Source organism: Armigeres subalbatus, chromosome 2, assembly GCF_024139115.2.
Source record: "Armigeres subalbatus isolate Guangzhou_Male chromosome 2, GZ_Asu_2, whole genome shotgun sequence".
NCBI lineage: Eukaryota > Metazoa > Arthropoda > Insecta > Diptera > Culicidae > Armigeres > Armigeres subalbatus.
Window position 1 is genome coordinate 327,986,567 of NC_085140.1, and position 114,215 is coordinate 328,100,781.

Genomic DNA, 114,215 nt, shown 5'->3' on the forward strand with positions numbered 1-114,215 from the left:
ATGTTGTAAAATTATTTTTGTACAGGCTTTTTGTCAAAGCCTAAGCCTAGTCCTACGGCCATGTGGGATATGCCATTAAACAAATTTGACCCGACTGAACGAGCGTCTGTTCACCAAGGAGGTGCGGCTCCACAAGCGTCTGTTCTAGCATCCAGCAGATGAATGAGAAATGTTATTTCCCGGAATATCTAAGATTGAAGCCCCATTCCGGTGAATAGGGAAAATAGGGCCAACAACCTACTGTTTCCAAAACAATTATTTGAGAATCTGACAATGAAAAAAATACGGACTAATTTACTAAGGCAACGACTCTTAGTGCGAAACAACGGACACGAGTAGGAACATAGAAAGGTGATTCAAATATTATGTTCACTAATTCTTTAGATTTTTAGACACCTCTCTCCCCCCTCTGTCATTCTTTTTATATACCTTTTTTTATTCGGAATAAACTACTGCGTCCATTACATTGAACTTTTGTTGTATACCCGTATCATTTGTTTAGTGCTTGTCTTTCTGCTCCATTTCTACACTCAGAAAAAATATTACATATATGTGCAATGCACTTAAAACAGGACCAGTTGCTTTCACTTTTAAATAATATGTGCGGTGCTCATGAAATGGTGTTGATTCTATCATCATGAATTTTATGTGCGAATGTATTACAATTCACATAAGCGCTGCACATAAAACATATGATGATTCGTTCGGTAAATATTTATTAGTATTGCACATACTTTTCAAAAGGTATAATAACAGGTATATAAACATGAACTACGCAAATGAAATTGGATGTTACTTTATTTGTTTTTAAATAATAAGTTTATATATAAATCATTCTTTTATTGAGCTTGTTACGCTCCTGTATCTTATCGCATCATTTCCATCCAGATCAAGTTCGACTGAAAGTTCATCATAATATGGACTGCCTTGTGTTCAACCAGGGTTTGCTGTAATATTTCAACAGCATTTTTCAAAAATGATTGATTTTCCGGATGAACACTAGTGAAACCTCCGGCAAAGCATCGGAAATAGATAACCCATCGTGTGCTGCAGTCAGGAACCAATAACCTGCTGTGTAGCATTTTCGCCACCGGTTAGCATTCTGAAAACATAATCGAAAGTCATTCCTAATGCCACACAAAAAGTTTGAACACGCATGTTTTCATTATGAATAATTTGAATGTCTACTAACCTCGACGTATTATGCAGCATAGTGCAATCCGTTGATCATACCGCAGAATATAATTTAAAACTGTTTTCTACACTCAGAAAAAAGTGCATATTACATATATGTGCAATGCACTTAAAACAGGACCAGTTGCTTTCACTTTTAAATAATATGTGCGGTGCTCATGAAATGGTGTTGATTCTATCATCATGAATTTTATGTGCGAATGTATTACAATTCACATAAGCGCTGCACATAAAACATATGATGATTCGTTCGGTAAATATTTATTAGTATTGCACATACTTTTCAAAAGGTATAATAACAGGTATATAAACATGAACTACGCAAATGAAATTGGATGTTACTTTAGTTGTTTTTAAATAATAAGTTTATATATAAATCATTCTTTTATTGAGCTTGTTACGCTCCTGTATCTTATCGCATCATTTCCATCCAGATCAAGTTCGACTGAAAGTTCATCATAATATGGACTGCCTTGTGTTCAACCAGGGTTTGCTGTAATATTTCAACAGCATTTTTCAAAATGATTGATTTTCCGGATGAACACTAGTGAAACCTCCGGCAAAGCATCGGAAATAGATAACCCATCGTGTGCTGCAGTCAGGAACCAATAACCTGCTGTGTAACATTTTCGCCACCGGTTAGCATTCTGAAAACATAATCGAAAGTCATTCCTAATGCCACACAAAAAGTTTGAACACGCATGTTTTCATTATGAATAATTTGAATGTCTACTAACCTCGACGTATTATGCAGCATAGTGCAATCCGTTGATCATACCGCAGAATATAATTTAAAACTGTTTTCTAGAATTTTCTAGTTTTCTGATCTTGTTTTTTTTTTGCAATTTTGTGTTTCGTCGGCTTGTTTCACTCAAGCGCTACATGATGAATTTTATGTGTTGGATTATAGATTGATAATCATTGGTCTGCACTTAAAATAAATAACATTAGCATTCAATAGTTTTGCACATATTTTGTATGACTTGCATTTGAAACTAATAAGTGGAATCATAGACCAAGTCTATGCGACTTCTGCACATAGAAATAATTAGTCGATTAATTTGAGTGTATTGAGAAGAAACGAAGTAGTCCTACGTCCCTACGGAGATGACTACTTCAGTTCAGCGGACGATGGAAGCCAACCAACTTTCACCTTGAGGGAGGTTAAGGTTGACATCCAACAAAAGCAGCTGGTAAGGATGATATCGGAGCTGAGCTCATCAAGATGGGTCCGGATAAGCTGGTCACTTGCCTGCACAAACTGATAGTCAGAATCTGGGAAACTGGACAGCTACCGGAGGAGTGGAAGGAAGGGGTCATATGCCCCATCTACAAGAAAGACAACAAGCTGGAGTGTGAGAACTTTCGAGCGATCACCATCCTTAATGCCGCCTACAAAGTGATATCCCAGATCATCTTCCGACGTCTGTCACCAATAGTGAATGAGTTCGTGAGAAGTTATCAAGCCGGCTTCGTTGACGGCCGTTCAACAACGGACCAAATTTTTACTGTACGGCAAATCCTTCAAAAATGCGTGAACACCAGGTCCCAACGCACCATCTGTTCATTGATTTCATTGCGGCATACGACAGTATAGACCGCGTAGATCTATGGAAAATTATGGACGAAAACAGTTTCCCTGGCTCACCAGACTGAACCGTCTAAGACGAATTAAGTTCTGTCCATTTAATTCCACCAGTTAATTTTCGTTATCATTGCAGATACGTATTTCGACCACAACTGTGTGGTCGAAATACGTATCTGCAAAGATAACGAAAATTAACTGGTGGAATTAAATGGACAGTACTTAATTCGTCTTGGACGGTTTAATACATTCCACTAAAAGAGCTTAATATATTTTTCTGTCACCAGACTGATCAAAGCAACGGTGGATGGTGTGCAAAACTGTGGAAATATTTCGGGCCAACACTCCATTGCGTTCGAATCGCGCCGGGGACTAAGACAAGGTAATGGACTTTCGTGCTTGTTATTCAACATTGCGCTAGAAGGTGTCATGCGGAGAGCCGGGTGTAACAGCCGGAGTACGATAATCAACAGATCCAGTCAATTTATTTGTTTCGCGGATGACATGGACATTGTCGGCCGAACATTTGCAAAGGTGGCAGAACTGTACACCCGCCTGAAACGTGAAGCAGCAAAAGTTTGATTGGTGGTGCTGTGAGTTCATCGAAGACAATGTACATACATGCTTGTGGGCGGAACCGAGTGCGACAGGGCCCTCCTGGGAAACAGTGTTACGATAGACTGTGATACCATCGAGGTGCTCGAGGAATTCGTCTACCTTGGATTCTTGCTAACGGCTGATAACAATATTAGTCGTGAAATACGAAGGCGCATCATCTGTGGAAGTCGGGCCTACTACGGGCTCCAGAAGAAACTGCGGTCAAAAAAGATTCGCCACCGCACCAAATGGGTCATGTACAAGACGCTAATAAGACTGGTTTTCCTCTACGGACATGAAACATGGAAAAAGCTCGAGGAGGACTTTGGCGGTGTACAAGAGATATTAAACTTTAGATGCCTTTTGCCATACTGATTTCCGAAAGTTAACTCCTAGTGTGTCGCTGTAAGCACGCTCAAAGTAGGCGATTCAATCATAGGTGGTACAGGTCTGGACTATTGTATGAGAGTAGCATCACTCTCATCCCTTATCGCAGATTACGATTAGGGACTAATAACTATCTATTAGATGCAAGCAATGCACTCTCCAATATTCGAGATCCCTCCTGGCCACGTCTTTGCGAATGCTGAGGAAGGGGCAAGAATGGTTAGTTGGACTCCTACTTAACAATGATGCAGTGAACTCTTATTGGTGCAACGGGAGGTTTTGGAATTTTTAGTGTGGAAGGTTTATAACAGTACACCCCCGGAAATAATGCACATGCGTTATAATTCGCTGATTTTCATACAAAATGGTCAAGTTTGAGAATCAAAATCTCGATTACTAGCGATAAGATTGAGGACATTTTTGGCAGCCTAAGATGACCTAACTTTTCAATTAATGATTGTTTTTATATGCATGTTTACTGAAAAGGCACAATTGTGGCAACTTGTATGCAGTTTTATATAAAAGTGGTGGCTTTATAATTATTTCCATCTAAAGCATTTCTTTTCAGTAAACATGCATACAAAAACCCAGAACTTAGTCGATCGGAATATAACACTATGGGTCTCCGAGCTTTCTATCAAAAGTTGTTTTTTTGGAGTAATCCTATAGCCTTTCGGTACAACTTTGTTGTACGAGAAAGGAAAACAATCTTTATTTGAAAATTTGGATCATTTTAGGCTGGGATGCCGAAAATGTCCTCAATCTAGTCGCTAGAGATCGAGATTTTGATCCTCAAACATGACCATTTTGCATGAAAATCAGCGAATGCGTTATAATTATTTCCGGGGTGTAGGAATCGTTTTGGTAGAACGTGAAACATAGAAAGAACTAAGATAAAAATACAAATTAGGAAACCCGTCCAGTAGATGGCAACAGATTTATATAGGAATTTGTTATTCTGTTAGAGCCATTTTCATAACAGAGATTGTTATAAAACATGTATTACTTGTACTTAAAATAACACAAATTGTAACAAAATTTCTTCTAGTTTTAACATAAACGTTACTAAATATGTTTTTAATTGAACAAAAACATAAATCAATGTGTTACACGAAAAGTGATGAAAATAACTAAAATTATTACAAATTATGTTATTGAACAAAGAACAAAGTTATCACTGTTTGTGTTACAAGTATTGCTATTCATAATTATTATATCACATTGTGTTATAATCATGTTATGACGGCCATTCCATTTTCTTTTCTTCACCCGGGGCAGATAATTAATAAAAAAAAATAATGCGTATACTATTATTTTTAACACATATTGATATAATTGTAATACAATTTTGTTATGACCAACTGGTAGGGAAGGGACGAGCCTGGATTTGAACCCACGACCTCCTGCTTATAAGGCAGAGGTGGTTGCCACAAGATCACTAAGCTCGTCTGAAAATTCGGTATTGAAGTAAGATGTCGATGTAAAGTAATCGACTTCCAGACTTCCAGCGCCTTTGGCGAAAGCTTCATTGGGAGCGAGATGGATCAACTAGGTCCGAGCTCTATATGACAGACAAAGAAAAAAAAAGCCTCTTTGAGTGCTCCTCTCTTGCTAACGGAAATATAATGCGCAAATTTTACATTTATAGAACAACTTAAATCTTACCTAAAAAATACGATTAAAACGTTTAGTGGTTCAAAAATGTATCAAATAATAATATTCAGATATTCAGGAAGTTTATCTGAATTGCAAGGTTTTCCTCTTAGAAGTTTTGAAATTTTCTTATGGCTTTTTACTATTGTTGACTTTATGTAATGTCATTGGCGTAACTACCTCCGATGCCTAGGGGGGGCTATATCCCCTTTATATTTTTTCTCGAAATTGACCCTCTTTTTGAAAATTCTCGAACATTTTAACATCTCATCAAGTTATCAGCAGTAATGTGACAAATGCAGTCCAACCACCTAAGACAATTGCAGATCCATCACACTCATTCATATTATTCACTTTTCTCAAGCACGTGCACGTGTGCACGTGTGAGCAACAACTCACAGTCTATGTTTAATTGCGCTCGACTAGCATCAGGCAGGCACCTCAAATGAAAAAAAATAGTGCAACTTTCCATGGATTCCGCCGAGAATTCCGATGAGAACCCTTTAGTGATCCTGACTGGAATGTTCCAGGGACTCGAAATGACGGAAATCTCTAGATATTTCGACGAGAATACCGATGGGAGCCTCCAGGGATCATGAAGGGAATCCACCAGAGATTTCGGAGGGAATGTTTCAGGAATTCCAACGGAAAAATTTCAAGGATTCCGACGAGAATGTAGCAGGAATCCTTCACCCTCCAGGAATTTCGACGGGAATATTTCAGGAATTTGAAGGGGAATATTCCAGGGATTTCGTCGAAAACCTCCAGGAATTCCAATATGATGGTTCCAGGTATTTCATGAGCAATGTTCCAGGGATGGAGACGCATATCGTTGAAAGATTCCGAAGCAATCCGTCGAAGGACTTCGAAGCAAATCGTCGAGCGACTCCGAATTAATACTTCAGTTATTTCGAAAAGAATCCTCCAGCGATCCCGAAGGGAATCCTCTAAGGATGTTGAAGCAAATCGTTGAGGGATTCCGATACAAATCATCAAAGGATTTCGAAGCAAATCATCGAATGGTTCCAAAAAAATTTCGTTCAGGGACTCTGAACAAAATCTATGAGAAATTCTGAAGCAAACCGTCGATGTATTCCGAAACGAAACGTCGAATGATTCTGAAGCAATTCTTCGTGGGATTCTGAAGCTAATCGTCAGCCGGATTCCTTATTGTCTAGAGATCCTAACGCAGATCATTTGCAAAACGTCCAGAGACTCCGAATGAAACCTTCAAAGGATTACGAAGCAAATCGCCGAAGGATTCTGATTTGTCAAGGAATTCCTAAACCCATCTTAAAACGAATCTGGAGATATTCCGGAGCAAATCAACGAGAGATTCTAAAGCAAATCCTCCATGGATTTTAAAGGGTATTTTTCACAGATTCCCAAGGGTATTGCTTAACAATACTGGAAAGAATCCAGTAGGAATTCTTCTGGATTGCGATTGGAATACTTCGATGAATCCGAAAAGAATTATTTAGAGATTAAAGTGAGAATTCTTCTCGGATTCTGATGAGAATCCTTCCCGGATGCTGATGGGAATCTATCTCAGAATTCAGAAACAAGCTATTTTTTTCCTCTCATTTCATTAAGTATGATAGAGTGAATATGAGAGATAACTCTTTAGTCTTCAAACTTTTTCGGTAACTCATTATGCTATATGTTGAAAACTAATAATCACTAATAACTAACTTATCAAATCCTAGGGGGGGCTATTTTTTTTCTAGGAAGGGCTAAGCCCCCCCTACCCCCCCTACCCCCCCTTATTTACGCCAATGTGTACTGTGTAACAGACAGGAAGCCCATCAAAAATGCTGAAGGTTCTTTACGACCGCTTGTAAAGTATATCAAGAAGAAGTAGATTTTGGGATTTGCTAAATATCCATAGAGTTCCTAGAAATGCCTTTGGAATCTAATAGGATCAATAAAATCCAGTTCTGAAGTGGGATGATCGATGTTAGGAATCGGTATCAGACTTAGTCTGTGTTCTGTAGTTTGAAGGAATTAATGGCCTTAGTTGGGTAAAATCTTCTTGGCAGCAAAATAAAATTTCCATGTAGAATTAACGTCATTGTTACATGTCACAAGCGTTTCAAGGTAAACAAAATCTTCAACAACATCAAACAAATCCCAGTCAACCACTACCTCTGCACAAACACCACTAGGTCTTCCTCTATCTCTACCTGCCACCATGTACTTTGTTTTGGTAGAGTTAATGATTAAGCCTATCCTCGTCGCCTCCTCTTTAGTTGGACAAAAGCCTCCACTACTGCTCTGCGATCGATTCCAATGAAGTTTGCTGTACCTTTGCACCATCCCATAGTCTGTCCGGAGGGTTACTACCCCGAACAAGGGTAGTGGGGCTGGGAAGCTGAACCCCGGTCAAGTACCTCCAAAACCAGGGGAGGAAGAACCTGGAAAGGTCCGTCCACTCAGGAAAGACGGTGGTAAGGGGTTACAGCAGGCTGAAAGTTCTCAGCCGCACCAGACCAGGGAAATAGAGGGGGATGACGCCTCCTGGACCCTGGTCCAGAACAAGAGGAAACCGAAGACGTCAAGGGCCGAAAAGAAGGCCCAGGCGAATGAGGGTAGCAAGAAGTCTAGGGTAGGCGCCAATCGCTCCAGGGGCGATGCCCTAGTCATCACGGCGGACGAGGCTAAGTACTCGGATGTTTTGGAGGCGATGAGGAGTGACGTCAAGCTCGGCGAACTCGGCGCCGACGTACGTCGAATAAGACGTACCTGGATGGGCGAGATGATACTCGAGCTGAAGCGGGGCGTCTCGCAAAAGGGCGCCGCCTACAAGAAGTTGGCGGAGGAGGTCCTAGGCGAGACGGTCAAGGTGAGGGCACTCACGACGGAGGTGAATCTAAGGGTTAATGACCTGGACGAGATCACTAAAGTCGAAGAGCTCGTCACGGCACTGCGGTGACAGTGTGAAGTGGAGACGCCCACCGCAGCCGGTTAGGAAAGGTCCGGCTGCGGAAAGGTCCGGCAGGGACGCAGGTAGCATTGGTTCGGCTATCTGCAGCGGACGCCTCCAAGGTAGTCAAGTTAGGGAGCGTCAAGGTGGGATGGTCGGTATGCCCTGTGCGCATATACGAGCAACCAGATGTTTGCTTCAAGTGCCTGGAACCAGGGCACAAGCAATGGGACTGCAAAGGCCCTGACGGAAGCAATCTCTGCCGACGCTGCGGATTGGAGGGACATAAGGCACAATGCTGCACGAACCCTCCCAATTGTTTGATTTGTTCCAGCAAAGCTGTGAACAGCAAGTACCCCATGGGGGGTTCGATGTGCCCGGCGTTTAAGCGTGCTGCAAAATCAAAGTGCAGGTAACGCAGCTGGCTTGCTCGGCCTCGCCCGAGTGTTTGGTGTGCGCAGGTTTAGAGGAAACGGTGGAACACGTGTTGTTCGTGTGCTCACGTTTCCGCGCAATGCGTGACCACATGCTTGCCACATGTGGTCTGGACACTACCCCGGACAACCTAGTTCGGAGGATGTGTAAAGATGAAGTTGGCTGGAACGCCGTTTTATCGGCTATCGCCCAAATCGTCTCGGAGCTACACAGAAGGTGGCGTGTGGACTCAAGGATGGCTAGTTCAGGCGCAAATAAGAGGTGTTCCAAGGGATCGGAGTCGGCTTCATGGGTCATACCGGTGGTCATGCTCTGTGGTCGAACTCGATCCTTTTATCGAACAAGTGGCCGCGCGAAGAACAACATGGTATCGTCGCTATCGCGGCGTCGGTCAACCGGGCGGGTTCCGAGCCCGAGGACGGAAAGGGGTCCTCGTCAAGGCTGGGGCAGGCGTAGGCCTCACGTCGGCAAGTCCCTCTGTGTGCTGGCGAATAGGTCCTATCGCAGAAAGGTCAATTTGGGGTGCACGCGGCATCATCATTCTTGATACCAGTCGTGCAGAGGGAAGCAGGCGCGAAGTCGACCCTTCCCACCTTCCGAGGACATAGGGCGTGGTAAGGCCACCTGGAAAGCCGGCAACGCGCTGGCACGATACCATGGTGTTCTTCTAAAAAAGCGAGTTACGATGTTCGGTGCTGCAAGGACACGCAGCTAACCTCGAGGGTGCGTTGTGCACTGGCCCCCCTTTGAAGCATTACTTTCTGGCAAGGCAGAAATCAATCTCTCATCACAAGAGTTGATGAACAAATGCACCTTGCGTCTCCATATGCTTGTATGCTTTTACGTCGAACATGTTCAAAGCTTGTTGACATAAATGCAATATATCTCCAAAAGTAATGAAATAACGAACTTGGTGTCTTCGACGAAGTTTTTCATAAGATTTTTTGCCACAACTCTCGCGAATACATATACCTTATAGTTGTATAGTGGAAAAAAAAAATATCATCTCACTTTTAGGGGAATTGATCATAAGGTTGAATATCTCCAAAGAAGCGCATCGATAACTGATAAAATGTCTCGAAGACGGCATTACGCTAAATCACATAATAAAGGTAAATAAGTGCGCTAAAAACACGATTTCAGTCACAGATTACCCCGTAACGCTGGGTAGACACCTTTGCGTGGTGTGTTACGGTGTAAGATCTACCACGGTCACATTGTCAGCTACAGGCAAATCCTGATCCAACCTTCCCAATACCTTCCCCAATATCCAACTCCGTGGTACTTATGAGGGTGTCGCTGAGTCGGTGGCCTCTCGTTAAGTAAGTACTACACTAACACTTCCTTCCCCTTCCACGTTACGGTGAAGATGGGCGTGGCCAGGAGTAGTAATCCTAATGCTTTTGTGATTTTTATCCATTATTATCAAACTTTGATTGCAGCGTTCTCGTAAAAGCGCAAATATGCGCAAGCAAATCACTCACTAAAAGGTGGTACTAGGGTTATATTTCGATCCCCATCCACAGATGAGGGGACATTTGGGGACATTGGGTTTGCGGGACCATTTTATAGCGAGAATTATGATAATTAAAGTTCTCTTATACAACTTTTTGATAATAATCTTTGCGTGCAAAGCAAACCAACCCGAGTAGACGAAAATAGCTCAACAATATCAAATGTTGATACGATAGCAAAATGAGATATTGACATGATTGATATAAGAGATAAAAGATCAGACGACAACATCAATATTTTGCACTAAACTATCATGAGCAGATCAAGCTATGCTATTTGTAATAAGTGATCAATATCAAGTGCCATTGGTTTGTTCTTATCCATAGCATATATTGATATTTGAATGATATTTCGGTGCAAATTTTTGATATTGTTGCCTGTTCTTTTATCTCTCATATCAATCAAGTCCATATCATGGTTTGTTATTCTGTTCATGGCTTCTGCCCGGGAAACTATCGAAAAGCTAAGGTTTTAAGCTTTGAAATCTTCTATATAATAAAAATGAAATGGTCTGTGTTCGTATCCGCATAACTGGAAAAACGGATGGATGGATTGTCTTCATTCCTTCAGCAAATATGTTCGTTATCGTTTCCGATGGGTTTATATGTCATTTCCACATGTAAAAATCACGAGTAAGGTTGAGTAAATCGTGAAAAACTAGAATTAAGAATCGTAAAGAAATTGCGCATGGGCAGTTCACAACAACATTTTTGCCTACTACGCAGAACAACGTCTGCCGGGTCGACTAGTTGTTTATAAAACCTTATATTTGGAGAAAAATTGACTTCATAACATACAAATTAATGTAAGGAATGATTCTTAATTTTCATCAGCTTTTTTCACTTTGCCAGCCCATATCTTTTGACTGAATTAAAATAGCGCTTCAATATTTTCCGATTCTCTTATCTAGGGTATATACTTTCATATGATACATAAATTAGACAAATTTGAGATAGTAAATTTTCCGATTAATGGCCACCCTTTTCCCCATAGTGCATCGTAAGAAAAGCTTGCAAAACTGTAAGGTTTTATACAATATTTATAAAAGAATCTATCAATTTCGTATGCGCCCAGTAATTATACATAATACGGTTACGGTTGGGTGTATATTTTTGTTGTCTACATTTTCTAATATAAACCTATATAAATTAGAAAGTAGTAGTATCGATTAAATAAAAATTTGCTTAGAGCATCATCAAATAATTAGAAACAGTTCCATAGCACGGATGGTGATAAGGTCATTAATGTTTACTCCTAGATAATTTATATGCATATCTGCTCTAATTTGACTTTTATCTCCAAGACGCACTTATATGAATTTGTAGCCATATAGTACCTAATGCCCAATATAAAACATTTGAAAGGGAAAGTAAATACAAATGCTTGAATGCAGAACACTAACAAACAGAAAGTTCCAGCGAAAGAGCATTTAAGGCTTATTACAAGCAATTACTATGATAATGCTCCTGTATTTCCATCCATCAACAAAGTACAGACATCTCATTGCTGGTGAATAGTCCGACCTTAGCAATAAAAAAGATAACATTACAAAACTCTGCTGTATTTGCATCAGTGCAAATTTGTGACAACAGTAACATTGGCATTGTCCTCGTCCTGATGGTCTGCCCGCCACGGATTGCGCGCCTTTTTTCCCAGACCCAGCCTTCATCAGCCGTAGTATCGAGTGCGCCAATTTCTGCGTCTGCCAAGGGGGAAAACGGCAGCTGCCGCACCACTTCCATTTTCATCCTTTTCCATCAGCAGCGGGAAGCAATTCCGCCTGACTGGTCGCCACCGTGATAACTATAAAAGTCCGTCAGTAACCGCCGGAGATTTCACTCGTTCGTTGTTCGTCGTGGCGCGTGGTCGGTCGGTACTGATTCGTCGGTTGGTACGTTGGACTTTGAAGATTGTGTGTGGCCAAAAGAAGTGATACCCAAAAGGATACCCAATCAGGATACAGTAGCACGCACTACAGCCTCGAAGGATAACTCACGAGGGCGGTGTGGCTACAAATAATTCAGGCGGTGACAACTGACAACTGTTGAATGTGATATCTGGATTTACTTTAATGTGGTTTGGAAAAATAGAGGCAAAGTGAACAGCGACATTGTTGTCGCCCTGAAGGGATTATTATACGGTACACCGGTTGGTCACACCTTAACAAAAAAGTAAAACACATGCTGAGCTGCAGACTGCCTGATTGTTTCAAACATATGAGTGCTATTAGCCGTTTATGAGCATGAGAGCTAACAGTGTTATACTGCTTTGTGGTTTGGAGTGCACATAGTGTTGATTTGGAACAGTTTAGAACGTTGCTTTCTTGCAGAAATGTATTCAGTTCAAGTAGGCTAATTGAACAACTCAAGTGTTAAAAACGGATTAGGAATCGAAAATCGAGTAACAAGAGATAATTTTCATGTGTTTGTATTATAAGAACTCAAGCATCTCAATAAGGATAAGATTAAATGTTTATTCGGATTATAATGAGTTCAATGTTGACTCGACAATCGCCAACAAATATTCCTATGAATCCGCTGTAGCATCAATTAATGAAGGCTGACTTAATGTTCACATTCGGACTATGATGAATTTGCTGTACAGAATATTAGGACCAGCATGCGTCATGTCCTTTTTACTTACTTCTACTTCTATGGCTTGACATTCCAACTGGAACTTGGCCTGCTTTTCAACTAGTAGCATTTTTTTCAGTTCAAGAAAATTATTTAACTCTTTTTTAGTGGAATGTTTTCGTCGAGTCAAGTACATTGCGTGAAATGACGAATAACTTTTCTACTAATTTTACTGATAAATAAAACCTTATCATCAGCATACTGAATTAAATAAGATCCATTAGGAATGATGGATGAGATATCACTAGTGAATAAATTAAGTAAAAAAGGACTCAAACAAGATCCTTGTGGAAGACCAAAATAACTATAACGAATCAATTTGGAAGAGCCATTATGATAGAAATGTATTATTTTGAAAGAAAATAAATTATATAAAAAATGGAAATAATAATGGGAACATTAAGATCATTTAATTTATTGAAAAGCAGATCAATGAGAATCATATGCACCAGCAACATCAAGAAATGTAGCTACTACATCTTGTTTTGGATTGAAAGATGATTGAATTTGAGACGATAAAAATGCAAAACAATCACGAGTTTTACGACCTTTCCTGAACCCATATTGAGTTAAAGAAAAAAAATGATTTTTTTCCGCCCATAACTCTGAACGGTTCAAAATCATTCTTTCCATAAGTTTACGTATACATTATAATAAGCTTATTGGTTTACGACTATCTACTAACGATGGATCTTTACCATACTTAAGAATATTAACTATGAACTACTCTAATAAAACGCCATTCTGGAGGAAGAATTGATTGGAAAAGATTTGATCAATATCTTTAATAAAAGATTATAATTTTGAAAAGGTGCTACTGAATTGTCAAAATTATCTAATGAACGAGAAACCAAATCAGAAAATTTATTCCAATCAACATTCACAGTTATATCAGGAATAATAATCTCTTCAGAAACCTCTTTATGAATTGTAATAATTATAGGCAAATGGTCACTACCATTTAAATTATCAATTATTTTTCAAAAAGAATTCATGGATAATGAAGTAGAACATAGTGATATATCTATTCATGAATGACGATCAGGAGGAACAGCAATTCTGGTAAATGAGCCATCATTAAGAATATTTAAATCATCTATTAAATCCATAATCAGTGACCCTCTGCCATGGGTTTTGTCGCTACCCCAAGCAGAATTATGGGCTTTTAAATCACCAAGAATATAAAATGGAGGAGGAGTTTCAACCAAAAAAATTTCAAGTGTGAAATTGTAAAGTTTGCTCTAGGAGGAATACATATACGAACAAATTATTGAAAATTTCGAACCATTATGAGTAACTACATGAAATCACAATGTATTCAATTTGTGAATTCATGCAAACAGGGTTACTGATTCCTACATAGCATCATCTTTCGCTTGAGATGCCACTCAGTTATGAATACCACAACTTTTGTTCGTATGTCTTCGTCACACGTGAGAGCACGATACGCAATGAACCAAACCACATATTTTGGGCTTCCTTTTTCATCCGTGCTTTTGCCAATCACTGAGTTACCAGTATCTGTAAATTGGAAGCAAACGGCACTCACCAGTTATTCGTATCTGCACGGATTCTTGCTTTGCGTATAAAGTGTTCATCGCATTCCTTGTTAATTGCATCACGAGCGATGGATAGCCAAAACGCATCGCGAGTGATGATGATTGGGTATGATTGGAAGTTGTAGGGAGCGTTACACAGGATTCTCTTATGGATATAAATCTAGAGGTTCTGCGTTAGCCTTTCGAAACATTTGAAGCGCGAGAACATGCGCTTTGTATTTAGTACATTTGGGCGTGAATTTTTGCTATATCGCTTCAAACTTAAGAGATAGACGCATACAGTCTACATCAAAGTTATTTGGGAGATCTAGGGCTTCTAGTTGAAGATGAGTTTAGGGATGCATCCGCTTGACAGCGCTAGCGTATGTGCAACGACATAATGGGGTCGAATCTTATACGATTAAACCCTTTATAAGGGAGGCGAATCTGAACAATAAATTAACAAAAACATCAGTAACACACTGTTTACATGGTATTAAACTCGAATGTATGTTTGTTATACATTAAACAGTTCAAAAACATTAGAAAATTGTTGGCACTGTCTTGCAAGCGGGACAACATTGGTGGCAATATATTTGCCACTGCCTTGCAAGCGCAATTTCAGCAACAACAAAAATAAATAAAAGATTTTTAAAAATGAGGTTTTACGTAAAACAACTCAAAACAAAGCACGTTACATTTTTCTAGTCCTAGTCGGAAAACGCATTATCAATGAAAAACATTTTTTTGCAGTTTTGTTGATTATTATCAATATTGGCGTATATAGGTAATCAAATTTCAGAATAAACATTCAATTTGGTGGGTGATGGAGCATGTACCCCAGTTCCATCAGTGCTCATACACTAGCGCCGTAAAATTATTGAATTGCAGACTAAACTTACTTCCATTATGTAAATGGTTCTTATCTGTTCTTACAAACCAAATGGATTTTTGGTTTTGTGAAGGCTGCCTCAATAAATTGTCCTGTGGCTATTCGATACGCATCACAAAATGAGCGGAAATCATTTTGTTGAATGCAGGTTAAGTTATTTGAGGAATACATGTTGGTTCGCTATCGATATTTGACTTGAGTAAAAAAGTCTTTGAGGTTTTTGAATGTCTTCTAGTAAAAATTCTGCTGAGCCCATTTAGAACATTTCAACAGCTACAACAGCTACAACAGCTAAATATACATTACCAGGTGACAGGTGGTGTTATGATGTTGCATATTTGTAACAATGTGGTTCAGCATAAACATTAGTTATATCTGCTGTTCAATATAGTAAACACGGCGTGTTCAGTAGAACAATATTATCACAAAAAAATGAGCATGGCTAAAATTTCAACTACGTGAAAATATAGCTTCTTATCTTTCATTTCCTGGGTATTTTAAAAAAATCTACCGGGGGGTCCCGAACAACTTTTTTTTCCTTTCCAAATGGAACCTGCATTCTAATCTAATACCAGCTGCCAGTCACGAGTCCCTCACGAGTTGACTCGTCATTTATTTTTTAAACTATTTTTTATAAATTAAATGCAAGGAATGAATATTCTTCATGTTCTTTTATTTTGAACCTAATTTAAAAGGCTCAAATATGGAAAAGCATGACGGAGCCAAAATTATTAAGTTCAACATTTGGGTAGCAAACATACTGCATCGCAAGGGTTGAACCCACTAATATTTTTAACAGTGTTTGTTTAGTTTCAATTTTATACTTTTTGGATTTAAATGAAAATTAGCGAAATTCGTAGAAATTATTTCAGATAATTGAGAAATTTCAAATTGATTGTTTGAGCTCAAAAAACGACAGGATTCCTACATTCAAGACATAACGATTTCTGAAAACCTAATGATTTTTTATAACATTTCCAAGATAATATCAAACTATTTTAAACTACCGAGATAAGCATGCCAAGACCATGCTGCAGGTGGCTGAGTTGTATTCCCGGTTCGGTCTAGGAAATGTTTAGGTTGGACATTTCCTCGGCATTTCTATGTGGGATGGTTTTATAAAGATATTTTTGGTTTTGAAAGTAAGGAATACATTTTATTCTATGGAGTTTTTATAAATATTAACGGGGCTTAATAATTAGTAAAGCTTTTCTAAATTACGCTTCTGATCATTGTTGAGCTAGATTTTTTCCACTAGATAGATGAATAAAAGTAAACCTCATCGATTACTTCAAAGTCTGGTGGTTGTACCAAGAGTCATGAAAATAAGTGTCTTTTTAGAAGAAGATGCATTTGATGCATAGGGCAGGAGATTGATTTTCGTTTACAAGTTAACTTTTCTGAACTCTTAGGCAATTTAGATTTTATTAGAGTCATCCCTTCTGCACGATTTTTGTGTCTAAAAATTCAAACTCTTCTCCAAAAACTTCTAAAACTACTCTGGTTCTGATCGTCCAAGTTTTGTGTTTGCGTTTTATGTTGGTGGTATTCGGCTTGACCAAATAATTGAACGTTATTGAAAGTGATTGCCAAAAGCAAAATAGCAATAATGCGACAACACAATGAAAAGTGGACTAATTTTTAAATTGGTAATGAATTTCGAGTGAAAATAATCGTTTCGAATGAGTTGTATGTTTGCCACAACATTTGTAGTAAAATGAATTTGCTTGTCTGGATGAATCACTCGTTCTCATCAACTATGCATCGCAGCGATATGATCTCTAGGACAAAATACAGTACACATTTTTAAGTTTTTTTTAATACCCATGTCACTTTTTGTTGAAATCAGAAGAGATTTTATTTTAAACTAAAAGCTAGATTTTTACTTCCATTTTTGCCTTTATTGTGTACTTAGCATGACTCATTTTTGCGCTACTCTGTTTACCGTACATCAATTGAAATCTTATTTCTATTTGAATGAGGTATTAAGGATTTCTATGAGCATGTTGGATAGTTTTTAGTGATAAATTGAAGTTACACAATCAAAAATATGACAGAAAAAAAGTGTAAAAAGTGAATTATGTGTATCTACTTTACTTCTCCTTCTTCGTTTTGGCATTAAATTCCCCACAAAGACATTGCCGCCTCACAGTTGAGTGTTCAATCAGCACTTCCACAGTTATTAACTGCGAGGTTTCTAAGCCAAGTTACCATTTTTTTACCACCAAAGTTTCTATTTTGGTATATATTTGGGAAAGAATTGGGTGTATATGTGCATAAGATGACGACGCAGAGCATAATCTCCATCCAAGCATTTCTTAGCTGTTTGCAGGGGATAACATAAATATATCGAGTTCGGCTTCGTCATGCACTTTGACGCTTGAGCTCCAACAAACTATTAATTTAGACTATAACTTGGTAATTTCGGTACCCCTGAGTTTATATACGATTATTGGAATAAAAAAATCCAGGAATCTCATTTTAAATGGGACGCGATAAATAATAATCGTTGGTCTTCAAATACAAAGATCCGTTTCAGGGAGAAAAAAAAAGTTGTTCGAGACCCCTCGGTAGATTTTTTTCAAATAGTCACGAAATGAGCTATATTTTCACGTAGTGAAAGTTTTGGCGATGCTCATTTTTTTGTCATAAAGGTCCCCCATACACACGCCGTGTAAATTTTCTATGTTCCTTCCACACACACGATGTGGAGAACAGCATTGAATAAATTTAATGTAAATAACTAGAGTTTAGTATGGAGACACAATTAATGCTCTTTTATCGTTTTAAACTGAAGAATGAGTCCGTGGTACAAAAGAAAAAAAACTATTAAATATTTCATGCATTTTTTATCCGAATTTTATATCGATGAAATGCGTAGTTGGTGAGAATGGATGATTTGTCCATACAAGGAAATTAATTATACTTTCAATGTTGTGGCGCTATCTATTTCAAACAGCACCACCTTTTTAGTACAGGCTCCCTGAAGACTAATTGGAAGAAGCATTCCGCGCCCTATTTTAGAAATCTAAGACTTCCGTTTGGTGCCAAACCTATTGGAATATGTCTTTGCTATCACGTTGAAATCTTGGGTAATGTTTTACCCCAATTCATAATTTCTTCAATGCATTAGAATAAATAAATTCTTTGAACAGATAAATGTGGTAGGATGATGCACAGCACACTCTGTTTTTGTTCTTAATAAGAAATGCAGAAATGCTAAGCCATGTTTACCAGTATTAAATATATCCGCATAACAATCTCAATAGAAACTTACATAAACACGTAGGCATATAGCAATAATGAATTATTGGCAGTAGCTGATTTTCTACCCGCCGCTGCCACATCCAGGCGCTCTGTAGTATATGCGCAAAATAGCCAGCATGAGTTAACCGCCAGAAATTTTTATGAAGGTGCCTAATTTTGAGAAATCGAACCTTAGATGCCTTTCGCTATAATCATTTCAGAAAGTTAACTCCTAGTTTGCCGCTGTGAGCACGCTCAAAGTGGGTGGTTCATTAAATTACGTTCAATTTGTCATGCTATAAGTAATCTATGGTAAACTACGACGGGCAGCGATATCATTTGAACCTCGCCCCATACATCTCATACCTAGGTAGGTATATTATTCTCCATCCGCATCGCTTGCTGTCCGTTGCAATGTTTGCCGGCGCACCGCGATGATTCAAATTTTCTATCGCCATCACCACTCATCGCCAATCATCATCGCATCCGATCGCAAATCTCCAAAATCTGCTGGAGATAAATCGAGGCCGATGCAAAAGCAGTACGAACAGTACAACACTTTTGCACACACCGGAGTCACTCACCACATGGTGATGAATCAATCCCGAAGCTAATGCAGTACGAATAAATACGAAACATATTCATACAGGATTCACTCGTCAGCTTTGGGGAGATATATTTTGTGCGGTTCATTCGGGATGCATCGTTTATCGTTCTTTTCCGATTCCGTTCGCAAAATATGAGTGAATGCGAGATACTTGATGCGATTTCCAGTAACCCTGCATGCAAATATCTAAATATTTGAATTCAATATTATTACGAATGCCAATAAAAACTCCTCCATATGGAGTATCACGATCTTTTCGAACAATATTTAACGAAGGGATACACAAAGATTTAGCCTGAACCAAAGTTTCATTAATACAGGTAAACTTCGATATAACGTACATATCGATTTCAAAGTTGTACGTTATATCGAATTGTACGTTATACCGAAGCATGAGTAATCATCCTCATTCTACACTACTTAAATGTTGTACTATCATGTACTTTATGAGCGAATATTATTTTTTATATAAAGCTCAGCTAGCAGTGTGAAACAGCTTTTCTTGTTAACAATTCCTAAAATCTTGTTCGTTACCAAGAAAAATGACCTGAAGAATTGAATTCTTCATTTTATATCTATAGGAAATGAAAGACTAAGAAGCACAGGAAACACACGCTTGCTTTCCGTTGCACCTTTTGCATGAAAATAATTAAATGAGTATCCGCGATTTTTAGTGGATTTAAACTAGGGCACGATGGGGTACGTGACTCGACAAATTGAATATTTCACTAAAATTTTATTATATACGCCAACATTATGCTGAAAAAAAATCTCGTCACGTCTCACGCCAACTTTGATCAATTTTATTTGAAACTAGTCGACCCGGCAGACGTTGTCCTGCATAGTAGGCGAAAATGCGTGTTGATTCTTAATTTTATTTTTTCATGATTTACTCAACGTTACTCGTAACTTTCGCATGAGGAAATATCATATAAACCCGTCGCAAACGATAACGAACGTACTTGCCGAAGGAATGAAGAAAATCCATCCAGTCGTTTTCGAGTTATGCGGATACGAACACAGACCATTTCATTTTTTATTATATAGATTTTCGAAGGAATTTCTAGAGGAGTTCCTGAATAAAAGTCTAAAGAAATAAATGTATAATTTTTTCATCGGAAATTCCTTTGATAATTTCCAACAGAATGTTTGAAGCAATTTTCAACGAAATAGTCAAATGTTCCCTAAAGGGATTTTCCAAGAAATTCTAAATGGTATTTCCAAACTATTTCTCAAATCAATTCCTAAAAAACGAAAGAATTCTCTGAAAGATTTTCCGCTGGTATTACCAAAAAACATTCTAAAGGAATTTATTCAGAAATGTTTAAAGAAATTCAGAAAATTCTAAAGAAAGTTCCAGAGGAAATTACAAAGAAATTTCTGAAAGAGTTGCTGAAAAAACTGAGGAATATCCTAAGTAAATTCCTGCAGAAAGTTCTAAAAGATTTGCTGGAGAAAGTACTATAGGATCTTCTTGAGTACTTTTTAAAAAATCCTGTTTTTTTTATTTCTTTCAACGTTTTTTTTTTATTTGGAAATTAAGTTCAAGGCTAACAGGCATTTCTGAAGAAATTTCGTAAGGTATTTGTGAAAGAAATTCAATTGGGATTTCCGGGGGAATTCCTGAAGGATCTCTTAAATAAATTCCAAAAAAAATCCAAAAAAAAGTTCTGAGGCGACTTTTGAATAAATTCCTACGCGAATTTGTAAAGGAATTCCAGAATGAATCCCCCAAGGAATTTTCGAAGAAATATCCGAGAAAAATACTAAAATATTTTTCATAGATATTTCTAAAGGAGTTTCGGAAGGTATTTCCGTAGAATGTTTAAAAGGAATTCGTGAATATATTTCAAAATGAATGATTCGAAGAATTTCCGAAAGTATTCAAGGAGGAAGTTTTGAATTCCGAAGGAACTCCTGAGGCAGATTCTGGAGTAATTCTCAAAATTGATTCTTTCAATTTTCGAAGAAACATTGAGGAGGAATTTAAAAATGATTTTTAGATTTATTTCCGAAGTTGTTTCCGGAGGATTTTTCAAAGAAATCCCTGGGGGAATTTCTGAAGAAAATCTTGAAGCAATGCCTAAAGAAATTCTTGGAGAAATCTAAGAATGTCGGAAGTTCCTTCAGGAGCTCAATTTAAAAATCCTTCAGGAATTTGTAATTATCGGGTAAGTATGCCCAGTGCTTTACCGAGACTCCCTGAACCAAAGGCCTCAGGGTCGGCACGCTCACCTCAAGCAATTCGCGGACGGGAAAGTCACGCAATCAAATGCAGGGGAAACCACAGAGCTTCACTTTGCGACACTTTATTCACTTCTGTCTTCCCTTTCTCTTAAAGCTAGTTAACCTGTCTTTAGAGCCCCTCTTCCTGGCAGCACTGCACCACTCTGTTTCGTTCCTTCCTCTGCTTCCTTCCTTCCTTCTGTGGCCGACGACCCGGCAGCAAGCAACTCTTTTCGCTGTGGGCTTACCGGTGGTATCGCCGGGGTAGCTTGGGGATTTTACTCGCTGCTTGCTTCGTTGCAACTCGACCAATACGAAGGCTGATGGACTATCGGCGGGAACAATGCCGGATTACGCTGACTACGGACCCAGGGAATGACGGCGGTTCTTGCTGGGGTTTTCAACCCAAAAACAGTGGGGTTGTCCTCAACGCCTTCTCTTGTTCCACACACTTTCTTCTCTACTCTTCAACTTCCAACTTTGTAACATCCGTTCGCTTCGAAATACTTTGGAATGGTGACCGGATCCCAGGGTTATGACCTCCTTTTCCAGGTCAGTCACCTCGTCTCATAGTATGGACCCAATTACGACACCGCTTAATGACTACTTAACGAAGGTGCTTCTGGCCCTTTGGTGTTGGGTTGGAGGACTATAATGAGTGGTTGGATGCGGTCTTATAGGGTGGTGGAGGCTAATCATGCTCTGCCCTACTGCAGCTGCTAAGTACTGGGAAAACCTATACCTAAAGACGAGTCCTACCAGCCATTCACAAACAATTCACGCATTAGACTGCATTTTCATGAAGTTCTTGGCAACACTCATCACATAACATAACCAACACTTCGTTTAGAAATTACTCAGGATTTTTTGAGAAATTTCTGGAATAATTTCTAAAAGTATTGCTCAAGGATTTTCCGAAGGAATTCTCGCAGGAATTTTAGGAGGTCTTTGTATTTTCTTGAAAGAAATTGAAGAAATAATTCGATGTAGAAGTATTGACCTAATGTCTGGACCTGACCTAATTACTGGATTCATTTCTGAAGGATGTTTTGAAGAAATCCCTTTGGGAACCGCCAAATAAATTCCTGGAGTAATCTTCAAAGGCTTTTTGTAGGAATTTTTGAATAAATTACTGGTGCATTTTCCGAAAGAACAACTACCTGGGGCTACTTCCGAAGAAAATCCAGAAGAAATTTCAGATAGAACAATTCCAGAAGGAATTCTGGAAGGAGTTCTTGAAGATATTTCAGAAGGAATTCCTGTAGGAATTTCATCTTTGGAGTTCCTTTTTATTTCATTTAGAAATTGATAAAAAATGCATTCAGGAAACTCCTTCGGAATATTTTTTTATTACTTTGGAAATTCCATTGGATTTTTAAAAAATATTCCTCCAGAAATTACTTCACGAATTCTTTACGAAAATTTCTTAAATTTTTTTTAATTCCTTCATGAATTTAATCAGATTTTTTTTTTCAAGAATTAATTCGGAAATTCTTTTTCGAACTCTTGTAGAATTTCCTACAGGAATTCTACCACAAAATGCGCCAGACATTATTTTGGGAACTCCTCCAGGAATTACCTCTAGGAATAATTAAATAATAATCTGGTACACATTTCAAGCCTGGATCTACAATACCAATAATTTACTCGATGTTGGCTGACTTAGACCTGATAACAACCCGTCATCAATTCTGACTTTGACTAATATCCACTGGACATTTGTCCATAGAATATGCCTAACACCTCATAAACTCAATATCATCCAATACCACGGGAGAATTATGAGGATAGTGCAAACTGATGAAAACATTAATTAATGCCTCTGGCTGATAAAATTAGACTCCAAACAATAATGTCATCCCTACATGAATGATCATAACAATTAAGTAAATTATTTTGTAATAACTACCCAAATTAAAATTATTTTTTAAAGTGTACGCTATAACGGGGAAGAATGTACACTATATCGAGTGACGTTATATCGAGTGTACGTTATATCGGGGGTACGTTATATCGAAGATTACCTGTACCTACAAATAATGGCTATATTATTACTAGCAGAACGTACCCTGCGTTGCTCGGGTTTTGCTATTCCACGGCATACAAAAAACAAGGCAGGCTCATCACGTATGTAAACATTCAGTTTGAATGTAAACATGTGACGTCACTGCTATCTTCGCACAAGCTGGACCGAGACGATGCTATACGGTCGCAGCATGCTTACTTTTGTACTCCAACATGTGGCGATAAAATATGCGTCACATTACACCGAAAAAATTCTTTATATTGAATATATTTGTCGCACACATAAATTTTTGCAATTTGGCGACCCAAATATATGCAATTTGTAAATTCACACATAAATTCAATAACTGCATATTAGAGACCACACATACATTTTATTTGATTATAGATTATATTTGTACTTCGCGTGGAGAGTGGTTATGTGTGCACTAATAAGAATCATGAATTAAATTAATGGATTTTTGCCAATAAAAATGTGTGGAATTTTTGTAGTGTAGAAGTGTCATTTTTCCAACGAGCCTACCTTGTTTTCTGTATACCGTGTGCTATTCTAAATGTCAATTTATGAGTTTTTTGCGACGCCGCACTCTAGATCATTTTTTTGCGCGAAGGTATTGGGTTTTTTGGTTTCCTCACAACTTGCCCCAATATTGAATTTTCACAATGTTTCAATTTTTTCCTTAAATTTCACTAACTCTTTGTATGTATAAACACAGCAGACCTCAAGACGAATCGATTAGTGAGGCAATCTTGCAAATCGACCGTTCGTGGGTTATATTGCCTCAAAGGAAATGCAAACTCATTTTTATATATAGAGATTATTATGTAGGCTTTTAATCTATCAATTTTTGGAATAATACTATGGCGATGCCACTGTAAAATGTTCAAATTGTTTTTGTTAGTAGGCATTAAGACGAAAACAAAGAACTAATGAGGGGCCAAAATGAATTTAATTTTAAGAATAGATGCCAATAACGGAAGACATTTCTTACCAATATTTTTCCAAAAATCACTAAATCCTAAAAGATCTATAAAATCTTCTAATATGCTCAACAAAGAATTGTCATTATTTTTATCATTATGAAAATGAACATTAGTATTGGATTGATCATTATTATGTTTAGAAGAGTTACTAATATTGTTTTGGGAAGTAGAGCAATTAGAAGGAGGAACAAAATGAGGAAAATTATTATCAAAAGATGTCGAAGTTTGAGGGTCAATACTATGAGCATGTCTTCTAAGTGAGTTGTGATTTCTTTTTATTTTATTAGGAGGTTTGTAAACAAAGCTATTATTATTTCCATTTACATCCTCATTTTCAACTACTAATAAAGGTTCAAATTTTCAAAGGTTCAAACGACAATTGATTTTTAATATTCAAAATACTATTTTTTTTATTAGCGAGAAGAACTGGACAATCTTTTAATGATTTATGATTATTTCTACAATAAATGCAAACATCTGATTGTTGCTCGCAATCAAATGAATTATGAACATCACCATATTTGGAGCACTTCGGTTTGTTGGAGTAAAATAGCGATGTATGTCCAAAAAGAAGATAACGCTCACAGTGCATCAGTTTGGGAAATATAGTCTAACATTGAAGATAACATTATTAATAATAACAAAATCGGGAAGTATAGAACCAGCAAATGTTACTTTTAAACCATTAGAGTGTTCATATTTAGAATACGTTTTAATGTGGGAAAAGGTTTAACTAAATTAGAAGTGGATCCATTATTATCATCTCCAGAATTAGTTTCTCCCCCATCAGCCTCCATCACGGAGAATTGAAGAGGAGTAAGAAAAGTAAATTAACTGAGCAATAAAACAAACTTCATAAAAGAAAGTAAAGATAAAAAAAAAAAAAATTGATACTTGTTTTCCTGGGACAAATACTTCCTAATTGGGCCCTTTGTCAGCCTTCTATCTTTGAAACCTGCTCCTATCGCATCCACACAGTGATCCTTTACTTCAAGTTGCAATCCAACATCTGAAAACAGAGAGAAAAAATATGACAAGCGCAGAAAAACCGACTAACCTGGTCAAGTCCTACTTACCGAGTATGAATTGATTATTTTATTACTTTCAAATTTTAACAACTGTGGAACAAAATCAGAACAAATTTTGGAAACGAATTTTTCAATCCAATTTTCAGAATATCCTTTGTTAATTGGAGAGTTTGAAACATCATAATTTCTTAAATTTCTGGCTACTGACCATAAAGTAGATAATGAAGTATCTCTATCAAGATTTTCAATAAAAAAATTCCAATAATTCCTTTTTTTTTAATTTTGCTATACGAATAAATTGTGCTTCAGCTTTACGATATAAAATATAATTATCTCTAGATCCTACAGGGCAAAATTTTACAAGCTTCTGCTCTATTTCTTAGGGCAATCAAACAATCATTATACCACCAAAAAGTTTATTTCAAAAATGACCTGGAAATGTTTTTTTTTCTGAGATTTTATTAAACATTGAATTAAAATTTTGGAAAAGAAATCATAATTTTCAAGAGGAGAAGAAGAGATATATTTTTTTAAAGACGAGGAAATTAGATCAGAAAATTAACTGTAATTAACACATTTACATCAATCGGGAGTAATAGATTAAATAGATGAACAACTCAATTCATGTATTACGCACAGAAGGAGCAGCAATTACAAGAACATAAGAACTGGGTATATGTTTTTGTCTATAATCAATTTATTTTTACATTTCCATTAAAGAATGAATCTAGGTGCTTCTCGACTGAAGCTCTAGACTATTTAGTAGATGAGAGAAGAAGCTACAGTCATTCATAACCCTCGTTCTATGATTTGTGAATGTAATAATTAGCACACAGAGAAACATACGTCTCACTTAGAACAAAATGCAATCCAAATCATCGTCACGGAAACATTATCGCCCAATACTAAATGAACTGTGAGAGGACAATCGGAGACCAGATGGCGGTAGTGTGCAAAAGTCAAACACAAGCAAAATCGCATGGAAGCGCCATCGGTTGCTGATTGACAACCTACAAAAAATTGAATCCATCGTTGAAAACGTGAACGATGGAACATATAATAATATGTACGCAGATTCCTTGGTGACTGGATGTTCATAGCTGATGTGGCAATGGATTGGTGATTGGCCTGGATGTAACTATATGTTGAGTGAGACGTCTGTTTCTATGTGATTAGCATATAATCTCATGTCAGGTAAATAAGTAATAGAGAAAGCAATGTGTGTATTTAGTGAAATTTGTGTCCTTCTCAATCATCAAGCTAAACGGAATCGGGAAGATGCTATTCACATTCATTGAGGAATCTACAAGAGTCGTTTAGATGTATTGACCAAACCGAGTAAACCGACTCAATGCAATGAGAAGGAAAAATATTCAATATATCAGTCAGCACTTTTCCACTTTTATTAAACAAGCTCTTAGAGAGGGATCAATTTCCTCAATATTTTGACAACAAATCGTTTGCATCAATAATAAAAGCAATTTACAGACTTTTTCACATAATTAAATTCAAGTTGGATGTTTCTCAGAGAGACTGTGCCAAACCACGCCAATTTATGTGTTTTTGTCTGTGGTTAATCGAAAATGAGAAAAGAGGATCAACTCTTCCCAATCTCATCGACATAATATGAAAATATTTCAATAATATGGCCAATAAGTCAATTATGCTTGGTACTAAACCAATAGTAACCCATGGTGCCCATACAGGCCCTTAGAAGCCATGTGTATCATTTTTGATCTAGATATGTCCAAACCAGATTTTCTCCAAATAATTCTGGAGTTCAGAAGGCTCATGGAAGCCATGCGCATGGTTTTCAATTTTGTTATTTCCAAATTGAATGTTCAAAGTGCATATTGTCTTTGAGCGCCAGTAGCCAGACACAATGGATTGCTAAAGGCTTTGTACCAAGCACAGTTGACTTGAAAGATGAATTGGATTGAATTCCAGAATGATTTGGAGAACTTAGGATATCCGGTTTGAACATATTCAAATCGTAAATCATGCGCATGGCCTCTAAGGGGCTGTATGGACACCGTCTTCTTCTTCTGGATCATGGACATATCTAGATCGTAAATCATGCACATGGCCTCTAAGCGCCTGTATGAGTTGCTGTGTTTAGGTGTCGAGTGATGTAAATTTGAAATCAATTCCATTAAAATTGTGGTGGTTGGGCTGCATTTTTTGTGTGCATCCAAGTTGACTGAAAATAGTAGAAAAATATATAAAGCTCTTTTAGTGGAATGTATTCAACCGTCTAAGACGAATTAAGTACTCTCCATTTATTTCCACTAGTTAATTTTCGTTATCTTTGCAGATACGTATTTCGACCACAACTGTGTGGTCGTCTTCAGTGTCTCGTACTTGACTCGACTTACTTCCACTTGACAAGTCGAGTCGAGACACTGAAGACGACCACACAGTTGTGGTCGAAATACGTATCTGCAAAGATAACGAAAATTAACTAGTGGAAATAAATGGAGAGTACTTAATTCGTCTTAGACGGTTGAAAATAGTAGTTTGTGCAACTAGTTGCAAAAAGAAATTTTTTTCAGCAGGAGTTGTACGTTTATCAAATACTACGAGTGCTGAAAAAATCTAGTTTTGCAACGAGTTGCACACGCTATTTTGCAATGACGGAAATGAGCTTTGTTATGATAAATCAGTACCAAAATAGTAGAGACCGATTCACTCCAAATGATAATTCTTGCCAATAAATAATGTTGCTGCAGAGAACAATCAGATTCTATGTTATCGTGCCACATCACATAGCTGTACAAGCCTTGAAGCGATAAATGAACTAGTGTTTGGAAAATTCTTATGTTATGTCCATCAAACTATTTCTCGCTTAACTTTTCAAAAGGTCCTAAGTAACATTTTTTTCATGAATTAATTTGAGTACTGCAATCAAAAGCTTTCATGTTGTTCTGTTGATTGCGCTATTCAAATTAATTCATGAAAAAATGTTACTTAGGACCTTTTGAAAAGTTAAGCGAGATTTCATTTATTACGCGACGCAGATAATACACTATCTGAACACTATCCCAAGCTAATTCAGCAAAATGCAGTCATGTAACTACTGTTCTGATGTTGGTTTTTCATTATAGCACCCAAATGAGTGCTATAATAGATATTATGCAACCCATTTGAATTGCATAATGTTCATTAACGCCAAGGATGTTAATGATCATTCAATAATTTGCGTTCGATCATTTAGTAGTTTGTCAATAACACATTCCAGAAGCTGAATTTCAAAATATGTTGTATGGTGGACTTCTAGTGCGAAGGTTTTTCTACAACTTTGCCTAATGGTTCGTTATTAGAATTCAACTAATAACGGAGTTAGAGCGCTAGTTGCAATAACTTAAACTAAATGATTGGTATTTTGTTATCATTTAGTCCAAGTTAATGAAACTATAGCTATAACTCGTTACTAGTGGAATTCAAAGAACGAACCATTAGGCAGAACGGTAGAAAAACCTTTGCACTACAAGTCCACCATACAACATATTTTGAAAATCAGCTTCTGGAATGTGTTATTGACAAACTACTAAATGATCGAACGCAAATTACTGAATGATCGTTAACATCCCTGTAACGCACCCATTTTATTGGTATGGAAAAGTAGGTCGTTTCATCACTCAAACACGAACTGTAAACCAGGTATTATGATCAGGAATTGCAAAAAATATATCTCAATTCATATTATGTCCAGTGTTGTTGTTTTATGTAATTCAATTATGACATCTGTTACATTCAAATATAAATAGAAGATAATGCACTTTCGAATTTATTGTTAAACATTGCACTGAGGGCGCGGTTAGGAGGTGCAAAGGAACGGCACAATCATCACACGGTCGCATACTTTAAGCTTTGAGGGCGACATCGACCTCATGCCAGTAGTGGAGGCATTTGGCCCACTGAAGAGGGTCAGTGGCCCTATGCGGACATGGAACGTGGACGTTGAAAAAAGCGGACCGGAAAGCTTTCGTGGCTTTTGTGAAACTAGTGTTGCGTACGATATGTAGAGGGAATCTAGAAAATGGTAACGCTGACACATGAATCACGATCTGTATAAAACAGGAAATATTGCAAATTGTATAAAATACGGCAAACTTCAGTGGGCTGCTCACTTAGTTCGAATGTTGGAATAAAGAATAGTGAAAACAATATTCAACTGAAATTTTAGATTTTTCATAATTTTTTGGCCTGGTCCTATGGCGATTTTAAAAAACCGAATTTATGCAAGGGTATTTATCTCCTTACATATTTAGCGAATAGTAAAAGTTATTTACAAAACTTCAAAAAATCTTAGGTGATCAGCTGAAACATCTCGTCATTATTTAATTATTAACGAATTTTCTTGGCAAGCGTAAAAATCAAGGACATTTTAATTGTCCGACAATGAGATAACGCCAAAATTTTCAGGGGCGCCATATGAAGGCTTCGCCAAGGGCGTCAAAAGTCCATGCTACGCATTTTTTAGGAAATTTCTTCAACTTGTCCAAGTAGGAAGTGGCGTTGTGCTCATATTCTGCTCACAAAATCAAATTTAAAGCTGCCTCAAATACACGCGACGTGACTCTCGTTGTCGCTTAGCGATTCTGTCTTCGTAGGTATAGAGTCGTGGCGACAATCGCGTGTGTTTGGGGGAACTTTTACTACTTTTTATCCCAAGGGCTGAGAAAGTTTAAAAATAGATATAATAGATCAGTATGGAGACGCACGGTATTTCAAACTGTTTAATAAAGAAATGATGTGTTAATTAAAACAAATAAAAGTAGCATGCTTCGGAATGCTATTTTTTCGTCTTATTTTACATTTTTTCATAAGCAGTAATATTTTCAAAGAAATTTTCTTTGCAAAAGTTGCTCATATCCTTTCTTTTTTAAATCGTGACTGCATTGAGATTGATTCGATTAGGACGTGGGACAAATTATTCCATGAACCTTTTTCTTGTACTTATCTGGGCGCAATTGCTGCGATTACATTCTGATCCCATTTGGCCAGACAGAACCATTACCGTTGTGTTCGAAGGTGTGAATAAAACGAATATGCCATAAGCCTTATCGTCAGGAATTTATTCAACCTCGAAATTGTGACTACACAGTTGCCGAGGAAAAAGCTGCCAGAAAAAAACTGGATGATGCGAACTTTGGAGATGTATACTGTGGTATGTAGCCAACAGGTGTGCTGTTTGAAAAGTAAAATTAATAGCATTCCGACAGCATTATTTCGATTTCTCATCATTGGCTTGTGATATCAACTAGGCGTTGTTAGGTTTGTGAGTGCAAGCAAAAACAGTGTTAATTGGTAAATATTGTAAATTAGTGTAAATTAATATTTCGATTCTATTATAGTTCATTTTGTAATCACGATTAACACACTTGGAAACATAAACATCATGACATTCAGGTACAAACGCTCGTGCAAAAGATGTTCTTTCATTACCCCAAGCCAACGAGACACTGAATATTCAAACGGACAATGAAATGATAATTATTTGAGTGATAATAATTGAATCCAGTCGCACTACTCCTGCCAGTTCCCGGCTGGATCCACCATGTGCGGAAAAGCATTCCGCGCACCTGTGATTGTGCTACTGTTCCAGTATTGTGTCTTATCGTTTTGCGTCCGAGGTAAGCCCACGTCCGGGGTGGCACCGGAAGACAACGACATTGCAGGTCTGCTGAACAATCTCAGCGACACGGTGCGAGAACGTCCGAACGATGATGTGGCCTACTTCGAGGAGGATGAGCTGGGTCTGGCCTTCGCAATGGGAGCAGCGGGCAGCAGCAACGGAGGTCATCGGGTTGCCAAACGGTCCGCCGACTGGATCAACCGTATCGAGGTGCAGGAGGACGGTATCGGTGCTAATTATACCTTATTCAACGTTGGAGTGCTAATGGCGTCCCATTTAGGTATGTGATTCAATTGGTTTGTGTTTGGTAGTTAATTACTGTCAGTTACTATTGGGGAAACCAACATTGATTTGATTTACGTCACTAAATTTAAAAGCAACAATGATTGGAAAGCTTTTTTTACATTGAGGCACTACTACGATAGTTAATCTCTAATGGAGCTTCTACAACATCTTTCAAATTAATTTCGAACTCTTCGTAATCCAGTGACAACTTTCAGATTCTGTTCTTTCACATTGCTTTCGGACATTTATTGCTACATTTATTACTACAAGAAATCGAGAATTCGTCTGCATAGTACAAGTGGATTGGATATAGATTATTAAGTGATGGATCGTTTGGTAAACACATTCAACTTTCAACTTTATTTTGTCTAGCAGAAACACGAATTTTTTTGCGAACGAAATAACTCTTGGCGACTTTGGAAAACTTAATTGAAAATCAAGTCGTTTTCGGTTGTTGCAGTCTTGTAAAGCAGCAAAAACAAGTTTTCTTCTGCATCCGACGGTTTCGGTAATTTATTTTACCTTTTTCAATGATTTGAAGCTTCAAATCCTTGAAAAAGGTAAAACAAATTACCGAAACCGTCGGATGCAGAAGTAGGCTAGATGTACCACTCGTGGCTATAGCATCAGTTGTCGCACTAGTGCTTTATATGCCACATGGCCAATCAAATCACTGCAAACCAAGTTCATATCGATTAAGCATATTCATATGATACGATAACACATTTGATCTCCTCTAAAACAAGCAAAGCATAATTGATTTTGCTCAATTTTTGACGTCCTTTACACCAGTTATCGCACTAGTGGTCCCTATTTGGCCAATCCCATAAGAAGGCAATGGGATTTGCCAAATAAGGAACCAAAATCAAGAATAGTGCCACAACTGGTGTATGTGTTCCTATTATGGATTATTCAATTTTGAGGATTAACAAATTTTATTGTGGTTTTCACAGCTGTTCTAAGGCGCAAGAAGTAAAACCTTTCGCTTGATATATAAAGTCCACCCACGTGCTTTTTACTAATTAAAAAAAAGTTGTTCTAATGTATGGGGACAATTGGTACACCCACCCTAAACTTGTTTTTGCTGCTTTACAAGACTACAACGGCCGAAAACGACAACTAACTTTTTGCCACTTATCATAGAAATATTAATGAATATGTAGATGGTGGTAATCCTCTCAAGTTCATTTCAAATTCGCTTAGTGAATAAGGCAGGGTTAAGCTAATTGCACCAGTAACAGAGAATGAATGTAAAGATGGCAGCAAAGTAAAATTTCCATGAAGAACTAGAAATTTTCCATAAACAATTAGAAAATTACCAATAAAGAAATCAGGGGCCCTCCTTAGCTTAGCGGTAAGACGCGCGGCTACAAAGCAAGACCATGCTGAGGGTGGCTGGGTTCGATTCCCGGTGCCGGTCTAGGCAATTTTCGAATTGGAAATTGTCTCGATCAGGGACGGGAATGGTTGACATTTCTTTTTACCATTCATTCTTCCATGCAATAACAGAAAAACAAAACCACGGCAGCCGCAGCAGGAGCCACGCCAAGCAGACGACAGTCAGCTCAAGGTTTTTTGCCTTCCTCGTATACTAAGTATACGTAAAGGCTATATGATCGCTCTAAAAACATTTTTTTCTTAGAAGGCTCGGAGACCCATTGGCCAGATCGGACTATGGGATCGGAAGTTATGGCCAAAATACTTTTTTTACGGAATAATCGCGTAAAAAAGTGTCACTCATTTTTCAGGCACTTATCCTTAACCGATTTGCTTGCAACAAGTTACATTCAACGCAAAAACCTGTCCCATTGTTTCCTATTGAAAATTGGCCAGATCGGACTATAGGATAGGAAATTATGGCCAAAAAAATCGAGTAAAAGTTTGTAACTCATTTTTAAGACTCTTATCTTTATCCGCATTCGACGCAGAATCCTGTCCCATTGTTTCCTATTGAAAATTGGGCAAATCGGACTATGGGATCGGAAATTATGGCCAAAATACTATTTTTTATTCGCACGAGAAAGGCACCATCACTGCTAGGTGGAATAATCTGGATTTTTCTATTTTCTCTCCCCACAATTAATGTTTTCGTACAATAATTTCACAACGTATAACCGTTTTTGGTGGGAAATGTTCATTTCATTACTCCTTGCTCATTTTAGAGGTAAGAATGAATAAATAAGTACCTACGGATATCACACCTTAGAAACCTCGCAGTTAATAACTGTGGAAGCTGCGAGGCAGCAATGTCCCGGTGGGGTATGTAGTGACAAAAAGAAGAAGAAGAAGATATGCCACACCTACCTACTATCAGCTCTTTAATGAGATAATATTTTTAAGTGGAAAAATCATGTGAAATGCGAAGACCAAGATATTGCAAGAGATTAGTTAGATTCGTAAGAATTTTCGCAAAACCGTACGAAAAATCGTTAGTTAAAAATAGCGTTAGATTTTTTACGGTCTCTGACGCACAAATAAAAGTGTATAATCATCCTAATACATTTTTGACTGATAAGAATGAGAAGTTACTATTTACGTTATTGTTTCCGCTACAAAAGACTCACTCTCACGTACATTTGTGTCAATGAATCAAGTTCGTTCTACCAGATCTCAAAAAAAAAATAAGAAAATTTCCATAAAAAAAACAAAAAGCAACAAATTTTATAAAATTTTCCATTAACTTTAAACGCTTTTAAGAAAGGGGTCATCTATGGAAAAATACTCAGTTTTATTGCTTTTTATATTTTTTTATGGAAATTTTCATATATTTTTTTGTTGCTTCTTATTGATTTTTTGTTGAAGGTTTAAATTTTTTTGTGAAAAAAAATATTTATTTTGTGGAAAATTGTTCAACTGTATATTGCTAATATTGATTTATTTGTGGGAATTTTGTATTTTTTCCGATCATTTTGATTTTTTTTATGGAAAATTCTAATTCTATTATTGTAATTTTTACTTTTAAAATTGCAAATTTATTTTTGTTTTGTGGAAAATTCTTAATTGTTTATGGAAATTCTGCATTATATATGCAACCGGGAATGCATGGTGAGTATTGTCCATGCTTGCTTATCACGGTCGTATCGCTTATCACAGTGAATCCAGATCCAACGATGCCTACCGACTAACTGATAATCCTTCCTGTGGTTTTGTGGAGACGCAGAGGTAAACGTGATTTTCAAATAGCAAAAACCACCTACTAATATTCCCTCTTCCTAACTGACTACAAGGACGTGGCCGGCGCCGTTATTGATCATTCGAACATTTGATTCATTGAAATTTGCCCACTGAAAATGCTTGAACAATCCCAGTCAATCATTCAGTTGATTCTTTGTGTACCTTCACTGATTCTGGTCAATCATAGAATAGCAATTATAGATATGTGTAGTCAGCCAATGCTAAGCTACATCAAACCTTTACTCCGTAGTATAGTATATTGCATTCCATAAGGAGTATATGGGTTTCATTAAAGTCGAGTCAAGTACGAGACACTGCACTATGGTCCAGGATACAGATTTACGCGGAAAGATGAATTTTACGCCAAAACTATATTTTTTAGACAAAACTGTTGTTCTACAAAATTGTTCGAAATAGTAAGGCCATCATTATGGTTCTACCATTTTGTTTCTTAAAAGTATGCTTCAGACCGAAAATGCATCTTTTCTCGTAAATCTTGCAATACGATGATAATGATAAAACTTATAAAAAGTGTTAGAGCTGTAGATTTTTTATTTTTTATTTCTCACGAATGTCATCTTCTGAAGACTTTTGGGGCTTTTCAAAACGCGTGTTTTGCCATAAGAATATCGTCTGTATCTTTTTCCGTTGTTGAGTTATATTAATTTATTTGAAAAAACATGATTTTAGTAAAATTAGTAAAACTTGAGATAAAAAAATAACATACCCCCAATTTTTTGACATAATAAAGAATATTAATTTATCTTTCAAATGCCGTGTAAACACATTATTTTGGTCTGCCCTAACCGGAGATATCAACTTATGAAAAAAATGTAATTTTGACAGAAAAACGATTATAACTTTTGATCGGAAAAAGATATTGTGCATATTTACCCATAAAAAGTTGCATTTTTCTGAGCTCTAAAAGTCACCTGAAGACGACTTTTTCGAGAAATCTAAAACAAAAAAATTAGATCAAAAATACTGTTTTTTTAGGTACACCCTAATCCAATAAGGTAAAATTGCTCTAAATCAGCCAACTTAAGAGCTACAAAAAAAATTTTTAAGCTAAATTGATTGGAATAAGCTACGCTACAACTTTGTAGAACATAACATGTCAATATTCCAAGAAATAAAAAAAAATATTTTCTAATTTTTTTTATATGATGGGCCACCCTATTTTTTGGTAAAACCATAATGATGGCCTTACTATTTCGAACAATTTTGTAGAACAACAGTTTTTTCTAAAAAATATAGTTTTGGCGTAAAATTCATCTTTCCGCGTAAATCTGTATCCTGGACCATAGTGCACTGCAGACAGGCTTACAGTTGAGATAACCTACAATAAATTACATACCCGCAATTTTGACGTCGTAGCGCTGTAGGAAATCTGCTGAACAGGACAGAAATATAGAAAAGAGGCGTCGAGCGGCTAGTTTCTACCAAAGCTTTGGCACCACTAACGAGCTGGGAAGCGGCTTTATATTGTATGGCAAGATACGCCAACGCATGACAGCCAATCAACGCAAGGATGTGCAAGCTTCAACTATGGCATCATCAACATACACTGCCCACACTAATATATATCCACATGGAAATCACCTAATCAAGAAACGGAAATCCAAATCACCCGCGTTCTAATCGACGGTAAATTCTCGTTGCAGTATGCCTGCGCTCAGAACTCTCGACGGTGTACAAGACGTGTCGAAGTCGTTCGCCGCAGTTAAACATTGGGTGGCAGAATAGCGCGACGAAGCAACTGTACTTCGGTAATAGCGCACGAAAGTTCTAGGAGATGTTAAACCCTGTACGTAAGGGCCACGTGCCATAGCCTGATATGTGTAAGGACATAAACGGGAACCTTCTTAACAACGAGCGTGAGGTGGTCCAATATTGACGGCAGCACTACGATGGCGGTATGGTAATGAATTTGGGAGCACTCGCATACGTCTTCCGACTCCGGATCTTGAAGAAATCCAGGAGGAGATCGGCCGGCTGAAAAACAACAAAGCCCCTGGGGTTGACAAATTACCAGGAGAGCGTACATACATAGCCAAAAATAACTGGATATGAGTACCTAAATCGTAATTTGACGCTCTCCAGCCTGTTAGGCTGGTATCGGAAACGCTTGGGGGCTGTGACGTAATGCTGTTGACGGCTGAAGCTAGCTAGCCTAGAGTTTTTGCTATCTAAACGGAATAGCTTACAACACCCTTCCCACTCGAGACAATTCTAAAACGGGTAAATGAGTGCCTAAACATCAAGCTTGTCTCACTTATGAGATGGTTCCAAAGTGCAGAAAAATAATTCCCTAAATCAGCTGACTGCTGAGCTTCCGATCGTTTCCCGTCACAAGCTGATTAAATTTGTCAAAGAAGAGTTCGAACGTTTTTTAATACTCCATCGGATACCCTGCCGATCCACACACCACGGGAATCAGGCACCATCTCTCAAAAAAGGATTGGAGGCTATGATCGAGAAAGGCTGAGACGTCGTAGTTTGGATAATTTCATCAATAAGGAGCATGCTCTGTTTGTGAAGTAACTGGAGAACTAGCATGCCGTCTGGAGAAGGTTTTCATGGCATTGAAGTTAATTAAACCAACTTCGATTGATAGCGAGCAGGGTTGTCTGATTCTGATTCTGAAATAAATGCACTAAAAAGTCTTCATTTTCGGATTCAAGTACCTGCGGGACCGAAATCCGAACAGCACCGAAAGCCGTCCACCTTATGAGATATCAATCAATTGAAGGGGGTTAAAGGTAATTAATGTAGAAATAATTAATCTTATCCTGTTCAGATTCTTAGCAGTAATCTTTTAGGGCATAGAATTGGAAAGAAGGCTTTGAAATTTAAACAACAAAAATCAAAAACAAATCTCCACCTACCAAACACGGAGTTTGTGCCGCCATTTTGTTTTCGGGTAGAGCATAATTGCACCAAAAGTAATTGTGTTTTAATTGCTAATTGCGAATCATTACATGAGATAAGCGGAATACAAATCGAAGAGATCGCTTCTCAAGGTGCGTATCGAACTATTCACAGTGGTAGTTTAGTCAATCACACTGTTTCAATTTAAATATTCAGTTGAAAAATAGCTGTACGGATTTTGATCCTTTGATTCAAAATCCGTCCACAGTGGACGGATTTCGAGTCAAGAGTAGTTGATTTAATTCATTATTTTATCATGTTTTTCGTAGTTTTTAATGAGTAAATGTCAATCACTTCAAAAGTAGAAGCCTCTATGCTCCTGTGTTGATGACAAACGTTTTATTTACATTCGATTCCTATTTTCTAATGACTTTTTCATATACTAAGGTGCTTAACTGTACGGATTTCGATGCCCCACGGTATCAATGCCTTAGCATTTTTTTTTAAATCGTATTGCAAACTAGTAGACAAGTAACGATTCGGTCGTATATAAATTAAACTGAACACATTTTACCTTTCTCAAATTTTTTTTTTTTTTGTATCTTTATTAAGGAGACTTTCAGCCCGAGGCTGGCTCGTCTCCGTTTCTCAAAAATTCAATAAATCTATGAATTTGATGCAAGTGTTTTAATAAAATCCCGGTATTCCGACGATGTTTCATGGTCCGGGAAACAAGACCCTCTAATTCGTCGTCCCAAAAAACAAGGTCAAAATCGATTACTCCAATTTGAAAAGTGTTCCTAGGGATATTAGCGTTTTGTAGATCTTCATGACACGCAGAAAGTTCATTTGAAAGCACACATTTGCACATAATAAAATGTTTAACAGAGATCATCACCGCTTCTAATCATGTGAGATTATTTTCATCGGCTTTTTTAACCGAAAAAAGCCGATGAAAATCATCTCACACATAATAAAATGCTTTTACTTCTTTTTCCTTGGCCGTCAAATAATTACAAGCGGCTAAACTATTACAATGCGTAAATCTGGTTAAAATATATTCAAAGGTGTTTACTCCGTAGTCCTTAGCACATAATAATAATACATCTTAAGAACAGAATCCAAACATAATCGATTATTCTGTAATGGCCGACTACTTAACAAACAATTTAGGCTGAATAAGCAAGTTTTTTTTTGCTGAAGAAGCTTATTTTCTACGGAATAAGCCCTTTTCCAGCTTCCCCTGTTTGTTGGGTAAGATTTCACCTCTTTATTTCATATAATAAATGTAAAAATTGGTAGAGAATAAGTAACTTCTACATAATTTTCTTCACCTTTGTGCTTCTAAAATCATAAATAATTACTGAACTTGTATTTTGATGCATTTTAACTTAAGTTAAACATTATAATTTCTCCAGTCCATATGCACCCAAACAGTATCTTTTTCCTTTTTTTCAGATTCGCCTTTTGATTTGGAACGATGTGGGCCAGCAGTAGATTTAGCATTAGACTTTATCAACGATTTTTTGGGAAAAACACACAACATCAAACTGAAAAAAGTTCAAGCGAGGTAAGTGAGGATAATGAAATGGTGATGTTTATTCCTTACGATCCATATAAACCCTATAAGTATACTCATAATCTATATCAATGTTATGTAAAAATGGGGTTGCCTTTACTTATAGGCAATATAACTTACGAACGGGTTGACCGATTTGCAAGATTTTCTTGCTAATAGATTCGTTAAGAGTTGGTGAATTTGAAAAATTATCAAAATACAAAATCAGAGCGAGTTTTGAAAAAACTCAAAGCAAATATACAATAATAGATCTAGAGTTCGACGTCGTAATCAACTCTGAAAATGACATTTTGATCACAAAATGTAAATACAAACCCGAGCAACATAGGGTACGTTATGCTGACATCAAGTAGGACACAAAGACAAACTGGTACAGCCACCCTATTGGGAAACCGATCACAGTGCGCACACCGTATTGCATCTTTATATCAAACTATCTTTCTGTCAATGTACATCTAATTATATGCATTTGGTGCTGCAATAAGCTTCAGCATTGGATATTTGAATTGCATAATTTACTTTCAAAACTCGGGCAAAGCAGCCTGCTACATAAAGCCGACTTTTAATCCGTGTCTTACCCCTTCTTACTTAGGACGTCTTACTCAGGATCAAGCCGAGTCAAGCACGAGACACTGAAGACAGTCTTACAGTTGTGATCGAAATACGCTTCTGTAAAGATTACGAACATGGTGGAATTAAATGGGGAATAGTACTAAACTCGCTTTATGGGTGTTATGTACCTCTGTCCAATGACAGAGACAGCGAATGAAAGGTTCGATCTGAGCAATAATAGCGTAATACATGTAACGCGTTCGAAACATTAAAAGCAAAATAAACGAGTTGACACAGTCAGTCTACTCTCGACAATCATCCAACTAAGTTCAGTTATTCTATCCGCTACAAAGAAAACAGATTTTAACAGTTTGGCGACGATATGAGCCGACATTATCAGCGTTACAGTGCTTGCTAACCGCCATCGCGTTGACATTTTTTAGTTTATTTGCTATTTCACTTCACTGCCAAGATAATAATAGACAAAGACGTATTGATAAACATTTCAATAGTCTTTGTAAACTGACTTTGAGAAAACAACCCTTGGCCGTTTGAAGTTAGATAGTTGAACATTTTAGTGAATTTGTCAATTAAAAGTGTGATTTCTTTTCATTTAGTAGCTATCTATTTTCGATACGGTGATATCCCGAACGCTGTCTCTACGATTTGGTCGGCCTGGTGACAATAAGGAACGTTTTCAAGCTGAAATAAGGTGCCTAGAATCGACGGAACAACGGAATAGTTCGGAGACGGCGTGATCGTGGAGCCTTGCTTCATAGGAGGAAAGTGCTTCTTTGTGCCGAGTGGCAACGTATTGGGCATCAGAGGATCAGGTGAAGATAAAGCGTTTCATACATATTTCAACAACACTATTGTATCTGGTGAGTTTATTGTTTCTTTAAAACTATTTAACAAAAAACAGTTGACAATATCGTTAGCCTTTGTTAACCGCGGTTTCTTTGTTTTCATATTGTTGGGGTGCGTTTAGTACTTCAAAATGGCTCCAACGAACATTACGACTACAATTGAGCCTTATCGCAAAGGCACTTCATTCTCAGATTGGTTTGAACGTTTAGAGTTATTCTTTTTAGTGAATAATGTAGATTCGGATATGAAAAGAGGATATTTTGTAACTCTTGGAGGACCAGTAATTTTTTCAGAGATAAAATTACTATTTCCTACCAAGAGCGTCAATGATATTCCTTATGAAGAGATGACTCAAAAACTTAAGGCTAGATTAGACAAAACAGAGAGTGACTTAATTCAACGCTTAAAGTTCAACAATAGAGTTCAACAGCCAGATGAAACAGTAGAGGACTTCATTTTGTCTGTAAAATTACAGGCGGAATATTGTACCTTCGGGGCTTTCAAAGACACTGCCATTCGCGATAGAGTTTTAGCTGGGCTACGGGACAATTCCCTTCGCCAAAGGTTGTTGAGTGAAGAAAATTTAACTCTAGAATCAACAGAGAGAATTATAGCAACGTGGGTAATGGCAGGAGCAAACAATAGAGGGCTTGTAGGTGCAGGAATGGCTGGGTTGGATAAAATTGCTTTTTTGAATAATCATGGGCAAGGCCCGGCGGGGTCAGTTATGAACAAGCTAAATAATACCTTCCAGCTGGCTAACAGTTATAATAATCAAAATCAAACATATCGAGGGACTGTGAAAAGCAGGCTTGGTTTCAGGTCTAGAGTCGGTGATAGTCCGAAAGAGAGGTTTAGCGATAGGCGATTCAGGGAGTTTAAGACAAACCAATATAGGCATAAAAACATGAAAAAAGAAGACCGCTGGCAGCGCCCGAATTATGCAGAAATAATATGTGACTTTTGCGGTGTAAAAGGCCATATGAAAAGAAAGTGTTTCAAGCTAAAAAACATGAGGAGGGACACAGTTAACATGGTGGAAGATTTTGAGTCTAAACGTAACGATGAGGGAGGTCTAAGTCAGCTGATGAATAAAATGAGAACGGACGATTCTGACGACGAAGGAAACAACTCAGGTGATTTGCAATGCATGATGCTCTCCTCAATTAACAAAATTAACGACCCATGCTTGATAGAAGTAACCGTAGAGAACAAAAGTTTAATTATGGAAGTGGACTGTGGGTCTTCAGTAACAGTAATGAGTAAGAGCAGGTATTTGGAAAATTTCAAAAATCAATTGAATACTTATGATAGACAATTAATTGTGATCAATGGCGAAAAATTGAAAGTGGAGGGAGAAGCAAAGGTTTTGGTTGATTTCAAAGGAGTAAAAGCTTATCTACAGCTATTGGTACTAAATTGTAGTCACGATTTCATTCCTCTTATGGGCAGGACTTGGCTAGACATATTTTTCAATAATTGGAGGCAATTTTTTACAAGTCCATTAACTGTAAATTGCATGCAAATGGATGGTAAGGTTGAGGATGCAAGTGAAATCAAAAGGAAATTTCCAAACGTATTTCTTAAAGACTTTTCCACGCCCATCAAGGGATTTGAGGCGGATTTAGTAATAAAATCAGATGTTCCAATCTTCAAGAAAGCATATGATGTTCCCTATCGCTTGAAGGACAAAGTTATGGACTACTTAGACAGATTAGAAAATGAAAACGTTATAACTCCAATTGAGACTAGTCGATGGGCTTCTCCAGTGATAATTGTCATGAAAAAGAACAATGAAATTAGATTGGTCATAGATTGCAAAGTTTCCATCAATAAGGTTATTATTCCTAATACTTACCCCTTACCACTTGCTCAAGATCTATTCGCGGGTTTAGCAGGTTGTAAGGTATTTTGTGCGCTCGATTTGGAAGGAGCATATACCCAGTTGGCCCTGACGGAAAATTCCAAACGCTTTATGGTTATCAATACAATAAAAGGGCTTTATACCTACAACAGATTACCTCAAGGGGCCGCTTCAAGCGCTTCGATATTCCAACAAATAATGGACAAAATTTTAGAAGGTATTGAATATGTTTATTGCTATCTAGACGATGTGCTTATTGCAGGGAAAGACTTGAGTGAATGTAGGGATAAACTATTCATAGTGTTAAAACGACTATCGAATGCTAATATAAAAATCAACTGGGAAAAATGTAAATTTTTTGTTGGGCAATTGCCTTATTTGGGTCATATTATAAGCGAGAAAGGGTTATTACCGTGTGAAGAGAAGATTGCCACTGTTCAGAAAGCAAAAATGCCAAGCAACGTAACTGAATTGAAATCTTATTTGGGCCTAATTAATTATTATAACAAGTTTATTCCCCATCTGTCAGCCAAGCTTTTCTTTTTGTACAGGTTGTTAAGAAATGACGTAAAGTTCGTATGGGACGATCATTGTGAAAAAGCTTTTGAGGAATCAAAAAAAGCACTGTTGAATGCTAATTTTTTGGAATTTTTCGACCCTAAGAAAGACATTATTGTAGTGACCGATGCGTCTGGATATGGGCTTGGGGGTGTAATTGCCCATATTGTTGACGGTATTGAAAAGCCAATATGCTTTACATCATTTTCGTTAAATAATGCACAGAAATCCTATCCAATTTTACACCTTGAGGCACTGGCATTGGTATGCACAATCAAAAAATTCCATAAATATTTATACGGCAAGAGTTTTACTGTGTACACTGACCATAAGCCATTGGTGGGAATTTTCGGAAAATCGGGGAAGCACTCAATATTTGTCACAAGACTTCAAAGATATATTTTGGAATTGTCAATTTACGACTATGAGATTGTATATAGACCCTCGTCAAAGATGGGAAATGCTGACTTTTGCTCAAGATTTCCGCTAGAGCAACCGGTACCTACGGAGTATGATGTAGATATGATTAAGAGCATTAATTTTGGGAAGGAACTCCCTATTGATCATAACAATGTAGCAGAGATGACAAAGGTCGATGAGTTCCTGCAAAACATAATACATTACTTAAAAATTGGATGGCCAAAGAGAATAGAAAAGCAATATGTGGATGTGTATTCAAATCAGCAAGATTTGGAGATATTTGGTGAATGTTCGTTGTACCAGGACAGGGTTATTATACCACAGAAAATGCAAAAACAAATTTTAAAATTGTTACATGCCAACCATAGCGGGATTATTAAAATATTGGTATGGAATTAACAAAGACATTGAAAAGTTTGTGATGCAATGTGATGCGTGCAACGGCATGGCCGCTATACCGAAACAAAAAATTACGTCCAAATGGAGCCCCACTTTAAGACCTTTCAGCAGAATCCACATAGATTTTTTTTCTTTGGTCATCGCACGTATCTACTAATTATTGACAGTTATTCTAAATGGTTAGAAATAGAGAAAATGAGTAAAGGTACGGATTGTGGTAGAGTCCTGAAGGTATTGGTAGAGTTTTTTGCAAGGTATGGCTTAACAGATGTTTTGGTGTCGGACAATGGTCCCCCTTTCAGTTCGATTTCGTTTGTCCAGTTTTTAGAAAGGCAGGGGATAGTGGTGATGAAAAGCCCACCGTATAACCCTTCGAGCAACGGGCAAGCTGAAAGGCTGGTAAGGACAGTCAAAGATGTATTAAAGAAATTTCTACTAGATGAAGAATTTTTAAATATAGATTTGGAGAATCAGATTAATTTGTTCCTGTTCGATTATAGAAATAATTGCTTGACGGAGGATGGACGATTTCCATCACAGAACATTTTCTCATTTGAACCCAAACAACTTATAGATTTAGTAAACCCAAAAAAACATTATAAACAGCAAATATCTCAAACACATGATGATGGTTCGAGCCTTAACACGAATGCTAATTTGGCAGTAGACCCTTTTAACAACCTGATAGAAGGGGAAGAAGTATGGTTCAAAAACCATAACCCCCATATTTCAGCCAAATGGATCAAAGCACATTTTTTAAAAAGACTTTCTATAAATACATTCCAGATCATGATTGGAAGCGTGTCAACTACGGCGCATCGTCATCAACTTAAATTAGCAAAGAATTCTGAACCCGTCCCAGGACCAACGGTGACGACAACAATCAGAGCGACACGAAACGAAGCGATACAGTTAGATGATCATGCCAGCCAAGACAGGAGAAGTCCTGAGGTCCCACTGCGGTTGCCGCGCAAGCGAAAGTTTGAAGTTATCGAAGCACCAACACCAGAACCTAGAAGATCGAAAAGAGTGAGAAAAGAGAAGGTTGAGAGGGATTTTGTTTATAATTGAAATTTTTACCATGAATAATTTTTAGAACAAATGTTCTTTCGAATTTAAGTTTTTTTTACAAATAATTTCTAGAGTAGAAATTCTGAATCCTCGAAAATTAAATTTTTCTTCAGATTGGATAAGTTCTTAAGGAGGAAGAGCTGTTATGTACCTCTGTCCAATGACAGAGACAGCGAATGAAAGGTTCGATCTGAGCAATAATAGCGTAATACATGTAACGCGTTCGAAACATTAAAAGCAAAATAAACGAGTTGACACAGTCAGTCTACTCTCGACAATCATCCAACTAAGTTCAGTTATTCTATCCGCTACAAAGAAAACAGATTTTAACAATGGTTAGGGTATAGGCAATTTTGTTTATATTAGCTTTCAGAACGCTCAGCTCCTCTATGGTAACCCTCTTTTCAGAATGACTTCAAATTTTCTCATCAATGAACAATGGCTTAATTGAAAATAGCTACTCACTCCTACAAACTAGCCACATAATTATCCTGCTAGACGATTAACTTCCTAAGCAAGCGATTTGCCCCGAGTCCGACCATTGACGCTTGAAGAGATTTCCAAATGACGGGGAAAAGTGTTTGCGGTGCTGAGATTTATCTGAGAGCGGTCGGTTAGTGACGCGCTACTGACTGACGATGATGTCATATGGTGCGGGGCGATGAAAGCGGTTTTCCCTATAGTGCCGCTATAGACTGCAAGCGTGCTTCGACCCTTGGAAAGGCACCACAAATCGTACACATACCCACATGGTCCTATGACAACACATTACGATGAGAAGGATATGACACTTTCCGCTTTCCGCAGAAGCTCTCTTCGTCGTGTCGGCAGGCTGGGAACATTGACTGAGTGGCATATGATGGAGTGATTTGTTTGAGCATCTTATAAATATGTTTGCATGCGTTATGGAAGCAGACAATGGATCAAGACGACATGTCACGTTTATGTTGCAAAGCTTGATGGGCGACTACATGGTTTGCATCTTCTCGTAAGGAAATAGAGGAAATATTCAGCGTGATTTCCTGTTTAAGTGATTGTGTGTAAGTCAATGCAAGATATTCAATTATAGTTTGAATTTTAAAATGAGCGATGTTTCTACTTTTCGTTTCGATGAGACGAAGAAGAGTCTTTTTTCGTTGTTTTTGGTAAACAAACATTTTCCATTCTTTCATTTAAACGAATCCTACCTACATGCCTACGTGGCAAAATTCTGCTTTCGGTTTAAGGCTCAAGGCTCCATAAGTCATAACTCTGTTTTGAAAATTAATGACGTTATTGCTTGTTAGTATTGGTGATGCAACTAGTACGAAAAAGTGCCGAAAATTTGAGGTGGGTGGAAATGGGGTGGTAAAAGCTTGTCAGCTGCTACATAATGTTGCCAGATGCAACAAAATGTTTACTTTTGAGCATTTATGAAATATTTTTTATATGGAAACTTATTTTAAAATTCTTCATACACCACTGGGTTTTCAACATACAAGTGTTGGGGAAAGCAGAGTGTATCTAATTAAGAGTGGCGACGTGTGCCGCATTTGACAGGTCTCCTGCTCGTTTGGAACATGATTTTGTATGGGAATGACAGATGAATTTTGTTCCAATTCTGACAGTGTCGCCACTCTTAATTACATACACAGTACAGTAAAACACTTTGATTCTCCGAATATTTACATTTTATCCGGTAAAATTTCGTGCACCGAGCACACTGAGACAGTTTCCCAAATTAATGTATGACGAAATTAAGTATTTTTTTATTCTTCATCCGCAGACTGTTTGTTTGCTGCTGCGTGCGTGCTGCATGCGTGAGTCTCTTGCCATCCATCCACACTTTCTTGTGCGCAGTGCAAATAGAACAGAATCGAGTTGAATTAGGCTGTGGGAAACAGCCTTGAAAGAGTGCTAGCCACAGATACTGATTTATTGGTTCTAATCTGTAAAATGAGTAAGGAATAATGAAATGTATATTTGCCACCAAAACCGATTATACGTTGAAAAATTATTCTACGAAAACATTGATTGTGGGGGGAGAAAATAGTAAAAGTATGCGCTGTCGTCTGCTTGGCTGCCGTAGTTTTGTTTTTTTTTACTGCATGGTAGGATGAATGGTACGGTTAAATTAAATGTCAACCATTCTCCACCCTGCCAACAGAAGCTTGCATAATCTTTTCTTTTTTTCTGGTTGATTTGATTAATTCGACAAACCGCAATAATTATTTGATTAAATAAATCTGGCAACGATGAAATGATGATTCTTTTCTTGTATATGCATAAAGTTGTTTGCGTGTCGACTAGCATATTCGATGTATTGTTTTGATATTTCTAAGTTGCTTCGCCGAGATTTTGAGCGCACTATTTCACCTAATGCGGTAGTAAATTTGGGTGTTCCGAATTTTACAACATTCACAATACGGCCGTCAAATTTGTCTCTCACTTCAAATTTTTTAAAGCAGTTTTCGTTGGTTTTTCGACATGAAGTGTAGAAATTGGTGTTCAACATCAAAGACAAAAGTGAAAGTTAGGTAGTGAATTATGTTTAGTTGTGATAAAATCAAGAAAACGGCGGGAAAAGAACAAGTGAAAAACTGAGTGCATGTTCAAAATAAGTGTATGGGTGTGTTTCGATCGTTCGGAGTTGGTGTGTGTACAATTAGTATACGAAAATTTGTTATAGAAAAAAGCAGTTTTAAGCGCTTTTCAGTCAAATAATTAATAATTAATTTGCTAGGTGAGTGAAAAATTCATATAAATATACCATGAATATACGTTGACAGAGGTAAGTTGGTGAATAGCGGTGAAATATTAAATTTTGGCTAAAATTGCATTAGTATTAGTGCGAATGAGAACAAAATCATCTTCATCATCAAATTGATTACGGTTTATAGAGCCTTAAGGCTCCCTAGACCTAAGCGATTCCATCGCCGCGACGGCAACAATAAGACGCCGCGGCTCTACCGTTGGGTCGCAGCAGGCAATATTCAATTTACGCTTCCATACCAACGGCGAAAGAATCGCAGTCACTAAGCGATAGAATCGCGTCGCGTGTGTTTGGGGGAACTTTTACCATTTTTATTCTCCACTCATATTTGACAATAATTTGCGGTGAACAACTACAAAAAAATCTATCCTTGTAAGTTGGCAGCGCTTGCCTTTGGATTGATGAAGCACTACTCATTGTAGAGCAAATTTTATAGAATTTGAAAATCTTTCCACCCAGTACACTCCTCAATTGGAAGTCACAAAATTATACACCATAAATTGAAATACATATGATCATAAAATCACTATCCCAATCGCATTCAGTACTTCCAGACATGTTCCCCAGACACTTGTTGAATATGTATTTGAATTATTATTATTCAACGTTTTGCTGGGGTCAACTCGATGGCTTCCATGTTACACGTATTATAAGAACGATATAGATGACAAACAGAGAAAATTTCATGTTATCGTTTGGTGTACGACTCCGACGACTGAGTAGCTACCAATTTGCAAAAAATACATATCTGTCTCTGTTGGAGTGAACTCCTCCTTCTCTTGTTGAACATTCGGATTCGACCATTTCTCGTTTGGTTGGCTGACACGATGATAACAGCAGCGTTGGCACGTTTGAATGTTTTGGATCCTTCCGAATGGAGGCACCTGGGCTCCTGGCTTCATCGTACTGCCATTAAAGCAGTGCACGTTTCATCTGTGCTGCCAACGAAACTGGGTATGAACGACATTTTCACGTAATGTAGCTCTTGAGAACTTGATTATGATGACAGGCCAGAAGTAAAAGCAGCAACGTATATAGTTATGGTGAGAGATTCAGAATTACTTTTGTATTCGACTTTTTCTGTACTATAATAAGTAAGATTGAACACTTTAATATCATCGTTTACCATTATAATGGGCTCTGAAGAGCAAAACACTATGACGACAATTAATCATTAATTACGAACTGCACACTTCCTAGCTTTCAATTTTAGAATGGTATGGACATATCTTTGAAAGATTTGTACTCTTCCACATTTAACTCATAATAGATTATTTTTAGGAAAACCTGACAAAATGTCAACCATGCAGTTAAACCAAACTATCCTCAAAATATGAGATTTGAATGCCAATTAGGTGGTTTTCTATTTCTATTTCTGTTGATTTTCGTTATAAATGATCCCTTTTCCAAACTCAAATTTTATCTCCACTCACTCAACACTTTGTGTGCTCTTTCACAGCTATGCCTCTTGCTCGGGAGCGAAATCGCCGGGCCTGGCGGCAGATATGCACTTCAAGAATAACGTGGTGGCCTTCATCGGACCTGCATGTGCCTTTGCGCTGGAACCGGTGGCCCGACTAGCCGACTACTGGAATACACCCATCATCACCGGCATGGGCGACCAGGTAAGGCTGTGTTTATTGTTTTATCCCATCCTTCCCGGGCATCCTGCTGCAGATCGCCGTTTTGTTGACCACACTTGATTACATTTACCCACGGCAAATGTGGCGTTCAGCAGTACCTATGGGGTGAAGGTCGAAAAAAGTTACCCTTCAAAGCATATCGTCTGCATAGGCGTTTCGAGGCAAGTTTGTAAAGTTATATATTTACTGCCGTTATACGCATATTTTCGCGATGATTGCTGGGATTACCATGTTTGTACATGTGACAGTTATGCGTATAACTGAAGTACATTGATAGGGACAATTATCGGAAATTTTTATCCAACATCAGACTACAATTGAAACGTTTGTTTGTTTGACAAATGCATTTGTGACATTTTGGCCAAAATGAGTTTTTTTTAATATTCGGAATCCTCGTTCTGAAATACGTATTCTGACAAGAACACATAAACCTATTAATGACTAGTCCGATCCGCTTGGCTTCCCTCTTCAGTCTGATGTAGGCTTTCTCCATCTTCTCAAAATTAAGTGCCATAATATTTATGTCGTCGGCGAAGCCAAATAGCTGGACGGACTTATTGAAAATTGTACCACTCATGTTAATCCCTGCTCTTCGTATTACCCCTTCCAAAGCGATGTTGAATAGCAGACACGAAAGACCATCACATTGCCGTAACCCTCTGCGCGTTTCGAACGGACTCGAGAATGCCCCTGAAACTCGAACTACGCACATCACCCGATCCATCGTCGCTTTGATCAACCGTGTCAGTTTATCCGGAAATCCGTGTTCATGCATTAGCTGCCATAGCTGGTCTCGATCGATCGGCTTTGAAGTCGATGAATAGATGATGTGTGGGCACGTTGTATTCGCGGCATTTCTGCAGTACTTGACGAATGACGAACAACTGGTCCGTGGTGGAGCGTTCGCCCATAAAACCCGCCTGGTACTTCGCCACGAACTCCCTTGCAATTGGTGCTAGTCGACGGCATAAAATTTGGGAGAGTACCTTGTAGGCGGCATTCAGCAATGTGATTGCGCGGTAGTTGCTACAATCCAGCTTATCGCCCTTTTTGTAGATGGGACACACGACACCTTCCATCCACTCCTGCGGCAAAACTTTCTCCTCCCAAATCTTGGTAATGACCCAGTGCAGCGCTCTAGCCAGTGCATCACTATCGTGTTTAAATAGCTCTCCTGGTAGTTGGTCAACCCCAGGGGCTTTGTTGTTTTTTAGCCGGCCAATCTCTTCCTCGATATCCTGGAGCTCCGGAGCCGGTAGAATTATGTCCTGCGCGCGTTCTCCCGGTCCATCACCATACCGCCATCTTCGTCTGCCACATCGCCATTCAGGTGTTCTTCGTAGTGCTGCCGCCACCTTTGGATCACCTCAAGCTCGTTCGTAAGAAGGTTCCCGTTTATGTCCTTACACTTCGTCATTCATATATCATATGAATGTGAATCAGATGCAGTTTGATTACGTTGTTAATAAGTATTATATAGTTGATTACCAAATGTGTATTTTACATTTTGAAAAATTATCTCCCGCATGAAGATGATGGCACAATGGCTATAACTATGCAATATTCTTCTGTTGACAGTGCAAATAATCTATTTATTCTACAATAGGTCAACAGGATTTGTCTTGTGTTTTGTTATTTTAAAACTTCGCCTCAGATTTCCAGATAAATAAAGTGCTTAGCACATAAATTGGCTATTTTGTTCTGTTACAAATTGAAAACACTGCACATCGCCTGATTAAAACCGTTTTTTTCTGAAGTACTGATTTATGTAATAATTTGTGTTTTAAAAAGAGAAATACTTATTGATACGAAAAGTAAATAAAGATTTGCTTATTCTTGCCACCTAAAACATTTGGTACAAAAGTAGGCTAATGTAAAACAAGACAACAGCCCGATAAACATTAAATCGGCTGTTGTCTTGTTTTCATATCTGCTAACATTATAATCTCTTTCTTGTTGCAAAAATAAAGTCCGACATGCAACCAATCTTCATCCATGATCTGAAAGTACTAATACTCAGAAATAATATGAACAGTATATCTACATTCCTCAAATTAGTTTCGTTCGACAGTAGAAAACAGAGTAGGTCCCACTTGCCCGTTTGAAGGGATAATTGGGTTCTGAAGGTAAATTTATTTCTTGCACTACCAATATTTTTGTAATTGAATAAATGGCTTCCAACACCTCTACACTTCAACAATAGAAGCATATAATGATGTATCAATGATTAATGTTCTGAAATAACCTGTTTTCTTAGTATGCGTTAACAATTTTGCTGAACTAGCGTTTTTTAGGTCCCACTTGCCCCGGGGTACCTTATATTGTTTACTGTGCAGTTGGAATTTTTTACAGGTCGTGATTGGTCTACAGATTATGACCAATAATCAGACATTTTTGACTTTGTCTGAACAAGATTATTTTTCAAGAACATGGAAGTAAGCCCATTACGAATAAGGCAACGTTTTCAAATCTTATCAGTTTTGTGATCTCTGTAACTGGGAGACTGTTACCTTTTCTTCTTTTTATTGGCATTACATCTGGGACATTGCTGCTTCGCAGCTTAGTGTTCATTCAGCACTTCCATAGTTATTAACTGCGAGGTTTTTAAACCAAGTAACCATTTTTGGTTTCGTAGATCACGAGGCTAACATGATGATATACTTCTATGTCGAGAACATTTCCAACCCAAAATGTCCTAGGCCGCACCGGGAATCGAACCCATCCACCTTCAGCATGGCCTTGCTTTGTAGCCGCGCATCTTACCGCACGGCTAAGGAAAGGTGACTGCTACATTCATGTTCATTGCCTACTTTTGGGCAATTCGGTGTTGAGCATTTCTTGAATCTTATAGGATAAAATGTTATTACACTATTTGAAAGATAAGGGTTACTAAAAACATTTTTTTTACAAATCTTATTCTATATATATGAAATAAAGTTGGCATTTGAACGGCCGCACATCACTCAATAATCTTTTTACGAGGAAAAATGTTAGGATGGAATTGAAATGCTTTGAAAATCAAAACTCAATCTTTTCGATGAAATAGTTTTTCGTACAATTTGCATGGAATTTTAAAATGTTGACCATCTATATATGTAAAACAAAGTTGGCATTTGTACGACCGCACATCACTCAAGAATAGAAAGCCCAATTTTGCTGATTAATATTCGTTTTCTTCTTCGTTTCACGAGGAAAAATGTTATGATGAAATTGTAGTGCTTTGAAGATCAAAACTCAATCTGTTCTATGAAACGGTTTTCACTATTTGCCTGGAATTTTAAAATTTTGACCATCTATATATAAAACATAGTTGAAAAAAAATGAAAGATGATTCTGAAGAACCGATTTGTTTGCTAGATAAATTGCAAACGTGTATTATAAAACTGATCCAATTTGAGCGAGAAAAAGTTCGCTGGGTCAGCTAGTAAGTCAGTTTCGTTATGCTCTTCTTGTCGGTAGGCCAATTAATCTCAAGTACAGAATTATTTTGAGAACCTAGAACATCTGCCTCGGACAAATTTAAAGAATACATCATGCGCATGGATGTTAGGGGAAATTATGAAGTTGTGATTTTTTTTTAAAGCAGGTTATTTTGCTCACATTGAGTTATGTATTTATGCTAATCATTTTTTTCTATGTTTTGCATTCGAGCATTCTTACTTATGCCATTTTAGCAAAAATGTAAGCATCTCAAGAAACATAACGAACTAGCCAGCTAGATGAAACTAGATAAGATGGCTAAGACAATCGTAAAAAAATATTAGAATCGCCAAAAGACGCCAATTTGTAGTGCTCAAAATGTAGTAGTTTTTTATACTTTATTAACGTGATTTTTTATCTTAAAAGTAAGTTCATCACTGAAATGGATTGTACCCCGTTTGGAATAAAGTCATTTGGCATAATGCCGTTTGGCATAATGTCGTTTGGCATAAAGTCATTTGGCATAATGGCCGTTTGGCATAACGGCCGTTTGGCATAATGGTCGTTTGGCATAAGGTCATTTGGCATAATTGTTATTTGAGCTGGATAAGTAAGATTTGTTGAGCCATTCAGTTACGTGGTTTCCTTCGTGTGCGAAATACATGATAATTGGGAACGGAATTGTACGGCGTGACAGGTTAAGAATAAAGAAGCTTCCTGTCAAAACGGGACCATTTGACGCACCTACCAGCAAGATAGATCAGTATTAAATTAAATTGACATTGGTGGCTTGTTTTGTCTTTCATGTAAAGGCAAGCAAGAAACTTGTCCATTTCTCCCTTTTATGAGCAAACGGTTTCTAAGAAAGGATCATATTTCCCATTGCATTGAACCAAGCGTACCAAATTCTTGAATTGAAAGAAGGAGTCATACTCTCTTTGGCTTCTGCTGGGCAAATGCCTCCTTTAAAAGAAGGGATAATTATTTCCTTTTCCTTAAGCCGAGCAAATACTTGAATGAAGGAAGAAAGCATATCGTCCCTTGCCGTCTGCCGGGAAAATTCACCTTTTGAAAGAAGGAAAATATCTTCCCGTGTCTTAAACCAAGCTGAATTGAAAGAAGGAACCATTTCGACTCTATGACATTACCCATATATCCATTACACATAATGTCATTACCCCAAAGGCCACTACCACGAACGCCATTTCTCGAATGAATGTCATCACCCATCACCCCGACTGGGACACTACCCCGAATGAGCCAGTTTATTTGAGTGAAAAAAAAAATTAATTAATAGAAATTTATTTATAATTCACGTGAATGATTATTACTTGTTTTACGAATTATTCAATAGCAGGGTGACTACAGTTGAGTAAATTACACATTTTTTACGAGAATTTTTATCGTGGATCCTTACTTATTTTTCGATCCTTTTACATTAAACTGTTACAATACAACTGTTTGAAAACAGTATAGAACTATTAGTTCTTGGTTCAAAAACTCCCATTACATATCATACCTTTGAAGATTATTTAAGCTTTGGTGAGAATTTCGAGAAAATTTTAGCCCACGTCGACTGGGCTTGAGACGGCTCGCGAACATGTATTTAAACAGAATAAAGGGGTAGAAAAAGTTGCTTCTGAAATTTGCCGGGAATAAACCTTACTGTGACAAGAAGGGCATGACGACAAGTCCCTAGAATGAGAAAATCTCTTCTGTTCTTCGAATATGTTTGTTCCTCTCATGGCATGGTAGGAATAATTTCGTTATACCTTGCAAACGCAATCATTTAAGGGAGGTGTTATCTCTGTTCGCCTTATATCGGGCAAATGCATTCATCAAAATAAGGCAATATCATCGGCAAATGTGTTCATCTAAAGAAGGCATTATCAACTCTGTTCGCCTTAAACCGGGCAGAAGAATGCGTTATCAACTCTGTTTGCTTTATATCGGGCGTATTTGCGTTCAATAAAAGAACACATTATGAACACTGTTCGCCTTAAACCGGGCCAACGCATTTTTTCAAAGAAATTGTTATCTTCTATGTTCGCCTTATACCGGGCAAATGCGTTCATCTACAGAAGGCATTATCACCTGTGTTTGCCTTAAACCATTATCCTCTGTTTGCCTTATATTGGACAAATGCATTCATCTAAAGAATGCATTATCTCCTATGTTTGCCTTATACTGGGCAAATGCGTTCATTTTAAGAAGGCATTACCTCCTGTGTTTGCCATAAACCGTTATCGTTCATTTAAAGAAGGTATTATTTCCACTGTACACCTGTGTTAATGGATAGAAAGTGTTATCTCCTCACTTACACCATTTCGTAGAATTGAATGGCGTAGAATGATAATTTAAGTCAAAAATGTTTATTAAACATAAGCTTTATTGCGTTTATCTAAGTAACTCCAAGTAGTATATACTTTTATTCTAAACAAATTCTTTTTAAAGATTATCATTTTACGATTCATCGGAATCTCGTCTTCTCTTGTCTCTAATGGAGTAAATTCTTGAATTGAAAGAAGGAACCTTATTATCTTTAGCCTTCTCTGGACCTTCTGCAAACCGAGCAAATGTCTGATTTGGAAGAAGGAAGCATATCGTATTTCGCCATCTGCCAGGCAAATGTATCCTTTGAAAAAATGGAACCATATCTTCTCTGATATAACTGTCGGGAAGATGCATCCTTTGAAAGAAGGGATCATATTTCTCTTTGCCTTAAACCGAGTAAATGCCTTAATTGAACAAATGAATAAAATCTCCTTTTGCCTTCGTCAAGAAAATGCATCCTTTGAAAGAAGGAGCTACCCGAGTAGACGAAAATAGCTCAATAATATAAAATGTTGATAAGATAGCAAAATGAGATATGGACATGATTGATATAAGAGATAACAGATCAGACGATAATATCAAAATTTTATACTAAAATATCATGGGAAGATCAAGTTATGCTATTTGTAATAAGTGATCAATATCATGTGCCATTAGTTTGTTCTTATCCATAGCATATATTGATATTTAAATGATATTTTTGTGCAGAGTTTTGATATTGTTGTCCTTTTTATCTCTTATATCAATCAAGTCCATATCATGTTTTGTTATTCTGTTCATGGCTTCTACCCGGGTATATCTTCCCTTTCCTAGAACTGAATATTGCATACATTGAGAATAGGAACCATATATATTCTCCCTTGTGTTATGCCTAAAAAATGAAAAAAAAAGAAGCATATACTTTTTGAACTTATGAACAACAAAGTATGCTTTTAAAGAGATGAATATATGTCATGTAGAAATAATTTCATTTGCTTTTTATTGCACTTACAATTTTGCTATTTTACTTTCCGTATATTGTAGTTTGTTTTAGCCAACGACGATGTTGCTGCTGACCCAGAGGTAAACAGATTTTAAGTGGAATAGGCAGATAATAAATAGTCTAATTAAAGTTCCTTCAAGAAATGATTTGATAGAATCTTTCGAAAAAATCAATTTAGAACATCTCTTTTATAATGTTAAAGTGACAATCATTATAAATAATTGAACATATTATGCATAAGTTTCGAAATTGATGATTACACAATTATTATGCCAAATGACCATTATGCCAAACGGCCATTATGCCAAACGGCCGTTATGCCAATCGACATTATGCCAAACGACCTTTATGCCAAACGGCTTCATGCCAAACGGCGTTATGCCAAACGACTTTATGCCAAATGACCTACCACCACTGAAATGTAGTAGCTGATGCACCAAATCACATACACCTGTGTTCAGAATAATAGCAGCGAAGGCCGTTTTAGCATTGTTCCCCAATGACAATGGTTGAACTAAAATTTTGACAGATAACTACAAATGCAGTTTACTTATATTAAGTATCACATTTTTCTAAAACTACTAAAATTTCAGCTCAATCGGTCATCAATCTAAAACGCAATTGTAAGTACCATGCGTCTCCATCAAGGTGGACCACACTTCTGTATATGAAAAAAGTCCAAATTTTAGAGGCAGATATCCCCTGAAAAAAAATTTTTTTTTGCTGCCAGAAGCTACTGTGGAAATTTTAGATCCGTCAAGTCTTAATGAATATGAATATGAAGTTGAAGTTTAAATGGGGAAAAAAGACTGATTTACACTAAGTTTTCCCAAAAAACACTATGTTAGAAAAGTCATGGAGCTCAAGCCTTAAATCAAAGATTCTAACATCTGGAGCATTTCTGTAGAACAACCCAAATGCTAAAAAATAGTTTAGAGGTTCTGACAGAGCGTTTTTTTTTTAAAGCTGTTTTTTGCACTTACTGTCATATATTTTTGCCTTTCTCGTATACTAAGTATACGGAAAGGCTATAGAACTGCTCCAAAACCGAACTTTTCATAGAAGGCTCTGAGACCCATAGTGTTATATACCAATCGACTCAGCTCGACGAATTGAGGTGATGTCTGTATGTGTATGTATGTGTGTGTGTGTGTGTATGTGTACAAAATGTGAGACACGTTTTGGGCATTTATCATTATTCGATTTGCTCGCAACAAGTTGCATTCGACGCGGAATGCAGTCCCATTGGTTCCTATTTAAAATTAGATTGATTGAACTTTGCGTTTCGGAGTTATGGCCAAAAAACTGTTTTTACGTGCAAAAAAAAAGCAAAATGTCCCAACATGGACTCGAACTCGTGATCTCTTGATCGGGAAGCGGCTACTACACCACAGCACCATCAATACACATAGTATGCGACAAGATACATACAAATATAAATCATCGAATTGGGCATATATTCATTACCTCTATAAGCATCAGAGTTTATCCTGCTAGGGTACCGATTCCTATACTGGAAGTATTAATGGATCGAGAAAAGAAAATATTAGCTTTTACCGTTGGTTATTGAAATATACAGTTTCAATACATTAACTTAGAGCAAGATTGCCGGTGGTGAGTATAAGCCGTTTGGCAGCGCAGTATCATTAATTGACACTTTTCCGGTCGCTACTAAACGCGCTGCTAAAACAGTAGCGCAGCGGACAGGTGATCAAATTTGGTAGCGCTGCTATTTGATGAACTATTAAACATCATGTGTACGGAATGCAGCCACCAAAATGATAACCGAAAATAGTGACCAATGCGAAAAAGAGTGACTAAACTAAAATGACAGCGTTGCGAGGATGATCAAAACACTCGCGCCCAGTAATGATGCTCTAATAGATAAACTATTGAAATCGCTTGGATACGCTGTTACTTTAATTGAGATAAAAGTAGATTCACTACTGATTTGAGGATGTTAATGCAAAATTATATTGGTATAATTGCATAATTACATCCAAACTAGTAGACACATATGTGTATAATAATGGGAAGTATCAATAAGAACCCTTCAGGTTACGGGTGCCCTATGCAAATTACTAAATAGTAATTTGGGGTGACCTTTTTACGATAGGATATCCGTTCAATAATCAAAAATCCTCTTCTCTGCTAAACGTTAGACATAACTTATCTCATGTCTTATTGCTATCAAGCGCTAAGAAAAGCACAAATACCCTATATAACAGCCTGTAAATACTGCTCAGTCGTCATATAGCGTGCTTTGTTTAACACGTTCAACGCTCTCCCGTTCGAATGCGCCTAAAAGAAGGAATGGCAATGTGCCGTCGCGCAGTGGTGGTCCCCCATACAAATGCTCGACGAAACCTACGATTGCGCTTAAAATTTAGCAACAGTAATTTTGTAACGCTGAATTCATTTTGAAATTTAAATAGTTATCCGACATATGCTATGCTATCCAAAGACTTACGGAAGCCCAAGACTTAGGATCACAGCAGCGTCTTAATTCTAACCTTGAAACAGTAAATTTCCCGCTTTGGTGCAGCAAGGCACAATTCGCCAAACTAACCACTGTTAAGTGACTAAATATATATTTCAATGCATCATATCAGTTCTTTCCGTATCTTTCCCGATACAAAATTTAGTCAAATTTAATTTTCCCATACATATATGTTCATCAACTTGAACCAAGTCACCAAAAATTAAATTTACCAACTACAATTAACAAATTGAGGAATTATCATTGACTACTTAAATGTGCAAAATTAAAATAATATCAGCTTCACGAAAGAACGATTTGTTTTGGGTTTTGTCTGGGTTTCCGCCACTGTGGATCGGTCGGCTTAACCAAGATGAATACAGTACTAGGTGCTCCAATCTGCCAAGTTTGTGGAAGAGAAGACGGCGGGGGTGAAAAATTCATTTTCAGTGCAAAACGAAAACAAACCGGCTGGCTCTCTCATACTAAAATCCAAGATGGCTGAATCGTGAATTTGGCAGATTGGAACACCTAGTGGTGTATTCATCTTGGGCTTAACCATCGTAGCATCAGCGGCAAGCCGTGCTTCTGTTCTATAGACGAATCCAAGTAAAAATAAGAAGAAGACACACGACGGTGTTAACTTTGACAGATCCTACAGCACAGCATAGGAAGATCATTTTAAAATGCTTATAATAAATTCTAGACAAAATGTAATTAAAATCTGATTGAAGCATGATACGGAAAAAGTTCTGAACTGTATGATAGATACATTTTTGGAAAATATTCAAAAAATTGAGATAAGCTTCCGAATATGTAATTCAGAACTTTTTCCGAACCCTACATTAATCAGATTTTAATTACAATTTGTCTAGAATTAATTATAAGCATTTTAAAATGATCTTCCTATGCTGTGCTGTAGGATCTGTCAAAGTTAACACCGTCGTGTGTCTTCTTCTTATTTTTACTTGGATTCGTCTATTTTTACGCATATGCATGCATCGTTCTTTGTGGCATTCAATCAGCATATGGGAGCGCAGCTGATGTGTGGGAAGACGCGGGACCAGGGTTCGGATTTCTCACTCACTCACGCGACAACAGATCGCTGCACCATCCATTTTATCCGGATAAATTACAGTGCGATAAACTCCGGCACAAGCGATGGTGCGAAAAATTGTTATCCCTCTTCCCATGTTTCGTGAAAATCAAATGCTGCTTACTTTGCTTCTCCGAACTGATTGCATACGACGATGCGCCCCGATAAGTAGTAGGTTCAAGACAGCAGTTTTTCTATTTACTTTCGATCGGTTCGTGTGGTGGCGTGGTTATAGTGGGCGCTCTATACATTTTAAAATTGTTTTGGGTTCGAATCCCGTCGCGGACCTACATTTTTGTGAATATGCTTTTAAAACTTATCTGGAGAAGTGGCGAGATGGAGAATTTGGAGGCCCAAAATTAAATTATCCGGCAAGCCGCCGCTCGCGAGTTTATCGCCCGTCTTTCTATCCGGATAAAATATTGTGTGAGAACACTTGCTCAAAGGAGAATATGGAAAAATTGCACTCCGCTGTTGGGATCAATCCTGGGTTTTTATTCATATGAGTGAGAATTCCGAAGCCTGCGCGGGACGCATGCGCATTCGCTTCAGTCTCTTGCCGTCGGATGAATATTGCCGAAGGAAGCATCACCAACACCCATCGCATTGTGTGCGGCAATGTTCTATTTTTAGCTCAGATGGGTTGAATGTAGATCCGAGCAAATGAGATTTGGGGAAACTGGTATGTATTACGGAAAAAAAGAAAATTTTGTATAGCTCCGCGGAAATAACGCGCAGAGGGAAATCCCCGGTCTCAATTCCTTGAATATAGCGTCTGCTGCACCATAAACTCGCAAGCTTCTAATTTTATTGAATAATTATGTCTTTTCTATTCAGTAAAGCATATTTTCTTTTGTGCATTGAAGAAATAGAATATAATTTCCTACTTGTGTTTACTGTCTACTGAAACTCGGTGGGCAAGTTTGATTACTACCAAGATAAATCAAAAGCTATTTTATTTCTGCTAACAATCATTAACTGTTGAGTACATATCGATTCTCAACTTATGTATTTATGTTCCATTTCCTACCTCCATCATCTAAAGTTCAGACCTGAATTCTTTCAAATATTCCAAATAATCAGATGGATTCAATTATAGAAATGTCATGAATATAAATATAAACAATACACAGCATTACGTTCCATTGATTATTAGCATGGAAAATATTAAATACAATTTTTTTAAAGGCGCCTAAATTTTCTAGTATTCAAAATTTTTCTTGCAATGCGTATTATACCACATACCTAGAAAATATGAGTTTTGAAAAAAGAAAAAATATGGCTTACAACGAGGATCGAACATGAATCCTCTTGAATGAGAGCCTATCACGTTACCACTGAACTATCTTTGTTACTTGAGATGTTAGTGTTCGAAGAACAAGAGGCTACGCGATTTGCAATACATAACTATTTCACTACATCAAGCCATAGGCTGCTTGTGCATACGTGCGGTAACGCACCGGGGGCTGTGCTTTGGTTCGGTGGCATATAACCTGAACCGATAAAAAGTTTAGTTATATCGGAATATAAGTCATGTTCGGGATTTGAGTCAAAACGGTACGATTGAGTTTACGTCTGGTGCTTTTGTGCCATTTCTCGCTTAACTTTTCAAAAGGACCTAAGTAACATTTTTTTCATGATTTAATTTGAATAGCGCAATCAACAGAACAACATGAAATCTATTGATTGCAGTGTTCAAATTAATTCATGAAAAAAATGTTACTTAGGTCCTTTTGAAAAGTTAAGCGAGATTTCATTCAAATAAGTCACATGTAATATTCTTATTGTTTTGGCGCGCAAGGAAGCAACTTCATAATCAATTTCCACATTTTATTTTGAATCCTCTGTAAATGCATTCTTCCTGGCGTTGCAGCAAATAACCCATATTGGCACAGTATATGTAAAACATGGCTGGCCTAACAATTAGTTTGTAAATCAAAAAAATATTTTAAGATTTTGATTTTCTATGAGTATTTACTTACTATTTTTGTACCTTTTTGCTTGCATACCTTCTGTGTGGTTTTTGATAGTTTATTCATTCATGCTATACATAAGTGCTAAATCTTGGACTTCGCTAGACCAAATAATTGAAACCCCGTTCATAGTGACAGCATGTCTGTTAGAAGAATTCAAATAAAAAGCACTCGGATTATGTAGGAGAAAATGAGTAGGCTTCGGAGAAAATTTTCTATTTTTGGAAGTCAGTAGAAAAAGTATTCAAACTTTTCTATAATCCAAGTATGTTTTCGATAATTTAATAGTCTTAGTTCGATCATTGACAAACTACAATGACTCATTCCAGAGGTTAAATGTCAAAACGTGTTACAGCAGAGTTCTAGTGCGATTATTTTTCTACAGCTCTGCCTAAGAGTTTGTTGTTTTTATTCAACTAATAACAGAGTTAAAGCACTAGTTACTAATACTAAATGATAACAAACTAGCAACTGCAACTAGAGCTATAACTCTGTTATTAGTGCAATAGAAACAACAATTAGGCAGAGTTGTAAAAACCTTCGCTCTAGAAGTCCTCCACATATCACTTTTGAAATTTAACCTCTGGAATAAGTTATTGACAAACTACTAACTTATCGAAACTATATTACTAAATGATCGAAAACAGCCTTGCTATAATCCATAACAAATTACACGAAGGTAAGCAACGATTTTCGATTTTCCGATATATGTTATCATTACGATATAAAGTATTGCACAATATGAGCTCAAGAATGCTGATTTTGGTAAAACTAGCTCTGTCACGCGTTATCTATCAGATTTTGTGCTTGAATCGTTTACCTGTAAAGAGTGATCTGATAAATAATTTTGGATTAGTTAAGAAATTAAAATATTCAATTTTAAGCATACATTCATACCAATTACTGCGAAATGCTTTACATATAAAGAAAAGCAACCCCAGTAGAATTCTCTTCAGATTTTTTTTAAGTCGGATCAAACTTATAAATCTTGTTGAAAAGTGTTTGAATGATAATGACAAAAATGGAACTGCTCATCAGCAAAAATTTACCTTTCTCGTCAAAAATGTTCATTCCCTTAATCGATTCGATCTCGGAACCCCCCCTCCCCCCTAGGAGCGTGACGTACTTTGTGAATGGCCCCTAACCTATATTTTTTTACGCCACTAAATATTTTTAAAATTCAAAACAAAAATCGAAAAAGTGCTGTTTTTAAAGATTGACCCGATTTTGAACGAACATCGAGTGAATTTTTGCAGACCGGTTCACACATGCACACGTGATTTAATAATAGTAGTTTGTGCAACTAGTTGCAAAAAGATGATTTTTTCAGCACGAGTTGTACGTTTATCCAACGAGGCTTGCCGAGTTGGATAAATACTACGAGTGCTGAAAAAATCGAGTTTTGCAACGAGTTGCACACGCTATTTTTTGCAATGGCGAAAAATGGGCTTTAATATGATAAATCTGTACCAAAATTGTATAGTTTAGTTTAATCCTCATGATCATTCTTACCAACAAATCATGCTGCCGCAGAGAGTAATCAGATTCCATGTTATCGTGCCACATTGCATAGTTCGACAAGCCAAGAAGCAGAGTTGAACTTGCTTTTGAAAAATTTTGATGTCATGTTCATCAAACTATTTAATTTATTACGAGGCGCCGAAAATACACTATTTGAGCACTTACCCAAGCTAATTCAGCAAAATGTAGTCATGTAATTACTGTTCTGAAGTTGGTTTTTTATTAAAGCTCCCAAAAGAGTGCTATAATGAACTTTATGCAACTAATTTGAGTTGCATAATGTTCATTAAAGCACCCATTTCGTTGGTATGGAAAAGTAGGCCGTTTTATCACTCAAAGACGAACTGTAAACCAGGTATTATGATCAGGAATTGCAAAAAAGATATTTTAGTTACTAGAAAAATATTGTCGCTTCGGTTCCCTTGGTCTGCTGTCCGGAACATGTTGGATATCAAGCTGTCAAATCGTATGGATTTTCCTTCTTTGACATTTAGCTCCCCTATCATTGCCGGCAAAAGATATTCCGGACAGCGACGACAGCGACAAACTTTATCTTGTAACTAAAACATCTTTTGATTGAATGGGTTTAATAGTTTAATAGGAAAGCACTCGATAGTTTGACAAATGGAAACATTTGTTTTTTCTCACCACCGTTTTTTTGGTTTTCTCGTATTCAAACCAAACGATACGAACTTTTTCAGAAGAAGTATGTGTATGTGCATGTGTGCAAAAAAATCTAACTCATTTTTCGAAATCTTATCCTGAACCGATTATTTAAATGGCGAATCCTGTCCCATTGTTTCACATTAAAAATCAGCCCGAACTCACTATGGGCTCAAAAGTTATGGCCAAAATACAAATTTTTATACTATGCCTGAAACTCGATTTGTGCAATTGCACAACCTCATCACATTTTCCGGGCACTTAACCTCATCCGATTTGCTTGCAACAAATTGCATCCGGCAGCAATTATAACAAATGTGAATTTGCAATTCAATCTATCTTTATTTACGAGATCTTCGACCCTAGGCCGGTTCATCTGGTATAAATAAATATGAAAAATAAGTCTTATTCACCAATTGTTATTTTAGACTTTTCATAAATGTTTATCAACTATTTTGAACGAGCGAGAAAGGCATCATCACCGCTAGGTGGATTAATCAGGGTTTTTTGGCTATTTAATTGGCTATTTTTGCCACATTTTAAATACTTTTTCAATCGTTAAATATTTTTTAATTTTTATGTCGTCCAAAATGAGTGTCATACATGGTAATACGGTTGGTATTATGCAACAATATGAGCTCTAAAACCATTTAAATATCATAGTAAACTGGGCTAAATTATTTAGTAAAATGTCAATGACTCATACCAGAGGCTGAACTTAAAAACGTGTTGTATGATGGACTTCCAGTGTGAAGGTTTGTCTACAACTCTGGCTGATCAGGGGCGGATTAAGCCGGAAGGGGGCTCCAATGTTTACAAAAAAGGTTGGTTTTAATACATAAGATTTGTGGGGGCCCAGGGCCACGCCCCCCCGGACCCCCCCCCCCCCCTACATCAGGCCCAGCTGAAAAGGCACTGCAAACCATACCCGTTTATCCGTGCTTCAGGGAATAAAAAAATCCATATTTTCCCAAACATTCTAAAAAATAATATTGAAATTTTATAAATATCTCTTCCCACACTTGCAACTTTGTCGACTCACGTTCTGACTGACGTTCAAGTGGTAGAACATATCTACATATTTTAATCAAAGTATGTCTTGAACTCTTGAAAAATATTGGCTGTCATGAGCTCTGCCACGTGAAGCAACAATTTTGTTTATCGAAATTATTCTAAAATTTTCTGTAGCTTTTTTTTTTATTCGCTACAATTGTGAATTTGAGAACCAGAAGCACAAAACATTGAAAATCCCGCTGCACAATATCTATTATATCTAATTATCATGAAACCTGGAAACAAACATGAATTGGCTGATTCGCTCTTAGGACAATGATTGGTTAGTTAGCGGACAACATTTGTAACGCTCACCTTTTACCTACGGACGGAGCGTTGCATTGCTAAGTCCCTAAAATAACGGAGGGACAAGTTTCTTTTTGAACCTGCAAACGACTTACGCGCCACTCCTAAAGGAGGTCGTTAGCGGAGATTTTTTCAGGGATGCCCGGCCTGAAACTCCCAATCTGTGGGCGAGTCAATCGAAACGCTTTCTTACCAATTTCGTAAAACTACTAACTGAAAATCTCAATCAAGCTCATTTTCGAAAACCTTTATTTTAAATTTTTACGAACGCAGACTACTCGTATAGGATTGCAAAACTTACTTTAATCAAAATAAAATCACAAGGCTTTAATCGATTCGCGTATTCACATTGAATTTACTTCATGGATCTATTCAATACCTAACCCGGGATTTGTTTCAGTTTAACTTATTGAGCTCATTTTCCTTGTTATCAGTGATCACTGACCTGATTTCCGATACCCTTTATATTTAACGCCACGCCGCACAGTGATTTCACTCCATACAAAAGTTGGCAAAAACCTCTAACAGGTTCCTAAATGATCGTTTTTTGATTTATTTACCTAACTTTGGGTCTAATAACCTTTGCTGGATCATTTGTTAAGTCCTGGCATGTTTTTAGGAGTGGAGAAAAAGAGGGGAGGGCACGTACACCTGTGTTTCGAATAATAGTAGCGGAGGGCGATTTTCATACAAAATGGTCAACTTTGACAAGCTGTAACTTTGTTCCCCGATGACCGATTAAGCTGAAATTTTGGCAGTGAACTACAAATATGTTGAAATTGTTATATACTACGTTTGAATATTTTCTACCCACTAGTCAAAAAATTACACTCTAGTTTAAATTGTTCAAATTAACAGCAGTTTTCATAAGAAAATTATTAAAAGCTTTTTAGTGGAATATCTGCACTTTTCAGGAGACGAGCTACTACTATCCCATTTAATTCCACCACTTGTTTGTAACTTTTCAGATACGTATTTTGACCTCAACAGTAAGGCCGTTTTCAGTGTCTCGTACTAACTCGTCTTATGGCAGTTAGCAGTTTTTATTTTTGATATGCTGACCAATTCAAATGACTCATTCCACAATTATTATTACTATTTTCACAGAGACATCTACATGCAAGTTGATAACATTTCAATCAATTGTTTTCCAGATATTTCCAAAACAATAGTTCTGTTATTTTGATTGATTTGATTTTTTAGTGGTTCAAAATATTTGATGTTTAGTTTAGTTTAGTTTAGCTATTAGGTATACTGTCGTTATACGCATATAGCCAACATGAGACAGCCAACATGAGACAAATATGCGTATGACGGCAATATGGATAAAGGGTATAAAGCATAAGATAATGATTTTTAGAATTAGATAACTTATGGATGTTTATTATGTATTATTATGTAAGTTGTAAGTTATGTAAGTTGATGTAAGTTGTTATGTAAGTAACTGAGAAAAAAAGAGTTCCCTTAAATTTTTCTAATTACTGACCCACCTGATTGAATATTTTCTCTGAAATTTAATTGTATTCGCCGAAATTATTAGGTATTTTTATATGCATTCTCGCAAGGTTTTCTCCCAGAAAAATATCGAAAGGATTTTACAAACGAATTCCTTAAGAAATTTCTAATGGAATATCCGAAGAAATTCCTGAAAGAATTCTTAGAGGAATTCTCGAGGGATTGATCAGATGAGTTTTCAAAGGAATATCTGAAGAAAATGGATTTTCCAAAGATTTTCCTAAAACAATATCCATAGGTGTTCCTGAAGGAATTCCTTCAGAAATTTTCATAAGGTATTTCGGAAGGAATTTCCAAAGGTATTCAAGAATTCGTGAAGGAATTTCCGAACGGAATTTTGAAAATAAATTCGGTGAGAATTTCCGACATTCTTAAATTTCTCGAAAAATTTCTTTGGAAATGCCTTCAATATTATTTTTCCAGGCATTTCTTCAGAAAATTCTCAAGAAATTACTTAGAAGATATATCATAAATTCCTTTGGATATTCTTCTAGATATTCTTTTGAAAACTCAAAGAAGGAATTATAAGAAATTCTCAAATTCTTTTAGGAATTTTCTCAGAAATACTTTTAGAAAATCCTTCGGAATTCCTTCAGGAATACCTACGGAAATTTAATTAAAAATACTTTCGGAATTTATTAGAAGAAATCCTACCAAATTTTCTTTGGAAATACTGCTGGAATTTCTCTAGTAAAAGTTTCTCTTCCAAAAGTTTCTCAAGAAAGCCCTCCGGAAAATCTGAGAGGAAATTCCTTGAATTTCCTCAAAATTTCCCGGAAGCAGCTTCATCAAGGAAGTCTTTCGAAAGTTATTTTCCGGCCATTCGTCCGGATTTCTTTAGCAACTTTTCCAAAATTCTTTTAGACCTTCGGAGATTCCTTCTGGATAATCTTTTGAACATTCATTCGGGAATCTCTTCAGAAAATCATTAGGAAACTCTTACAGAAATTTTTCGGTTATTTCATGAGGAAATTCCTTGGAAAATTTCTTCAGACATTCCATTCAAAATTCCTGCTGGAAATGCTTTGGGATTTCTGTCAGTAACTTCCCCGAAAATTTCTCTATTTTCCGGAAGAATTTTTTCAACTAAATTTTTCGGAGTATTTTCTGCAGATATCTCGGAAGAATTTAAAGCTTTAAGCCAAAAAATCTAAAATATCGGGATTGCAGTCCTTCCAACATCATATGTCATCGGATATTCTCAAGAATTCCTTGGGAATTTTTATTTACCTTGCTTCAAAATTTTTGATCCAGGTGATATTTTATGAATTTACCTAAAAGTTCGTTCGTTAAATCCTCCAGACATTTTTTCGTAAAAAAAATACCCAGGAATTGATTCGGTTAGTCATCCAGCATACCTTCAAAAATTCCTTCAGAAATTCTATCATAAATTTTTCTAAGTAATTCATCGGAAATTCGTCCAGTGACTCATTACAAAATTCCTCAAAGAATTTCTTCGAAAATCTTTCGCAAAAAACTTTAGAAATACCCTCAGAAATTCCTTTGAAAATACCACCTAAAAATTTTTTTTTCAGAAGGTCGTTTAGCAATACTTTCAGAAATTCCTCCAGGTCTTCTTCTTATTGGCATTACATCCCTCACTGAATCATTGTTGCCTCGCAGCTTAATGTTCATTGAGTACTTCTAAAGTTATTAGGTTTTGTAAGCCAAATGCTCAGATCAAAAAACTTCAACGATTAGCGACCATCTCAATTACAGGTGCAATGAGCAGTGCACCATCAAGTGTACTAAATGCTTTACTGCCACACTTAAAATAAATCACCGAATTCGGTAAAATTTTACCGAAATCTCAACAGCAGAACTGTTCGGTGAATAATTTTACTGATATTCGGTGATTTTGACAGTTCAACAATGGAAAACATTACCGAAAATCTGTAAGATAATTACCGAACAGTTCTGCTGTTGAGATTTCGGTAAAAATTACCGAATACTGTGAAATGAGTTAAGCGTGTGTACATGCTTCCTCTGCATCAACTTGTACAATTAGAAGCTGAAAAGAGTGCTTTAAGGAACATAAGATCCAAAAACCTCTTAGGGGTCCCTTGGGGTCCCTTAAGGGTCATCTTAGCATTCTAAAAAACTTCAGTATAAACTCCCTAGTACTAAACAATGAAGACTGAATGGAGAAAAAGTACAATTTCAATCGACTGTTCAAAGTAATTGATCCTGGGCGCAATACATGGTTAAATGGAGGACCGAAACTTCGCTCAGGATCAATTACGTTTTATACAGGCGGTTCAAAACTGAACAACCAAGTGGGAGCAGGAGTTACTGGCCCTGAGATAGACATATCGATTCCCATGGGAAGTTGGCCATCCCTATTCCTAGCGGAAGTTCACGCAATTCTAGAGTGTTCTGTAATATGTTTGCGTAGAAATTACAGACACTCACATATATACATAATGTCCGACAGCCAAGCAGTTTTGAATGCTCTAAAGTCGGCAACATGCACTTCAAAACAAGTTTGGGAATGCATTCAGTCCCTCCAAAAACTGTCTTGTCGCAGCCAAGTCAATCTATATTGGATTCCAGGACACTGTGGAATAGATGGTAACGAAAAAGCCGATATGGTGAGACTCGGATCATCAAGTCGGTTTACAGGACCGGAACCTTTTTGCAGCTTGTCAACTTCTTCTCTTAGTATGGACCTGAAGGTATGGGAATCCATGAAAGTTAAAACCAATTTTAGGAACACAACCAATGCCAAGCAATCGAAACGCTATATCACTCAAAATGTTTCCATGACTCGCAACATTTTAGAATTATTTAAAAGAGACCTAAGCACTTTTACGGATCTCATTATAGGTCATTGTCCGAGCCGATATCATTTGAAGCTTATAGGGAAACTTCAAAATGATCTATATCGCTTCTGTTACATAGAAAAAGAAGATTCGGAGCATCTGTTATGTCGTTGTTCGGCAATTTTTTGATCAAGCTGAAAGTTCTTCACCAAGGGGCTTATAGAACCACTTGAGGTCGGTAGAACAAATCCCAATTCGGTGGTGCATTTCATTCGAAAAGCTGAGCCGTGTTGGGGAGAAGATGTTAGTCAAACAATGGCACTCACCTCCAATAGCGATACGCCATATTGACATAGCTAGAAAAAAGGGGAATACATTACCCCCATTCCAAACACTGCGCTGAAAGTGGATAATGTGCTGTCCCTGCCTTCCAGGTTTTATTTCGATACTTATAAATCTCGATATGTTCCTTCTTTGTTGGACGAATGAACGAATATACATGAGGTGTCGGACCTTTTGTCCGAATGTCTTTTGGCCGAATGATTGAAAAACATATCTTAGATTATGAGTAAAGACAAATGAGTAATGGAAAGTACGTAGTGAGAATTACATAAAGTGTAAAGAGAGAAGTGAGGAATGAGACATTTTCACATCTCATAAGTGGAGGTGAGAAGTGAAGTAACAAATGATAAGTGAAAATTAAAAAGTGAAGAGTGAGAAGTGCGAAGTGAGGAGGGAAAAAGAAGAATTAAAAATTGTGATATTTTTCCTTATTATTCTTCTTCCTTATTCCTTCTACCTCTTTCTCTGTTTCTTATTCCTTCTTCCTTCCTTCTTCTCCTTTTTCCTCCTTCCTTTTTTCTTTCTCCATCTTTCTTTTTTCTTTTTCCAACTTCTTTTTTTCCTTCTTCTTTTTTCATTTTCCTACCGCTTCTTTGTTCTTTACTTCCATCATATACTTCCTTCATCTTTCTCTCTTATTTCTTCTAGCTTATTTCTTCTTCCTCTACCCTTCTTCAATTTTCCTTCCTTCACCTTTCTTTTCCTTCTTTCATCTTCTTTCATATTTTTACATATTTCTTTATCTTTTTACTTCTCCCTTCTGTCATTATCTTACTTCCTTCTTCCTCTTTCTTCTATCTTCTTCCTCTTTTTCTATCTTCTTCCTTCTTCATTCTCCCTTCTTTCTTCTTTCTTCTCTTATCCTACTTCTTCCTTCACTTCTAGACATTACGCTTCTCACTTTCCAATTATCATCTCACTTCTCACCCCTTCTGCTGTTTTCCTCACTACACTCTCTTACTTCTCATTTCTAAACTATCACAACTCACGTCTCACGACTTGCGTCTAACTTTCCATATCTCTTTCTCCATTACTTACACAAATCATTTATCACTTCTCATTACTCATTTTTCTCAACTCTGTGAAGAGTCACAGTATCATGACTTCTAAGTGTTTATAATCACTATTCACTTCTCGCTTAATAAACTTAATAAAGAAACTAGTTTTAACTATTCGGTCAAACGGTGTTCGGCAAAGTTACACTTTGGGCATTCCTTGGAAAGCCATTCCGTAACTTAATAGAATGTTTGAATAAAATTTCTTTTTTAAAAACAAGGTTTTTAGAGAAAAATCTAGAGAGTTTTGAGATATTCGCTTGTTCTCCGGGCCCTCATTCATTAGAAAACCTTTGATTGACTTGCTCGTTGGTGTTATAAAAAGGTAAACGATTCGAAAACATAAATATGATTCGTATTTTAAGCCGAACACTTTTGAAAAAATATTCCGTCAAAAAAAAACAAATTTTTGAAGTAATTCTAGAGAATGACCCGTACTGTCATCTCAAAATACATTATCATGTATTTTTAAGATGTTTATGCTAAAATATTACCAAATATTGATGGAATACTAAAGTGGGGCAATTTTTATTTCGCACCTTTTTTTCGTGATTTTCTTCATCGTTAGTGTAAATGGTCAACATTAGTATCAATGTAATGCAATGGAAAGTTGTGAAACAGTTGAGCTTACACCATGAACTGAAATTACCATCATCTGTTCATCATAACAGAAAATATAAATTAAAATGGTGGTGGTGTTTTTTTTATTTCGATCAGTGTACTCATCACAATTGAAGAACAAGGTAATATGGGTTTTCAATTTACCCCATTGCACCAGAGTAAGTGGAAAAACTACTCCTTAAAAGTCGAAACCACTTTTACAAATTTCAAGGGATTGATTGAAATAATGCATAGTAGGGTGGTTCAAAAAATCGATTTTGCTCCACAACGCCCATTTCATTGTGACTCATGTTCTGGATGACCTCCGAAAATTTTACCAGATTTGGGTAAAAACTTATCACAAGAGCATAATCGATTCTTTCAACTTTGCGCGGATAGTATCCATATAGCCAAAAAAATCGGCATCAAATTGTTTTCCACACGAGTCACAGATCAATTATATTCGAGAGCGACCTGATTCCTGAATATAATACCTGGTTTACAGTTCCTGTTTGAGTGATAAAACTGCTTACTTTTCCATACCAATGAAATGAGTGCTTTAATGACCATTATGCAACTCAAATGAGTTACATAAAATCCATTATGCAACTCATTTGGGTACTATAATGAAAATGCAACATCAGAACAGTAGTTACATGACTACATTTTGCTGCATAAGCTTGGGTATGTGTTCAAATAGTGTATTATCTGCGTCGCGTTATAAATGAAATAGTTTGATAAACATGACGTTAATTTTTTTCCAAGGACAATTAATTTATCGCTTCGCTGTTTGTCGAGCTATGCAAATTGGGAAGATAAAATAGAACCCAATTGGTCCAAAAAAATATGATTTATTGGCAAGAATGATCTTATGAAGTAAATTAGACTGTATAAATTTGGTACAGGTTTATCATATTAAAGCCCATTTTTCGTTACTGAAAAAAAATAGCGTGTGTAACACGTTGCAAATCTCGATTTTTTCAGCACTCGTAGTATTTATTTAACTCGGCAAGCCTCGTTGGATAATCATACAACTCGTGCTGAAAAAATCATCTTTTTGCAACTAGTTGCACAAACTAATATTTTTAACACGTTTTATAGAATAAATGCTTATTTGTATATTCCTATGAAAAACTTATTCAGGCACATCGCGCAGAACCTGTTTACATTCACCTTATTGAAGTATTGGTGGCCGAGCCTTACTTGTTGTTAACATTCTAATAAAAGTGATTGTATCGAGATCGGTTTAACATAACTGCTCGAAAACAGGCTATTTTTCACTACATACCTTTTAATGCACCCACAGTCCACACATACACAAATACACATTCACAAACACGGGTATATACCAAAACACACGATCAGACCGATTCAACTACTCGAGCTGAGTCGAATTGTATTTGAGTTTGTACCGTGCGGGACCGAAATCCGTACAGCACCGAAATCCGTCCACCTCATGAGATATCAATAAATTAAGAGAGGTTAAAGGTAATTAATGTAAGAATAATTATTCCTATTCTGTTCAGATACTTGACAGTAAGCTTTTAGGGCATAGAATTGGAAAAAAGGCTTTGAAATTAAAACCACAAAAATCAAAAACAAATCTCCACCCACCAAACGCGGAGTTTGTGCTGCCATCTTGTTTTCGGGTAGAGCATAATTGCACCAAAAGTAACTGTGTTTTAATTGTTAATTGCAAATCATTACATAAGATAAGCGGAATACAAATCGACGGGATCGCTTCTCAAGGTGCATATCGAACTATTTACAGTGGTAGTTTAGTCAATCAGGTTGTTTCAATTTAGATATTTAGTTAAGAAGTTGCTGTACGGATTTTGATCCCTTGATTCGAAATCCGTCCACGGCGGACGGATTTCGAGTCAGGAGTAGTTGATTTAATTCATTATTTTATCATGTTTTTTGTAGTTTTTAATGAGTAAATGTGAAAAACTTCAAAAGTAGAAGCCTTCATGCGGCTATATCAGTGACAAACGTTCTATTTACATTCTATTCCTATTTTCTAATGACTTTTTCATATACGAAGGTGCTTAAGTGTACGGATTTCGATGCCCCACGGTATACCACAACACTTCTAACGGAAAATAGGTTCTGGTGTCAAATGAGAACCTTTCAGTAAAACTTAGTTATAGAAACGGCTAAACATCGAATCAATGGCCGGGCGCAGATTTGCGCAAGTCGTGAATGTGATATCCTAAAACTAGGCAAAAATGCTACAAAATGATATAGTGAACGACCATTTTAGCCCTTTCCTTCCTAGTTAAAAATCAAATTGAATTTTATTATTAATTTCCATATATTTTCTATGGGACAAGAAAAAACACATCAAAACAGCTCAACTTAGAAAAATCCTGGTAATCTCATTTTTTATCCAATATTTTTGAAATTTTTTGTGATGATTCTCGAAGTATTATAGAAGTCGGAAAATATGAAATATTTGTGATACTTGAACAATTTTTTTTTTGGGTTTTTGCCATCGCGAAATCACTGTGCGCCGATGCATTCGGTGAGCTTTCCTCTACGGCGAGACGGGCGATGATGCGACACCTGAGGCTGGTTGAGGTTCTGGCTAGGAAGCTTTGCATGCGTTACACGTGCACGACTCGGTTACTCTCGGTCCGTTGACGAGAGGTTAGAATCAGCCGCCAATCGAGCTTAACGTTAAGCTATCGAGTTTTCCGTCGGGTGGGGGGGTGGCAATTCGACGAGGCTGCCTTGAAAGCTTCTCCCTTCTAGGGTAGTACGGGTTACCGATTTCCCAAACGGTTTCACGAAGGCGATTCACAAATACTTTTCACCGACGACTAGCCTTTCCCGCTCTCTTTCCTAGAGGCAATGGGCTCCGACCGAGCACCCACGTTAATGGGAAACCTGTTAACGTGATTTAGGGTCTTACTTTTCAAAAATATTCGGAAATCTTGACACCATGTGGTCTTACCTCGATCTTGACCTAACTATTTTACACTCGAGCCTATTCTTATTCGACAATTAAGGATTTAGCGTCTAATTAGGCTAGTGAAGAATAACATTTTAAATTATTAGGTTCAGGTTTTCTAGCTACTAGGCACTTACAACTGATTTTTAGAATTGAATTTCACCATCAGCTATTCACTGCGAATAGTAATAATTTATAATCTGCGGTACCGAACTATTTCATCCAAGCACTCCAATAAAAGTGATTTGGTTCTTCGAATGGCTTCTCTTTTAGGGTCCCATGACCTTGGATCCACCAACCAAATGTATTTGTGTTGTAAAAATTTGTACCTATAGATTGTTCGATCGTATCCTTGAACGATTATTTGGCCTCTTTTAGTGCTCTTTAAAGTTTTAGATCTAGTTTCAATTCTCTTGCCTACACATATGGACTATTTTTATCGAGCAGTTTAGGATGGGAAAGTATTGGTAGGTTCGAGTAGCTTAAGTCGTTTACGATTATAGTATAATTGAAGGCGAAATAGATTTAACCGATTCAATCCGGATTTTTTTTTCGTCGTATTTCAACATAAATTTTGGACATTCTGCTTCAAAAACGTATGCAAACCATGAAAAAGTAGAAATATGGGGTAAAATATTTTTTTGAGATCTTCTAGGGCTTCCAAATCTTCCTTGAGTTCAGATCTTGATGATCTACATAAACAACAAAGCGTTTTACGGGGCCTTAATCCTTATTTGAAGTTGGCATTGCTACTTGAGACATAATTAAACTATTTTTTATCAAATCGCAGTGTTACCAAAACATAAACGGTACTCCAAACTATTCTTGAGTTCAGATCTTTGAGGTCTACAAGATCAACAGTGCAGTTCATAGGTTCCCGATCTTGTGTAAAAGTTGGGGGAGCCCCATGGAACATTATTACAGTAGTATATACAAAATACAAGACTCCCAGAATATCTACGGTACTCCAAACAATTCTTGAGTTCAGATCTTGGAGGCCTACAAGACCAACAGAGTGATTGATAGGTTCCCGAGCTTGTGTGTTAGTTCTAAAAACCCCATGGGACGTGATTATGTCAATATTTAAAAACATCCACATTCCCAGAATATCTACGGTACTCCAAACCTTTCTTGAGTTCAGATCTTGAAGTTCTACAACACCAACAGAGTGATTCATAGGGTCCTGAGCTTGTACGTTAGTTGGAGCAACCCCTTGGGACATCATTACACCAGAATATGCAAATCACAGCATTCCCAGAGTTCCTGTGGTAATGCAAGTCATTCTTGAGTTCAGATACTGGAGGTCTTCAAGACCAACAGAGTGATTCATTGATTTCCGAGCTTGTGTGTTAGCTGGAGAAGCCTCATGGAACATCATTACACCAGTATATACAAAATACAATATTCCCAGAGTATCTACGGTACTCCAAATCATTCTTGAATTCAGATCTTGGGGGTCTACAAGACCAACAGAGTGATTCAAAGGCAACTCAGCTCATGTGTTAGTTGTAAAAACCTCCATTCGACATCATTACACCAGTATATGAAAATTGAAACATTCAAAGAATATCTACGGTACTCCAAACGATATTTGAGTCCAGATATTGGAGGTCTACGAGGCCAACAGAGTGAATCATAGGATCCTGAGCGTGTGTGTCAGTTGTAGAAACCCCATGGGACATCAATATATCAGTATATACAAATCATAACATTCCCGGAATATTTACGGCGCCATACATGAGTTCAGATATTGGAGGTCTAAAAGACCAACATAGTGATTCATGGATTCTGAAGCTTGTTTGTTAGTTGGAGAACCGTCATGGAACATCATTACACCATTATATAAAAATTGCTCAAATGGACATCATTACGTACACAATACGTAAGTACGAAAAAAAACGTGTTATTGTGATCACAAACATCGCATCCACAATTTTTTCGTTCCTTTTATCATCTATAGTGTTATAAAGGGGCCCTCCTTAGCCGTGCGATAAGACGCGCGGCTACTAAGCATGACCATGCTGAGGGTGGCTGGGTTCGATTCCCGGTGCCGGTCTAGACAATTTTCGGACCTTCAGTTGCACCCTGAAGGCGTTGGTACTCTCATACTTACTTGTTTCATACTTATTATACATATTATGTATTTTATACGATATGTTTACCCAAGTGTTTACCATTTCTATACGTATTGAAACCACCAAGGCGTATCATGAGATGACAGTCTAACCAATAAATGAGGATTGCGTACCAAGAACTGAATAAAGCTCGCAATACATTCAATCGACAATATAATTACTAAGTTACTAAGACTAACATTTATATGTAAGAGTAAAGTAATTTACGTATGAATAATATCACTAAATTTCATTTCAAATGCTTTTCTCCATACTTATCCCAAAATGAATTAAATGTAATAGCTAAATCATGTTGCTAAAAAAATCTCTCTCTCAGTTCCTCTGCAACCATTTGATGTGATTCTGCGAGATCGTCAACAGAAGGCGTTTCAGTAAAACTTTCGAATCGACATGTTAAGCTCTGGTGCACTGCTGGAAACATGCAGCACACTAGGAGTAAACTTTTTGAAAGCAGTGTACCAAAAGGAATCAATAGTTAAGTTTCTCAATAATAATCTTCTTCATTGAAAAAATATTCAGTAGACTAACAGGTAACAGGTCATTGTATTTTTTTTCGAGAAATGCTCTCATTATTGATGAAATTTGTGTAAGGTGATTATTCACAAAGTGCGTGACGAATAATAAAAAAAACTAGAGGTTCATTACAAGAAGTGGCGAAGGGGAGAGGGGTGTTGAAAATAGTAATTGTACGTACTATATCGATCTTCCTTAGATGTCCTTCACCATACAATTTTTTGGCGGTAAATTCATGCTAGACCATCGTACATCTTCTTGTTGATCGATTTGAATATAAAGAATTGAACTCATGGACAATTTGTATTGTCGTACATGTTCAACGAATTCTACGATGTGTCTATAATGGTGTAACGAAGTCCAGTAGAGCTATTCCAACTCATAAAAATAGATGGGATGACGTAGATCTTCATGTTGATCGATTTGAGTATTGAGATCTGTACTCATGGACAGTTTGGAGTGTCGTCGATGTTCAACGAGTTCTGTAATGTATCTATAATGGTGTATCGAAGTCCCGTGGAGCTATTTCCACTCATAGAAATAGTGGAGACCTCAAAGATCTTCGTGTTGATCGATTTGAATATTGGGATCTGAGCTCAAAGACAGTTTGGAGTGTCGTAGATGTAGAGCGAATTCTGTGGCGTGTCTCTAATAGTGTAACCAAATCCCGTGGAGCTATTACAACTCATAAAAATAGTTGAGACATCGAAGATCTCTATGTGGATCGTTTTGAATATTCTGATCTGTACTCATGGATAGTTTGGAGTATAATAGATGTTCAACGAATTCTGTTATGTATTTATAATGTTTTAATGAAGTCTCATGGAGCTATTTCAACTCATAAAAATAGTGGGGACATCGAAGATCTTCTAGTTGATCGATTTGTAAATAGGGATCTGAGCTTGTTTGGAGTTTGGAGTGTCGTACATGTTCAACGAATTCTGTGGTGTATATCTTACTGTGTACCGAAGTTACGTGGAGCTATTCCATCTCGTAAAAATAGTTTAGACATCGGAGATCTTCATGTTGATCGTTTTGAATATTAGGATCTGCGCTCAAAGACAGTTTGGAGTATCGTAGATGTCAAACGAATTCTGTGATGTGTCTATAATGGTGTAACGAAATCCCGTGGAGCTATTCCAACTCATAAAACTTGTGGGGACATCAAAGATCTTCATGTTGATCGATTCGAATATTAAGACCTGTACTCAAGGATAGTTTGGATTGCCATAGATGTCGAACGAACTCTGGTGTGCCTGTAATGGTGTTACGAGGTATCCTGGAGCTATTCCACCTCATAAAACTAGTGGGGACATCGAAGATCTGCATGTTGACCGATATGAATATTAGGATCTGTACTCAAGGATAGTTTTGAGTGTCGTAGGTGTCGAACGAATTCTGTGGAGTGTCTTTAATGGTGTTACGAGGTATCTTGGAGCTATTCCAACTCATAAAACTAGTGGGTACATCGAAGATCTGCATGTTGATCGATTTGAACATTAGGATCTGTACTCAAGGAGAGTTTGGAGTGTCGTAGATGTCGAACGAATTCTGTGGTGTGTCTGTAATGATGTTACGAGGTATCCTGGAGCTATTCCACCTCATAAAACTAGTGGGGACATCGAAGATCTGCATGTTGATCGATTTGAATATTAGGATCTGTACTCAAGGATAGTTTGGAGTGTCGTAGGTGTCGAACTAATTCTGTGGAGTGTCTGTAATGGTGTTACGAGGTATCCTGGAGCTATTCCAACTCATAAAACTAGTGGGGACATCGAAGATCTGCATGTTGATCGATTTGAATATTAGGATCTGTACTCAAGGATAGTTTGGAGTGTCGTAGGTGTCGAACGAATTCTGTGGAGTGTCTGTTATGGTGTTACGAGGTATCCTGGAGCTATTCCAACTCATAAAACTAGTGGGGACATCGAAGATCTGCATGTTGATTGATTTGAACATTAGGATCCGTACTCAAGGAGAGTTTGGAGTGTCGTAGATGTCGTACGAATTCTGTGGTGTGTCTGTAATGATGTTACGAGGTATACTGGAGCTATTCCAACTCATAAAACTAGTGGGGACATCGAAGATCTGCATGTTGATCGATTTGAATATTAGGATCTGTACTCAAGGATAGTTTGGAGTGTCGTAGGTGTCGAACTAATTCTGTGGAGTGTCTGTTATGGTGTTACGAGGTATCCTGGAGCTATTCCAACTCATAAAACTAGTGGGGACATCGAAGATCTGCATGTTGATCGATTTGAACATTAGGATCTGTACTCAAGGATAGTTTGGAGTGTCGTAGGTGTCGAACTAATTCTGTGGAGTGTCTGTTATGGTGTTACGAGGTATCCTGCAGCTATTCCAACTCATAAAACTAGTGGGGACATCAAAGATCTGCATGTTGATCGATTTGAACATAAGGATCTGCACTCAAGGGGAGTTTGGAGAGTCGTAGATGTCGAACGAATTATGTGGTGTGTCTATAATTATATAACGAGGTATCCTGGAGCTATTCCAACTCATAAAACTAGTGGGGACATCGAAGATCTGCATGTTGATCGATTTGAATATTAGGATCTGTACTCAAGGATAGTTTGGAGTGTCGTAGGTGACGAACTAATTCTGTGGAGTGTCTGTTATGGTGTTACGAGGTATCCAGGAGCTATTCCAAGTCATAAAACTAGTGGGGACATCGAAGATCTGCATGTTGATCGATTTGAACATTAGGATCTGTACTCAAGGAGAGCTTGGAGTGCCGTAGATGCCAAACGAATTCTGTGGTGTGTCTGTAATGATGTAATGAAGAACCGTGGAGCTGTCCCAACTCATAAAAATAGTGGGGACATCGTAGATCTTTTTGTTGACCGATTTGAATATTAAGATCTGAGTTCAAGAACTGTTTGGAGTATCTTAGGTATTGAAAAAGATCTGTTATACTGCAGGACAGGTGCGGGATATTATTATAAAGCATTTCAATTTCAATTATTTAATCAGAATGTGGTAAAAAATGGTGTTGATTCCTTAGAACATCAAAATTAGAACTCAAGGATAGTTTGGATGCTCTAGATCATCCTAGTGACCATAACCTGACCTGGGCAATATTTTTCCTGGATGGAACAGTTAATTTTGAACATTTTTGCTGAAGAAAGCAAGGCTCTATCTCTTAAAACTGATTTTCCACAACTGATTTTCGTCTTGGGTCATATATGACCCATCCGGATTGAATCGGTATAATTTAATAGGGTTCTAAGGTAAATGTTACACATTGAAGAAATAGTATGCTTCATTGCGACTAAGGAAATCCGTCCTTCAGAATTACCCACCAAGCTCCGTAGTAGGGACGTTTGTCGGAGTCCATCATAAGTCCGCCAGTATTTGCTTTGTTTAACTCCGTTAAAAGCTAAACAAACCTGTCGTATTCATTCCGCCAAGTTTGCTCAGAGATTCTGGTGGCTGAGCATTTGTTGGTCTACCTAGTCCGTCTGGGTATTCGTCAAATTAGTGTAGGGGAAAAGACGGCTTTGGCAGGTTTTGTTCTATTATTGGCAGGGAGATTTTTGTCAACAAATTTTATGAAATTTGGCCACAATATTCTTTGATATGCAAAGAATATTTAGGCCAAATTTGAGCATAATCAGTCATAAAAAAAACCCTGACAAAGCCGTCATTCCCCCTATATAATATTGATTGCGACCATCATGCTGAGAGCGACGTCATTAAATCGCGCTATGTATGGCAGCGGCTTATTAGGGAGCATCCATAAATTACGTAACGCTTAGAGGGGGAGGTGGGTTGCCCAAAGTGTGACAATCCATACAAAAATTTCAGGTGCTTCATACAAAAAGTGTGACATAGGGAGGAGGGGGGGTTGAAAATTGCCAATTTTTGCGTTACGTAATTAATAGATCTTCCCTTATACAAGCTATCCCAGCCGTAGCCAAATGACAAAAAGATTTCACTTTAGCGATCTGGGCTTTGACTACCTAATTACCATTTATACATGCGTAATTCAATTTTGTTAGAATAATAAACATATGAAAACTATAACATAACAGAAATCTTGGAGAGAGGGCAACCAAGAACATTCAGAAAGCAAAACATTATGCGAATGGTATTATGGATTACGCAAAGCTGAAATTCGACAAACCAGATTCTAAACAGACAAAATTCAGTATTTCTCAGGATTTTATAGGAAGTATATACAAAAAGAGGAAGATTTAATAAACTCTTCGCTACTAATATCAGAGATACGGATAATAATCAAAATTCTGAATAACTCCTTTCTGGTAACACGCATTCCAAAGATTCGCGCAAAGTAAATTAGATGTGAGAAGAATTGACTTTCTAATGTTCTCATTCTCGTGATTTTCATTTTCTTCAGCTAAAATTTGAAAATGTTTATTTGAAATCAAATGGAAAATGAAATCAATGTTGGGAACATTTTAACCCATTAACGCCCGAATTAACTCACTTTCATGATAATCGCTTGATTTTTTCAGGAACATCTCAACATATTAAAATAATAAACCTGAAATAGTTTAATTAAAAATCTACGGTCACAATTTTTTTTAGCACGGTGGGCCATATGTGCTGAAAATGATGGAAAAATGATTGAACCGATTAAGCAGTATAATCGATAGCAATTATAATTGGCACAAGCAACATATAGTTTTTAAGAGATGCAGGGAGACCGGAGAAAGTCTTTATGCTAGTTGGAAATCCCTTCTAAATTTAGCGAGGGGGAGGGGGGGGGGGTTCCGAGGGTTCCTCTGCAAATGAACTACAATTTTGTGTCTGACTCGAGAACGAATCAAGTAATTGGAATTTTTTTTTCTTTCTCTCTCACTCTTTCTCTCTATCTCCCTCTTTCTCTCTATCTCACTCTTTTTCTCTCTTACTCTTTCTCTCTCACACACCTTCTCTCTCTCACTCCTTTTCTCTCTCACTCTTTCTTTTACTCTGTCTCTCACTCTTCCTTTCATTCTCTCTCTTTCTCACTCTCTCTCTCTCTCTTACTCTCTCTCTCTCACTCTCTCTCACCCTTTCTCTCTCGCTCTTTCACTCTTTCTCTCTCACTCTCTCTCATTCTCTCTCGCTCTTCCCTCTCAATCTTTCTCTTCCACTCTCTCTCGCTCTTCTCTCACTCTCTCACTTTTTCTCTCCCACTCTCTCACTCTTTCTCTCTCACTCTCTCACTCTTTCTCTCACACTCTTTCACTATTTCTCTCTCACTCTCTCTCTTACTCTCTCTCGCTCTTCTCACTTACTCTTTCTCTTACACTCTCTCTCGCTTTTCTCTCACTCTCTCACTCTTTCTCTCCCACTCTCTCACTCTTTTTCTCTCAATCTCTCACTCTCTCTCTCTGTCACTCTCTCACTCTTTCTCTCTCACTCTTTCTTTCTCACTCTCTCACTCTTTCTCTCTCGCTCTTTATCTCTCGCTCTCTTTCTCTCTGTCTCACTCTATCTCTCTCACACCCACTCTATCTCTCTCTCACTCATTCTCTCCCTATCTCTCGTCCTGCCTCCCCCACACTTTTCCCTACAACATTTGGTTGCACATTGCCTAGAGGAGCAAATTCATTAATCGTCACATTCTTTTTTTTGTACGACGCACATTGTTGAAAAGGTTCTTACAGCTCAACACACGCACACTCACGGATCACTCGAAATAAACTTTATTGGTTGTTGTTTTGACGCTTTGAAAAAGATTTCTTCTCTACATAACGATCTATACTGCACTGTTTGGTTTTATAACGGTCATGGCGTTCATGACTTGCTCAATATGGCTGCTTTAAAACCAATATAACATATGACTGCAAACTAGGAACATCATATCAAATTGAATCGGTACCTCCATAACGTACCGTTTACGATATCGGTCAATACGAATTGGTACGCGTATTAGCGAACTGGTTTTTATGTGTCTTTCGCCACTTCCGGTGTTTCACAACGAGTTTGTTTGTGGAAGGTCCTTTAGAACTGTGCAGTGGAGTATTATTTGATTATTTTTCTTCATCCGGCCGGTGATACAGTTTGATGTTCTATGCAAAAGAAGTTTGGATGCTCACTAGCGCCACCTCGTACAAAAATTCAGAATTATTTGTATCAATTTTTGAGCCGCTATGATACTCTGAACAACTTTGCTGTAGACTTCATCAAAGATATTTAAGTACAAGATAGTCCACTCCTCCAAATCCCATACTACCTTTTGGAGAACAGACTGTTACGATAGCAGCGCAAACTTGCGATTCAAAGTCAAACTAATTTTTGAAAAATGATCAAGTAAGCTCTGTGTTTTCATTGTTTGCTAGGTCAACAAATATGGATTTGAAACGTCAATAGTCAGCATGCTATGGATTTTGAAGGAATGGTAGAGAACACAATCGTGTCTCCAAGTTCAAACTTTGGCACTGCTCTGGTTTTATGATACCGCGGAGTGCAGGAGATCCACAGCATTCATATATGGGGAGAAATAATTTGGGCAGCTCACTATCTTTTTACAGAACCAAAAGGTATGTAATGTCATAGACCAATACCATTACCAATTTCAGAATTCAAAGTAATTCCGACGCATCGATACGCCTATAAATGAAGATCTAACGCTGATTTTACTGTTTGAAATTAAGGCAAACAACGGTCTTGGGAAAATAACCTTGTTTTCTTCTTTTAAAGGAAATCTGCAAACCGCGTTTTCGACTTTTCTTACTCAAGTAGAAAATCCATGGCGGAATTTGTCTACAGATACATGAGCGCTACCGACGAATGGTTTCTAAAGCGGTCATCTGGATGATAATTTTGGGAGAACTGGTAAACCTTAGGAATTGTCACGACTTTCACATATATTCCCTGATGAATGAATTAATATTTTGAATAATGAAATAAATATATAAAACAAATTATTCATTACGTGTCAATATCATGATAGGAAGCTGAGAGTTGGGAGATTACTTTATTTATGAACGCAAGTATCGCTGTTATTTTTTTTAGAGTCTGTCATTTGATTTGACTTTTGTACATTATTAGCTAGTTGAATGTTCAAACAGCGAAGTATGATACTTAATATCTACTTTTTTTTCTATCCACGCCATACAATTTAAAGCATTGAATTTAACAAATCTAACATCGAACACCGAATTTTTGTTGATAATGTTTGTCTGGTACTATTCGAACTTGCGTGAAGCCTGAATCAGAGCCGTTTACTTAATTTGGTTCTATCGTTTAACACAACATATGTTTGACGTTTGAATTTTGTTTTGGTTTAATACCATCATTGAAGCGCGTCGACGCGTTTGAGTGTGTATCGCGTTGCTGGGAGCAGCATCTGCGCGTGAACGCGCGTCGACGCGTTTACTACGATGAAATAGTTCGACCGCCATCCGTTGAAGCGCTGGCATCGCTCGTTCGCCCGTTTTTCGCAAGAGTGGACTATATTGTTAATATATAATATTTGACTTCATGTAGCTAACTAATTCTAGACGTCAACGGTTGTCAATCGACGTCAGATGCAATAAAAGTGCATATAAATGTGCAGCGCAATGCAGCTGTCATTGAGTTTGACATCAGTTTGAAGTTTAGCGGTCCGATAACTGCAAAACTGTTGCAACTATCGAATTGCAGTTAAATAGCATTGCAGTTAAATGACTTGCTGTTATCGAACGTCTACTGTACTCTGAAAAACTATGCTGAAGACTCCATGTTGCTAACTAATCAGGTTCCTGAGATGCAGATTGATGTTTTATGCAGAAGAAGTTTGAATGCTCACTAGTGTCACCGCATGCAAAAACTTAGAATTATTTGGATCAGTTGTTGGGCCGCTAAGATACTCTGATCAACTTTGCTGAAGACTCCATGTAGCTAACTAATCAGCTTCTTGAGATACATATTGATGTATCATGCAGAAGAAGTTTGGATGCTCACTAGCGCCACCTCATGTAAAAATTTAGAATTATTTGGATAAGTTTTTTTTTTTGTTAAATATCTTGGCTGTGCATATGCACAGCATATGTTTCGAAATGGACAAATTGATATGAAATTTGCGAAAAGAATCCACGTGTCTTGGAGGGACTCGAACCTCAACCTCCTACTCTCTAGATAGGCGTGATAACCCCTACACAACAAGACCACTTAAAGGTCACGTTTGCGGAAAAGCCATCAGAATCTGAGTACCAACCTCCACCGCGGTTAGCTCTCTTTTTGCAAATTGAATATCTTTCGGATGCTTGATTTGCCCAATCTCCACATTTGCTTTACTGTTGTATATCCACAGCCAAGCGAGTGCACATTGTTTATTAAACGAGAGGATCGCACTCCATGCCCCCCAGCAACGGACTGGGCGGGACGGTATAGAATGCGAATTCAATCGCACTCTGCTGTGCCAAAGGCTTGCTTGGCTAAAGCATTTGATGAGTTTGATTGCCTTTAAGTTGTTGAACCGCCAAGATACTCTGAACAACTTTGCTGAAGACTCCATGTAGCTAACTAGTCAGGTTCTTTAGGTATAGAGTGATGCTGTTTGGACGTTCACTACTCATTACTTGATTTTTGTATGAAAAAGTTCAGTATTCTATGGACGCTTACGCCACCTAGTGAATCAGTTCCGATTTTAATTATTCACTATATGGAAGATATTAGTTCAAAGAACAATATTGACGAAGACATGTCTAACTTCAGAGCCAAAACTTCGCAATAGATATAAAAACTGTAACTGATCTATAAATAGATCACTGGGCGTTAAACGCTTCTGATCTATAAATAGATCCCTTGGCGTTTACGGGTTAATCAACAAAAGAAACTCTTTTGACTTTTCAGAAACAAAATTATTGATTAAAGACATCGCAGATGTGTGCCATTATTTTTCATAGAATCGAGGCCATCGAAGTCTACATTGAATAAAATATGCAAATATTTTCTACCTCTTGAATGTCAAATGGCACTTTTATCGAAGCGCCATTATCGAACGCAAAATACTGGATAGGTTAAAAAATGTAGGTTCATTTTGGGCAAAAAGTGCAAATTTGGTATACCTAGGTCACTGCGCGGACGAAACTCTCTCTCTTTCGTTCTTCATGAAGTTTGACATTTACTGGCCCTGTTGTTTTCAAATTTCATAGTAATGAGAAAGAGACAAAGCAGTTCGTGCAGTGCTCTATAAATTGTAAGATGCTTTCCATAAAGAATGTGTTCTGTCAAACTTTAAGTTCAAGATCTACTCATTATCTTTCGAATGAGCCGTGAAGATCACGAATCAGACATAAAATACTAAAAAGAAATATGAGCAAAATCTTTGTCATATTATTTAGAGGCTGAACCAAAAACTTATAACTAGGAGTTTATGCCTAACATACTTTTGCGGTAGAAGATTTTCCTCCTTGTATTAAAGCGGCGGAAAGTGGAGATTTTTTGCAGACTACGATGTCACACTTTTGATCGGCTCCTTCATCCATCGATGCGCAACTGCCTACCAAATATCCCAAACGACCATCTTATTTTTCATCTCTTTTCGTTGTTCTGGTGGGTGGATACTATTGGAACAGTACAAACTCGTCTCAAGACACGTGATGGTAGTGCAATGCTAATCAAACGATAAATCATGACGAAAGATCTTCTTTGGACACGAAACCCCCCCTTCACTTATTCACCGGTGGACATCCATCGGCTAGTCCTTCTATCCATGTGGGACACAAAACCTGATGGGAGCAATCTAAAAACAAATTTATTTAATGTCCCGGTACGGATCACCGCCCTTCCAGCGCCACGCTACATCATTTGGAAGCGCGACCGTCCATCTGATGAACGTCGTTGGTGCTTGCGGCGTAAGGGATGCTGCTGGATACTATTACTGCTATACTTCTTCAGACCGGGCGGGTGCTGTGATTTTGCCGCGTGCTAAAACAATTGTTGTCGTTATTTTAATGCGCTTGGTATTGTCATTTCGCACCGTTTAGCACGCGATTTGCGCATTACTGGAGCGTGTTATTGGTCTATTATTTCTGCAGTGCGGCAGCAGCATCACCATCATCATCATCTAGGCTGCTTGGCGCATTTCAAGACCATTGTCAGTAGGAAAATAAAGATGTTTGTACAGCTACAGCACGTAACCAGTTGGATTGTCTCGTGACTTACTGCAATTTCTTATCTGATAAACTTTTTTCAAGCAATTCCATTAGATGGATCTGTCCACACATAACGTGCGAACTCAATCAATTCTTCTTTGGTTCGATTCAATTACGGGGGAAGAAAGGTACCTTCCTAGATGATGAAGCGATAAAAGAGAAAGAGACATTTTCCGTCCGTTAAGCACGAAGACAGTTATTGGAAAAAGGTTTTATAAAGATTGTCCACTCTCAGATGTGCATTGCTTCAATCTAGAGATATGTTTCTTTTGTTTACATTATATGATTGGTATCAATTTCGACCACCAACGTGTGCAACGAATAATGCTGGGAGTGTTTTTTTACCATACCATTACCATTACCATTACCATGGTCCTAGGTCGCGTACGCTATTTCCAATGCTGTGTTTGTGACTGATAAGCGTGCGTTTTTCAATGGTTGCAATGTACTTTTAATAGTCCCCGACTGTGAACCTCATTCTCTTATAAAATGAATATATTCAAGAAATTTATAAAATGTCTATATAGTCCAAATAGAATATCATTGTTGGTAATTAACTACGAAATTTATAGTTTATGTAGAATAGAAAAAAAAAGTATGATTATCATTTTAAAAATATTTTCTAAAGTTTATTAATGAAAAAAAGGCATTTTTATTTTAGTAAAACATTGAAGTCATTAACTTAAATTCTTATTCATTTTTGAAAAATTGTTTGTTAATTTTACTAACGTAAATTTTGATTTTCCATAGAAAGTTTTTTTTAAAGCTTTATCAAGATTTTCAGCCCGAGGCTGGTTCATCTCATGTAAGTCATTTTAATTGATATGTTTATGGAAATTTTCAATGAAATATTATATTAAGTTATTATTAAAGCTAATTTTCGTAAACTGTATAAATGAAAATTAATTGGTATGTGTTCGTATCTGCATAACTCGATATATATGTAGAGGTGTGCGCCGAAGAATTTCTAAGTGAATTAAATTTTTTGAGCGAAGAAAGACCGTTTGGCAGAAAGTTATTTAGCCGAATATGTTATTTGACTGTACAAAGCATTTGGCCGAAGCCCTTCTAGCCGGAAGTTTTTTGGACGAAAATGTTATTTGGTATAAAGGGACATACGGCCTAAAAAGTCGATTAGCCGAATATGTCATTCAGCCGAAAATGCCGTTTGCCTGAATGGATATTTGGCAGAAAGGACATTTTCGAGATAAATGGTTCTTTCTGCCAGAAGACCATTTCTACAAATCGCTATTTTCAGCCAAATGACTTGTTACGGCAAACAATTCTGTCGGTAGTTTACCTGCTTGGTCGAAAGTCTCTTTCGGCCATACGTCGCTTGCTTCGACATATTAACCGTTTTTGTTATAAAGGCTCAGCTTAGCCAAATGAAATTCGGCTAGATGACTTCCGACTTAACGTGTTATTCGGCTAAGTGGCATTCGAACAAATGGTTTTCCGCCGAATGATTTTTGGCCTTACGACGGGAAGGGCCATTTGGACTGAGGCCACAAGGCCGAAAGGTGTTCCGAATTTATCATTTGGCCCAAATCCATCTGGCTAAAAATGTCGTTTAGTCGAAATGGACATACGACCGAAAAAGTCGTTCGGCCGAACTGTTCATTTGGTTGAAAAAGTCGTTGGCCAAATAGGTAATTTGACCGAAAATGCCGATTACCAAAATGATACTTTGACCAAGAAGGCCGAAATAGTCGATTGGCAGAAAAGCCAATTTATCGAAAATGTACCTTTTATTGCTTTTCTCACCGAAGAATAGACTACAGTGCAAATTTGTCGAAGTATACCAAAACAAATGTTCACACGTCCAATTGTTTTCGAACGCGCAATCCAATCCAATTCTTGCACCTTTTTTCACACCCCAAAAAGCTCTTTCTTGCAATTGAGACGTCAACGTATATGCATGGACAAACTAATGGGAACACATTTTGGTGGGACAATATTTTTTGCAAAACTTGCAATACCATATTGCTTATTTTATGCCAATATTTGGGTATAATAAAAAAATGATGGAATAAATAATTCTGATAAAACGTTAGGTAAATGCGTTTAATGATAACACTCAGATGCTTTCTTTTTTTAAATCTTTATGTTCCATACTACCTCGTGGATCAGCCTCCATCAGAAGGTGAGCTGTCGGTGACATCCGGAATCCTGGGTCGCCTAAGTAACAAATGGAAGAACGAAAGCACAGTAAGTTCAACCCTTATTCCCTATATCCCTGGCCCAGAATTTTGCATAATGGGTTTCTCATTCCATTCTGACTTCCAACCAGTTGAAATCCGAAAAACAATTTCATACGTGACGTCTAGAATTTTCTGGGCAAAATATCTATCCTCTTTCAATTTTCTTCTACCGATAATCGTGGCCACTATCTTCACGTCCCGCAGGGTATATTCAAGGACAAATCCAAATACCAAACGTTGACTCGCATGTCGTACTGCCAGTGCCGCCTGAAGCTGGTGTTTTCCAGCATTTTCCACACGTTCGACTGGAGACACATTGCCCTGATACTGGATCGGTCGGATTTGTTTTCACTGACTGTGGGGAAGAATCTCGAATACGGGCTCAAGGAGGAAGACCTGCTGACCTGCGTGCGGGAGCTGGATGGCAACGACGAAGAGGACCTGGATAACTACTTGCGCGATGTGAGCATGTACGCTAGAGGTGAGTCGTTGGTGTCAGTGGCTCCGGGCGATTGACATTGAAGAATATTTCCACATGAGCAACAATAGGATGGTTTTTATTAATATTGAAAAAGGTTTCCAATTGAATGAAAGTATTTCGATTTAAAAACCATAATAAAATTCTATTTTTGCGTTAGTCTATCGAATTTAAAACCAAATTATGCTGGTCAATTTTTTGTTTCATTTTGAAAACCAATTTCCATGTCATTTTCAGTCTGTTTTATTAAAGTCGTAAGGGTTGCATATCTTTTCATGCTGAATGGTCTGAATGGAGCCTGACTACTGAGTACTCTTACGTTGGGTGCAATCACTTTAGTCGAGATATTTGTACTGCACCGTGACTGAAATCCGATGCTTTGCATTGAGGATGAGGCATCAGCAAAATGAAAAAAAAATCTAGCTTGACAAACCTTGCGGTCATGGCCAACAGAAAGCACCCGCATATCCAGCGCACATTTCATCGTACATTTTGACAATAAAATAATCAGAGCATCAACCTCACAACCATTTCGTTATGTCATTATTTTCATTCCATTCCACCGCCATCTAATTAATGGTGCCATCCCGGCTAATTGATTGGCTTGTTGTGGGCCACCAGTTGCCTCCCAGCTGCAATAAGCCCTAATTCATTTGGCAATTTCCTGTCCCATCTGGTCCCAATTCAATGTTTACCCAGAAGTTTTTCTCTTCCCCTTTGCAGTGATTATCCTGTCCGTGCGAGGTAGTTTGGTGCGAAAGTTCATGCTCTCGGCGCACCGTCTCGGCATGACGAGGGGTGAGTTCACATTCCTGGACGTGGAAATCTTCCAAAGCTCCTACTGGGGCGATCACTACTGGGAGCTGGGCGACGAGGACGACCAAACCGCCCGTAAGGCGTATGAAGCCCTGCTGAGAGTTTCCCTGCTGCAGCCCACCTCCCCCTCGTATCAGTATTTCGCCGACCAGGTGCGCCTCCGGGCCAAACGGGACTACAATTACACATTTGTGGAGGACGAGGAAGTGAACTTTTTCATCGGCGCCTTTTTCGATGGAGTTTACCTGCTGGGAATGGCGCTGAACGAAACACTGAACGAAGGTGGCAACATCCGAGACGGGACGGCAATAACGCGGAAGATGTGGAACAGAAGCTTTGATGGTTAGTATGCGGGGAAAGACAATATTTGTTGTTGATCCTGCGTAAGAAATTGGACTTTTTTTTGTAAGTAAATAGTGTTTCATTTCGAGCTAAGCTGATATTTAGTTTTTGATCTTATACATATATAGGTGCTGTTGGCTGTTCATATCTTATTTTGTTTGGGATTTCATGTTTATAGCTTTAGAATACATGTATTTAAACTATATTATCAGTGAATGATTCATCGCTTGTATCGCCAATCTAAAACTTAAATTGCACGGGGGGAAGGGTCGTTTGGTCGAAACCCATTCGGCCGAAAGCCACTAAGCCGAACAAACCATTAGGCCGAAACCCATCTGGCAGAAAGTCATTTGGTCGAAAGGGTCATTGGCCAAATGACCTCGAACTACTCACTTCGTGCTTCTCATTTTTTACAGTGAGAAGTGAGAAATGAGGATAGAGAAGTGAGACGTCTAACTTCTCACTGTGAAATGTGAGTAGTTTGAAGAGACGTCTAACTTCTCACTCCTCATTTCTCACTTCTCGCTGTAAAAAGTGAGAAGCGCAAAATGAATAGTGAGATGTCTCACTACTCACTTCGCGCTTCTCACTTTTTACAATACACGGCACGGCAAATGCTGGGTAAAGCGTGCCATTGGTACTTCGCGTACCTGAAGGAATAAAATAGACCCCATTTTGGGGTCCTTAGCCTCTCACCCAGCAACTCCTATCCCTACCTCCTCGTGGCGCTGGCCGGGATACGAGCAACCTTAAGGAAGATCGGGTAACCAACTCCGGTGGGAACTATGGTCGTATGCTGACAGGGAAGGGGGGATTTGCTCATCTCCGGAGGTGCAAATCTGATCGAGCGTCTGTTTCCCATGTTAGGGGCGGCTGATCATCGTCCGAGTGCCAGCGAAGGACTCTAAACTAAACTGTCACACCATATTGCATCGTGTCAACATCGAGAAGGCAGCCCCTTTAACGCGGTGTAGGTAGCGCAACCTCGGTAAGGTAGCCTACCGAAGATTCTATAGTTACCAAGAAAGGCAAGAGTAGAGCAAACGGATTGATTCAATGATTGGAAAGTTGGATCTTGGAACGTTAGAACTTTAAATGAACCCACACGTGTCGGGCTCCTGGCTCGTGAGCTGCAGAAGGTCGGCGTGAGTGTGGCAGCAAACCAGGAAATACGGTGGCCCATAACTGGAGAACGTGAATTCCGTACGGTGGATCCCATAGCGAACACTTCATTCAAGTACCACATCTACTATAGCGGCTGTGACAGAGCAGAACGAGGAGTTGGCTTCATGGTGATCGGGAAGCAGATGAAGCGTGTTATCCGGTGAAAGCCGATAAGCGACCACATTCGCGTGTTGAGAACGAAGGGCAAATTCTTCAACTATAGCCTGATCAGTATCTATACCCCAACGAACGATAAGCCTGATGACGTGAAAGATGAGTTCTATGAGAGCCTTGATAAGGCCAACGGAGAATGCCCAACACATGATGTAAAGATTGTCATCGGGGATGTAAATGCGCAGATCGGAAGAGAAAGTTTCTTTCACCCGGTCTTATTCTTCTTCTTCTTCTTCTTCTTCTTATTGGCATTGCTTCCCCACACTGGGACAGAGCCGCCTCGCAGCTTAGTATTCATTGAGCACTTCCACAGTTATTAACTGCGAGGTTTCTAAGCCAGGTTACCATTTTTGCATTCGTATATCATGAGGCTAACACAATGATACTTTTATGCCCAGGGAAGTCGAGATAATTTCCAATCCGACGCCCTGTCATTTGTACGGAAAGCCTTCATTCCGCTACCAACGATAAAATTCTGCGACTTGTGACCTCTGCTGCTGCTGCTAGAGGGATGGTAATCAGCAGTACCTACTTCGCACGTAAGAATATCCGCAAACACACCTGGCAACATCCGAATAGAGACACTTGCTCACAGATATATCAAGTGCTGATCGACGGACGACATTTCTCGGATGTTATAGATGTAAGGTCCTTCAGAGGTCCGAACGTTGCCTCGGATCACTACCTACGCAAGTGTCAATGGCGCGCGGCATAATACTGCGCCAGTGCCCACCATGTGCAATGACTGAGAGAGGAATTTGCTGACAGACAAGACTATGGTGGCAGCCAGATAGAAGGAGCACTTCGAAGATTTGTTGAACGGCGGAAATGAAGGTGTATTGAGGAGCAGGATGGACATAGTCAGCGACGGTCAAGCTGTGGACACCAACGCTGGACGAGTTAAAGAAGGCTCTGATCGAGCTAAAAAACAGTAAAGCTGCTGGGAAGGAGCTTCTCAAACACGGAAGTGAGCAGCTGCATCAATCAATCCACCACATTATCCAGGAAATATGGGAGGATGAAGAACTGCTTGCCGGCTGGTTGGATGGCCTCATATGCCCAATCTAAAAGAAAGGGCACAGACTAGAGTGTGTTAATTACAGAGGAATCACCCTTTTGAACTCGGTGTACAAAATCTTGTCGCGTATGACGTAGACTGAGACCGCTTGAGGAGTCCTTCATCGGCAGGTTTTCGTGAGGGCCGATCAACGACGGATCAGATGATTAGCTTGCAGATGATCCCTAGCAGCACATATGTTCCAACTACATTACTGCAACTTATATGTGATCGGATTCAGTCACAATCAAGTTGCTTCAACCATTTTTGTCTGAGTTGTGCTGCTCGGGATCCTTGATGAATTCCGGGAGTACAACTTGCAAACTCACCATCTGTTCATTGATTTCAAAGCAGCGTACGATTCAGTGAAAAGAAATAAGCTGTGGCAGATAATGTCCGAACATGATTTTCCGGCGAAACTGATACTGACTTATACGTGCAACGCTGGATGGCTCGAAATCAAGTATTCGGATTGCAGACGAAGTGTCAACCTCGTCTGTGACTTTAGATGGATAGGAGCAGGGTGATGCACTTTCGAACTTATTGTTCAACCTTGCACTCGAGGGCGCTATTAGCAGATTTGGCGTGCAGAGGAACGGCACTATCATCACACGGTCGTATATGCTCCTGTACTTTGCAGACGACATCGACCTCATTTGAATCGATCGCAGAGCAGTAGTCGAGGGTTTTGTCCCACTGAAGAGGGAGACGGCGAGGATATGCTTAATCATCAACTCTACCAAGACGAAGTACATGGTGGCAGGTAGAGATAGAGGAAGACCTAGTGGTGTTGGTGCTGAGGTAGTGCTTGATGGGGATGTGTTTGAAGTTGTTGAAGATTTTTTTTTTACCTTGGAACGCTTGTGACATGTGACAATGACGTTTCCCGTGAAGTGAAAAGACGTATTGCTGCTGCCAATAGGGCCTTTTACGGATTACGTAACCAGCTTAGGTCCCACAATATGCAGACGGAAACGAAATTTGCTCTACACAAAACTCTGATTCTACCAGTGGCCCTTTATGGACATAAACCTGGACATTAGAAGAGGCGAACCGTAGAACTTTCGGGGTTTTCGAGCGAAAAGTGCTCCTCGGAGGGAAACTAGAAAATGGTGTGTGTCGCAGACGCATGAATCATGAGCTGTATCAAGTATACAAAGAAGAAAATATCGCGAATCGTATAAAATACGGCAGACTTCAGTGGACTGGTCACTTAGTGCGAATGTCGGAAGAAAGAATAGCGAAAACAATATTCAACAGAGAACCTGATAGGGGCCGGCGACTTCGTGGAAGGCCACGAACACGCTGGCTGCACGCGGTGGAATCGGACCTTTGGACCCTGAACGTTCGGGGAAACTGGAGGAACATCGCCCAAGAGCGACGATTATGGAGCTTTGCAATACGCCAGGCATAGGTGTAGCCAACCAGGTATCCAGGTAGGTAGAGACGTCTCAATTTTCATTCCCCATTTCGCACTTTTCCAAAGACCTATTGGGTCAAATGTCCTATTCGGCCAAATGACCCTTCCGGCCAAATGTTCCTTTCGGCCTAATGACCCGTTCGGCAAAATAACCCTTTCGACCACATATACACTAACTTTTTCTTTTTCGAGCTCGGCAAAATCGGGCACCGCTGAAGCTCATTTAATTTCAGAACTGAACTTCAACAGAAAATTTCGTATATTACTGATTTTCAGCAAAATAATTACTGTATCTCAGCAACCCAAACGTCGCCTTTACTGAGATCTTGGCCACAATCACGGTATACAGACAACAAGGTAGGCTCATAAGAAAAATGACACTTCAAAAGTGACGCATATTTTATCGCCACATGTTGGAGTACAAAAGTAAGCATGCTGAGACCGTAGAGCACCGTCTCGGTTCAGCTTGTACGAAGATAGTACTTACGTCACATGTTTACATTCAAACTGAATGTTTACATGCATGCTGAGCCTGCCTGGTTTTTTGTATGCCGTAGGCCACAATCATGTTTGCTGAAACTCGGCGGTGCCCACCTCGGAAAATAAACAAAAAATGCTTTGATCTCGACGAAATAAATTAAGTGTGTAGGCACGGATCAAGAAGGCAGCTTTTACGAGCCTACGAAACACGAAACATGGGACTTTTATTAATTTACTAGTCGAACCTGCCCGATCTTGCTAGAGTTGTTTTTTTTACCTTACTGTCAATCGTTTAGTTTAGTTGAAAGTTTCTTCAGAACTAATAAAAACGTTATACATATTTTTATGTTTTGTTCATCTTTTCCTGCGAAATATTATATCTTTTCTTGTATATGTAACACAGCTGATCTCAAGACGAATGCCAAATCCACCCATCCGTTCGTGAGTTATGTTGCCTCGAAGGAAATGCAAACTCATGTTTATATATAGAGAAGAAGATGGGCAATTTAAAGTTCTGATAAATTGAAAATTTGAAAATGGAATTTTATGTTCATATTGCTTTCTATCCGCATTTTTGCCAGCATTTTTCAGAATTATTTAATTATTATTTTTTCTTTTTCTCTTTTATTTGCCCCTCACCCCTTCGTTCCTTCCAAAAGATCTTGGACATAAAATAAATATAATATTTGTATCAGCCTAGTTCCTCCAGAGAAAGTGCAATGTAGTCAAGACATTTTTCAAGTTTATAAAGGTACCAATAGTTGAGAGTTCCACTGTTTTAATATAGCACTCGCGATTGTATGACAAATTGCGGAATGTCATTCCGCGGAATTCCATTTCGCGGAGTCCCACATTGCGGAAACCCATTTCGCGGAGTGCTACATTCCGCGGAATGGTGCGTTCCGCGGAAATTACCCATCTCGCGGAATGACATTTCCCTGAATAACCCATTTCGCAGAAACATAAAGTGCACTATTATTTTAATATAATTTGGAAAATTTATTTAAACAAAAAAGGCTATTAGTACTTAAAATACATAGAATCTTAATACATACAAATATACTTAGAAGCATAGAATCATGCAGTAAATAAGGTACACTGGGGGAAGTGGAAAAGGAAAAATCGATAGTGCATGTTTGAATTAGTGTAAAACCAGTTTAAATGATCTAAATGCATTCCATCAAAATGGGCTATCAAAAACAGTCAATTTTGCACCAACTGTGCGGTAATTCACACCATTTTGGTCGCTTGAAATTTATGGAAATAGATTTTAAAATTAGGAGTTATTTTTCCACTTACCCTAGTGGGATGGGGTAAGTGGAAAACCCATGTTACCTTGACCTTCCATAGTGATGAGTAGTTACATATAACTAAAATCAATACGATAATTGCTCTGAGTATCTATTGTGGAATAATTTCATCATCTTAACGGGATAGATCCTCAAGGAATTCTCGTAATAGCTAGGGGAGGGCTGGTTTTACCTTCTCGAACACTAAGTGTAGGTAAAATCTATATGTTCGCCCCAAAGATGAACTTTTTAAAGGGAAAATGGGACTTACAGGGTTATAAACTAATCAACTTATTTTAACGAATTGAGATGATGTCTGTATGTGTGTATTTGTATGTATGTGTGTGCGCAAAGCACGTACAACATTATCAGCTATTCTTAAGCTCTTGTCCTTAACCAATTTGTTCGCAAAAAAAATGCATTCAACGGCAAAACTTGTTATGAATAAAAATTAATGTGAATTATACAATATATTTACCTATCAGTGCTATTTTTAACTTTCTTATACATTTTTTCATATGTAAAACATGTGAAAGGCATCAATACCGATAGGTGGATTAATCAGGCATTTTCTCATTTATATTAGTCCAATCACCACTGGAGTCACAATGATAACAAAGAAGGAACATATTAAGATTCACAGCTATCGAAATAAACCCTAGAGGGAAGAAAAAAATTGCGTGAGAAGAACATTATCCACTTTCCCCACAGTGTTTGATACCTGGGGTAAGTGTAAAATCTTTGAATTATTTGCTTTCTTGGTACAAACCACTACCAATTGAATGGGATTAGTTTAAGTGTGTTGTAACGGTCACCTGTGATATAAATTCACTTGAAAAAAGGACAATTGGTTCAAATAAGAATTGATTTTATGAATGCAAAAATCAACTTTTCGCGAAACCTAAAATTACAGTTCAAGCGTTAACCGTGTTAGTGTATGTATTATACAAATTTCAACATAGTGTTAGTGTGAGCATCAAAGTATACTCTTGCATAATGTTATGATGTGGTAAAAACAGTAAAGTATGTACAATTCCAATTTTTCGAGTCGCTTTTTACACTTACCCCCTTTTTCCACTTCCCCCAGTGTACCTTACATCTTTCCTTGAATTTTAACGTTTTGATATAATGTAAAAGAAAATTTTGCTAGCCAAATTGTTTCCTTTGAAATAGAAGATTGGCATGTATGATACATTTGTACAATGTTGCGTAATACTTACCTCATTCGCATTCAATAATCATTGAATTAACAACTTTTTCATTTTAAAATATGTCATTGAACGAATGCTATCTATTGAATTCATCCTTCTTGTACATTGTTCAAAAATTCATACAGCTTTTAAGTCTTGTGTACGAGGAAACACGAATACTGAACGGATCCCAGTTTTGCCTTATACCGGGCAAATGCGTGCAGTTCAAGAAGGTAGAACGCAGTTTTAGCCTAATACCTAATATAAAGAAGGCCAATCCAAATAATACGTGCGTATAAAGAAGGCCAATACAAAAAAAATCAATATACCGGGCAAATGGGGGCTACCCCGCATAAAGTCATTTGGCATAAAGCCGTTTGGCATAATGGTCATTTGGCACAATAGTCGTTTGGCATACGTAATGAGAATGATCTTATTTTCATTAATCACTAGCAGACCCGACGAACTTCGTTTCGCCTAAAATTAATTTATTCTCTGCTTAGTTCTCGAGTTATGCAGAAATTTCTGTTTTATTTGTATGGGAGCCCCCCTTTCCAAATGAGGGAGGGGTCTCGAACCATCTTAAGAACCCTCCCCGGCCCCAAAAACCTTTACATACAAATTTTCACGCCGATCGGTTCAGTAGTTTCGCAGTCTATAAGGTTCAGACAGACAGAAATTCATTTTTATGTATATAGATATTCTTTACGCAACTTAAAGCTGGACTTGAGCATACACTTCTTGATATTGACAATAAAGAAGGCGCATGCTTTTAAAGAAGGCATCATCAACTCTTTTTCATTATCCCGAGCAATCGCGTAATATAAAAGAAGGAATGATATCCCCTGTCACATTGCACCGAGCAAACGCGTGCCGAGCAATCGCGTAAATTAAAAGAAGGAATGATCTCCTCCCTTTTTGCATTGCACCGAGCAAATGCGAGCTTTATTAAAAGAAGGCAGCATCAATTCTTTTGCATTATCGCAAACAATCGCGTAATTTTGAAGAAGGAATGATCTTCTTTTTTGGATTGATCCGAACAAACGCGTGCAAACGCATTATCCCGAGCTATTGCGTAATTTAAAAGAAGGAATAATCTCCCCTTTCGCATTGCACCGAGCAAATGTGTGCTTTGAAAGAAGGCATCATCAACTCTTTTTCATCATCCCGAGCAATCGCGTAGTATAAAAGAAGGAATGATATCCCCTTTCGCATTCCTCCGAAAAAACGTGTGCTTTTAAAGTAGGCATCACCAACTCTTTTGCAATACCCCGAGCTATTGCGTAATATAAAAGAAGCAATGATCTCCCCTTTCGCATTGCACCGTGATTTAAAAGAAAGGCCACATCACGTGTTTCGCCTTATCTCGAGCATCCGTTTGATTTTAAAAAAATGATACGAACAAAGAATCAATAAAATAGAATTACTTTTACTTTCACTTTTTGGGGAATATTACGTTCTGAGGAATGGTCTCCGACGGCAAACGACTATTATGACAAATTATTTTATGCCAAACGGCGTACCCCCGGGCAAATGCGTGCATTAAAGAACGCAGAACCCAGTTTTTGTCTTGTATCGAGAAAGCGTGTGTATGTAAAGAAGGCCAATCCAAAGATTTTCAATACACGTGGGCATCGTAGCCGTGCGGTTAGCGACGTCAATCGTCTAGCTAGACGCATGTGCTGTGGAGTGTGGGTTTGATTCCCGCCTCGGTAACGAGAAAACTTTTCGTAAAGCGAAAAGTTCTCCACTACTCCATTGGGTGTTGTGTGAATGCTCCTGTCCGTTGTCTCATGCTGGTATGTTGAGTGTTCAGTCTGGGCGACCTCTGATCGAAGACGGGGTTTTTCTGTCTTTTCTGTTTTTCCAAATGTCTTCATTTAAAAAATGCAGTATTTTAAGAAATCAGAACCGCGCTAATACGTGCATTTAAAGAAGGGTGAATTCAGTGCTTTGTCGTGTGTCGGTAAATAGCATACATGCTAGGGATCCTACATTCAGAGATATGCGAACGCGGTTATCTTGAGCCAATCAAGCATTGAGAGCTGTCAAAATCTGAACCAAATGAACATTGTTATTGTTGCGGATTGGAAGGTAATTGTAATTGTAAATGAAAAGATTTTACGAAAAGTTTTGCCGTATAAACAATTTGTTTTACATTGGCAAGTTGAAGTAGTCTAGTTTATGCATGGTACTTTGTTCATTTGTATTGCACTTTTATATTAGTGATAATACACTGTTGGACGTTTGATAACGAAATCTGAAAATGCCATTGTACTCAAAGTCATGTTTGAGCTCCAACATTGTGCGCCACGGCAAGTGCTGGCAGCGTTTGTTCACGAAAGTAACAGCGTTGCTAAATCGTCTGGAAAAGTATTCGCACATATCTTAATATAGGATCCCTAATACATGCTGAGCAGGCAAAGAGCAGGGTGGCCACTGAACCGGGAAAACCGGGAATTAACCGGGAATCAGGTAGAACCGGGAAATAACCGGGAATTTGATTTTTAGTTTTGTTTAAACAGACATAATCATCTATTATAATCATCTAATTAACTTCTTGTCTGTTTTTAGAAACAATTTTTCTAATAATTGTTTACATTTTATTTAAATACTAGGATTCATGAAATGCTGTTTGAATGAGTTTTGTTATCAAATTGTTATAGTTGTTTTATTAGCATGTACATTTTTATAAGGAATTTTTATGAGCTCAGAAATCCCAATTTTTCCGTGGTTTCTTAACAGTTGAATAATTTCTTCGTTTTCAGCATAACAACACAGACATTCCTTGACAATCATAGGTTTTAGAAATCATGTCTTAACTCATGAATTATGTTTACAGAAATTTATCAATCTTTTAAAAAGATTTTTTTTTGATTTTCTGGAAGATTTTGCCCTCAGTATGAGTTTTTGTCCCATCGAAGGAAAGTGGTTACCTCCAATACACTTTTCAAATCAAAATCTTCCACATAATGTACATATTTACATAGGAGATTTTCAGAGAACTGTAAATAAATAAAAGTGCCAGAGATTTCAGAAATTTCAGGAATAAATTTTTCAGTTCAAATATTGAATAAATCATAACCGATAGCCATTTTGCTTCTAAGATCCTTTCACGTATCCCAGCTTTCTACTCGAAATACAAATACATTAGCTCTTAAATCTGCTTAGAGTTATATGTTTCTTAGTTAAAACTTGAAAAAACTTATTAAACAATTGTTTCTATTCAAGAAAACACACTTACCGTCTATAAATCTGATTGATAATTTTAGAAAAATTTATCAGCATTACAGAATTTCCAAAATATGAAAAATCATTCTAAAGCTAAATATTAAACTGGAATCTTAGAGGTATATCTGAATTTAAGATTTTTGAATTTAAGAAGACACATGGTGGTCTGTAAAACCATTAGCGATACTCCATTTCTTATAAAATGATTTCACTAAAAACATCAAGCATTTTAAAATCCGCTTTGAAAATCTCAGAGAAATCTGCCAAAAATATTTCTTGAGCTGTCTCGTTTTTGAATAATGATTCCGATTTTAAGTATGAACATTTTGAAATCATTTAATTTTTCTTAACTCAATCTCAATCTTAACTTCTAATCTCAAGTTCCTAAAGCATGCTTTTTTTTAACCTGATAAGGCGTTGTTTTGAGCAAGTTCATAACAACGGAATACAAATGCCTTGAGCTCATATTGAATAGAAGTGCTTTATGATATGAAAATATCTCTCATCTTTAACTTCCTTTTTTCGGTAGTTGTTATTATTTTTCTGAAGAACGCTTTAATGTTTTTTCAAGAAAAATATTTTGCTTGAAAAATCTTTGATATATTAACCACGATTTGGATCAAAATTATATAATGAGCTCGTTTATTTTTCAAATAAGAAATTACTATGAAGAATATTTGATAGCAATGCTTCTTTCACTTACCAGAGATTCGTTTTAATTAACGTGTTGCCAATGGTATAGAAAAGAAATAACGAATGCAGAAATAGCTTTGATTCACTTCTAACAGTAACTGCTAGAATAGTCAAGATGAAGGTACCTATAGGATGGACATGGAAACGATCTGGAATTAAACCCATGGCGTAATCAAACCCATGCACAGTGGGCGCAGCAAGCCAAAAACATCGGTTTTTTTTTTTGCGTGCAAACGGTTGATTTTTACATAGGTGGTGTCTTCGGAAGAAAATTTTACCAAAAAATAAGCTATCCTTTGGAAGATTAGGGTGACCTAAAAATTCGCCTGTTAGGGTGATTCAAAAAATTATTTTTTTCATTTTCGTTCAAAAAATTTGAGCCGCTACAAAAGTGATAGAGCTTGAAAATACAAACAACTTCGTAGAATATACCAACTCTCTATCTTTTAACGGTAGCGAGTTATGATGAAATTTCAAAAAATCGTATCTAAAACCAGTTTTTTTCAAGAAAACTTTTTTTCTTATTGTTTTTCGACATGGACATGTTCTACAAAGTGAACAAGTACATCAAATCACACGTTCTCCTAAAAATGTGGATATTTCGGAGGTATATTAGATAAGTTATTCGATTTTTTCATATTATATAATACAATTTTGCTATGTCCATATCTTTAATTGAGGCAAATTGTGGCAGATCAAACACTAACCATATGAAAGTATAGACATCCAACTATCAAATGCACTATATTTTATCAGGAGGAATTCGGAGGAAATATTGATTTGACAAACATTAAGGTGACTCAAATTAGTATTAGCAAATTAGTAAGGTCCGCTAGATTATAATACTAGAATGTAGGATTAAAACTATGAATTTATAATGTAAGTGAATAATAAATAAATTATGTTACAGCTTTGAAGCTGATCGAAATGGAATCTGCTCTCAAAAAGTATTCAAACGTGACTATTCCCAACAATTGTGTTTTAGAATGTTTATATAAGCTTGTTTCATTTTTATGTAAATCAAACCAATAGCTCCTCCAAGTTGCTTCTATTAAAACAGAATGCATTTGGCATATCAATCCGCTTGATTTGATGTTTCTCAGAGTCCTGATGCTTTGCTCACATTTCCATCTATATTGTAATCGTTTGAACGATATAAAGCTCATTGCGGTGACGAATGAGAAAATGCATGAAAAACAGTTCAGATATACATATTTCCCCACTCATTTTTCCAAAAACTTTCTAATAATTTTTGTGAAGACAAAACGTTTAACAATTCGGGTGCAAATATGTACATAGCATCAGTGTTTCAAGCGAAATAAAAGAATAGGGTGGTCCATGAATATATTTAAAAAATGATTTTTATACTAATTTGAGTCACTTTAATGTTTGTCAAATCAATATTTCCTCAGAATTCCTCCTAATAAAACAGAGTACATTTGGTAGTTGGATGACTATACTTTCATATGGTTGGTGTTTGATCTGCCACAATTTGCCTCAATTAAAGATATGGACATAGCAAAATTGCATTATATAATATGAAAAAGTCGAATAACTTTTCTAATATACCTCCGAAATATCCACATTTTTTTAGGAAAACGTGTGATTTGATGTACTTGTTCACTTTGTAGAACATGTCCATGTCAAAAAACAATAAGAAAAAAAGTTTTCTTGAAAAAAACTGGTTTTAGATACGATTTTTTGAAATTTCATCATAACTCGCTATCGTTAAAAGATAGAGAGTTGGTATATTCTACGAAGTTGTTTGAATTTTCAAGCTCTATCACTTTTGTAGCGGCTCAAATTTTTTGAACGATAATGAAAAAAAAAATTTTTGGATCACCCTAACAGGTCACCCTAATCTTCCAAAGGATAGCTTATTTTTTGGTAAAATTTTCTTCCGAAGACACCACCTATGTCAAATCAACCGTTTGCACGCAAATAAAAAAACGCACGTTTTTGGCTTGCTGCGCCCACTGTGCCATGGCGTATATACTATTAGAACAGGAACGAGCGGTTGCCTTATAACTGCCAAGCCTGTTACTGAAAAAGGGTTACAGCGGAATTCTCTTAATGGGCGGTTTATTCACACATTACCATAATATTTTCTTTAATTTATTTAGGATGTATTGTAATACAATTCCACAGATTTTGATGGTGAATTTAAGTCACATGAAACGATCGAAAAAATGTCGCGTAAAACAAGGATGGTTTGTGAAAGGAATACAACCCCTCATTCCTCGATCATATCTTTTCTCGATACACTTGCCGGGAAAGTTAAAAAATGTGAACCGGGAAAACCGGGAAAAAACCGGGAATTCCCAAATGGAAATTGAGTGGCCACCCTGAAAGAGGCAATGTTTATAGCAGACCCCACACGACGGAAAAAGTTTGACAAACTCTTGATTATTGAAGGAAAAGATTGATGGTGTGAGTGCGAACTCAAAATATTGAAGTAAATAGGAATTAAAGGGAAATAGGAATATTGAGGGAAATCAGAAAAGTTTGATATTCCTTTCAATATTTCCGCTCATCTCCCCTCGCAGTTTGCCCACAGGAGTCGATGACGGTTGAGTGTGTGCGTGTTTTGTGCGTTATACCGCTATTTGATTCGTATTAGTTCAAGAAAAAAATGAGTTTTTCTTCAGCTACGGCCATGCCGGCTAATCAGTGAAAATATTGAAGAAAAGTTTGATGAAAAGTTTGACGAAAAAAGTATTGTCAATATATGTCTCGTGAGGGGTCTGCTTATGGTCAGGTTCGCTTTATCACTTATATTCTATAATGTGCCGCCCAGACTACGAGCTATATCACTTGATAGAGCACCTGATGTAAATGTTCTTAAATCTGACGTCTAATTTAAGCATTCGGTATATCAAGTATTATATGTGGATCATAGTCTGACGGCAAATAAAACACTGTGAAAAACCTCGACAGCCTTACATACAAAGTACAGACGAGGTGACATTTGTAACCCAGCTAAAAAAATTATGTCCCAATTAAATTTTCGGCGAAATGGGTCATTCCGCGAAATGGTCAGTTTCCGCGCGATGTACATTCCGCGAAATGATTTTCCGGGATATGTCGCATTCCGCGGAATCGGACTCCGCATGATGGAATTCCGCGGAATGGCATTCCGCAGTTTGTCATACAACCGCACTCGCAACTATTAGCACACTACCGCAATTATTGGCGTGAAGTAGTGAATAAAATAAGGCACTTTAGAGGCCATCCACAAAGTACGTCACGCTCTTAGGGGAAGGGGGTTCGAGCAACGTGACAATTCATATAAAATTTTTAGATGTTTCGTACAAAAAGTGTGACGTGCTTTATGCATCTTTATAGTGATATTTACTTATTTTGAATGAGTTCCCAATTTCATTTGCTGTGTTTAATCAGTACCTAGATGTTGATGAAATTGCACTATCGTTACTAAAGAGACACCCTTGACTATTGGAATATCTTTAAAATTCACGTTTATAAAGAAACAAAAAATACTGGAACGCCTACTCTACCTACCTGAGAATCTGTTTTGTTTGTTAATTAGCTGATGCCGTAGTTAGAATTAAATTCTTTCTTCAGATGAATCTGTTGCACTGATAGAAGAACTTTGTCACCCTTCCTCCAAGGTATCACCGGAAACGTGCGCATCGATGACAATGGCGATCGCGATGCTGATTATTCCATTCTGGACCTGGACCCCATTACTGGCCGCTTCGAAGTGGTAGCCCATTATTATGGACGCACCAGGTAATCATCAAACTGTGAACATCCATCCGTAATCGTTAACCCTTCATTATCATCATCATCATCGGCAGGGCTTATTCACCGGTAAAAGGCAAACGAATTCACTGGCCAGGAGGACGGGAAGGCCCTCCCCCCGATGTACCCAAATGCGGCTTTCTGGGAACATCACCATCATGTCAAGGAAGCGGTAATGAAGCTAATCCCATCGACCTATTTCCTAAGCTAACACCTGCTCGCATGTTAAGGAACGCTTTGGAATTATTTTTCCTTGACAGTGTCTAGGACCAGCACGTGTCCAGTTCAATGTTATCTCACATTTGCATTTCGTATCCATCTTTTCGCAGAAATAATTCTAATCTACGCGTTGATCGGGTTCGGTATAATATCCGCTTTCGGAGCAGCCGTCACGTACATTCTTTGCAAGTAAGAAATAATAATAAAGATTCCGAAAAAGTTTTCCTAGGGTTGCCCCGCGTTAACCGGGAATTCCTCACGTTTACAACACGTGCCGCAACTGTCTGTGGTCAGCACGTTTCGTTTGTTCTTGCGTACGTTGTATGTCCGTTTGGTGTGCTGATTTACTTTCACCCTCTCACTTTTTCCTACATGCGTGCTACCGAACCGGATGACGACGACAGGCAGATGAAGTTAAATAATGAATTGAATAACATGTCCTGGCGGGTGCGACCGGACGAAGTTCTGCTGGAAGTGGGACGTCTTTTCGGCAGCAAAATGGGATTGCAGAAACTAAATTATGAGGTAGATCTGCTTATTATAGACTTTGTCTGGGAATGTATCAACATTGTTGAATACCAAATGTAGTCATGAAAAGAACTATTGCCTATTTGTATAACTGCACTTGTTCAATGGTTCTTGTTCATCTATATTAATGCAAATAAGCTCAGATTTCCTTTGATTTAACTCGTGAAAAGATAAAGTGTGAGTGACCCGTAACGTAAGTAACCCAGTTACTGTTGATTGAGTTGTGAATAATCTATGAGTTAATCGTTAATGTAACTAGTGCTCCAAGTTTCGTAATTACTTATTTGTAGCGAATTGGACGTATAGGCAAAGCCCGGTTTGGGTTAAACATTGAACACATATCTTATCATAATTTATATTCGAATTCTAACGTCTTCTTTCAGAATTTCTCTCTCCAGCAATTTGGCAGTTCGGGTCGCGCTTCTATATCCAGTGGCCATTCTCAGTTGCCAGCACAACTATTTACCACCATCGGCATCTACAAAGGGGAACGAGTTGCCATAAAAAAAGTAGCCAAAAAGAAAGTTTACATCACATCCACCCTGCTGTGGGAAATCAAGCAAGCTCGGGATGTGAGCCACGAAAACACGGTCCGCTTCGTTGGTGCTTGTATTGACTTACCGAGACCAACTATTTTAATTCTAACCGAATACTGCCCGAAGGGTAGTCTGAAAGATGTTCTGGAAAACGAAGCCATACAGCTGGATTGGAACTTTCGGATGTCATTGGTTCATGACGTCGTCAAAGGTATGGCGTATCTTCACAACAGCGATGTTGGAGTTCATGGAAAACTGCGGTCCTGTAACTGCTTGATTGATGGTCGATTTGTGCTGAAGATATCGGATTTCGGACTGCGCACGCTTACGACTCCGTCGGAGTTTGTTCGCGATCAAAACTACTACAACAGTAACTTCAATGCACTAGATGTAATCTAATCGATTAATAAGAATTGCATTTTCCAGAATTGCTCTGGGTGGCACCGGAGTTGCTTCCAACCACGATGATTCCGGGGACACCGGCAACTCAGAAGGGCGACGTGTACTCATTTGCGATCATTTTGGAGGAGATCGTTGTCCGAGGTGGGCCGTATGAGACAGCCAGGCAGTTCATGGATCCACAGCAGATTGCGGAACGAGTTGCGGCTCACGAAAGTCCACCTTTCAGACCATTTGTTGGCCAGCGAGACTGCCCTCCGGATCTGCTAGATCTGATGGAAAGATGCTGGTCCGACAGTCCGGATGATAGACCCAGTTTTATACAAATCAAGAGTACCGTTAAGCTGATAATGAAGTAAAATTCTAAGAAACATGATTGGAATTGTATCTGATGAGTTTTTTTTGTGATTCTAGGGGATTTTGTGAGAATCTTATGGACGACTTGCTACGTCGAATGGAACAATATGCCAACAACTTGGAGAGTTTGGTTGAAGAGAAAACCGCACAACTTAGTATGGAAAAACGTCGCACCGAAGAACTTTTATATCAAGTGTTACCACGGCCAGTGGCACAGCAGCTACTTGCCGGGGAAATGGTTCAACCGGAGCAGTTCGAATGTGTTACAATTTACTTCAGTGATATTGTAGGATTTACTGCGCTTTGTGCACAAAGTCGACCAATGGAGGTCGTTGACTTTCTCAACGATCTATACAGCACGTTCGATAGGATAATTGAATTTTACGACGTATACAAAGTAGAAACCATCGGGGATGCCTACATGGTGGTGTCTGGACTTCCAGAGCGAAATGGGCATGACCATGCGCGGGAGATCGGTCTTATGTCGTTGGCCATTTTGGATGCAGTCAGGTCCTTCACAATCAAACATAAACCCGAACAGCAACTGAAGATTCGTATCGGGATCCATTCAGGACCAGTTTGCGCCGGGGTGGTGGGGCAGAAAATGCCTCACTATTGTTTGTTTGGTGATACGGTTAATACGGCATCTAGGATGGAATCCACAGGCCATCGTATGTAGAAATGATGACTGATGAAATATGCGACTTCCCTAAAATAATCGTTGATTTTCAGCATTAAAAATACACGTATCAGAGGCCGCCAAACAAATTCTTGACAAATTTGGAACGTTCCGTCTAGAGCTTCGAGGCGAAGTAGAGCTGAAGGGAAAAGGAATTTGCACTACTTTTTGGTTATTGGAATGCTCCGAACCAGACCCAAGGTGAAATTTGAACCTGAAAGAGCTATGAGAACGAATAACTTTTATTTATTTCTAGGCCTCCCACACCGATGAAAAATTATATCGATAACGAAGTCCCTTTTCCGATCCTATTTCCAGCTATTGGAAAATAATTTGTAACATTTAAACGAAACAAGATCTAGTCACGGTGTCTTATCAGAACAAATACTCAACAAATCTTAAGATATACATATTTATATTGCTATGTAACGTTACATGGGCTTTTACAATAAGTGTCAACAATGAGTGTCAATTCAAATGGGAAGATAAAACTATATTTAGTCAAACCAAAAATTCCACATAACTGGAAATGAGAATTATTTTGTACCAGAGATTATATCGATCAAAAGTGATAACAAATAAATGGACTGAATGTAAAATACTTTAAACTTGATTTTTTAATTTATTTTTATTATTCTTTGATTATTTTCATCTCCAATTCCAGTACCTAGATCGATAGACTAGTATTGCAGATAAAAGTATAGAATACCTAAACCCGTTAGCCATTACAACGCCTCTGAATATGTATCATTCCTGGGGGGATATCAACGATGTGATCATCGTTGGCGACGTTGGCTTTGACGTTGATTTAAAGTGCTTCGTTTACGTTGACGTTTACCTATTTGTAGAAAACTCGAAGCAACGCCGTTGGCGTCAAATCTTAAAAAAAAACGGGCTTAATCGTTGATTAAACGTAAAAACGGGAGATTATGGTTTTTACTGGTGGTTTATATAAATCCTATACAATGATAGATCCACAGAAACACCCGAACGCCGTTTTAACCAAAATGTGTTCCTGATCAAGATGCTATACTGCCCATGATCGCATATTTGTAATACACGCATTTTTGTCCATTTTGTGAAAAGCCTGTGAATCGTTCAGAAAGCTCAATATACTGCATTTTATCCACAACAGTAAAATGGGGTTTACTATCTTGCTTATCTGTGGTAAGCTGGAAATGATTGAGTTTGTGTGGAGGATTGACAAACGATTTATAAAATTAAACAATATGCAATGTGTTTGCATGTTTTTTAACCTAAATTCAATATATTTTCATTTTTTGTGTTCATACAGTAGTGTTTCAGTTTAAGTGTTTGGCCACCTGGCTCTTCATCTTTAGTTTTTTCGTCTTGTTTCTATTTAGATAAATGTTTTGTGTTCCAATTTTACATTTTAACCATGACGAGGCATTAGTTAATTTTAACATTTGATAACCTATGTGAATAGTTACACTAATATTTACAATAAAAATTGATAACCTAGATTGGAACCAGCGCCCTAATTGGAGCCTGATCCGAGTGCAAGCAACGGACTCTAAACTTTTCTTTGCACTCACCAAAGCGTTCATGTAAGGTTTTTATCTCGGCCAGACGGTGGACCTCAGATGTTCTTGTCCTGGGAGGGGTGTTGAGGATCTTCCCCAAGAATTTGTTTTGAACCCGTTGAAGTTTGAGGTGGTGGGTTTTCGCGCAGCTCTCCCAGACCGGCATGCCGTATTCGATCACAGGGAGAATGATTTGCTTGTAGACAGCAAGCTTATTTTTCAGGGACAATGACGACCGACGGTTGATCAAAGGATACAGTAGTTTTAACAAAACGTTACACTTTGTCACCGTCTTGTCAACCTGTCTTCGCCGCGTTGATACAGATCTTCCAGCTGGTGAGCTACTCTGTCAGGGCATCCAGGCCTCGTTGGAGTTTTGCCACTAGCGCTCTGATCACTCTACCGTTGCAGACGATGTAGGTGTCATCTGCGAACAGAGACAGAATGCCGCCTTCTGGAGGTTCTGGCATGTCGGAGGTGAACAGATTGAAAAGCAGGGGCCCGAGGATACTGCCCTGGGGGACGCCTGCGACGATGTTGTGTGCATTGGTACTCGCTCCTCTAATTAAGACCCGGAATGTCCTTGCCGAAAGGTAATTGTTGATGATTTTCACCAGCTAGCTGGGAAGATTGTAGCGTTGTAGTTTGTACAGCAGGCCATCATGCCATACATTGTCAAACGCCTTCTCGACATCGAGTAAGGCCATGGCGGAGGTTTTTGGGACAAACTTGGTATGTCTGAGGACGTTGGTAAATCGAGTCAGTTGGTACGGTTGCCCAACCGCGTCGGAAACCAAACTGTTCCTCGAGCAAGATGTTGAGATTTTCGGCAGACTTAAGTAACCGGTGATGAATAGCTTGGATAACCCTGAGAGAAGGCTGATGGGTCGATAACTTTTGGGGGTGGAAGGATCCTTCCCAGGCTTCCGGATGGGGATGACTTTCGCTGACTTCCAGGACGACTTCCAGGCCGTAGCTGGGCCGGAGACACTGATTAAAGATCAGCGAGAGGTGCTCAAAGAACGGAGCACTCATGTGTTTGAGCTCGAGATTCAGGATGCTGTCGAAGCCTGGGGCCTTCATGTTCTTCGATGATTTTATATAGGCCAGCTGAGATCTCCAACTCCTCCGAGAAGTCGTTGGGAATCAAACGGATGTTGTTAGCATACTCGTTGACGACAGCGTTGTGTGGACTGATGATGTGCTGTCCAAGATTGTGTGAGCTGTCGAAGTGACGACCTATTTCAGCGACCTGCTCTGTAGGAGTTATCAAGCGATCCTTAGAGCCATTATTGTCTAGTGGGATCAAAGGTGGAATAAGCCGAGGCTTGGATTTTAATATTTTGGTCATTTTCCAGATCGGCTTTGCATAATCTGGGAGAGTGCGGATCTTATTCGAGAAATCGTTATTTTTGAGGTCCACCATTCTGGCCTTGATAATTTTTGTGATTCCATTGCAGCCTGCTTTAAGCTCAGGCAGTCCAGTACGCTGAAACTGCCTGCGAGTGACATTCCGCAATCGAATCAAATCTTTGGTGAGTGTATCGATGTTTAGGGAGTTGCTTACCTGCCTAGCCGACGTTGTTGCCCACGCACCTTTGGAACCGGCCCCAGTCGACTCGGTGGTAGTTTCGCCGGAACTGTTGATGCCGATTGACCGGATATTGATCCGAACTGAGCTCCTGGTAGACGACTGGCTGCGAGACGTGGTCATTCATGTTTGTTATATATAGGTCGAGGGTTGCGTGGACACCGGACCGACTCAGCCGAGTGGGAGAATCCGGGCTTAAGATCGCGTAGTGGCCTTCCTTCATGTCGTTGCCAGATGGTGCCGTTTCGATTGCTGCGACTGTTGCTCCAGGCTTGATGTTTGGCATTCAGGTCGCCGGCAATGATATACTGCCTTTGCCTCGGCGTAAGCTTGACGATGTCCCTCCGAAAAGCAGTCGATGATCTATCGCCGGCTTTGGCTTGCGTTGGACAGTACGCCGCAATGAGCGTGATTGTGCCGACGGAAGTGGTCACTTCGACACCGATGGCCTCGATCATACTCAGCTGGAAGCTTGGCAGCAGGCGACAGTTGATGTTATATCGAAGTGCGATGGCCACACCACCTCCCCTGGACGGCCGGTCGAGTCGCACGATGCGGAAGTTCGGGATGTGGACGCTCACCGTTTCATCAGTGATGAACGCCACGTCGATCTCCTTCTCCTCTAAGAAATCAGCCAGTTAGATGTTTTTGCTCTTGAGCGAGCAAGCGTTCCAGTTGACTAGGCCCACCCTAGCAGCCATTTTCAATAATGAACATGCCAAGAGTGAAGACCTGGTCGAAACTGGTTTTGTAGCAGCGCAGCCGAGTGGCGAGCTGTGCAAAGATCGGCATCAGCTGCTCCGGGGTGTACAGCGGAGCAGATTATTCAGGGGGCGTTTTTGCTCTCCGGCTGCCGACGGAACCCAGGAGGAAGGAGTGGGGACCATTTGCTGGTGGATGGTGCTGATGGTGCCGGAGCTTGAACCGACGCAGCTGCCGCTGCCAGTCGCTTGTGCGGTTGTAACGGTGGGAGGACCGGAATCGCTCGACGGGGAGCCGCGATGGTCAGATAGTTCACCTCGTTGACTACCGGAACTCGGTTCTTTTTCGGAAAGTTCCTGGTGGAAGCCTTCTTCCGGATTTCCAGGAACTCGGCAACTGTTATAAATATGCGATAGGCAGTATAGTGCCCTTTAGAAGTTTCTGGTAGATCGATTAGTTGATTTCAATAACCTGAAAGAGGAGTAATTCATTCAAAAGCTTTCGGTAAGTACTTATATGAAGGATTCGAGTTAAATTCTTCAGAAAGGTGGACCCCTTGTTAGTTATAGACGAAATTATTTTTATGGACCCCTCGATTTTTGTCAGTTCTTGACTCACCAAAACTGTTTTAACCCCTAAATTTATCGCTTAACTTTTTAAAAGGACCTAAGTAAAAAAAAATCATGAATTAATTTGAATAGCGCAATCAACAGAACAACATGAAAGCTTTTGATTGCAGTACTCAAATTAATGCATGAAAAAAATGTTACTTAGGTCCTTTTGAAAAGTTAAGTTTCTCAGCCGATCTTAGAGGTCATTATATCGTTGGAAAAGGTAGAGTGTGGCCTTAATGATGATTAATAGAGGCGACCATTTTAAATTTGGCCACCACCATCTTGGATTTGGTGTTGAAAAAATTTTTTTTCGCATGTTCTCCGATTTAGTAAATTATTTTTGTAAGGCCCATATGACATACTAAGGATGTTCCGATATTAGCGATATGTCATCATCAGACGCATTTTTGCAAAGCTCAGGAACGTCAAGTCAGCATTTCGGCTTTTGTTCAGAGGAACGTAGATTGCGCAAAACTGAAAAAAGTACCCCCAATGTTGGCAGCGACACACACACCTGTTCAAGCCTACTCCCATATGACACGCAACAATACGTGAACAGCAATGTCGTTCTACTACAGCTATTAGTACACCACCAAAACAACATTTTGGTAATACACACAGGCAGGATAGATATATTTGCAGCTGGTAGAAACCAGGGTTGCTAACGTAAATCAACTATTAACGCCGTCAACGTTAACTTTCATTTCAGTTAACCTTAACATGGTTGCGTTGGATTACTTTGATTGTAACGTTAACGTTAGCGGAATGCGTTGAATCAACGTTAACGAACATCGATAAACTGTCCGTTATTTTTTCTCCATGTAGACTAATCAACAATTATCACGTTCATAAGCCATTGCGGTTTCCGTGGCGCATGGAACCTTTTTAATTGTCAGCATTTCAATTTTCGATCATAGTTCACTGTTACAAAATTCCAATACCGTTTTGCTTCGAATTGCCGGACGCTTCGAAAGCCGGACATTTCAATTGTTATTTGACTTTATTTACCATCCCAACAAGTATATCTTGGGTAATCAGTGCAGGGAACGATACTTAGACTTGAAACCATTTTAACAAATGTAAGTAATCCGTGATCTGTGGTAAAAACTTGAAAATTAGAGGTAAAAGTTGAAGGCATGTCATAATCAACGGTGAATTTCGTTTTTCTTAGAATGCAGCTTAAGATTCAACATTAAAAAAACTAAACTCATATTTTCTATATTCTATCATTTGCAAGGGGTATTAGTAATTTATTAACATAGTATGATAGCACTCTCTCTCATGAATTAGAAAAATTGCTTGGGAATTCATAGCTTTATAATTTTTATTACATTTTCTGTATGTCCGGACTTCGAGGCAAGTTTTTACAATTGATTCGATTTCCGGACATGCTGAAATGATGTTAAATAACTGTTTATCAGTTAAATTAATTGAATTCATATGACTCGTAATGAGCAAGCATAGTTACAATTTCATTAGATTTGAGTTGCTACACCCCAAAAGGAACATTGCTTGCTCTCAGCTTATCGATATATACTTATACACATATTGTTAATGGTATCACTTTATTAATTGCACACAAGTAGCAAAACTTGCTTTCAGTTTCTAGTGAAAGGTTGTCTTCAAAAGTATTTTTTTAACCATTAACTTTTTTGTAGAACTAAAAACAAGTTCGTAAAACAAGCTTTTTTAACAGAATTGTAAAAAAGCCACGTTGTAAACGACACCCGTCAAATAAAAAAACTCAACATTTTTCGGACACGCCTGTATTTATCAATCCACATGAATTCA

General features: G+C 38.0%; 1 protein-coding gene across 6 annotated transcripts; it reads left to right on the forward strand.

The window, feature by feature from the left end:
* Positions 1-12,148: 12,148 nt before the first annotated feature.
* Positions 12,149-108,541, forward strand: LOC134212722 (atrial natriuretic peptide receptor 1). Of its 6 annotated transcripts, none has more exons than XM_062690813.1 (16): positions 12,149-12,180; positions 30,826-31,386; positions 38,895-39,006; positions 48,958-49,123; positions 89,089-89,166; positions 89,364-89,640; positions 90,361-90,795; positions 105,123-105,243; positions 105,312-105,427; positions 105,585-105,663; positions 105,879-105,999; positions 106,386-106,908; positions 106,950-107,292; positions 107,352-107,965; positions 108,027-108,174; positions 108,230-108,541. In XM_062690813.1, the coding sequence occupies exons 2-16, from the start codon at positions 31,029-31,031 to the stop codon at positions 108,303-108,305; spliced, it is 3,567 nt and encodes a 1,188-aa protein (XP_062546797.1). In that variant the 5' UTR covers positions 12,149-12,180; positions 30,826-31,028; the 3' UTR covers positions 108,306-108,541. The 6 variants fall into 6 exon arrangements, with proteins under 6 accessions (XP_062546797.1, XP_062546796.1, XP_062546799.1 ...); XM_062690812.1 differs by having other exon boundaries at positions 12,155-12,460; XM_062690815.1 differs by having other exon boundaries at positions 12,155-12,437; positions 106,965-107,292.
* Positions 108,542-114,215: the final 5,674 nt, after the last annotated feature.

Bases quoted from the DNA above. Each gene is read 5' to 3' on its own strand.
- LOC134212722 (XM_062690813.1), top strand. From the start codon at position 31,029: ATGTGCGGAAAAGCATTCCGCGCACCTGTGATTGTGCTACTGTTCCAG. The intron at 39,007-48,957 runs GTAAGTGAGGAT...GCTCTTTCACAG, and splicing joins CTGAAAAAAGTTCAAGCGAG to CTATGCCTCTTGCTCGGGAG. The intron at 105,244-105,311 runs GTAATCATCAAA...CATCATCGGCAG, and splicing joins CATTATTATGGACGCACCAG to GGCTTATTCACCGGTAAAAG.